The sequence below is a fragment of the Melanerpes formicivorus genome, unplaced genomic scaffold (assembly GCF_026170545.1).
Source record: "Melanerpes formicivorus ecotype bairdi unplaced genomic scaffold, bMelFor1.0.p_v2 SCAF_95, whole genome shotgun sequence".
Classification (NCBI taxonomy): Eukaryota; Metazoa; Chordata; class Aves; order Piciformes; family Picidae; genus Melanerpes; species Melanerpes formicivorus.
In genome coordinates, this window is record NW_027142447.1 from 1524367 (window position 1) to 1644528 (window position 120162).

At 49.9% G+C, this 120162-nt stretch overlaps 4 protein-coding genes and 1 long non-coding RNA gene across 12 annotated transcripts; 3 read left to right on the forward strand and 2 right to left on the reverse strand.

Moving 5' to 3' along the window:
- Positions 1 to 281: 281 nt before the first annotated feature.
- CFAP91 (cilia and flagella associated protein 91) lies at positions 282 to 49958 on the reverse strand. 3 transcript variants are annotated; one of them, XM_068165943.1, is made up of 18 exons: positions 49862 to 49958; positions 48535 to 48599; positions 44975 to 45126; positions 41012 to 41095; positions 38254 to 38310; positions 36752 to 36933; positions 35369 to 35546; positions 34867 to 35024; positions 33580 to 33762; positions 33341 to 33483; positions 27633 to 27758; positions 23574 to 23645; positions 21832 to 21978; positions 15415 to 15636; positions 11373 to 11521; positions 8016 to 8107; positions 2355 to 2674; positions 282 to 2052 (listed from the first exon to the last, which is right to left on the reverse strand). In XM_068165943.1, the coding sequence occupies exons 1-17, from the start codon at positions 49947 to 49949 to the stop codon at positions 2373 to 2375; spliced, it is 2400 nt and encodes a 799-aa protein (XP_068022044.1). In that variant the 5' UTR covers positions 49950 to 49958; the 3' UTR covers positions 282 to 2052; positions 2355 to 2372. The 3 variants fall into 3 exon arrangements, with proteins under 3 accessions (XP_068022044.1, XP_068022046.1, XP_068022045.1); XM_068165945.1 differs by lacking the exon at positions 48535 to 48599 and having other exon boundaries at positions 49862 to 49933; XM_068165944.1 differs by lacking the exons at positions 48535 to 48599; positions 49862 to 49958 and adding an exon at positions 45255 to 45337.
- A 12729-nt stretch (positions 49959 to 62687) lies between these two features.
- On the forward strand, positions 62688 to 67295 carry COX17 (cytochrome c oxidase copper chaperone COX17). 4 transcript variants are annotated; one of them, XM_068165917.1, is made up of 4 exons: positions 62688 to 62888; positions 63037 to 63182; positions 66498 to 66608; positions 67085 to 67295. In XM_068165917.1, the coding sequence occupies exons 2-3, from the start codon at positions 63064 to 63066 to the stop codon at positions 66580 to 66582; spliced, it is 204 nt and encodes a 67-aa protein (XP_068022018.1). In that variant the 5' UTR covers positions 62688 to 62888; positions 63037 to 63063; the 3' UTR covers positions 66583 to 66608; positions 67085 to 67295. The 4 variants fall into 4 exon arrangements, with proteins under 4 accessions (XP_068022018.1, XP_068022016.1, XP_068022017.1 ...); XM_068165915.1 differs by having other exon boundaries at positions 62689 to 62933; XM_068165916.1 differs by having other exon boundaries at positions 62689 to 62888; positions 63034 to 63182.
- A 3324-nt stretch (positions 67296 to 70619) lies between these two features.
- On the forward strand, positions 70620 to 87819 carry POPDC2 (popeye domain containing 2). Of its 3 annotated transcripts, none has more exons than XM_068165942.1 (4): positions 70620 to 71616; positions 77626 to 77734; positions 83380 to 83840; positions 87387 to 87819. In XM_068165942.1, exons 1-4 carry the CDS (start codon positions 71072 to 71074, stop codon positions 87448 to 87450), a joined length of 1179 nt encoding a protein of 392 aa, XP_068022043.1. In that variant the 5' UTR covers positions 70620 to 71071; the 3' UTR covers positions 87451 to 87819. The 3 variants fall into 3 exon arrangements, with proteins under 3 accessions (XP_068022043.1, XP_068022041.1, XP_068022042.1); XM_068165940.1 differs by having other exon boundaries at positions 70626 to 71616; positions 83380 to 83890; positions 87365 to 87455; XM_068165941.1 differs by having other exon boundaries at positions 70636 to 71616; positions 83380 to 83752; positions 87365 to 87819.
- Positions 87820 to 91371: 3552 nt separating this feature from the next.
- Positions 91372 to 114715, reverse strand: PLA1A (phospholipase A1 member A). Its single transcript, XM_068165937.1, has 11 exons — positions 114543 to 114715; positions 111672 to 111873; positions 109408 to 109585; positions 102827 to 102935; positions 101789 to 101890; positions 100432 to 100521; positions 98572 to 98739; positions 97475 to 97564; positions 96922 to 97030; positions 94118 to 94282; positions 91372 to 91846 (listed from the first exon to the last, which is right to left on the reverse strand). Exons 1-11 carry the CDS (start codon positions 114613 to 114615, stop codon positions 91762 to 91764), a joined length of 1371 nt encoding a protein of 456 aa, XP_068022038.1. The 5' UTR covers positions 114616 to 114715; the 3' UTR covers positions 91372 to 91761.
- On the forward strand, positions 93433 to 105528 carry LOC137455276 (uncharacterized). Its single transcript, XR_010990810.1, has 3 exons — positions 93433 to 93617; positions 103304 to 103843; positions 105402 to 105528. It is a non-coding gene; the product is annotated as an uncharacterized lncRNA (long non-coding RNA).
- Positions 114716 to 120162: the final 5447 nt, after the last annotated feature.

Consider the following 120162-nt stretch of genomic DNA (forward strand, 5'->3'; position numbering starts at 1 on the left):
GTGCTTCCACTGCACTGAGGGAAGGACAGGGGGACGGGAAGAGTTTCCCCACGTCTCACTGCGTTGATGCAGCCCTGGTAGCATCTGCTGTGCTTTGTTTCCCCCCCCCTAAAGGCTGTTGTCTCCTGCTGGGAGAGGGAATGCCACATTCATGTGCTCTTGATTTATGATCCCAGTTCCCCCTCTCTGTGCTGCTTCTCAAAGCACACCCTGCAAGGCTCGAGGAACAGCCACGCACACGACGGCGGAAGGCAGTTTCTAGGCAATGGCATGTGGAGAAGATGGCTTTACCCTGACTGTGTCCCTTGACTCAGAACACAAGCCAAGGCATGTAGAGCTCAGCCTGTGCACAGCATCTGGAGTCCCCTGCCTCCTCCTTGTTGTGCCAGAGGACTGTATCCCTGCAGGAGAACAGAGATCTGCACCCGAAGTCCGTCTCCACACCTGCTGGAATGCTGCTTCTCTTTTTAACCCCCCCTCAAACTCTGCAGCCAGCCACATGGAGAGTGTTTATTTGACAGCCTGCCTCAGAAACACACCAAATGCCTCACTGGATTGGTCTTCCTGTTCCACTGATCTGCTGCATCAGGTTTTCCACATCTCTTATTACACTGGATCTTGTGATTCCTGTGAGCCCCCTTCCTTCCACCAGGCTAAATACATCCAAGGTGGCTTGAGGCACAGAGCTGATCCCTGCACAGCTTTCCTCCCACGCCCTGGTGAGTGCTCCTGGCTTTGTGTTCACCCCCTCCCCACTTACTGATGAGTTACCTATGCTGTGAGAACTCTCCCAGACCCCTGCTGGGATCATCCTCATGGAGTCCTAACCAAACCCTCACCCATCTCTGATTGCTGCCAGCTTTTGTGGTACAGAGGCTACCTGCTGGCCCTGATTCAGTGACCTGAAGGCCAGCAGTGGCTTCTTGATGCAGCTCTCAGATCCTTCTCTCCAGTTGTGACTGACAGCTCAATGCAGTACAAAGGCATTCAGATTTTTCACTCTCTTCTCCCTCCATGCTGCTCCCCCTCCTTCAACCCTATCCCAATTCACAAAACCTCAGTTTTTGCCCAGCTGCTGATTTTTGGTTTGGAGGAGCAGCAGCTCCGTGTTCAGGATTAGTTATCTGGACCATAGTGAGGCTTTACAGGCCCAGCAGGAAGACAGGGCTGTCAGCTCCCAGCTCCAGAGAAGCGAAGGAAGCACTCAGAGGTCAGCCCAGGGAGAGCCAGCACTGCTCTTTGTTGCCTAAGTTGTGGCCATCAGTGAGTAAGCATTTTGGGTGTGGCGGTGCCTGCTCCTCCAAACGCTGCTGTGTTTGATGCTGTCACAGTGTCAGTGCTCCTTTCAGATGCTAAAGCCACAGGCCTCAGGAATTTTGACAGGTGAGGGCTCTCAGAGAGCCGAGCAAGCCCCTGACAGCTCTCTGATCCGTCTTGCAGCCTGCTGATCGCCGACATCCTGAGCTGGAGCACCCTCGTGCTGGCAAAGCAGGCAAAGCCGGCGTCCCTCCTGTGTAGCCCTTTGGAGCTGGAAAGCCAGAGCAAGGAATGCTCTGCTAAGGAAAAGAAGATTCTTCCCAGAATTGCTCTCCCTCGGGGTGAAAAGAAGCAGCAAGAAGAGCTCAGCCCAAACAAGAACATTCCTGGCAAAGCTGTCAGCAGTGGCTCATGGGCTCCTCGCAGAAGCTACCTCTGCTTCTGCCACGTCATTCTGCTGTCACCTAGCCGCGGTTATTGGTGCCAGCCAGGCAGTGGAGCTGCTCTGCTGAGGTCAAGGGTGCCATTTCTCTATGCAGGGACTAATTGTGTGAAGAGATGATGGAAGATCTGACCATTTCCATTCCTCTGCAGTGCTTTATTGCTAGCAGTGCTAAGGCAGGAAGCTGCTCTGCTGTACTCCGCCGAGGAAACCAGAGGGACGTGCTTGGGGAAAGGCTCCGGCTGTGCTCTCCGCTCAAACTTCCCCACTGCTGGAATATGGGTTCCATTTAATGTCACTGATGCAAGGAAATACCATCAAAAGCCCAGGTACTGATCTTCCTTGGGCTGTGCCTGGAAAACAAACAAGGAATGCTGATGCTGCTTTCCCACTCGAGCGTCCCTTAATAATCAGAAGAGGAAAATAAGCTAATGAGGTGCACAACTAGGTGGGGAATGGGTGGAGGGTGCTGGACTGGGGCTGCCACACCAAAATGTGGCTCCAGGACAACATTGCTGGCAGGCAGCAGGAGGGGTAGCCCAAGGGAGAGGGAGTATTGCCCATTCTGGATGCACTGAAAAGGAGTCAAGGGAACGTGATTCCCTCTCCTTCGCCATGTGCCCAGCTCAAATGACAGAGAGCAAAGGAAACTCACCTGACTTTTCTTCCACCTCTAGGAGGCTGTGGGATCCTGGTCTGATCCATTGGAGGGGTTCACTGCTGTCTCTCCTGGCCTTCCTTCACAAAGAAGTTCAGCTGGTTCGTGTGCAAGTGGGGCAGAACAACTGCTGTCAGCTGCCCTTGGTTCAGCAGCTGTCCCGCTCAGAGCAGCACTAGCTGTCCCAGCAGGAGGCTCTCCCTTTATCTCGCTGTCAGATGGCTCCTGAGGTACTGCCAGATCAGCCAGTATCTTCTCTGTGCCCCTGTGGATGATCTGGTGAGCAGCATAGATGTGTTTTCTTTGGGACTGCCTCACTGTGCATAAGAAAGAGGCAAGGGTTATACTTGGAAACGTTCAGCAACGGGCTCCCTGCAGGGGAGAAGGGAGGGACAGCTTTTAGCCTCCCTGCAGCTGTGGGAAAGCCTGTCTCAGGGAGAAAAAATCCTGCCCTTCTAACTTTGGCTGGAAGTGTTCTACTGCCACCTAATAGCAGCAACCAACTTTGCATTTAGCTTTGAAGCTAACCCCCACAGTGGGAAGCGCTGGCAAAGTGTTTTGCTTTCCAGCTTAGGGCACAACCACCCAGGACATGTTATCAGGCATCTCAAATAACTTCTCCTTCAGTGTTTGGTAACTGCAGCATGCCTCCGGAAGCCTGGAGTTGAAAGCTGCCCTCTCCTATGTTGTGATTCTCCTGGAGGCACTGCTGGCTCAGAAGAATAGTGAAGAGGTGATTGGGAACAGCCAGCATGGCTTTGCCAAGGGCAAATCCTGCCTGACCAACCTGGTGGCCTTCAATGAGCAGGTGACAAAATGAATAGCTGAGGGGTGAGCAACTGATGTCGTTTACCTGGACCTGAGCAAAGCCTTCCACACTGTCCCGTACCACATCCTGGTCTCCAAACTGGTGACACATGGGTGTGATGGGTGACCACTAGATGGATACAGAACTGGCTTGATGGCTGCACCCAAAGAGTGGCTGTCAATGGCTCCATGTCCCAGTGGAGGCCAGGGACAAGCAGAGTCCCTCAGGGATCAGTCCTGGGACCAGGCTTGTTCAACATCTTTGTGGGTGCCATGGACAGTGGCATTGAGTGCACCCTCAGCAAGTTTGCTGATGACACCAAGCTGTGTGGTGCAGCAGACAGCTGGAGGGAAGGGAGGCCATCCAGAGGGACCTTGACAGGATGGAGAGGTGAGCACAAGCCAACCTCAGGAGCTTCAACAAGACCAAGTGCAGGGTCCTGCATCTGGGTGGAGGCAATCCCAGGCACAAATCCAGGCTGGGCAGTGACTGGCTGGAAAGCAGCCCTGAGGAGAGAGACTTGGGGGTGCTGGTGGACAAAAAGCTCAACAGGAGCTCTCAGTGTGCACTTGCAGCCCAGAAAGCCAATCAGATCCTGGGCTGCAGCAAGAGAAGTGTGGCCAGCAGGGCAAGGGAGGTGATTGTCCCATTCTGCTCAGCTCTGCTGAGACCCCCCCTGGAGTACTGCCTCCAGTTCTGGAGCCCCTATTCCAAGAGGGATGTGGAGATGCTGAAAGGTGTCCAGAGAAGGGCCAGGAGGAGGATCAGAGGGCTGGAGCACCTCTCCTGTGAGGACAGACTGAAGGAGTTGGGGCTGTTCAGTCTGCAGAAGAGAAGGCTCCAAGGTGACCTCATTGTGGCCTTCCAGTATCTGAAGGGGGCTACAAGAAGGCTGGGGAGGGACTGCTCAGGATCTCAGGTAGTGATAGGACTTGGGGGGAATGGAATGAAGCTGGAGGTGGGGAGATTCAGGCTGGATGTGAGGAGGAAGTTCTTCCCCATGAGAGTGGTGAAGCCCTGGAATGGGTTGCCCAGGGAGGTGGTTGAGACCCCATCCCTGGAGGTGTTTAAGCCCAGGCTGGCTGAGGCTGTGGCCAGGCTGATCTAGTGTGGGGTGTCCCTGCCCATGGCAGGGGGGTTGGAACTAGATGATCCTTGTGGTCCCTTCCAACCCTGACTGATACTATACTGTGATTCTGCCTGCACTTCAGAAACTCTTACTGAGTTCAGAGCAAGCCCTGGAGACAACACAGGCACATCAAGACATCTACCTTATTGCCTCCCTTTTGCTGCTGCTGCAAGATTGCTCTTCAGCTGTGCTCTACAGTTTTCATCCAGTCCCATCTGTATATACTTCCAGCCCACCTCTTGGGAAATAATTACTCAAGCCAAAGTATTCATCCTACCATTCTCTTCATTGCTCTTCACTATCCTTTGCTCCTTCTTTTCTCTCTCTAGACTGAAGATGCTGGCAAACAGTCCCTGGGGGTTGACATCCTGCCTTCTTGTAAGGAGGGCGTGTGGAATGTTGCAGGAATGAGCTCTGCTTGTCATTGTGTCACTTCCCTGCAGAAGCCCAAGACTTCCCTGCTGCTTTGGTCTGTTTTTGCTGTAAGGCTGAGCTGTACTTTAACTGAATCTGGACCTCTGGTGTCTTGCACACCGTCATACAGCTCTGCACACTGTCACTGACTCACTCACTCAGTGTTACTAACCCATCCTGTTTATGTTTATCCCTTTCTCAGGTCCATTTTGCCAACAGTGAATGCAACTGGATCTCACTTGCATTTGAAAAGCTGACCTTCACCAGCTGGCTCTCAATTCCCAGGAGAGCTTTGTCTACCCAAGGCATTTTGGCTTCAATCCTGTGGTGCATGAACTGCATCAACTCTACTGGGAATACTCTCCACGGGTATTGCTGCAGTCCCTTCCTCCATCCACAGTGGATTCCAGCTAAAAGAGAGCAGGCTCAGCTTGGTGAGTGGCTGTCCTTTTCAAAGCAAGTCTTTTAATAGCAGCACACTGACTTCTGCTCCCAGTAAGGTAGGGTTTAGAGCTGAGGTGCAGAAGGGTTTGGGGATGGCCAGTATTAGATAATCCCTTCTTGCATGCATAGAGCAGGAAAAAAGAAGAGAATTGAAATCTAGGTCATGGCAAAAGAAAGATGTTTAAAGGGGGAGCTAAAGTGTAGGCAAAGATTGAACTTGCAGGCTCTCAAATCTTTGTTCTACAGCTGGATTTGCTCCTCTGGCAGGCCAGACAGCTGTACCCTCAGACCACCTCCTGCCAGTGTGAAGGAAGGGGTATGTGCTCAAGCATGTGCCAGGGTGTAAACCCCCAGTTTCTTAATGAATAATCTAGCTCACTGAAGGGAAAGCTTTCAAAGCTGCCACAGAAGCACAATACACTGATGTGCTCACCAGAACTAATGCCATTCTCTGCTACTGTTTCCTTTGGGTTTGCATGGAACAGTTGCTGATCCTGCCACCCTGAATGTGTCACTGTGAAGGAGGTGTATGGTTTCATCAGAGCATACACTTGGTAGAATTCAGCTGTCTCTTAGGTGTATGGAGTCCCCTCCACCCCATGCAGCAATAGCAGAACAGAGTAAGAGCCAGGTCTTTTCCTGACTTTTGATGTCTTCTGCCACAAGAACACTGTGGCATATTTCACCTGCTCATGTTTGATGCTCCTGTACTTGTATCACCTATTGCTCTACTTCTATCAGCATCCATTTGAATTTTTGTCTGGGTCTAGCTCAGCTACAGAGGGTTTGCCTGGAAAGCAATCACCATCGCTGCAGGTGTTTACGAAGAGGACACAGTCTCAAGCTGTGCCAGGGGAGGTTTAGGCTGGATGTAAGGAAGAAGTTCTTCCCAGAAAGAGAGATTGGCCATTGGAATGTGCTGCCCAGGGAGGTGGTGGAGTCACCATCACTGGAGGTGTTGAAGAGGAGTCTGGATGAGGCACTTGGTGCCATGGTTTAGTTGATTAGATGGTGTTGGGTGATAGGTTGGACTTGATCTCAAAGGTCTCTTCCAACCTGGTTAATTCTATTCTATTCTATTCTATTCTATTCTATTCTATTCTATTCTATTCTATTCTATTCTATTCTATTCTATTCTATTCTATTCTATTCTATTCTATTCTATTCTGAAGATATAGTTTAGTTTAGGCTAGAGGTGAGGAGAAAGTTCTTCACAGAGAGAATTGGTAGCCATTAGAATGTGCTGCCCAGGGAGGTGGTGGAGTCACCATCCCTGGAGGTGTTCAAGAGGGGATTGGATGTGGCACTTGGTGCCATGGTTTAGTAGTCATGAGGTGCTGGGTGACAGGTTGGACTTGATGATCTTTAAGGTCACTTCCAACCTTATTGATTCCATGATCCTATGACTCTATGATATTTTCCCTTCTGTTACTTGGGAGAGCCTCTGAGGTGCTTTGCTCATTAGCTGCTGCCCAGTACTCATATTCTTCCTTGGTGGTATCTCTGTACATCCAGAATCTTTGGCCATCCCCAGGTCTTCTCTTCCTGTTCCCCTTTCTGAGACAGGCTAAGCTGCATTAGTGCCTGAGCTCCAGGCTTCATTGACTAAAATTGCATCACCTGCTCTGGCAGGCTGGCAGAAGAAGGTCTAAGGAGAAAGCAGCTGATCTAAGCTCATGCAGAATTGCCAGCTGCTGAATTGTGCCAAGTATACAAGCTAGGAAGCAAAAAGTTTGCACAATTCAGAGATGACAAAATGCATTTGCAGGGTTTGTGTTTTCATTCACAAAGCAGCAAAATGCCTTTGTTCTCAAGTCAGAGAAACACACTGCAGCAAGGACCACTTCAGGCTCTGTTGTGGTACAATTGCTTTTCTTAGGTCACATCATACTCCCTAGGGGTGACTGGTTTAGCCACAGGCTCCTGAGCATGCTGGTCAGTGCAAACACCCCAGTTAAGAGTCATAGAGTCATAGAATTGACTAGGTTGGAAAAGACCTCAAAGATCATCAAGTCCAACCTGTCACCCAACACCTCATGCCTACTAGACCATGGCACCAAGTGCCACATCCAATCCCTTCTTGAACACCTCCAGGGAGCTACACTGTGAGGAGGACATAAGTATCATAGAATCAGTAAAGTTGGAAAAGACCTCAGAGATCATCAAGTCCAACCTGTCACCCAACACCTCATGACTAACTAAAACATAGCTTCAAGTGCCACATCCAATCCCCTCTTCAACACTTCCAGGGATGGTGACTCCACCACCTCCCTGGGCAGCACATTCCATTTATTCATGGTACTCAGTGTGACTCACAGCCTTTCAGGGCCTTCCCCTCTGTATTTGGACAGCTGTGATGCCAGTTTGGCTGAACAGAAGCACTTCTTACAGCTGCAAGACTACCTGTTTAAAACATGATGCCACTACAGCCAACCTTATCTTTGCTTACCCAGTTTAGGAGGGGGGAGGTAAGCATAGAAAAGCATATAATCTTCCTTCCACATACAGCACATATTTAAGTCTGCCTGTTAAAAGAGTTCTGTAGCTTTAAGAAGGTGTCATATAATGGACAATTGGCAGCCATGCTGCAGAAAGACTTTTCCCAGTTCCTTTTTTTGGGCAGCTTCTTTTCAGGTAGTTTTATTGTTGCAGATAACAGCAAATTTCTAGCAGGTCTGAATTCAGGCCACCATCTGAAAGACTAAAGCCTATGAGAAATTGGTGAAAAGGGGTCAGAGGGCTTAACTTGCAGAAGTGTAATCTCAGAGCTGAGACAACTCTTGGCACTGCATCTCTCGTTTCAGCGAGATAGAGTGAGGAGGGTGAAGCAGTCCACAAAGAATGAAGCTATTGGACTCCTTACCTTTCTCTCTCATAGACATTTTCTCAGCTTCTGGGATCAGGAAATCATAAACCAGCTCTGCTACAATCTCTTCTGACTGCAGGTGAGTTTGACTGCAGAACAGTTGCAGAATGGTGTTAGTGGTTTTGCTCTAGATCACCTTTGCAAACACAAGACACCCCTGGTAAATACTCCCTGTTTTCAAGGGAGTGTATTCTCACAGCAGTCATTGTAAGCTCTGCCTCCCTTTATCCTGAGAGAAGTGACAATGTCACTATTTCATAGCATCATAGTAGCAGTCAGGGTGGGAAGGGAGCACAAGGATCATCTAGTTCCAACCCCCCTGCCATGGGCAGGGACACCCCACACTAGATCAGCCTGGCCACAGCCTCAGCCAGCCTGCTCTTAAACACCTCCAGGGATGGGGCCTCAACCACCTCCCTGGACAACCCATTCCAGGGCTTCACCACTCTCATGGGGAAGAACTTCCTCCTCACCTCCAGCCTCAATCTCCCCACCTCCAGCTTCATTCCATTCCCCCTAGTCCTAGCACTACCTGAGATCCTGAGCAGTCCCTCCCCAGCCTTCCTGTAGGCCCCCCTCAGATACTGGAAGGCCACAATGAGGTCACCTGGGAGCCTTCTCTTCTCCAGACTGAACAGCCCCAACTCCTTCAGTCTGTCCTCACAGGAGAGGTGCTCCAGCCCTCTGCTCATCCTCCTGGCCCTTCTCTGGACACCTTCCAGCACCTCCGCATCCCTCTTGGAATAGGGGCTCCAGAACTGGAGGCAGTACTCCAGGTGGGGTCTCAGCAGAGCTGAGTAGAGGGGGAGAATCACCTCCCTTGACCTGCTGGCCACACTTCTCCTGATGCAGCCCAGCATCTGATTGGCTTTGCAGGCTGCAAGTGCACACTGAGAGCTCCTGTTGAGCTTCTTGTCCACCAGCACCTCCAAGTCTGTCTCCTCAGGGCTGCTTTCCAGCCAGTCACTGCCCAGCCTGGATTTGTGCCTGGGATTGCCTTGACCCAGATGCAGGACCCTGCACTTGCTCTTGTTGAAGCTCATGAGGTTGGCTTGTGCCCACCTCTCCAGCCTGTCCAGGTCCCTCTGGATGGCCTCCCTTCCCTCCAGCTGTCTGCTGCACCACACAGCTTGGTGTCACCAGCAAACTTGCTGAGGGTGCACTCAATGCCACTGTCCATGGCAGACACAAAGATGCTGAACAAGACAGGTCCCAGGACTTATCCCTGAGGGACTCTGCTTGTCCCTGGCCTCCACTGGGACATTTCCCCTGTGCACTATGCTGCCAGAGCAGTTGGCACACAGCAGTTGCAGGGAGAAGATCACCTTAGGCTCCTTTTCCTCGAAGGTTATTTAAGAGCCCAGTCCTCAGCAGTGACAAACTGAGTTAGACATGCAGCCACCTCTGAGGATTTGTGCTCTTTTGTCAATTTAGTCTTTGGCCCATTGCTGAGTTTGCTAAATTCTCCTCTTTTGTGTCTCTGGTTTTGGCTGCTCCCCATGCTCTTTTCCATGGCAGTGTTTGGTGGGATTCCCAGTTGGCCCAGGGGCTGCATGCATTATCCACGCTTTATTCTCCCCAAGAATCTCAACATTCTGGTTGCATTCAGCCAGCTACAAAATACACAGCTGCTGTACCATAGGAGAGTCACTGTGTCATTGGGATTTTTATGGCTCAATTCCAGAGGGGGGGTGTGTGTGGAAAAAAAGAGCATAGAAAACTGCACTGGAGGTTTGGCAGGTCCTAAAAAGTATTCACTGCTGACATCCCAGCCAAACACAGGACTCTGGTGTTCTCAAAAACTCACTCTGCTCAAAGTGCCTTGTCAGGCAGCCATCAGCATGACTGACCCCCATGGAAACTGGCAGTTTCTTAAGGAACAGCCACCCCAGAAGCCAAGGCTGCTGTATAGCTGCAGCTTTAGGCATCTCTTTCCAATGGATTTTCTGTACCAGTGTAAATGAATGAATGGGTATGGCTTTAGGCAGCTCCCAGATTCACTTAAAGCTCAGGCACAGCATCACACTGGCATGGAGAAGTCTAACAAGAGTGATTCACAGATCCCACAAGTGACTTGCAAAGGGAATCTGGCACATGCTGTATAGAAATAAAGCTCTGAGGGATTGTTGGGTGGGCACCAGGTAGTAAGCATGGGTTCCCATGCACCAGGATACAGAACTGGCTTGATGGCTGCACCCAAAGAGTGGTTGTCCATGGGTCCATGTCCCAGTGGAGGCCAGGGACAAGCAGAGTCCCTCAGGGATCAGCCCTGGGACCTGTCTTGTTCAACATCTTTGTGGATGCCATGGACAGTGGCACTGAGTGCACCCTCAGCAGGTTTCATGATGACACCAAGCTGTGTGGTGCAGCAGACAGCTGGAGGGAAAGGAGGCCATCCAGAGGGACCTGGACAAGCTGGAGAGGTGGGCACAAGTCAACTTCAGGAGCTTCAACAAGAGCAAGTGCAGGGTCCTGCAGCTGGGTCGAGGCAACCCCAGGCACAAATCCAGGTTGGGCAGGGACTGGCTGGAAAGCAGCCCTGAGGAGAGAGAGTTGGGGGTGCTGGTGGACAAAAAGCTCAACAGGAGCTCTCAGTGTGCACTTGCAGCCCAGAAAGCCAATCAGATCCTGGGCTGCATCAGGAGAAGTGTGGCCAGCAGGGCAAGGGAGGTGATTCTCCCCCTCTGCTCAGCTCTGCTGAGACCCCACCTGGAGTACTGCCTCCAGTTCTGGAGCCCCTATTCCAAGAGGGATCTGGAGGTGCTGGAAGGTGTCCAGCGAAGGGCCAGGAGGATGATCAGAGGGCTGGAGCACCTCTCCTGTGAGGACAGACTGAAGGAGTTGGGGCTGTTCAGTCTGGAGAAGAGAAGGCTCCGAGGTGACCTAATTGTGGCCTTCCAGTATCTGAAGGGGGCTACAGGAAGGCTGGGGAGGGACTGCTCAGGATCTCAGGTAGTGATAGGACTAGGGGGAATGGAATGAAGCTGGAGGTGGGGAGATTGAGGCTGGAGGTGAGGAGGAAGTTCTTCCCCATGAGAATGGTGAAGCCCTGGAATAGGTTGTCCAGGGAGGTGGTTGAGGCCCTGTCCCTGGAGGTGTTTAAGCCCAGGCTGGATGAGGCTGTGGCCAGGCTGATGTAGTGTGGGGTGTCCCTGCCCATGGCAGGGAGGTTGGAACTAGATGATCCTTGTGGTCCCTTCCAACCCTGACCGATACTATAATAACAAAGTGATCCCGAACAGCACTGCTCTGCCCCTTTCCCTTCTCTTAGGCTCTACACATAACCAGAGGTGCAGATGTCCATGCAGGCTGCAAGTGCTGCAGGCAGCCCCTGAGGTGCCTCTCTCAACGCACCGGCGCTGCATTTCGTAGGCGATGTCGTTGATCTCCGCAGCCCTTCTCCGAACCTCCTCCCGCGCTCGCTCCTCAGCAGCCCGCTCTATGCCGCTCAGGATGATATCTTCCAGGTAGGAGTCAATGGTGCGCTGGTGCACTTCCACCACCTGCAACAGAACACACAGCAGTAGTACCTCTGACTGTGCCAGGAGCACACAGGAAGCAGCCTTCCAAAGAAGCAGCAACAACAGGTGTTGACCAGACTCCTGAGCTCACAGAATGTTAGGGGTTGGAAGGGACCTCCAAAGCTCATCCAGTCCAACCCCCCTGCCAGAGCAGGAGCACCTAGAGCAGATCACACAGGAACACATCCAGGCAGGGCTTGAGTAGCTCCAGAAAGGGAGACTCCACACCCACCCTGGGCAGCCTGTTCCAGTCTTCTGTCAGCCTCACAGAGAAAAAAGTTTTCCTCATGTTTCCATGGAACTTCCTATGCCTCAACTTCCACCCATGGCTCCTTGTCCTGTCACTGGGCATCACTGAGAAGAGCCTGGCTCCATCTTCTTGGCAATCACCCTTCACATATTTATAACCATTATTGAGGTCACTCCTCAGTCTCCTCCAAGCTAAGAGCCCCAGCTGCCTCAGTCTGTGTCATAAGAAAGGTGTTCCACTCCCTTAACCATTTTTGTGGCTCTGTGCTGGACTCTTTCAAGCAGTTCCTTGAAGTCCTTCTTGAACTGAGGGGCCCAGAACTGGACACAATATCCAGATGTGGCCTCACCAGGGCAGAGTAGAGGGGGAGGAGAACCTCTCTCGCCCTACTGACCACACCCCTTCTAATACACCCAAGGATGCCATTTGCCTTCTTGGCCACCAGAGCACATTGTTGGCTCATGGTCAACCTTCCATCCACTAGGACCCCCAGCACCTTTTCCTCTTCACTGCTCTCCAGCTGGTCAGTCCCCAACCTATACTGGTACATGGGGTTGTTCTTCCCCAGGTGCAAGACTCCACACTTGCCCTTGTTGTATTTCATTAAAATCTTCCCTGCCCAACACTCCATCCTCTCTAGGTCTCTCTGAGTGGCAGCACAACCCTCTGGTGTGTCAGCCACTCCACCCGGTTTTGTGTCATCAGTGCTCTCTGTTTCCCTCATCCAGGTTTGTTGGCAGACCAGCTGAGATTTGCTTTCAGAGGTGCTTTCTGGGCAGAACAACTTGTCTGATCACTTATTTTCCAATAGTTCTCTCTGAGAACCAACTGAACAGAAACAAGTGCAGGGCAAACAGGACCCACCCAACCAATAAAACCCCCAGCAAACAGTGGTGGAGGAAAAACTTGTTCATGGATCCAATTCTGCTGCTGCAGGTTAGTTCTGTGAATGCAATGGCAGCTGCTTCCTCAGTCCTCATGGCTCCCAGAGGAGTAACTGCCAAACAATGATCATCAGTATTGACTTTAGTAAAGGAATAGAATAGAATAGAATAGAATAGAATAGAATAGAATAGAATAGAATAGAATAGAATAGAATAGAATAGACCAGACCAGGTTGGAAGAGACCTTCAAGATCATCAAGTCCAACCTATCATCCAACACCACCTAATCAACTAACCCATGGCACCAAGCACCACATCAAGTCTCCTCCTGAACACCTCCAGCGATGGTGACTCCACCACCTCCCTGGGCAGCCCATTCCAATGGGCAATCACTCTCTCTGTGCAAAACTTCCTCCTGATCTCCAGCCTGAACCTCCCCTGGTGCAGCCTGAGACTGTGTCCTCTTGTTCTGGTGCTGGTTGCCTGGGAGAAGAGACCAACCCCCACCTGGCTACAACCTCCCTTCAGGTAATTGCAGAGAGTGATAAGGTCACTCCTGAGTCTCCTCTTCTCCAGGCTAAGCAACCCCAGCTCCCTCAGCCTCTCCTCACAGGGCTGTGTTCCAAACCCCTCATCAACTTTGTTGCCCTTCTCTGGACACCTTCCAGCAAGTCAACCTCCTTCCTAAACTGAGGGGCCCAGAACTGGACACAGGACTCAAGGTGTGGCCTAACCAGTGCTGAGTACAGGGGCAGAATGACCTCCCTGCTCCTGCTGGCCACACTGTTCTTGATGCAGGCCAGGATGCCATTGGCCCTCTTGGCTGCCTGGGCACACTGCAGGCTCCTGTTCAGCCTACTAGCAACCACTACCCCCAGGTCCCTCTCTGCCTGGCTGCTCTCCAGCCACTCTGACCCCAGCCTGTAGCACTGCCTGGGGTTGCTGTGGCCAATGTGCAGAACCTGGCACTTGGATGTGTTCCATCTCATGCCCTTGGACTCTGCCCATCTCTCCAGCCTGTCAAGGTCCCTCTGCAGAGCCTCTCTACCCTCCAGCAGATCAACTCCTGCCCCCAGCTTGGTGTCATCTGCAAATTTACTGCTGATGGACTCAATGCCCTCATCCAGATCATCAATAAAGATGTTAAAGAGGATGGGGCCCAGCACTGATCCCTGCGGGACTGCACTACTCACTGGCCACCAGCTGGATGTGGCACCATTCACCACCACTCTCTGGGCTCAATCAGCATTCATTCAGCCAAATCCTGATGGGAAAAGCTCCATCAAGCCAGTCAAAGTAACACAAATACAACCAAGGTAAGATGATTGGATTCCTTATAATGGTTGTAGAGTGGAGACTCTAGGAATGGGTGTTTTCCTAATGCTAGTTTCAAGGGCATAAGCTTATGGTGCTTTGACCCTCCTTGCTTCCCACTCAGTGATGCAGAAAAGAGGAGAAGCTAAAATTAAAAGAGAAATAAACATAATACCAGACTCTCTTGGTATTAACCTCCTCCCACAAAGGTTGGAAATTATTGGGTTAGTCAATTAGGCTCCCACTCACTCCTTTGAACTGGGAGAAATATGCTTCATGCAGTCAGGAGCTAGGGAACAGGAACAGGACCATAGAAGAGTTGTAGAATATGGTAACTCAGGAATTCTGTTTCTGGATTTCAAGGGTATGTGATCCATTATCAAAATAATTGTATTGCTTCTTGTTATCTGCAGTCCATTTGGGGGGGGAAAGCCCTGCTTAAAGGCCTCCCTCCTAGGAAAGCAGCTAATAGTTGTGCTGGACAGACCAAGTGCTAAGAAAACATTATTCCTAATGATGAGCTAGGTACACCTGTCCTCCAAAGGGGGTTGTGGGGGAAATTTAGAAACCTACATCCATTCATAATACAGGGCTGTTTGTAGGGGTGTTTGACCAGGAGCCAGCAGTGTGCTCTGGTGGCCAAGAAGGCTGATGCCACTCTGGGGTGTATTAGAAAGGGTATGGTTAGTAGGTCGAGAGAGGTTCTCCTCCCCCTCTACTCTGCCCTGGTGGGGCTGCATCTGGATATTGTGTCCAGTTCTGGGCCTCTCAGTTCAAGGAGGAACTCAAGGAACTGCCTGAAAGAGTCCAGTGCAGAGCCACAAAAATTATTAAGGGAATGGAACATCTTCCTTATGAGGAGAGACTGAAGCAGCTGGGGCTCTTTAGCTTGGAGGAGACGAGACTGAGGAGTGGCCTCATTAATGTTTATTAGTATGTGAAGGGTGATTGCCAAGAGGATGGAGCAATGCCCAATGACAGGACAAGGAGCCATGGGTGGAAGTTGAGGCATAGGAAGTTCCATGGAAACATGAGGGAACCTTTCTTCCCTGTGAGGCAGATAGAAGACTGGAACAGGCTGCCCAGGGGGGCTGTGGAGTCTCCCTCTGTGGAGATATTCAAGCCCTGCCTGGATGTGTTCCCGTGTGATCTGCTCTAGGTGCTCCTGCTCCGGCAGGGGGGTTGGACTGGATGATCTTTCAGGCTCTCTTCCAGCCCTAACATTCTGTGATCCTGTGTTCAGGTAATCCTTAATGTAACGGGCATGATTCTTTCAGGAGGGAACGACCCTTCCTTCGCTAAGCTTTTCCATTCAATTTTAACACTGTCACCAGCTGGATGTGAAGCACCTCCCTTCCATCTGGACCTTCCCACAAGGAGGCAGTTCCTCCAGACCGCCCACAGTGCCACCAGTCTCCCTCTCTTGCCTGTCTGAAAATCTCATCCTCTTCCTGTCGCCGCCTCTCCTCCACCTGACGCCGTCCGCTCTCCTCCGCCTCCCGCATCCGCCTCTCCCTCTCGGCCAGCATGACAAAAGCGTGGATCTTCCGTTCCTCCTGCAGCCTCACCAGCTCTTTGGACAGAAAATCAAACATGCTGGCCAGTGCCCTTCCTTCTTCCCCAGCCAAGCGGTTTTCTATGGATGACAGCTTTGGAAAAAAGCAAACCAACAAAGAATAGTGTTACAAACCCCAGGAATGTTGCTCAGAGTCCCAGAACTACCACAGGCATGTGAAACAGCTCTGCAACACCCACTCAGAGTTGCCATGAGACAACCCTAGGAGTTTTGCATTCTTGCTTTACATGTGCTGGCCTGGATTCTGCATCATGTAGTGGGCCTGGGTGCAGGCTTTGATGATGTAAAGACAGTGAGAGATGGCAAAACGAGGCAGGGCAGCAATGGTCCCCACACTGTCGCGCTAGGACAAGCAGCCCCTATGGTTGGGTGTGTGGAAGGAGATGAAGCACAAGATGTGCTGTATGCCAGGTATTACAGACTGGTTTTCTGGCTCAGAGTACAGTAGAGTAGAGTAGAGTAGAGTAGAGTAGAATAGAATAGAATAGAATAGAATAGAATAGAATAGAATAGAATAGAATAGAATAGAATAGAATAGAATAGAATAGAATAGAATAGAATAAATAGAATAGAATAGAATAGGTTGGAAGAGACCTTCAAGATCATCAAGTCCAACCTATCATCCAACACCATCTAATCAACTAAACCACGGCACCAAGCAACCTATCAAGTCTCCTCCTGAACACCTCCAATGATGGTGACTCCACCACCTCCCTGGGCAGCACATTCCAATGGGCAATCACTCTCTCTGTGTAGAATTTCTTCCTAACCTCCAGCCTAAGCATCCCCTGGTGCAGCCTGAGACTGTGTCCTCTTGTTCTGGTGCTGGTTGCCTGGGAGAAGAGACCAACCTCTGCCTGTCTACAACCTCCCTTCAGGTAGTTGTAGAGAGCAATAAGGTCTCCCCCTGAGTCTCCTCTTCTCCAGGCTAAGCAACCCCAGCTCCCTCAGTCTCTCCTCATAGGGCTTGTGTTCCAGACCCCTCCCCAGCTTTGTTGCCCTTCTCTGGACACCTTCCAGCAACTCAACATCTTTCCTAAACTGAGGGGCCCAGAACAGGACACAGGACTCAAGGTGTGGCCTAACCAGTGCTAAGCACAGGGCACAATGACTTCCCTGCTCCTGCTGGCCACACTGTTCCTGATGCAGGCCAGGATGCCATTTTCCTTCTTGGCCACCTTGGCACACTGCAGGCTCCTGTTCAGCCTACCATCAACCAGTACCCCCAGGTCCCTCTCTACCTGGCCGCTCTCCAGCCACTCTGACCCCAGCCTGTAGCACTGCATGGGTTTGCTGTGGCCAATGTGCAGAACCTGGCACTTGGATGTGTTCAATCTCATGCCCTTGGACTCTGCCCATCTGTCCAGCCTGTCGAGGTCCCTCTGCAGAGCCTCTCTACCCTCCAGCAGATCAACTCCTGCCCCCAGCTTGGTGTCATCTGCAATTTTACTGCTGATGGACTCAATGCCCTCATCCAGATCTTCAATGAAGATGTTAAAGAGCATGGGGCCCAGCACTGATCCTTGGGGCACAGCACTAGTGCCTGGCTGCCAGCTGGGTGTGGCACCATGCACCACCACTCTCTGGAGCAGTTGCTTAGGCCATCTGCTTGTTACCAAGGAATGCCCCACTGCCCAGACCAAGAAAGGAGAGGTGTAAGAGTGACAATTAAATTACTTCAGCTGCATACCCTCCATCATTCTGTGATAAGCTGAACCAGACCAGAACAGAGAAACAGGATCAAAAGTTGCAAATGAAGCTTCCTTCTAGCATATGGAATGGAAACCCTCAATCTTTACCAGTAGGAAGCTTGAGAAGAGATTGAGGAAACTGCAACTGTGAGTACAGCCACATTCCTGTCCTCTCCTGAGGATACAAAATGTTTGTTGCAGATGAAAGCCACCTCAGTGACAGGATTTGTCTTTGGTTGGATATTCATGATGTGACCAAAGTTACTCAGCAACCATCAGTCCCTACAGTTTAGGGACTCAGCTGTCACCCAACATTGTGCAAGTTACTGACTGCTAACAGATTCAAATCAGCAGCCATTACACTGAGTTTGCAGACCTACAAGCAGGAACTCAAAGTTCCAGGTAATGGAACATCATGGTAATGGAACATAATGGAGGGTAGAGAGGCTCTGCAGAGGGACCTCGACAGGCTGGACAGATGGGCAGAGTCCAAGGGCATGAGATTGAACACATCCAAGTGCCAGGTTCTGCACATTGGCCACAGCAACCCCATGCAGTGCTACAGGCTGGGGTCAGAGTGGCTGGAGAGCAGCCAGGCAGAGAGGGACCTGGGGGTGCTGGTCGATGGTAGGCTGAACATGAGACTGCAGTGTGCCCAGGCAGCCAAGAAGGCCAATGGCATCCTGGCCTGCATCAGGAACAGTGTGGCCAGCAGGAGCAGGGAGCTCATTCTGCCCCTGTACACTGCACTGGTTAGGCCACACCTCGAGTACTGTGTCCAGTTCTGGGCCCCTCAGTTTAGGAAGGAGGTTGACTTGCTGGAACAAGGCCAGAGAAGAGCAACAAAGCTGGGGAGGGGTTTGGAGCACAGCCCTGTGAGGAGAGGCTGAGGGAGCTGGGGTTGCTCAGCCTGGAGAAGAGGAGACTCAGTGGTGACCTTATCACTCTCTACAACTACCTGAAGGGAGGTTGTAGACAGGTGGATGTTGGTCTCTTCTCCCAGGCAGCCAGTACCAGAACAAGAGGACACAGTCTCAGGCTGCGCCAGGGGAGGTTCAGGTTAGATGTTAGGAAGAAGTTCTATACAGAGAGAGTGATTGCCCATTGGAATGGGCTGCCCAGGGAGGTGGTGGAGTCGCTGTCATTGCAGGTGTTCAGAAGGAGACTTGCTGGGGTGCTTGGTGCCATGGGTTAGCTGTTTGGGTGGGTTGGATTGGTTGATGGGTTGGACATGGTGATCTTGAAGGTCTCTTCCAACCTGGTTTGGTTTATTCTAATAAAGGTTTATTTTTTATTTTATCAGAAAGACTGTGAGAGCTGAGACTTAATTCCAGGTGTTCAGCATGACTGTGGCATTCACTCCTTGTTCCAAGCATATCCTGTTTTATGGCTTGGGTATGTGTGATTGCACTATTGGAAAGGGACATGATCTATGGTAAGTTCATTATCTCCAGGAGGGAATGGCTGGAACTGGCTGGGATGCTGTGTTTCTGTTGGAATAAACAGGCAACAGCGGAGTAAACTTGACCATGAAACCCAAAATGGAGCTGAATTATCCCTGGCAAGTAGTAATAAAGCAGCTTTCTTATACTGCTGTGACATTTGTTCATGCAGTGTTTCAAAGAAAATGGGATTCTAAGTGTTGCACACACCTAGGAGTGACAGTGCACAGCCTGTGGGTGTTTAAGATGGAGGACAGCAATGCATTAACTGCAGCAGCCCACAGGGAAGGATAATGTGGAATTAAAGTACTGCTTCCTCTTTATTGCTCCAGGTGCTGTATCTAAAACTGGTGTGAAATGGAGGGAAACAACCCAGGAACACTCTTGGTTTAGGCTTTTGTTACATTCAGGGCTGGAAAATTTTAGTCTCTCATCTTTGATGGTTTTATCTGGAGGTTTTGCCCTCTTTCTGCAGGAAGCATTTATTGGAAAAAGCCTGTTTTTATACTGGAAAGGGTGAAAACCAAAAAGTGACCCCCAAAAGCCACAGAACTGAGAGTCATCAGTGACTTTCTAAACAGCCACACAAAGAAAACACCTGCACAGGTGTTCCAGAGGGTTTAAAAGTTCAACATGTTTGAAGACCTAAGCCTTGGACTGTGTGCCCCAAGACACAGTGAAAAAGAAATGCAAGAGCAGAGCCTTGGACTGTGTGCCCCAAGACACAGTGAAAAAGAAATGCAAGGGCAGAGCCTTGGACTGTGTGCCCCAAGACACAGTGAAAAAGAAATGCAAGAGCAGAGCCTTGGACTGTGTGCCCTAAGAGACAGTGAAAAAGAAATGCAAGAGCAGAGCCTTGGACTGTGTGCCCCAAGAGACAGTGAAAAAAAGAAATGCAAGAGCAGAGCCTTAGACTGTTTGCCCCAAGACACAGTGAAAAAGAAATGCAAGAGGAGAGCCTTGGACTGTGTGCCCTAAGAGACAGTGAAAAAGAAATGCAAGAGCAGAGCCTTGGACTGTGTGCCCCAAGACACAGTGAAAAAGAAATGCAAGAGCAGAGCTTTGGACTGTGTGCCCCAAGACATAGTGATAAAAGAAATGCAAGAGCAGAGCCTTGGACTGTGTGCCCTAAGAGACAGTGAAAAAGAAGTGCAAGAGGAGAAGAGGTAGATACCAGCAGAGGGGGATAGTAGCTCTCCCAAAAGGCAATTCCGAGATCAGAGGTCAGCACCTCTACCATTTGCTTCCTCTCCTCTATGAATGTCATTATGGTGTCTGAACTGCTCTCTCCTCCACCCTTACTTGGGCTTCCAGAACAGAAGGAGCATTTCAAGTTCCTAACACCTAAGCCTTTTATTTTCCTCCTTATTTCTTAGTAGAAAATGTCTGCTTTCCACACCTGGGCTCCCTGTGTGTGGAGGAGCATCTGGAAACAATAAACAGTGAAACATAGTCACCTAGCTCAATTGTTCCTGAGATCTGAGGGGAAATTTTGTGGCTGCCCACCCAGCAGGAAGCAGTGGTCTCCACCAGGCCAGCTGGCCAGTGGATGTTATTATCATAGCCTGGAAGCTGCAGAATTGCCTCACAGCTGATCACTAAAAAAATAGGAGAGTAGGAAACCCTACAGGAAAGCCTGCAGGAATGTGGAATTACTGCACATCTGAGATGCAGTGAAGGCTGGACAAAATAAAGATAAAGATATGATCCATTTCAGACCAGCATCTGCCATTTGACTCACTTGGGAAGGCTGTGACCCTGCAAGGAAGAAGGATGAAAATTTGCACCCCTAGCTCTTGCTAGATCCTTGGCAGAGGATGGAGCCCAAAATTTCTCTGCTCTTCTCAACAGCGGTAAGTACAACAAGGTGATACCATTGCTGTAGTCCTAGAAGTTTCAATCCCAAGAGTAAGCCCACTTTGGCTTCTTTTGTGATGTTTACTGCTTGAGAGGGTACCAAGCTAGAAAAGGGACAGGGAAATGACAGAGCAGGAACACCCATTCAGTAAAACATCTGTGAGTGGTAAGCACATATTGTGGTGCCAGGTCACAGCATCAGGCAAACAGACTGAAAGGTGGGGAAAGTGAGGTTGGTCTGACTGCAGTTTGTTCAGAGCTCTGTAAATATAAATAAGTGCTCTGTCTGCAAACAAGGCAAGTACAGCCAGGGTAGCAGCTGTGGTCACAGCACCCCAGTCTGCTTCTGAGATTCCCCCAATTCCCCACCATCAGTGAGGGAGCAATTCTAGCCCCTCAGGCACTCAGCGCTTGACTTGCGCTAGGAGAGGCTTTTCGTTACTTGGGTGCTTTCTGTGCTGCAGAGAACAGAAAACATAAAGACATCAAATGTAGTGGTGCTGCAAGCACAGGTCAGGACAGTGTTGTGCATCAGGAATGGAATGGAATGGAATGGAATGGAATGGAATGGAATGGAATGGAATGGAATGGAATAGGAGAGGGAGAGGAGAGGGAGAGGGGAAGAGGAGGGGAGGGGAGGGGAGGGGAGAGGAGAGGTTCGGAGAGGAGAGGAGAGGAGAGGAGAGGTTCGGAGAGGTTCAGTTCGGAGAGGTTCGGAGAGGAGAGGTTCGGAGAGGAGAGGTTCGGAGAGGAGAGGAGAGGTTCGGTTCGGAGAGGAGAGGTTCGGAGAGGAGAGGTTCGGAGAAGAGAAAAGAGAATCCAGGTTGGAAAAGACCTTTGAGATCTCTAACAACTCTCTCTGTGAAGAACTTTCTCCTCACCTCCAGCCTAAACTAAACTATATCTTCAGTATCTGATATAGAATAGAATAGAATAGAATAGAATAGAATAGAATAGAATAGAATAGAAACAGAGTAGGAATGGAATGGAATGGAATGGAATGGAATGGAATGGAATGGAATGGAATGGAATGGAATGGAATGGAATGGAATGGAATGGAATGGAATGGAATTAACCAGGTTGGAAAAGACCTTAAGAGATCATCGAGTCCAACCTATCACCCAGCACCATCTAATCAACTAAACCATGGCACCAAGTGCCTCATCCAGTCTCTTCTTAAACACCTCCAGTGATGGTGACTCCACCACCTCCGTGGGCAGCACATTCCCATGGCCAATCACTCTTTCTGTGATGAACTTCTCATCTACACAGGCAAACCTTGTCCATCTGCAAGCTATGCTGCTGCTGTAGAGCCAGCATCCTTTCAGCCTCTGCCTTCAAAAGCAGCTGTCCGTCCTCCTGGAGTGCGTGAGTGGTGCGCAGCTCCTGGATCAGTTCCAGCCGCTTCTCCTTTTCTTCAAACATCTTTCAAAACAAACCCAAACAAGCAAGCACATTAAGTGAAGAACACAGACAACACGTTTTGCCAGCACAGCACACCCTTCTTCTCCAAACTGCAGCTGGCTGTTTCCAGGACCTAGTTGTCCGTAAGGAATTTGTGTCCACGTTTAGGTAAACACTACAGCTGCCAAGTAAACCTTGCCCAAACCCTCCTGCACAGAAGATTAAAGTTGAAGCTTTCTTCTGTGAAGTGCAGATGCTCTCTTCCTGCTTTATTACAGTTTTTACCTTTAATTCTGTTAGGCTTCACCCAGAACTCAAACCACTGGAATGCAGAACAGCAACACCGCTGTCGAGTGAAAAGGGCAGCAGCCTTCTGAATATCCTGTTCCATCAGCCTCAACATCAAAGCTTCCCTGTGTGAGCACTGCCCCTTTTCCTCATTCCAGGGTTAGCTGTCTCCTGTTTAAACGTCTGCTGTTGTCTGACTTTCATTTTTGAGGGAGTCCAGCAGCAGTTCAAAGCAGTAAATTGGTGGCTGAAACTGCTGCTGTATCTGTTATGGGGGTTATGTGGCCCAGCCCTTCCCTGACACTGTCTTACTTTCAGTCACCCTCTCTTCCAAAAGGACTTTCAACAGCAACAAAGGATCACTTCAACGCTGCTCACATCATTCTCAGGGTCACAGAATCACAGAATCACCAAGGCTGGAAGAGACCTCAAAGATCATCAAGTCCAACCCATCACCACAGACCTCTTGGAGTCACACACTTCTGATCCAGTATTAGCTGGATGGAAGTTCCTAAGATAATGGGACATTTCAAGATGTGAAAGGCAACAGTCCTGCAATGGCCTAAAGCATCCTTCTCATAGATCCACCACAGAACTGAACAAAACCTAGGAAGTCTATATGCCTCCTCCAGCCACCACCTTCCTGGTATCACATTGTTTGTCAAAGCTCAGGTCAGGGGCCCATGTGGAAACACTTCAAAAGCATTAAGCAATTAATGCAAAGGAGGATATCAATTATATTCTCAGCAGGCATGAAAACAAACCTTCTGGCCTGGTCTGACCATAAAGACCACAAGGCATGGATTCTTACCCAGGCCCATTTCTGCTCCACTGAAAGCAGAATCCTGCACTTGCTGGGAATCATGGTGGTAGGGTGCTTCAGCTGCTCAGTCTAAGGTTCAGCTCACCATCACAGGAAACTGGAAAGATGGGATGAAATACAAGCTGCCCTGCTGGGATGTAGGAGGCTTCTTGTGCCTGGGATCTTGGCTTAATCAAGGCAACATGTACTCATGGCCCAGACCTAGTCTGGATTTTGCCATTTGAGTAATTCTGCTTTGAAGCATCTAATTAAACAGCTGAGTGTAGGGGGTGGCAGGAACAGGGAGACACTCACAGCCATGTGTAGGAACCTAGAAGTTCCTGGAAGAAATTTGGGCTGGAGAGCAAAGACTTCAGCCTTGGAGGACTCCAAATAGCACACAGGAGAACATACTGCTGAAGCCTCATTACCCTTGATTAGTGCTGTGGAAGTTAAGATTGCAAACACGCTTTCAGTCGTTCCCACCATCATTCTGCAGAGGCACAACCAAAGAGAGACAGAATACCATGTTCTGGATGGCTCTGCCTCGGAGCAACTTCTGCAGACAGATCACTGCCAGTTCTGTTTCCTCTTCCTCCTGCCAAAGCACAAAGAACATCCACATCATCATTAATTACTTCTTTGGAGGCTGAGCTTTCTAGAGACTGTCCATGTAACTGTCAAAAATTCCAGCTCCTATCCAGCTTTGTCTCAGTTGTTTCACACTGTGCTTCTAATTTCCAGGGAAAGGAAGGTGAGTCAGAGTGACATGTATGTCCATGTTTTACAAGAGATGGAGGAGAAAGGCTCTGCAATTACATTCTGTGTGAGATTTTAGAGGGTCTTTAGAGATGAGTGACTAGAGACAAGGAGATGTTGATGGAGGAAATGACTGGACACATCCAAAGCACTATTTGTAGCTTGACTGACAATCTGAGTTTGCACAAAGGGCATCAGCTACATGAACAGGTGAAGACCCTCAGGTAGTGACAGGACTAGGGGGAATGGAATGAAGCTGGAGGTGGGGAGATTGAGGCTAGATGTGAGGAGGAGGTTCTTCACCATGAGAGTGGTGAAACCCTGGAATGGGTTGTCCAGGGAGATGGTCGAGGCCCTGTCCCTGGAGGTGTTTAAGCCCAGGCTGGATGAGGCTCTGTCCAGCCTGATGTAGTGTGGGGTGTCCCTGCCCATGGCAGGGGGGTTGGAACTAGATGATCCTTGTGGTCCCTTCCAACCCTGAATGAAACTATGAAACTATGAAACTATGATATGGAAGTACTGTTGAAGGAGGTACAAGAGAGCTGTTGACCATAAATAGGGGGATTAAAGTAAAAGGGAACATTTTTCTTCTCATATTTATCCCAGTGGTGGCCTTTAACAGAGTAGCTCAGTAAATTTATGACTCAGGAAGTGATAGTTCAGAAGGAAAATTAATTGCATTATGTTGTGAATTGCATTATGTTGTGATTTGTCTCTTGGAGAGCTTCACTGGCCTAGGATTGTGAGACTGAAACCAGCTTGGAAGAATGATAGAGTATAGTGGGAAAGGGAACATGACCACAAGAGAAAAGAGGGGGAAAGAATTAGAAAGGATTGATTTCAAATAGAAGCACAGCTTCTGGTCTGGAGTTGACAGTAGCAGAAGGAAAAAAGCTCATTGGGTGCCTGGGAAAGATAAAAATACCTCTAAAAATGGCAAGGAAGTGTTTTTAATAAAGAGCCTGTGAGGTCTGCATTGAAATGTGGTATTTTAGAAGTGCTGGAAAAACAGGGAAGAGTGTGGGATGAGAGAAGTCGTGGGCTGGAATCTTGGTATCTGTTTTTTTTTCTTAGGTGTGGAAGATTGAAGTTTTCCAAATGCAAAAGGAAGCCTTTTCACACCACCATGCAGGAGGAACAAAGCAGGACCAGCCAAAGGACTGCCTTAAGATGTGGCAGGTTCTTTTTCACTAGAAAGAAGGGATGGCTTTCCAGTCCAGTTAGAAAGCTAAACCCTGATCACACCACCTGGCTACAGTGTGAAAGCCCTTCAAGGAGTTTGGGAAATGGAGGTGACACACACTCTGGACAGGTAAGCCAACCTGAGGTTTTGGTTACAGTTTTGTGAGATGCATTTCTTTTCCCCTTTTCTTTCTTTTCTTCCCTGTTATTCAGTGCTGCAAATAATGCCTTAGCAAGGGTAGTCATCAGCTTCTCCATTTGCCTGCCACAGACCAGCAGGAAAGAATAAGCAGAGATGTAAAGTCTGTCATACCCTGCAGTGGAAAAAACCAGAAATCAAGCAAAAAAAACCAAAGCAAACAAAAAAAAAAAACCAAGAGAGGGAGGAATTAAGGATATAGAAAGATCTAGGAGCAGGGTGAAAACTAGGAAGGGGCTGGGAGAAAAACAGGTGAAGGAATTCAGAGGTGCTCTGTGAGCTTCTTGTGGCTAGTGAGTGCGTAAGAAGTGACTGGGGGAGAGGATTTGAGGAGGCCTGCAGTGGCACCCCCATTCTCTCTCTCTCCACTTTTCTTTTACAGCCTTTGTGGTCCATGTCACCTGTTTGTGACTGCCACACTTGCCTTTTGAGGTCCTCAACTCCAGCAGGAAGAGGCTGGTGCACTTAGCAGTTGGTTATGATTTGATTATCTGTGTATGGCAGGAAAGGAAGCATTAACAGAGGAGAGCCTTGCTTTCAGTGCTACTTGAGGCCAGCTGGTAGGAGAAATCTCACTTGGATTCTGCTACCCTTCAGTGTCTGAACTGGCCTGATGTTACAGATGGAGCTCCGCTCTTTCATGGGCTCACAAATAATACTTGAAAAGAAACCAAATGCTGTCAGAACTCCTTCAGGTGGAATTGTATTGCATTGGAAATCTTGTTTAAGAAGCAACATTCTGCAAACATGATCAAGAGTGACTGCCACTGGGGGATAAATCTTGCTGATGTCTTTCTAAGTCACCTGGAAATACTTTAAACATTTGCTGAACTGCTAAATGTAAATGTTGCAAAGCTACCACTGCAATGCAATCCCTAACACCTAGGAGTTAGTAAAGCTGTGGAAAGCTCCTCCCAATGAGGTGTATTTGTCATCTTAAAGCATAGTGTATGAAACATAGAACATCATATTGCACAAGGGAAGACACCATGAATGATCTAGTAAGACTTTCTCTCAGTTTCATGGCTATGGGACTCTCAAATTCACAAGTTTGAATGGTGACTGTGTCTGATTCTTACTACCACCATAAAAATGGTGATCATAGGCAGACAAAGCAATCCACTGGGGCAAACAGCCCTTAAATACATTACTTTAAAAAAGGAGAAGTTGCAGCTCCCCTAAAAAGCTGGGGGGTTCCTGCAGCATATCACATCCCCCATGACACATCATGACTGCTATTTCTGCCTCTGCAGAAGAGTAATTTTCTGTGAACTGCAGCATGCTCATCAAGCACTGTATCCTGCATTTGACAAGAGCTTCACTCCAACAAATAAATGAAGTTCATACTCACAGCTAAGCACCCAAAGTCTCACTAACTTTCATGAGGCTAAACTTAATTGCTCCACTAGATTACAATTGTGTTTTAAGATTAGAAGGCTGAAAGACACTGAGTAATCATCATCATCATTAAGCCCTATGAGGAGAGGATGAGAGAGTTAAGGTTGCTTAGCCTGGAGAAGAGGAGGCTCAGGGGAGACCTTCTTGCTGTCTACCACTATCTGAAGGGAGGTTGTAGCCAGGTGGGGGTTGGTCTCTTCTCCCAGGCAACCAGCACCAGAACAAGAGGACACAGTCTCAAGCTGCACCAGGGGAGGTTTAGGCTGGATGTTAGGAAGAAGTTCTTCCCAGAAAGAGAGATTGGCCATTGGAATGTGTTGCCCAGGGAGGTGGTGGAGTCACCATCACTGGAGGTGTTTGGGAAGAGACTGGATGAGGCACTTGGTGCCATGGTTTATTTGATTAGATGGTGTTGGATGATAGACTGGACTTGATGATCTCAAAGGTCTTTTCCAACCTGGTCTATTCTATTCTATTCTATTCTATTCTATTCTATTCTATTCTATTCTATTCTATTCTATTCTATTCTATTCTATTCCATTCCATTCCATTCCATTCCATTCCATTCCTACTCTATTCCTATTCTATTCTATTCTATTCTATTCCATTCCATTCCATTCCATTCCTACTCTATTCCTACTCTATTCCTACCCTATTCTATTCTATTCTATTCTATTCTATTCTATTCCATTCCATTCCATTCCATTCCATTCCATTCCATTCCATTCCATTCCATCCCATCTGATTCTCTCTTTTTGTTCCCCAAGCACCAGGGACTCACATGTCTAATAATTTCTGCCTTCTTAAAATAAAGTTTAATCAAAGATTTGGCCAAGGGATACTGTAAAAGCTTTTCACTTCTTTGCTAGTATATGGAGTAAAAAGAGACTGGGAGAGTCTGAAGAAAAAGCAGCAGCTATTTCTCACACAAAGAAAGATAAAGGTCACTTCATTCCTTCTCTGGGCATTTCTTTAACCACCATGCAGAAAACAATTAGGGATCAAGGTGGGGGGGGGAAAAACCCATGTTAAAGCCAGCCCACTTACAATTGATGGACTTTCCAGGACTGGAGTGGGTGGGTGAGGAATAGGCTTCTCTACTCTTTCTGCTTTTCCTAGGGAACTGAGGGGCTTCTTTAGCTCCTTGACTTTATTCTTCTTCTCCAGTAGTGCCTGGAATAGACATACAACTTAATCAGAATTGGGCTGGACAGAACAACACAATAAGGCCATTCCTCTAGATGCTGACTGCTGCTGATCACACCAGCTACAAGGAGATGAGAGTATTTTGCCTTTTGCAGGCTTATGGCTTCTATTTCTTACTGCACATCAACTGAAAAGCTGACTAAGGTTAGCAGAGGAGGCCATTGGTTGGTCAGAAGATACCAATGGGACATTCGAATCATATGTAAGAAGGAAGTGAGTGTTATTTCACTATGGAATATGTTGCCCAGGGAGGCTGTGGACACCTCCTCCCTTGGGGTGTTCAAGGCCAGGCTGGATGAGGCCTTGAGCAGCCTAGTTGAGAGGTGGCCCTGCCCAAGGCAGGGAGGTTGGAGTAGACGATCTCTAAGGTCCCTTCCAACCTTCTATGATGATTCTATGATTAAATTTCACCAGCAACTGCATAGGATGAGTCACCCTAAATTGATCTAAAATTGGTATGTACTTAAGAGTATATTGTATTAGAGAGTCACTAGAGGCACATTTCAAATGTATTTTCCTCATTTTAAAACAGGAATTTAATTGAAACAATCCAACACTGACCTGTATGCAAGCAGAGCCTGGTGTGTGTGTGTGTTACTTTCATTATGCAGTGACAAAACCATTAAGCATAGTAGCATAGTATCATAGTATCATTCAGGGTTGGAAGGGACCACAAGGATCATCTAGTTCCAACCCCCCTGCCATGGGCAGGGACACCCCACACTATATTCCTCTTTCCTGTAAGACAGAAGATTCTTCCACAACATGAAAAAAGGGTGAGGATAGCACAATTTCATTACAGTTTACATCTCACTACAGAATGCTTTTAACTAGGGGTATAATTCTTTGTTTTTAACTATGGCTATAACGATTCTTTCTGAAGGGCAGGAGATTTTTCTGCAAGCAGGGGATTTTATGAAGGAGGTAATTTGAAGAGCATGTTGTCCTGTGGCTCTTCCTCAGTGAAAGGTCTTTGTGTGATATGCTACTATTGTCCAGGTTTGAACCAAATGACCCAGGGCCCAGCGGTGTGGCCATCCTGGCCTGGATCAGGAATACTGTAGCCAGCAGGAGTAGGGAAGTCATTGTGCCCCTGTACTCAGCACTGGTTAGGCCACACCTTGAGTCCTGTGTCCAGTTCTGGACCCCTCAATTTAAGAAGGACTTTGAGACTCTTGAATGTGTCCAGAGAAGGGCAACAAGGCTGGGGAGAGGCCTTGAGCACAGCCCTGTGAGGAGAGGCTGAGGGAGCTGGGGTTGCTTAGCCTGGAGAAGAGGAAGCCCAGGGGAGACCTTATTGCTGTCTACAACTCCCTGAAGGGAGGTTGTGGCCAGGAGGGAGTTGGTCTCTTCCAGGCAACCAGCACCAGAACAAGAGGACACAGTCTCAAGCTGCACCACGGGAGGTTTAGGCTCAAGGTGAGGAGAAAGTTCTTCCCAGAAAGAGAGATTGGCCATTGGAATGTGCTGCCCAGGGAGGTAGTAGAGTCACTGTCCCTGAAGGTGTTCAAAAAGGGATTGGATGTGGCACTTGGAGCCATGGTTTAGCTGCATCAGGAGAAGTGTGGCCAGCAGGGCAAGGGAGGTGATTCTCCCCCTCTGCTCAGCTCTGGGGAGACCCCACCTGGAGTACTGCCTCCAGTTCTGGAGCCCCTATTACAAGAGGGATCTGGAGGTGCTGGAAGGTGTCCAGAGAAGGGCCAGGAGGATGAGCAGAGGGCTGGAGCACCTCTCCTATGAGGACAGGCTGAAGGAGTTGGGGCTGTTCAGTCTGGAGAAGAGAAGGCTCTGAGGTGACCTCATTGTGGCCTTCAGTATCTGAAGGGGGCCTACAAGAAGGCTGGGGAGGGACTTGTCAGGATCTCAGGCAGTGATAGGACTAGGGGAAATGGAATGAAGCTGGAGGTGGGGAGATTCAGGCTGGAGGTGAGGAGAAAGTTCTTCCCCATGAGAGTGGTGAAGCCCTGGAATGGGTTGTCCAGGGAGGTGGTTGAGGCCCCATCCCTGGAGGTGTTTAAGCCCAGGCTGGATGAGGCTGTGGCCAGGCTGATGTAGTGTGGGGTGTCCCTGCCCATGGCAGGGGGGGTTGGAACTAGATGATCCTTGTGGTCCCTTCCAACCCTGACTGATACTATGATACTATGAAATTTGGGTATTTTGTAATACCTGTATATAGCTGTGGAGGGCACTTCCCTTTTACTTCCAACTCTTTCCAGCCCTGTGTGAGAGAGTCTTTATTTTACTTCCTTTGGGAGGTAAGATATATTTGCTGTCTGCTCTTAAAGCTAAGCTAACAGCCACTACTTGCAATTTATGCATAATCCACCCAAGCTCCAACCCCATCAATACTGCTGTTGTCTTCTCCTCTAAAACCGCAGTAAATCAATGCCCTTAGCTCTTGAACAGTGCCTGCAGCACTCAAGATCTTCTTTGAAAAACTTCCTCCTGAATAATAATAATAATAACCATCATCATCATCATCATCACATGCAGTGTTTCATCTTTGTAGAAGATCCAGTGGAATTTAAATCTCAGATAACAGGACTGATTTTTGTCAGAACAGGACTTGAATCTAGAATTCATTAGTGGAGAGTTACTGCCTGCATAGGGATTATTAAATTCCCCTAAACCAAGGAAGCTATACACATGATTTCCAATCAGGAAATATTTCTTCCCTAAATAAAGCATGAGCTGCCAAGCTGCACAAATGAAATGCAGTGTTTTTCAGCCAACCAAGAACCTGCCTGATTGCAAGAGAAGGTAACCCTCAAAAGCATCACAAGCTGCACACTTAAAAGCACGTGTACCTTCCAGACATTGTGATTGCAGATGCAAATGAGGCAGTTCTTTCCTCAGTGGTTAACTGCAGATATGGACAACTCATCTGCATGACCAGTTGTGATGAATTAAGATGTGCAGAAGGGCAACATTAGCATCTTTGCATATCAGATGATGCTGTTGGGGAACAACGGTGATGAGAGACCAAGTCAGTGTGCACTTGCAGCCCGCAAAGCCAATCAGATCCTGGGCTCCAGCAAGAGAAGTGTGGCCAGCAGGGCAAGGGAGGTGATTCTCCCCCTCTGCTCAGCTCTGCTGAGACCCCACCTGGAGTACTGCCTCCAGTTCTGGAGCCCCTATTGCAAGAGGGATCTGGAGGTGCTGGAAGGTGTCCAGAGAAGGGCCACAAGGATGAGCAGAGGGCTGGAGCACCTCTCCTATGAGGACAGACTGAAGGAGTTGGGGCTGTTCAGTCTGCAGAAGAGAAGGCTCCGAGGTGACCTCATTGTGGCCTTCCAGTATCTGAAGCGGGGCTCCAAGAAGGCTGGGGAGGGACTGCTCAGGATCTCAGGTAGTGATAGGACTAGGGGGAATGGAATGAAGCTGGAGGTGGGGAGATTGAGGCCGGAGGTGAGGAGGAAGTTCTTCCCCATGAGAGTGGTGAAGCCCTGGAATGGGTTGTCCAGGGAGGTGGTCGAGGCCCCATCCCTGGAGGTGTTTAAGCCCAGGCTGGATGAGGCTGTGGCCAAGCTGATCTAGTGTGGGGTGTCCCTGCCCATGGCAGGGGGGTTGGAACTAGATGATCCTTGTGGTCCCTTCCAACCCTGAATGATACTATGATACTATGATAAGTTTATCTGCTAGAGGGTAGGGAAGATTTACAGTGGGGCCTGGACAGGTTAGACCAATGGGACAAAGCTAACTGTCTGAAGTTCAGCAAGGCCAAGTGCCAGGTCCTCCATCTGGGTCACAACAAACCCATGGTAAACTACAGACTTGGGAATGTGTAGATGAAAAGCTGCAACTAGGAGAGGGACCTGGGGGTATTAGTTGGCTGTGGATTACATATGAGTCAGCAGTGTGCCCAGGTGGCCAAGAAGGCCAATGGCATCCTAGCTTATATTAGAAACACTGTGGCCAGTAGCAACAGGGAGGCGATTGTCCCCCTGTGCTCAGCACTGGTGAGGCCACACCTTGAGTATAGTGTTAAGTTCTGGGCTTCTCACTACAAGAAGGATAGTGAGCTGCTGGAGCATGTGCAGCAAGGCCTGGAGGAGATGAGCTATGAGGAGTGGCTGAGAGAGCTGGGGTTGTTCAGTCTGAAAAAGAGAAGTTTGAGTTGAGACCTCATTGCTCTCTACAACTACATGAAGGTAGGTTGGAGCAAGGGGTGGCCCAGCCTCTTCTCCTTGGTGACAAGTGACAGGACTAGAGGAAATGGTTTCAAGCTGTGCCAGGGGAGGTTCAGGCTGAATATTAGGAAGTATTTCTTTACAGAGAGGGCTACCAAACATTGGCATGATCTGCCCAGGGCAGTGGTGGAGACACTATCCCTGGAGGTGTTTAAGCAGCATGTGGACCTTGTGCTTAAGAGACACAGTTTAGTGTCAACTCTTCAGTGCTGGGTCAAAGGTTGGGCTGGATGATCTTTGAGGTCTCTTCCAATTGGATGTTTTCTGTGATTCTGTGGGGTTCTGTGTGGGAAGTTTAGGCTGGAGGTGAGGAGAAAGTTCTTCAGAGAAAGAGTAATTGGCCATTGGAATGTGCTGCCCAGGGAGGTGGTGGAGTCACCATCCCTGGAGGTGTTCTAAAAAGGATTGGATGTGGCACTTGAAGCCATGGTTTAGTTAGTCATGAGGCGGTAGGTATTAGGTAATAGGTTGGACTTGATGATCTCTCAGGTCTTTTCCAACCTGGTTGATTCTATGATTCTATTCTATGATTCTTTGTTTCCCTTATTAATTTTTTCATAATCATAACTATTACAGCTGTCTTACAGAAAATAGGAGTTTACCCCTCAGTTTAGGAAGGAGGTTGAGTTGCTGGAAGGTGTCCAGAGAAGGGCAACAAAGGTGGTGAGGGATTTGGAACCAGCCCTGTGAGGAGAGGCTGAGGGAGCTGGGGTTGCTTAGCCTGGAGAAGAGGAGGCTCAGGGGAGACCTTATTGCTCTCTACAACTACCTGAAGGGAGGTTGTAGACAGGCAGAGGTTGGTCTCTTCTCCCAGGCAACCAGCATCAGAACAAGAAGACACAGTCTCAAGCTGTGCCAGGGGAGGTTTAGGCTGGAGGTTAGCAAGAAGTTCTACACAGAGAGAGTGATTGCCCGTTGGAATGTGCTGCCCAGGGAGGTGGTGGAGTCACCATCACTGGAGGTGTTCAGGAGGAGACTTGATAGGGTGCTTGGTGCCATGGGTTAGTTGATTAGATGGTGCTGGGTGATAGGATGGATGCGATGATCTTGAAGGCCTCTTCCAACCTGGTCTGGTCTGGTCTGGTCTATTCTATTCTATTCTGTTCTGTTCTATTCTATCCTATTCTATTCTATTCTATTCTATTCTATTCTATTCTATTCTATTCTATTCTATTCTATTCTATTCTATTCTATTCTATTCTATTCTATTCTATTCTATTCTATTCTATTCTATTCTATTCTATCCTATCCTATTCTATTCTAAATGGGGAGAATGCTCAAAAGTGTGCCTTTCTAATTGCATTTCTGAGCAGCTCAAATCTACGAGGAGCTGCCATGCTGCTGGATGCAGCTCCATACCTGATGAACTTGTGCCAGCGTCACCTCCAGCCTTGCTGATCTTTTAATATACCCAGTCTCAGTGGTAGTGTACTTAGGTTTTGGAGCTTTACTCTTGACCTGGGTGACATAATCTGGGAGAGACGCTTCCAGCTCACAAAGGCCTAAGAAATACAAAGAGTGATTAAGTAATGGACCAGTGGGGAAATTTGAGTTTTGTTAATAACCTGTGCAAACCCAAATCTTCCTAAATGCCTTACCTGCAAAGGTGTCAAGATAGAAGCTTCTTACCACGTAGCGTTCAGCATGGTTGTCTGGGAAATAACCATGTCTAGACAGAGGAGCATATGTCTCTGATGCAAAGTCAGTATACTCTTTGATGATATCTCGTCTCTCCAGCTTCCCCATCACATTCTTCCTCTGAGCTATCAGTTTCCTGAGCACTGAAATGGAAACACAATGTGAGAAGGGTTTTCACACATGTAGCTCTAAAAAAGCCTTGTCTGTGGAAACTCCTAAGAGCTTTTGCTGGTTAGTACAAAAACACGACCTGTTGGAGCAGAATAAATGCTGGCCATGGGCAATTACATTGTGGGAGCTGGGGTTGCTTAGCCTGGAGAAAAGGAGGCTCAGGGGTGACCTTATTGCTCTCTACAACTGCCTGAAGGGAGGTTGTAGCCAGGCAGAGGTTGGTCTCTTCTCCCAGGCAACCAGCACCAGAAGAATAGAATAGAATAGAATAGAATAGAATAGAATAGAATAGAATAGAATAGAATAGAATAGAATAGAATAGAATAGAATAGAATAGAATTGGAATAGAATTGGAGTAGAATAGAATAGAATAGAATAGAATAGAATAGGTTGGAAGAGACCTTCAAGATCATCATGTCCAACCTATCAACCCATCCAACCCACCCAAACAGCTAACCCATGGCACCAAGCACCCCATCAAGTCTCCTCCTGAACACCTCCACTGATGGTGACTCCACCACCTCCCTGGGCAGCCCATTCCAACGGGCAATCACTCTCTCTGTGTAGAACTTCTTCCTAACATCCAACCTAAACCTCCCCTGGCACAGCCTGAGACTGTGTCCTCTTGTTCTGGTGCTGGCTGCCTGGGAGAAGAGGACACAGTCTCAAGCTGTGCCAGGGGAGGTTTAGGCTGGAGGTTAGGAGGAAGTTCTACCCAGAGAGAGTGATTGCCCATTGGAATGGGCTGCCTGAGGAGGTGGTGGAGTGACCATCACTGGAGGTGTTCAGGAGGAAACTTGATAGGGTGCTTGGTTGCATGGTTTAGTTGATTAGGTAGTGTTGGATGATAAGTTGGATGCGATGATCTTGAAGGTCTCTTCCAACCTGGTCTATTCTATTCTATTCTATTCTATTCTATTCTATTCTATTCTATTCTATTCTATTCTATTCTATTCTATATTCTATTCTGTTCTTATTCTGTTCTGTTCTATCCTGAAGTAAGACTGCAACCTTGTGAAAATAGAAATGGTTTGTCTGAAAACTAAGTCTCATACTGCTCCCTCTTTCAAACTTACTCAGTGCACAGTCATGATGAACCTTCTTTATGTTCTCTTCCTTAGCCTTCTGATGGTTTTGCCAGTGGTACTGCAAGCGCTTGGCATGCAGCTTATTCTGATTCTCCTCTTGCCTTTGCAGCAGCCTCTTTAAGACCTCCAGTCGAACCTCCTGCAACCTACAAGGAAAGGCCAGGTATGACCTCCTGTACTGTACAGTGTTCTGTGCAACGCTGTCACCATCATACAGCAGGCCAACTGGTTACTTCAGGCCTGGCTCCCACTGCATAGCTCCTGTGTAATCTTTCCTTTTAAAAAGGGAGTTTGGCACTGCTGAAAAGTGTCATGGGAGTGGTATTATGGTCTCATATGAAATTTAACAGAAAATATCCCTTCCCAAAATCAGGAGGCTTTCACAGCAACAGGAGGCTTGTACCCTTAAGCCAATCCCTTAAACTTTTTGGTTCCTTCTCTCTATTCAGCCAATAATTGAAAGAAATAAAGGCTATCATTGGACTCCTACTTTTCTATTTCCTGTTCTCTGAAGGCCCACTCCTTTCTCTCCATATGATCCATCATCTTCCTCCTCTTTGCAATGTTTGAAGCACTGTCCATGGCTGGAAGATTTGCTTCCCATGCACGTTTTTCCCGGGCACGTTCAATCATCTCCACCTCGGCTTGTCTGGCTGGCAGCCCCTGACCTTACAGGGAAAAGAAGCAGCAGCTCTTTAGAGGAGTGGTGAATCCAGCAACCACCCACCACCACAAAGTACCAGAGGGCTGGATGGGCATAATACCATACATTAAACATAAGAAGAACAAGAGCAAGTGCAGGGTCCTGCAGCTGGGTTGAGGCAATCCCAGGCACAAGTCCAGGCTGGGCAGTGACTGGCTGGAAAGCAGCCCTGAGGAGAGAGACTTGGGGGTGCTGGTGGACAAAATGCTCAACAGGAGCTCTCAGTGTGCACTTGCAGCCCGGAAAGCCAATCAGATCCTGGGCTGCATCAGGAAAAGTGTGGCCAGCAGGGCAAGGGAGGTGATTCTCCCCCTCTACTCAGCTCTGGTGAGACCCCACCTGGAGTACTGCCTCCAGTTCTGGAGCCCCTATTCCAAGAGGGCTGTGGAGGTGCTGGAAAGTGTCCAGAGAAGGGCCACAAGGATGATCAGAGGGCTGGAGCACCTCTCCTGTGAGGACAGACTGAAGGAGTTGGGGCTGTTCAGTCTGGAGAAGAGAAGGCTCCCAGGTGACCTAATTGTGGCCTTCCAGTATCTGAAGGGGGCTACAAGAAGGCTGGGGAGGGACTTGTCAGGATCTCAGGTAGTGCTAGGACTAGGGGGAATGGAATGAAGCTGGAGGTGGGGAGATTCAGGCTGGAGGTGAGGAGGAAGTTCTTCCCCATGAGAGTGGTGAAGCCCTGGAATGGGTTGTCCAGGGAGGTGGTTGGGGCCCCATCCCTGGAGGTGTTTAAGCCCAGGCTGGCTGAGGCTGTGGCCAGGCTGATCTAGTGTGGGATGTCCCTGGCCATGGCAGGGGGTTGGAACTAGATGATCCTTGTGGTCCTTCCCATCCCTGACTGATACTGTGATACTACAATACCATGATACTAAGTAAATCGAAGAGCTGCTCTTAGTTCAGATTTGTAAAACATATGACTGGGCTTTTGCTAAGCAAACTTGGACCAAATGATGCTTGAGGTCCCTTCAACCTAGTAACCTATGATTCCATGACCTTTTTATATTGAATGATCACAAAACTCTTTATGAAATTCCCCAGCACAGCACTATGAAGTCAGAAAAGATCAAAGGTGGCAATAACCTTGAAACCTGACACTGAAAAAAGCCCAACCAACCTCTCTGCTAAAGGGGCCACATGATTGTGACCATGTATCTGGATTTCACTACTCACCCCAAGCAAGTGTAGCAAGCGTCAGAAGTTCAGGGAAGGAGCCACTGGGAACTACATATTCAGGGGAATAGGGATCTGTCTGGGCTTCACCATCCCTGTAATCTGTCTGTGTGCCCACAGTTCGTAGCATGGGACCACAGCTCCTGCTGGTTCTTGTAGCTGAATGGACGTAGGGCTCGGTCCTAAAAAGAGATGCAAAATAGAGTAGAATAGAGTAGAGTGGAATGGAATGGAATGGAATGGAATGGAATGGAATGGAATGGAATGGAATGGAATGGAATGGAATGGAATGGAATTAGAATAGAGTGGAATAGAATAGGAATAGAATAGAATAGAATAGAATAGAATAGAATAGAATAGAATAGAATAGAATAGAATAGAATAGAATAGAATAGGAATGGAATTAGAATAGAGTAGAATGGAATAGAATAGAATAGAATAGAATAGAATAGAATAGAATAGAATAGAATAGAATAGAATAGAATAGAATAGAATAGAATAGAATAGAATAGAATAGACCAGACCAGACCAGGTTGGAAAATACCTCAGACATCATCAAGTCCAACCTATCACTCAACACCATCTAAGCAACTAAACCATGGCACCAAGCACCCCATCCAGTCTCTTCCTAAACACCTCCAGGGATGGTGACTCCACCACCTCCCTGGGCAGCACATTCCAATGGCCAATCTCTCTTTCTGTGAAGAACTTCTTCCTAACATCCAGCCTAAACCTCCCCTGGTGCAGCTTGAGATTGTGTCCTCTTGTTCTGCTGCTGGTTGCCCAAGAGAAGAGACCAACCCCCACCTGGCTACAACCTCCCTTCAGGTAGTTGTAGACAGCAGTAAGGTCTGTGAGCCTCCTCGAGGCTAAGCAACCCCAGCTCCCTCAGCCTCTCCTCACAGGGCTGTCCTCCAGACCTCTCCTCAGCCTCGTTGCCCTTCTCTGGACCTATTGTCTTTCCACCAATTCCAGGACAAAAAAAGTCAGTTATGATTGTAAGCACATGCAACTTCCATTGACTCTACTAGGAAATGCATCTACTTATGTCCCTTTACAATTTGATCCCCACTGAAAACTGCACTAGACTCCACCATGGCTGCTCTACACCACAGTACTGAACCATCACAATATTATTATCACAGAGATTGCTATGAAATGCCACAGTTTTTCAACAGTGTTGCTGTATTGGAGAATCTTGTTTACATCAGTGTCTCTTCTAGGATCCAGAGACATTTGGCTTTCTGTTTCAGACCCCATAACACACTTGAGGCACATGTCAAAGCCAGTAACTTTACCCACAAAGCACTACTTCTATACTGACAGAGCCACTCACCTGTTTCTTCAGGAAAGCTCAATGGTGAACAAACCCCTAACTCTTAACAAGCTTTGCCTGTTGGTTCATTATGAAAAATATTGGTCACAAGCTAAAGAGTTTCCCAACCTTTTTCTGGTGAGGTGAGACCCATTACAACAGCAGAGCTCCAGAACTCAATACTTACATTGCTACTGCATAAGCAAAATTTAGTGGATGCAGCTTCCTAGGAGGGGTGAGAGGTCTGAAAAGAGAGAATGCAGATGTGAGGCAACAAGCAGGAGAGTAAAAGACTCATTTCAGTGCAGTTACACTGGTTTTCCACAGCCCAGGTTCTATAGTTGCATGGTTGCATGGCAGAATCCAATGGGATGTCATTGAACAAGTCCAAGCGTTGAGTGCTGCACTTTGGCTACGGCAATCCCATGAAGAGCTACAGGCTGGGGTCGGAGTGGCTGGAGAGCTCCCAAACAGAGAGGGACCTGTGGGGGCTGATCAACAGCTGCCTGAATATGAGCCAGCAGTGTGCCCAGGTGGCCAAGAGGGCCAATGGCATCCTGGCCTGCATTAGGAATAGTGTGGCCAGCAGGAGCAGGGAAGTCATTGTGCCCTGTACTCTGCACTGGTTAGGCCACACCTTGAGTCCTGTGTCCAGTTCTGGGCCCCTCAGTTTAAGAAGGACATCGAAACACTTGAACGTGTCCAGAGAAGGGCAACAAGGCTGGGGAGAGGCCTTGAGCACAGCCCTGTGAGGAGAGGCTGAGGGAGCTGGGGTTGCTTAGCCTGGAGAAGAGAAGGCTCAGGGGAGACCTCATTGCCCTCTACAACTACCTGAAAGGTGGCTGTAGCCAGGAAGGGGTTGGTCTCTTCTCCCAGGCAACCAGCACCAGAACAAGAGGACACAGTCTCAAGCTGCACCAGGGGAGGTTTAGACTCGAGGTGAGGAGAAAGTTCTTCACTGAGAGAGTTGTTAGCCATTGGAATGTGCTGCCCAGGGAGGTGGTGGAGTCACCGTCCCTGGAGGTGTTCAGGAGGGGATTGGATGTGGCACTTGGTGCCATGGTCTAGTCATGAGGTCTGTGTTTATAGGTTGGACTCGATGATCCTCGAGGTCTCTTCCAACCTTAGTGATACTGTGATACTGTGATGGTTAATTATTTTGCCTGAATATGACACAGATCTTTCAGTAACAGAGAAAGTTTCATCAGCAGGATTGAGAGAGCTTCTTCTGTCAACGTAGAAAGTGGAACTCCCAAACCAGGCAATGATTAAAAGAAGTTAAGAGTGTGCTCAGATTTTGTGTACACTTCACTAATTTCTTCACTTTTTTTTTCCACTCTCAGCATTTCAGAGAGGTTTTTTCAGGAACTTCTTGAAATCCTGCCATGAATTCCTACAATCAGCTGGTAAGGTTTACTTGTTTCAAGAAGTATCTTGAAAGCTCTATGGGCTCAGCAAGATATTGATAATTCCTTCTTAGGCATTCTTACAGTTCAAGTTCCCTTAGCCTTTGAGTGGCTTTAAAGCTGACTTTCAAATTCTTAGTCCAACCTGTCACCTAACACCTCATGACTAACCAAACCATGGCACCAAGTGCCATGTCCTATCCCCTCTTGAACACCTCCAAGGATGGTGACTCCACCACCTCCCTGGGCAGCACATTCCAATGGCTAACAACTCTCTCTGGGAAGAACTTTCTCCTCACCTCAAGCCTAAACTTCCCCTGGTGCAGCTTGAGACTGTGTCCTCTTGTTCTGGTGCTGGTTGCCTGGGAGAAGAGACCAACCCCCTCCTGGCTACAACCTCCCTTCAGGGAGTTGTAGACAGCAATAAGGTCTCCCCTGAGCCTCCTCTTCTCCAGGCTAAGCAACCCCAGCTCCCTCAGCCTCTCCTCACAGGGCTGTGCTCCAAACCCCTCCCCAGCTTTGTTGCCCTTCTCTGGACACCTTCCATCAAGTCAACCTCCTTCCTAAACTGAGGGGCCCAGAACTGGACACAGGACTCGAGGTGTGGCCTCGAGAAAAAACTTGGAAAGTTTTCTCGATTAAGATCATGTAATCACAGAACTATTTAGGTTGGAAAAGGCCTTCTGAGATCATCCAATCCAACCATTAATCCTATTCTACCAGTTACACCACGACATCATAGAATAGAATAGAATTAACCAGGTTGGAAGAGACCTTTGAGATCATCGAGTCCAATCTATCACCCAACACCATCTAATCAACTAAACCATGGCACCAAGTGTCTCATCCAGTCTCTTCTTAAATACCTCCAAGTAATGGTGACTCCACCACCTCCCACTTAGAGAACATCCTGGCTGCCTTGTACTCCTTTGGACTGCAAACTCCAAGGGGCAAGAGCAGCCCCCTCTGTCCCACATGACAGGCAGAAAAGCTGCAGCTACAGGAACCTCACACCAGGAGCAAGTGCCAAGGAGGAGTCCTCCAAGAGCATGCAAGAGGACTCCTCTTGGGGCTGCACAGCTTAGTCCTCTTCAGAGCAATGCTGTGACCTTGTGACAGGTCCTTCTCCCTGAGAGACTGATGAGACACCAAGCCATGCCTGCAGACCCCCAGAGGCTTACCATCTCCCTGAGCACCAAAACTACACAGCTTTCTGTGATTCTGTGGTGACTCAACCACCTCCCTGGGCAGCCTGTTCCAAAGCCTGAAACCCTTCCAGGGAAAAAAGGTTTTTTTCCTAATGCTCAGCCTAAACCTTCCTTGGTGCAGCCTGAGGCCCTTCCCTCTTGTTCTGTCTGTAGTTACTTGGGAGAACAAAACCCACCACATGATTTGGTTGCTGTTTAGATTTTCCATAGCTGTGATCAAACAACTGACAGAAAAGCCATTAAAAGCTAGGCTCTGGCATCTATTGAAGTGCTCTTTAAACTGCACAAAAGCAAGCTGCTGAATTCTGTTTCAGCTCAGTCCATTCCTTACCGTGCAAAATATTTGTAGCGATTCCTTCCGCTGACTTCAGGATCCTCATAAACAATTCGAGGTAACTGAAGAGAAGATTGAGCTCTAAAAGCCAAAATAGAGAATATCACTTGAGAAGTACTTTCAGCACAGTGTTCTTCCTTATGTTGTTGGTTTGGGGCTGTTTTAATCACTGCTTCCCTGGTTGCACAGTCAAATTCCCAGACTTACACAAGCAATAGCATTTTGGGGTTTTCATGCTCACATATACATAGCAAAACAGTTTGACACTTCATGAATATTTCCCTCTGTGTGTAGGCAAGAAATAGTTATCTAGAATAGAATTAACCAGGTTGGGAAAGACCTCAGACATCATCAAGTCCAACCTATCACCCAACACCACCTAATCAACTCAACCATGGCACCAAGTGCCTCATCCAGACTCCTCTTAAACACCTCCAGTGATGGTGACTCCACCACCTCCCTGGGCAGCACATTCCAATGGCTAACAACTCTCTCTGTGAAGAACTTCTTCATAACCTCCAGCCTAAACCTCTGCTGGCACAGCTTGAGACTGTGTCCTGTTGTTCTGGTGCTGGTTGCCTGGGAGAAGAGACCAACTCCCACCTGGCTACAACCTCCCTTCAGGGAGTTGTAGAGAGCAATAAGGTCTCCCCTGAGCCTCCTCTTCTCCAGGCTAAGCAACCCCAGCTCCCTCAGCCTCTCCTCACAGGGCTGTGCTCCAAACCCCTCACCAACTTTGTTGCCCTTCTCTGGACACCTTCCAGCAACTCAACATCTTTCCTAAACTGAGGAGCCCAGAACTGGACACAGGACTCAAGGTGTGGCCTAACCAGTGCAGTGTACAGGGCACAATGACTTCCCTGCTCCTGCTGGCCACACTATTCCTGATGCAGGCCAGGATGCCATTGGCCTTCTTGGCCACCTGGGCACATTGCTGGCTCATGTTCAGCCTACTATCAACCAGTACCCCCAGGGGAGGTTTAGGCTGGATTCTTCACAGAAAGAGAGATTGCCCATTGGAATGTGCTGCCCAGGGAGGTGGTAGAGTCACCATCACTGGAGGTGTTCAGGAAGAGACTGGATGGGGTGCTTGGTGCCATGGTTTAGTTGATTAGATGGTGTTGGGTGATAGGCTGGACTCAATGACCTCAAAGGTCTCTTCCAACCTGGTTAATTCTATTCTATTCTATTCTATTCTATTCTATTCTATTCTATTCTATTCTATTCTATTCTATTCCATTCCATTCCATTCCATTCCATTCCATTCTTTATAGCCTATCTCATGTCACTAAGGTGTCATTTCCTTATCTCTATGGAACTCCTGAAAATCATGGGTTTTGTAAGACCATTTTTGGCAACTTGTAAGAATCCTAACCTCAGATGCATGGGATTGTGGGTGCTGGAGATGGTTGCTGCTGCCCAATTTTATATACAGAGGTATATTTCCAGAGATACAATTAACAACAGACAGCATTGTTTGAGAGCTGGGATCAAAACAGAGGATTGCAGGGCAAGATCAGTTGTCATCAAATACTTCATCTAAGCCCTGTGAGCTGCATTGTGGCACTCAGGGAGACACAGTATGTCTACCCACTACAGCAAAGCCTGCAGAGGTGCTTCATTAACCTTCAATTTACTGCCAAGGTAAGTTTAAAGTCATCTCATCCCAGGGCTTTCAGTCATATCCCATAACAAAAGGGAGGAGAATGTTTCAAGATGCAGGGCAGTAACCTGAGATACTTGCTCAGCACTAATCAACCTATTATTTGGGAGTTGTTTGTAATTCAAATGAGATAATTGAGCTGATGGCTAGTTCCACTAGCTGACTCTAGATAGCAGGCCATTGCTCCATCCAGATGGATTCCTGTTTCATTCAGCACAGGTGGGCACTTATTCTTAAGATCTAACTTTATTAGCATAAGCTGTTCATCCTATTATGCTGCCCTTATAGGCACAATGGGAGCCCAGTGAAATAGCCCCTTCTATTCCACAGATCCTGCCTCTTGCATGCCCTTGATTTACATCTGCTGACTTTGCTGAAATAAATGAGCACTTATTCCTGGTAACCTTGCAGAGGCAATGCAACTACTGAGAAGACAGCTGGGAGATATTCTGTCCTCTGTATCAGCAACACAGTCACTCAGTGCAGGCTGAGAGAGAGGGGATGTTTTTTTCCCAGTTTTTTGTTAATTGCAGGACATTTTGCACCTACATGTTGTTGATAGGTAAATCAGTTTGAAGGCAGCACAGGTATCAAGTAAGTTCTTGCGACAGCACAACAGGCTGGGGTCAGAGTGGCTGGAGAGTGGCCAGGTAGAGAGGGACCTGGGGGTGCTGGTCGATGGTAGGCTGAACATGAGCCTGCAGTGTGCCCAGGCGGCCAGGAGGGCCAATGGCATCCTGGCATACATCAGGAACAGTGTGGCCAGCAGGAGCAGGGAGGTCATTCTGCCTCTGTACACTGCACTGGTTAGGCCACACCTTGAGTCCTGTGTCCAGTTCTGGGCCCCTCAGTTTAGGAAGGAGGTTGAGTCACTGGAACAAGTCCAGAGAAGGGCAATAAAGTTGGTGAGGGGTTTGGAGCACAGCCCTGTGAGGAGAGGCTGAGGGAGCTGGGGCTGCTTAGCCTGGAGAAGAGGAGACTCAGGGGAGACCTTATTGCTGTCTACAACTACCTGAAGGGAGGTTGTAGACAGGCAGAAGTTGCTCTCTTGTCCTAGGCAGCCAGCGCCAGAACAAGAGGACACAGTCTCAGGCTGCACCAAGGGAGGTTTAGGTTGGATGTTAAGAAGGAGTTCTATACAGAGAGTGATTGCCCATTGGAATGGGCTGCCCAGGGAGGTGGTGGAGTGGCTGTCATTGGAGGTGTTCAGGAGGAGACTTGATGGGGTGCTTGGTGCCATGGGTTAGTTGTTTAGGTGGGTTGGATTGGTTGATGGGTTGGACACGATGATCTTGAAGGTCTCTTCCAACCTGGTTTGGTTTGGTTTGGTTTGATACCAAAGAGAAGAGGCTGGCCACCTCCTCGCTCCACCCTCCCTTCAGGTAGTTGTAGACAGTGAAAAAGTCTCCCCTCAGCCTCTTCTCCAGGCTGAACAAACCCAGCTCTCTCAAATGCTCCTCCTAGGACACATGCTCTAGGCCCTTCACCAACCTCACTGCACTTCTCTGGACATGCTCCAGCACTTCCATGTCCTACTTACAGTGAGAGGCCCAGAACTGAACACAATACTCAAGGTGTGGCCTCAGCAGTGCTGAGTACAGGGGGACAATCACCTCCCTCCTTCTGCTGGCCACAGTTTCTAATATAACCTAGGATGCCATTGGCCTTCTTGGCCACCTGGGCACACTGCTGACTCATATTCCATTGACTATCAACCAGCATCCCCAGGTCCCTCTCCTAGTTGCAGCTTTCCAGCCACACATTCCCAAGTCTGTAGCTTACCATGAGTTTGTTGTGACCTAGATGGAGGACCTGGCACTTGGCCTTGCTGAACTTCAGACAGTTAGCTTTTGTCCCATTGGTCTAACCTGTCCAGAACCTGTTGTACATCTTGCCTACCCTCTAGCAGATCAACAGAGACACCCAGACTGATGCCATTTGAAAACTTACTGAGGGTGCCCTCAACTCCCTCACACAGATCATTAATGAAGACATTAAAAAGAACAGGCCCCAGTACTGAACCCCAGGCTGTATCTGAGCTGTAAGAGACTGGAATGACTCTCTTCTCTTTCTCTGCCACCATTGCAAAGCAGACAACACAGGGACGAAGGAATCTGCAACATCCACCCCGTAAGAAACAGATGGGCAACCATACTCCACAACAGCTGCAATCTCTTAATTCCAAGGGAAATGTAAGTAGGAGCAAATTGCAGTCATCTCCACTTCAGTGTGCATGCATTTTTTTGTTGGGTTTGTGTGTATGTTTGCTTTAAATTATCCAACCACAGAACACTTACGCAGCAAGCTGCTGAAGAGTTTCCAGGCGCTGCTGAGCCCTCCTCCTCCATCTTGAGTCCATCAGTGGAGGCCCTGGATCTTTCCCCTCCAAGCACTGACTGGAGCATGGTAAATGGATCAAGCTGCTAAACATGCTGCTGAGCACTGGTGCCTTTGCATGGACACAAAGAAGAGGGGCAGCGATTTAGTGATTCCAAACAGCACTGAGGAGATCAGAATTTCAGACTGCTGTGATCTGCAGGACTGCACATTTGGGAGGGGGGAAAGGAGGCAGCATACATATGCTAATGATGTCAGCTGGTTAGATGGCACTTCTCAAGATGTGGAGCACACCAGACTAGCAGCAGATGCACAGAGAAGTCTTTTGGCTGTTTTCCGGTGTCGAAACTTATATATAAATCAAAGGGTCTAACAGCTCGTTACATAAAGGAGTCAGTGTGCAGTAACTGTGAATGTGCAGCAAAGTGAACTTCTAGCACATTACCCCAAGTAACTCTCTCCTAGTTGCTGTGCTCCAGAAATGAAGCAACATCTTCCACTTCAGGAGTAAAGTTACATCACTTTGTACTGCAACACTTTTAGCAGGCGGTAAAAATATCTGGATGGGAGTGAAGCACACACAAGTGACTGCATGAGAAAAACCCACACCTTCCCTTCCAAGCATTAGCCTCCCTGGGTAGATGTGCCTTGAGTCTCCAAGCTGATGGTTGCCAATAATCTTTGCAGTCATGACTCGAGTGGAAGGGATGTAGGCTACATGGGCTTGAGCTTCTGGAAAGTCTGGAATGGGGTTTGAATTGTGACTTGCCCCTCGCAGGTGCATTTGGGGTAGCGGTGACATTTCAGTCCACCGACTCACCAGGGTGTAAGAGAGTGTCAGATGATGAAGATCCAGGCAGCCTACTATGAATAGCTGCTTGCTGGAAATGAGATTGCATTTCTGCTTTGTTTTTTTCTTCAAAGGCAATCCAACTGCCAATGCTTTGGAAAACTCTACATCACCACAGCCCCTGTCCACTCCATTTTGGAACACTATAAAGAACTCAAAGTTGTATTGTTTTTAGAATAAACCAGGTTGGAAGAGACCCTCGAGATCATCAAGTCCAACCTATCATCCAATACCATCTAATCAACTAAACCATGTCACCAAGCACCCTATCAAGTCTCCTCATGAACACCTGCAATGACAGCGACTCCACCACCTCCCCAGGCAGCCCATTCCAATGGGCAATCACTCTCTCTGTGTAGAACTTCCTCCTGACCTAAACCTCCCCTGGTGCAGCTTGAGACTGTGTCCTCTTGTTCTGCTGCTGGTTGCCTGGGAGAAGAGACCAACCTCTGCCTGTCTACAACCTCTCTTCAGGTAGTTGTAGAGAGCAATAAGGTCTCCCCTGAGTCTCCTCTTCTCCAGGCTAAGCAACCCGAGAAATAGAATCTGTGTAGAATCATAGAATGGTTTGGGCTGGAAAGGGCCTCCAGTTCAACTCCCTTTCCAGTAAGCAGGGATATTCTCAACTAGATCATTAGCAGTGTCCCAGGTGGCCAAGAAGGCAAATGGCATCCTGGCCTAGGATCAGGAACAGTGTGGCCAGCAGGAGCAGGGAATTCATTGTGCCCTGTGCTCAGTAATGGTTAGGCCACACCTTCAGTCCTGTGTCCAGTTCTGGGCTCCTCAGTTTAGGAAAGATGTTGAGTTGCTGGAAGGTGTCCAGAGAAGGGCAACAAAGCTGGGGAGGGGTTTGGAGCACAGCCCTGTGAGGAGAGGCTGAGGGAGCTGGGGTTGCTTAGCCTGGAGAAGAGGAGGCTCAGGGGAGACCTTATTGCTGTGTACAACTACCTGAAGGGAGGTTGTAGCCAGGTGGGGGTTGGTCTCTTCTCCCAGGCAACCAGCAGCAGAACAAGAGGACAGTCTCAAGCTGCACCAGGGGAGTCCAACCCTTCCCTGGGCAGCTTGTTCCAGTGCCTGACTGAATACTGAGTTTTTCCCAATATCTCAGTCTGGGGCCATTTCCTTTTGCCCTGTCACTGGTTACTTGGCAGAAGAGACCAACACTCACCTTACTACAACTTCCTTTCAGGGAGTTGTAGAATGAGATCTCCCCTCAGCCTCCTCTTCTCCAGACTAAACAATCCCAGCTCTCTCAGCTGCTTCTCAGAAGACCTGTTCTCCAGACCAGATTTGTTACCCTTGTCTGGACCAGCTCCAGCCTCTCAATGTCTTTCTTGTAGTGAGGGCCCCAAAACTAAACAGATTTCTCAAGGTATGGCCTCACAAGCGTTCAGTACAGGGGCATGACCACTTCCCTGGTCCTGCTGAACACACTATTTTTGATATAGGATGGTTCATGCTCTGCCAGCTGTCCACCAGCACCCCCAGGTCTTTTACTGTCAGGTAGCTTTCCAGCCACTCTGACCCAAGTCTGACATGTTGACTGGGGTTGTTGTGACTGAAGGGCAAGACCAGCACTTGGCCTTGTTAAACCTCACACAACTGAAATTTCAGAGTTCAAATAGCTGCCTTGCAGGCTCTGTCAAACACACAGCTTCAGGAGGACTCTGTTTAAAATGCAGTTCATTGTGCAGTTGCACCAAGTCTGTTTTCTTTTGGCTTTCTTTCTATATGCAGCCAGTCCAGCCATCAAGCACTGCTGTCTAAAGGTATGACTGCCACTCCCACAGACATGCCCTAGCTGGTTTTAAAGTACCTAGGGTGAACACTGATAGCAGGGGAGCAAATGCAATAGGGAGCTAAGCATAGGCTAACTAGCTAAAGGCCTAGCTAGGAAGTTAAACTGTGCTGACCTTACATGAAAAATCAGGATGGGTCTGAGATCTTTACAGGCTGCTTAGCTATTGCTACCTAGCTCATTTTAAACTGTCTGCACCTTGAGCTGTAGTGCAAGTATATCCCAAGTGAGGAGGCACTGTGTGAAAGGCCAGAAGGCCAGTGGCATCCTGGCCTGCATCAGGAACAGTGTGGCCAGCAGGAGTAGTGAAGTCATTATGCCCCTGTGCTCAGCACTGGTTAGGCCACACCTTGAGTCCTGTGTCCAGTTCTGGCCCCTCAGTTTAAGAAGGATATTGAGACACTTGAACATGTCCAGAGAAGGGCAACAAGGCTGGGGAACGGCCCCAACTCCTTCAGTCTGTCCTCACAGGAGAGGTGCTCCAGCCCTCTGATCATCCTCCTGGCCCTTCTCTGGACACATTCCAGCACCTCCAGATCGCTCTTGGAATAGGGGCTCCAGAACTGGAGGCAGTACTCCAGGTGGGGTCTCAGCAGAGCTGAGTAGAGGGGGAGGATCACCTCCCTTGACCTGCTGGCCACACTTCTCTTGATGCAGCCCAGGATCTGATTGGCTTTCCAGGCTGCAAGTGCACACTGAGAGCTCCTGTTGAGCTTCTCCTCCACCAGCACCCCCAAGTCTCTCTCCTCAGGGCTGCTTTCCAGCCAGTCCCTGCCCAGCCTGGATTTGTGCCTGGGATTGCCTCGAACCAGATGCAGGACCCTGCACTTGGTCTTGTTGAACCTTATGAATTATCTTCAGCCAACACCTACCACTTTATCACCAAACTGAACATGGACATCTGACTTTGAATGGTCCTTCTCACTTGACAGTGGGTCTGAAAGATAAGGAATAAAATGTAACCAGTTACATATTTGAGGCATCTGCTTGAATCATCAGGCTTAAATTCCCTCTTCTGTCCATAACAGAGTATAAATCAAACTAGGAGAGAAAGAAAATGAAATACATGTCTCCATATCAAAGAAATTCCACCATCACACAAATGAGCCTCAGAGCTGTAACACTACCATGCTGTGGAACAGGAGCATGAGCAAAATAAACTCTACTTTTGAAATAAAATCTACATCTTTGGAAAGCGCCAACTTCAATAGACAATGAGGATGTAAAAGAGGAAAAATGAAACCATGTTGCAATGGTAATCAGGGGAAATACACTGTATGAGGGTCAAGAAAACAGCAATGATGCTGGTGAAGGGTTTGGAGAACAAGTCTTACAGGGAGAAGCTGGGAGAAGTTCCCAGAGGGAACTGGGATTGTTTAATCTGGAGAAAAAGAGGTTGAGGGGAGACCACCTCACTCTCCACAACTCCCTGAAAGGCAGTTGGAGACAGGGGGGTGTTGGTGTCCTCTCCCTAGTAACAAGTGATGAATAGAAATGGCCTCAAGTTGCACCAGGGGAGGTTTAGGGTTGGCTATTGGAAGAAACTTCTTCACTGAAAGGGTTCTCAGACACTGGAACAGGCTCCACAGAGAGGTGGTTGAATCCCATCCCTGCAGGTGTTTAAAACATGCAGAGATGTCGTGCTGGGGAACATGGTTTAGAACCAGACTTGGTAGAGTTATGTAACAGTTAGACTCAATGATCTTAAAGGTCTTTCCCAGAATAAACGATCCTATGATTCCATGATGTTTCCCTCTGGGATATAGAGAAGGCTTTCCTTCAACTCGCCAGTGTGTCCTAGTCCCAAGGCTCTCCTCACTCCTGGCAACTGTCACTGCTGTCGGCCCCAGTGCCTAACCCCTGTGGGGCTCTGCCTTGCCCCCGGGGCAGCACCCAGTTCCCAGTTCCAAACCTGCTTTCCCTTCCAGATAGTTGCCGGTCGCTTGCTGAAAGCCCCTTGGTCGTCTCTGGCTGGCCGGCCAGCAGGAGAGGCCCGAGGAGAGATGGGAGCTCCGCCTGGGCAGCTACAGCGCTTCACCACCCTCCCCATCCCCTCGCCCACCACCCCGACCCCCGCCCCGGGCCCAGCCCACCCCCGCTGGACGCGGTCCTCCTCCCCACGGAGAGGGTCAGGTTGCCGCACCGGTGCCCCCCCCTGCCCCGGGGCTGTAGGTGGGGCGGGGGGCGCAGGTTCGGTACCGTAGGGGCAGTCGCAAGTCCGGCCAGGAGCCGTCTGGCCGTCCTCTAGGAGCGGAACCTGCACGGGGCCCGACAGCGAGCGGCTCATGGCGCCTCGGGCTGCTGTTGCCATGGTGCGGGCGGGGGCGGGCCCGGGGAATGCCACGCTCCCTGCAGCGGGCCGCTACTGTGGGGGCGGGGAGCTCTTCCACCGCCGCTTCGGCCGTAGCCCAGTGGGCTGTGGCTGTGGCTGCCTCGCCTCGCCGCGGCTCAAATTTCCGGAGAGCCTTAAGGCTGTGAGGTAACGAGGTCCGGCCGCCGCCATCTTGGGCTGCCGCAGGCGGGGCGCGGAGGGGGCATGGCGGCGGCGAGAGCGGCTAGCACTGCCCTGCCACCGGCGTGCGAGGAGCATGGCGGCGGCGAGAGGGGCTAGCACTGCCCTGCCACCGGCGTGCGAGGAGCACGGCGGCGGCGAGAGGGGCTAGCACTGCCCTGCCACCGGCGTGCATGGAGCATGGCGGCGGCGAGAGGGGCTAGCACTGCCCTGCCACCGGCGTGCATGGAGCACGGCGGCGGCGAGAGGGGCTAGCACTGCCCTGCCACCGGCGTGCATGGAGCACGGCGGCGGCGAGAGGGGCTAGCACTGCCCTGCCACCGGCGTGCATGGAGCATGGCGGCGGCGAGAGGGGCTAGCAGTGCCCTGCCACCGGCGTGCGAGGAGCATGGCGGCGGCGAGAGGGGCTAGCACTGCCCTGCCACCGGCGTGCATGGAGCATGGCGATGGTGATTAGTGCCCTGCCACGGGCGTGCAAGGAGCATGGCAGCGGCGAGAGGCACTAACGCTGCCCTGCCACCGGCGTGCAAGGAGCATGGCAGCGGCGAGAGGCACTAACGCTGCCCTGCCACCGGCGTGCGAGGAGCATGGCGGCGGCGAGAGGCACTAACGCTGCCCTGCCACCGGCGTGCAAGGAGCATGGCAGCGGCGAGAGGCACTAACGCTGCCCTGCCACCGGCGCGGAAGGTCTCTCATGGCCCCCACCGCCGCCTCTTGGTCAGCTGATCGGGGCGGAATGACAGCCCTGGGCTCAGCTGTCCTCCCTTCCCCAGCAGTGTTTGTGGAGAGATGTGGGCTGTGCGGTGGAACGGGCAATGGGGCGGGGGGGCTGCAGTTCATAGAAGCACAGAATCAATAAGGTTGGAAAAGACCTCAGAGATCATCGAGTCCAACCTGTCACCCAACACCTCAGGACTAACTAAACCCTGGCTCCAAGTGCCAAGTCTGATCCCCTCTTGAACACCTCCAGGGATGGTGACTCCACCACCTCCCTGGGCAGCACATTCCAATGGCTAACAACTCTCTGTGAAGAACTTTCTCCTGACCTCAAGCCTAAACTTGCCCTAGCGCAGCTTGAGATTGTGTCCTCTTGTTCTGGTGCTGAGTGCCTGGGAGAAGAGACCAACCCCCTCCCGGCTGCAACCTCCCTTCAGGGAGTTGTAGACAGCAATGAGGTCTCCCCTGAGCCTCCTCTTCTCCAGGCTAAACAACCCCAGCTCCCTCAGCCTCTCCTCACAGGGCTGTGCTTGAGGCCTCTCCCCAGCCTCACTGCCCTTTGGACATGTTCAAGTGTCTAAATATCCTTGAACTGAGGAGCCCAGAACTGGACACAGGACTCAAGGTGTGGCCTAACCAGTGCTGAGCACAGGGCACAGTGACTTCCCTGCTCCTGCTGGCCACACTGTTCCTGATGCAGGCCAGGATGCCCTTGGCCTTCTTGGCCACCTGGCCACACTGCAGGCTCATGTTCAGCCAGCTGTCAACCAGTACCCCCAGGTCCCTCTCTGCCTGGCTGCTCTCAGCCACTCTGACCCCAGCCTGTAGCACTGTTGAGGGTTTGGGGCCTAGGTCGAGGGTAAACTTAGGGTAGGCATAGATTAGATACAAGGAAGAAATTCCTCCTTGTGGGAATAGTGAGACTGGAATAAGTCCAGGTAAATTGTGAATACTCTGTGCCTGGAAGTGTTCAGAGCCAGGTCTGATGGGCCTCTGAGCATCCTGGTCTGGTGGATGGTGTCCCTGCCCATGGCAGGAAGGCTGGAATTAAGATGATCCTTAAAGGTCCCTTCCAACACATTCCATTCTGTGATTGCTTTTCAATAGCTCTTGCTCTAGTTGTGTTATATGATGGTTTCCAGTTCCTCTGGACACTCCCTTGGTGCTTAAGGAAACCGGTGTAGCAACTAGAGCTGGGGACTGGATTCAAGCTTGGATATTCTTAGTACTGGATTTGCTTGTTAATTGCTTAGGACTCCCTTGGCCATCAGATGGTGAAACTAGGCTTGGTATTGATTGCCTTGCAGGCCCTGCAGGCTGCAGCTGCTTTGGCACTTGTAAAGCACCTTGAGAGACCTGCACAATGCATTACAAATCAACACTACATTTGCAAAACGTTGCTGTATTTGCAAGGAGGAGGCCATGATCTTCTGTGAGGAACGAAGTTGGAAGCTCCTTTGTGCTGTCAACCAAGAAAGGCTAATGCTTTTGTCAGCCTGAGGAGATTTGGAGGCACTGCTGCCAAGACTTTCAGAATAGGACATAAAAATCAGCAGAACTACAAATTTGCCTTCTGCCCATAATCTCATACCAGGTCCCTCACCTTAGTTATTTTTCTGTGTTATTTTCTGTATACAGAGAAATCACTCGCAGCTTGCCACGTCTGACACAGTTGTGGCCCCTCAGTGCTTCATCATGGAGGAGCAATGTGGTTCCAGCTTGCTTGGATCTGCCAGTTGGCAGACAGACATTTTAATTCAACTCTGAATGCTGGTTTCCTGTTTCAAAGCCCCATCACATGTTTGAAGCAACAGCTTTTTTTCAGGGCAGTGGATCAAAATGAGTTGGTTGGAGACTCAGGTGTGCATTAGTCACAGCTTTGTTGCTGACTGACACCTGTAGGATACTACTTTCCACGATGGAGTGATCGCAGTATCACAGTATAACTTAGGTTGGAAAGGACCTCGAGGATCATCGAGTCCAACCTATCAACACAGACCTCATGACTAGACCATGGCACCAAGTGCCACATCCAATCCCCTCTTGAACACCTCCAGGGATGGGGACTCCACCACCTCCCTGGGCAGCACAATCCAATGATGAACGACTCGCTCGGTGAAGAACTTTCTCCTCACCTCGAGTCTAAACCTCCCCTGGCACAGCTTGAGACTGTGTCCCCTTGTTCTGGTGCTGGTTGCTTGGGAGAAGAGACCAACCCCTTCCTGGCTACAACCACCCTTCAGGTAGTTGTAGAGGGCAATGAGGTCACCCCTGAGCCTCCTGTTCAGTTAAACAACCCCAGCTGCCTCAGCCTCTCCTCACAGGGCTGTGCTCAAGGCCTCTCCCCAGCCTTGTTGCCCTTCTCTGGACGCGCTCAAGTGTTTCGATGTCCTTAAACTGAGGGGCCCAGAACTGGACAATGATCCATGACCAAAGATACTGAGCAGGCTTTACTAAAGAGCTTTACAGTGTGATGCCTTATTGTAGTTACTGTCAGGGGCAGCCAAAGTCACTTATAATAGAGTTGCCCAGAATTTATCATTGTTTCCTTTGTTGTATCTCATTTGATTAGAGCTCACTCATTTCCCAGCTGAAATGTTTCCCTACTAGACATTTGCCCTGAGGCAACGAGGTGTGTAAACTGTTCTGTGGCCAAAAATTAGTTCTTTCTTGGCTCCACCCTCTCACATTTTCCCACTTAAAGGTTTTCAGAGATGACTGGATGCAGGTGTCCTGGAATTCTGGGCTTTTTTGGATGAGGAAAGGAACAACAGAACACTTGCCTGAGTTCTTGATGAGAGTACAGCAACATGCCAGGGCATAGCCTATCACATGAGTGCTCTCTGGAGTTACGGAAGATCAAAAAGGTGCTATTAACTTTAACCACATTAAATTGGACTAAATAGAAGATGTTGCCACCTTCTTGTTTGTTTGTTCACCACCAGCTGCCTAGCCCCACTGCCTCTCATGTGTTGGTAGTTTAGAATAAACCAAACCAGGTTGGAAGAGACCTTCAAGATCATCGTGTCCAACCCATCAACCAATCCAACACCACCTAAACAACTAACCCATGGCACCAAGCACCCCATCAAGTCTCCTCCTGAGCACCTCCAATGACGGCGACTCCACCACCTCCCCAGGCAGCACATTCCAATGGGCAATCACTCTCTCTGTGTAGAACTTCTTCCGAACATCCAACCTGAACCTCCCCTGGCGCAGCCTGAGACTGTGTCCTCTTGTTCTGGTGCTGGCTGCCTGGGAGAAGAGACCAACATCCACCTGTCTACAACCTCCCTTCAGGTAGTTGTAGAGAGTGGTAAGGTCTCCCCTGAGCCTCCTCCAGGCTAAGCAACCCCAGCTCCCTCAGCCTCTCCTCACAGGGCTGCGTTCCAAACCCCTCCCCAGCTTTGTTGCCCTTCTCTGGACTCGTTCCAGCAACTCAACATCCTTCCTAAACTGAGGAGCCCAGAACTGGACACAGGACTCAAGGTGTGGCCTAACCAGTGCTGAGTACAGGGGCAGAATGACCTCCCTGCTCCTGCTGGCCACACTGTTCTTGATGCAGGCCAGGATGCCATTGGCCCTCTTGGCTGCCTGGGCACACTGCTGGCTCATGTTCAGCCTACCATCGACCAGTACCCCCAGGTCCCTCTCTGCCTGGCTGCTCTCCAGCCACTCTGACCCCAGCCTGTAGCACTGCATGGGGTTGTTGTGGCCAATGTACATGGGGAACCATCTCAGGAGACTGAGGTGGCTGAAAACTAACCTGTCACAAAATAAAAGTTTTCAGGTCTCCTCACAGGGTTTGTGCTCCAAACCCCTCACCAGCTTAGTTTAGCTGCCTGTGGAAGAGGCTGAGCCAAATGCATTTTACCTGGCATTAACCTTGAGATAAGACAGTGTGATTTACTGCAAGATGAAGTACTGCTACCTTGTTGATGGACTTGCTGATGTGTTTGACCTGTCAATTCAGACAAAGAAGTGGGAAATTTAGACAGGGTAGGATTAGGCTCCAACCTCCCTTCAGATAGTTGTAGAGAGGGATGAGGCCTCCCCCTCAGCTTTATTTTCTTTAGACTGAGCAACCCCAGCTCCCTCAGATGCTCCTCGTAGGTTATGTCTTCCAGTCCCTTCTTAAGCCTTGTTGCCCTTGCCTGGACACTTTCAAATGTCCAGGCACACCAGGGCCAATGGCATCCTGGCCTGCATCAGGAACAGTGTGGCCAGCAGGAGCAGCATTCTGCCCCTGTACACTACACTGGTTAGGCCACTCCTTGAGTCCTGTGTCCAGTTCTGGGACCCACAGTTTAGGAAAGATGTTGAGTTGCTGGAAGGTGTCCAGAGAAGGGCAACAAAGCTGGGGAGGGGTTTGGAGCACAAGCCCTATGAGGAGAGGCTGAGGGAGCTGGGGTTGCTTAGCCTGGAGAAAAGGAGACTCAGGGGGAGACCTTATTGCTCTCTACAACTACCTGAAGGGAGGTTGTAGACAGGCAGGGGTTGGTCTCTTCTCCCACGCAACCCGCACCAGAACAAGAGGACACAGGCTCAAGCTGTGCCAGTGGAGCTTTAGTCTTGAGGTTAGGAGGAAGTTTTACACAGAGAGATTGATTGCCCATTGGAATGGGCTGCCTGGGGAGGTGGTGGAGTCACCATCACTGGAGGTGTTCAGGAGACTTGATGGGGCGCTTGATTGCAAAGTTTAGTTGATTAGGTGGTGGTGGATGATGGGTTGGACTCGATGATCTTGAAGGTCTCTTCCATCCTGGTCTGGTCTATCCTATCCTATCCTATCCTATCCTATCCTATCCTATCCTATCCTATCCTATCCTATCCTATCCTCTCCTATCCTCTCCTATCCTATCCTATCCTATCCTATTCTAAATGGCTCAGTGTCCTTCTTGTAGTGAGGGGCCCAGAACTGAACACAACACTCGAGGTGTGGCCTCATCAGGGGGTTGATCACCTTACCTGTTCCTGCTGGCCACCACGTTTCTAGTACAAGCCAGGGTGCTATTGGATTTCTTGGCCACCTGGGCACACTGCAGACTCATATTCAGATATAGCATTAAAAACACTGTTGAGGCTTTGATGCAGCCGTGCATGCTAAAATTAATATATTGGTACTCAATTGGCAATTAATTAGCGTGGTATTTCCCATTCTTGCCACACGATGTCAGACTTTCTCCATGTAGCACAGCGTCTGAACTGGGTGGTGCCCCTTCTGCACTCTGGTAAATGTGAAGTGAAATTGTCCCATGGACCCACCCAAACTAAGCCCTGATTACCATTCCCTGTCCCATTTCCATATGGTTTACTAACCGAGTGTAATAAACACCTCTTCCCAGATGTGTGGTTTAGAAGGAGCAGGAAGGCAGCAGCACGAAGCTGTAGTCAATGCAGTCTCCAGGTTTTTATCCAGAAGAAGGGAGCTTTCCTCTCTGCCCATCAGAAGAGATGGTGAAGGAGAGCGAGGAAAAGAGGAAGGTGTGGTCACTATTTCTGGCAGGAAGCAGAGGTAAGTCTCAGATGTGAGAAGAGGACACAGTCTCAGGCTGCACCAGGGGAGGTTTAGGTTGGATGTTAGGAAGAAGTTCTATACAGAGAGAGTGATTGCCCATTGGAATGGGCTGCCCAAGGAGGTGGTGGAGTCACCATCATTGGAGGAGTTCAGGAGGAGACTTGATGGGGTGCTTGGTGCCATGGGTTAGTTGTTTAGGTGGGTTGGATTGGTTGATAGGTTGGACATGATGATCTTGAAGGTCTCTTCCAACCTGGTTTATTCTAAGATATGCTATGAAATCTAATGTTTTATAGACTGAGGTCTTGACTCTGTGCTGGCTTTTGGCATTACCTCATTTGTAACTTACAACCTCTTCTGTAAAAATGGCCTTGGAGTACTGATTGGGGCAAATGGAGCTTTGCCAAAGTGCAGTTCTTTGGTTTCTTTGTGCTGTTCTTGCTAAGAGCTCTGCTAAGAAGCATCTTGTGATACAACTAGTGAAACAGAAAAAACAGATTAATCTTTGTAGGAGGCCTGTTGTCTCTTTTAATAGAATTGTTGACATATTTCCTATACTAAACTCAAGTCTACAGATGAGGGTAGCCTAAAATGCCAACATGTTCATTGGCATCCTTCAAGTGCCATTTCTTTTCAAAATTACACCTTCCCCCTGTTCCTTGCTGCCTCAATGAGTAGCAGAGTCAGCCTACATCCTAAGAGAACAACCAGGAGAACAATTTGATGGAAGGAGAATGTTACATTGACTTAAACCAGACAGGACCTCATCCCATATTTCTGGTTTAGAAGTTGGAATGAGCTTATATCCTCAAAGCAATCCAGCTACTTCTTGTTTCCAGAGACATGGATGAGAAATGTGCTTAGAGCTAGGTTAGGATTGGATTCCTTATCTGTTCTTCCTGAGAGTTTGGCTCCTGAGCCTTTGTCTGAATAGTAAATAAATGTATTTGCTGGTAGCTGCCTGTTGAGCTGAAGGGAAGAGAGAAGTGCTATATCATCAATTAAACCTCAAAAATATGTACTTATCATGCTTTAATTGCAATCCACTGGACAGAGGTTAGCTGAGGGCTAGCACACTTTCAGGGGTACAGGGTAGGTCTACCAGAAATGAGAGTGAGACAGCACTGTCAGGACACTCAGGCTGTGGAAATGAAAAAGCTAGAATCAGATGGGGGCTGTGCAGAGCCCTCTAAAGGACTGGGGAAGGATGCATGGGTATCACTTCCCTTGTGTAAGACAACAAAGGTCTGTGTTCTCTTCAGTCATGAAAATTCCCCTGTGTTTCCCCTCTGTGTTTGCATGCACCTACATAGCCCTTCTCACGTCTCAAATGGTGGAAACTGGGCAGAGCACAGTACAGAGTCTAGAGCACATCACTGGTGTCTTGACATAGTATCATTGTATCAGTCAGGGTTGGAAGGGACCACAAGGATCATCTAGTTCCAACCCCCCCTGCCATGGGCAGGGACACCCCACACTAGATCAGCCTGGCCACAGCCTCAGCCAGCCTGGGCTTAAACACCTCCAGGGACAGGGCCTCAACCACCTCCCTGGACAACCCATTCCAGGGCTTCAACCCTATCATGGGGAAGAACTTCCTCCTCACCTCCAGCCTCAATCTCCCCACCTCCAGCTTCATTCCATTCCCCCTAGTCCTATCACTACCTGAGATCCTGAGCAGTCCCTCCCCAGCCTTCCTGTAGCCCCCTTCAGATACTGGAAGGCCACAATGAGGTCACCTTGGAGCCTTCTCTTCTGCAGACTGAACAGCCCCAACTCCTTCAGTCTGTCCTCACAGGAGAGGTGCTCCAGCCCTCTGCTCATCCTGGTGGCCCTTCTCTGGACACCTTCCAGCACCTCCAGATCCCTCTTGTAATAGGGGCTCCAGAACTGGACGCAGTACTCCAGGTGGGGTCTCACCAGGGCTGAGTAGCCCTAATGATTCCTGCCAGGCTTCAAGTTAGCCCCACAGTTTGTTGGGAATGTTAAACCATTTTACATAGAGAAGCTTCACATTTCATAAAACATGATTGTGGGGGGTTTAGCCTATGCCTTTAAAAGTTAGTTACAGATTCTGAGCAGAAGTAAGCCTGGCCAGGACTGAAATGCACATCCAACATTAGATGATGCACATCTGGCATTATGGTAGAGCTGTCACATGCCTGGAGGCCCAGTCCTTCTTGCCTCCCATGCATGTGGAACAGGAAGGTGATTCTATAGCAGGGTACAAAATGCCACTTTCTTTCTTTTGCCATGTTTCTTCTTCCTTATAGAATAATACAATCATAGAATCAATAAGGTTGGAAGAGACCTCAAAGATCATCAAGTCCAACCTGTCACCAAAGACCTCATGTCTACTAAACCATGGCACCAAATGCCACATCCAGTCCCCTCTTGAACACCTAAGTATTCAGGTCCACCACAGTAGGACTCATCATTAGCACTCAGATAATTAATCATTAACCACTGGAAAACTTGGCAAGATAACTCCATCTTTGCAGCACGATTTTGCTGACTGTCTCTTGAGCAAGATGTCCCTCAAGCCCATCTTGCTTTGGTTCCTCCTCTCCAAACAATTCTAGGAGGACATCTCAGAGATCTATCAGGGGTTGGCTATAGAACATTGGAATCCCTTCTCTTGCTGCTCTGGCTTTCACAATGTTGTATGCATGGCAAATTCATAATCTTTACTTAGATGCGTGGATATGTTTTCAGAGAGCAGTGAAAAGAAGAGGGCTAGCATGAAGGTGATGGCTGTCATAATATTAGCACAAACAGGGAGAGATGTGCAGAAGCAAGTAGTTTGGGTAATTCTTGAAACCAGTTTTGCTGCAAATTTTGATCAAGATGAATTTCTGCCCTACCTGTCTTTGCAGGAGAGTCACTGTCTTCTTCACTGTGGAGGCCACAGAGTCTTCATTCCAGCAGGAAGCTCAAGACGTTCTGGGATGCTGTGGGCCTAGCCCTGCAGCGTCAGAGACAGAAGTTCTGGTTCTAATGGGGAAGGTGGCTGCAGTCCTGCAAACTGCCTTCCTCCAGCCTCTGATGCTCTGAAGATTTGGCCACATTTCTAGCAAGAGATAATCTGTTGCAGTACCAGCTTGTAGGGTATTCAAAGACACTGAAAGGCCTTAAAAGTAATTTTGATTCTACTCTGGTTTCCTTAAAGGCTCGCTCGCCTGTGTGTAAGGAGACTCTATTCATGCAGCCTTTCATGGTGCCCTCTCAAGAGGGGCAGGTTCAGTGCTGTGGTACAGCATGCCTGCATGTGTAACTCATGCTGTAGTCCTGAAACGTGAGGATTTCCCTCTTCAGCATGGGAAGGGACTGGCACATCACTTCTTGAGGGGATTTTTTAGCCCAGCGAACCACCTGCCTTCACCTAAAGACCAAGTTTGAAGATTAGAGAGGATGTATTTAATCACCTTAGAGTCTCTCCCATTGTACTACACAAGAGCAAAGTCCTCCTGTCCTGGCATTCATTCTCTCCCAGACCTTTAGCAGCTGAAGGCCTGCAACTCTGATAAAAAAGATGAACTTTTATCCTGTACTTGGGCAATTAATGTAATAGGTAACAAGGCTCTGACAAGTCATCCTGTTCAGAGCTTTCTTTTTTTCAGGATGCTAAAGGGTTAGTGGTTCCCCAAATAGGCACTGCATGAAAAACACCAAAATATCTTCAGCTCTGTTTCACTGCACAGATTTTCCACAGCTAAGTTTCCTTTCTCTCGTGTGTGTCAGAAGTGTGAGAGCTATGGAAAATCCTGGGCTAGCCCAGACAGCTACTTTCAACTGGTGTTGATAGGGACTTACCCTACCTAACTGTGACACTGAATACAAAAGTATTCTTGAGGTTCCTTGAGAAGTCTGCTCATGTGAGTGTGGCAAGTACTTCTCCTGTTTTTGGCCAACCATTCTTTTAGTGGGCTGAAACTGGTGATACAAGAAGCCAAAGGCAATGAGTGCAGTGCTGCTGTGATGTCTACACATCATGAGTTACTTCTCTATGTTCTTTAATTCTAACAAAGGGCTGTATAGGGAAAATAGTCTGGAACCCTCAGGCAGCCTGGGCAGCCTCCCCCTATTTTACCCTTAAGTGCTCTAACACCAGAGCTATAAATGTCCAGTACTATCTGTAGTCCTGGTACTCTCACATGTGGCATCAGGCTGCCAAGTAGTATGGTACATTGAGGGAGGGTCTTTTTTTCATTATCTCTGAGGGAGTTGGGGCTGCTTAGCCTGGAGGAGACTCAGGGGTGACCTTATTGCTCTCTACAACCACGTGAAGGGAGGTTGTAGACAGGTGGATGTTGGTCTCTTCTCCCAGGCAGCCATCACCAGAACAAGAGGACACAGTCCCAGGCTGCACCAGGGGAGGTTTAGGCTGGAGGTTAGGAAGAAGTTCTACACAGAGAGAGTGATTGCCCATTGGAATGGGCTGCCCACGGAGGTGGTGGAGTCACCATCACTGGCAGTGTTCAGGAGGAGACTTGATGGGGTGCTTGCTGCCATGGGTTAGTTGATTAGGTTGGTTGGATTGGTTGATAGGTTGGACGCAATGATCTTGAGGGTCTCTTCCAACCTATTCTATTCTATTCTATTCTATTCTATTCTATTCTATTTTATTCTATTCTATTCTGTCAGAGACCCTGAGATTTTCATGGAATTGCCTTTCCTGGATACTGGCTCTGACAATTTTCCAGCAGTTTCAGCTCATTAGCCTGCCCTTAACTATTCCTCTTTGGCTGGTAGATAAATCTGTTCATCCTGATGCATAGCTTTAATGTCATTCTCCTGTCACTGTCAGCAGGAAGAGGAGGTGCCACAGAGATGCCTCCATGATGAAAACAGAAGAGTTTCATCTACCCATGCAATGAAAATGTGGAGCTTTGGACTTTTTTTGGAATAGGGCTAGGTTCTACTTCTCACCTTGCTTTGCAAGAATGAGACATAAACAAACCCTTTCCTATCATTTATTCATTCAAGGAGCAGGAGTCAGTGGTTCTGGCATTCACCTCCACGATGCAGAGAAACAGAAGAGCAAAACCCTCAACAGAGAATGTTCTCATTTCTGGCCTGGCTTGTTAGAAGACTAACTACTGAAAGTGATTAAATAATTCTGTCTTGCCCTGGGTTCCTGAAACCAAAGGGGTTGCTTGATATTTCCTGCCTTGCACCTACATATGCACTCCTCACAGAGGGGTGTATATATATAGTGTCTCTCTGTGTGTGTGTGTGTGTGTGTGTATGTATATACACACATACTCCTCACAGAGGTGTGTACATGTTGGCTGTTGCAGACTGGGTAAACAACCCTGCTTTTGGGAGCCCTTATTTTCCCCATTGCTTGAGTAGGATAAAAGAGCTTTAGGTAGCTGGCTCTGGCAGAACCAAAATGAAGGGCCATAAAGGCGATGAGAGGACTGTGGCTTATGAGGCTGAGTGACCTGCGGCTCTTTAGCCTGAAAAGACTGGGAGGGGATCTTATCAATGCATATAAATACGTAAAGGGTGGAGGACAAGAGGGTGAGGCTGGGCTCTGCCGTGGAGCCCAGCAACAGGACAAAGAGCAGTGGGTACAAACTAGAACACAGGAGGTTTCACTTGAATTTAAGGAGAAACTTCTTTCTGTTGAGGGTGGCAGAGAACTGGACTAGGCTGCCCAGAGAGGTTGTGGAGACTCCTGTGAAAACTTTCAGAACTTGCCTGGACATGTTCCTGGGCAGCCTGCCTGAGCTGAACCTGCTTTAGCAGAGCAGTTGGACTTGATGGTCTTTAGAGGTCCTTCCCAACCACCACCCCCCCCTCCTCCATTCTGTGACATCCTGTCGGTGACCGCTTGCAAAAGCTGCGGCGGGTGCAGGTTTTATCAGCCGATGACTTTTATTTTTCACCTTCCTGCCTGCTTCCATCTCTCCCCCCCCCCCCCCCCTTTTTTTTCTTGTTTGTTTTGCTTTTTGTTTTGTTTCCCTCTTCTCTCTTGCTCCTGCGCTAGTGTGTTTAGTTGTGTTTTGTTTTGTTTGCCTCTTCTCTCTTGCTCCTGCGGCAGTGTGTTTTGTTCAGTTGTGTTTTGTTTTGTTTGCCTCTTCTCTCCTGCTCCTGCGCTAGTGTGTTCTGCTTTGTTTAGTTGTGTATTGTGTGCCTCTTCTCTCGCTCCTGCGGCAGTGTGCGTTCCCGGGGATGTTTCTCTCGACACGGCGTTCGGTGGCGACGGAGCGGGGCAGGGTTTGTGATGCTAACGCTACGCGTGTGTTGCGAGCTCACAGCCCAGACGGCCGGCTGAGGGCAGCGAAGAGCGGCGGCGGCGGAAGAGGACTAACGAACTGCAGCTCCCAACGCTACGCGTGTGCTGCGAGCTCACAGCCCAGACCGCCGGCTGAGGGCAGCGAAGAGCGGCGGCGGCGGAAGAGGACTAACGAACTGCAGCTCCCAGCACACCACGGGAGCGGAGGTGACCTGGGCGGAGCGGAGAGAAGAAGGTTAGTGGGAAGCAGCGGGACCCAGCGGAACCCTCTAGGCCTCAGGTAGCGATCCCAAGGAGCGCAGCCGTGCCTCTCGCCGCGCGGCTGGTATCGGCCGGGGGCCTGTTCGCAGCCTCTCCCGGCCGTTCTTCCTCTTCCTTAGCAGGCTGTGGCCGCAGGGAAGCCGCTCGCCATGTCGACGGTGGCCGCCGCCAGCTGCGACAGCAAGGTCGCGGGGGAGGCGCGGGAAGAGAAGAAGCCGCTGAAGCCCTGCTGCGCCTGCCCCGAGACCAAGAAAGCGCGGGACGCATGGTGAGCGACCCGGGCTCCGCCGCGGGCTCCTCGGCTCCCTCCGCGTCCAGCCGCAGGGCACTTGAACCGTCCCCTGCCCGCCCGCCCGCCTCTACAGCCTGGCCCGGCGCGGGCAGGGTTTCTTCCCTCGCCTCGCTGCTTGTGTCCATTAAGGAGTTTCTGCCTTTGCCAGCGTGCCAGGGTGATTCAGCCTTGCCCACCCTGGCTGGGGGTGCCGGGGCGTCCAAAGAGAGCGGGGAAGGGGAAGGGGGGGAATGTCGGAAGGGGGAAAGGGAGAGCGTCGAGGAGGAGGAGAAAACGTCTTAAAAGGATAAATGAGAAATGAAGAGGTTAATCTCTTGTAGCCCTTGTGTAAAGGAGGTTTCAGAGATGAGATTTTAATGCTGCTTACGAGTCATCACTCCTATTGACTCGCTGAAACAGGTATGAGCCAACACTTGGTGCCATGGGTTAGTAGTCATGAGGTGTTGGGTGACAGGTTGGACTTGATGATCTTTGAGGTCTTTTCCAACCTTATTGATTGTATGTGCTCAGGTGGCCAAAAATGCCAAGAGCATCGTGGCCATTGTCAGGAATAGTGAGGCCAGCAGGACCAGGGAAGTGATTGCCCCCCTGTGCTCAGCACTGGTGAGGCCACGGTTTAAGTCCTGGGTTCAGTTTTGGGCACTCGCTGCAGGAAGGACATTGAGGTGCCAGAGAAGGGCAGTGAAGCTGGCTGGAGAAGGACTTGGGGTTGCTTAATTGGGAGAAAAGGAGGCTGAGGGGAGAGCACCTTGCCCTCTACAGCTACCTGAAAGAAGGTTGTAGTGAGGTGGGTGTTGGCCTCTTCTTCCTAGTAGCAAGTGATATGATGAGAGGAAATGGCCTTAAGTTGCCCCAGGGAAGGTTTAGGTTGGATATTAGAAGAAAATTCTTCACTGCAAGGGTTCTCAAAGATGGAAATGTGCTCCCCAAGGAGGTGGCTGAATCTTTGGAGTTGTTTCAAAGATGCAGAGAAGCGGTGCTGAGGGACACCAGCTTAGGTAGAGGCAGATAACGGCTGGACTCCCATCATCTTAAAGGTCTTTTCCAGCCCAAATGATTCTATGACTCTTGAGTACCAGGAGGCAGTCACATTTTTATTGTTTAATTGATTATATATGCTGCTCTCTTTTAAATAACAGTGGTTTTTTTAAGGTTTCTCACTGAGATGCAAAGTTCTGCAGTGATGCATATAGCTGCATTTGTAATTACAGGCTAGTCACCATCAGAGGACATATCAAATACCATGCAATACACCTCCAAAACAGAGTACCTTTGACTATGACAGTTAATCTTTTGAGTACTTGAGTCCTGTGTCCAGTTCTGGGCCCCTCAATTTAAGAAGGACATTGAGACTCTTGAAAGTGTCCAGAGAAGGGCAACAAGGCTGGGGAGAGGCCTTGAGCACAGCCCTGTGAGGAGAGGCTGAGGGAGCTGGGATTGTTTAGCCTGGAGAAAAGGAGGCTCAGGGGAGACCTCATTGCTCTCTACAACTACCCAAAGGGAGGTTGTAGCCAGGAGGGGGTTGGTCTCTTCTCCCTTGCAACCAACACCAGAACAAGAGGACACAGTCTCAAGCTGTGCCAGGGGAAGTTTAGGCTCGAGGTGAGGAGAAAGTTCTTCCCAGAGAGAGTTGTTAGCCATTGGAATGTGCTGCCCAGGGAGGTGATGGAGTCACCATCCCGGGAAGTGTTCAAGAGGGGATGGGACGTGGCACTTGGTGCCATGGTTTAGTAGTCATGTGGTGTAGGGTGACAGGTTGGCCTTGATGATCTCTGAGGTTTTTTCCAACCTTATTGATTCTATGATTCTAAGTATAAAAACTTACCTTGCAACCATATGGTACTTTGTTTTTTACCTAACAGGTGGTATGGATGTTATTCAGTAGGTGACAATATCTCTTGTATGAAGTTAGGGGTGCATGTTTAGTTATGTGGTAAAGTGAGTCCAGAAGGGGTTGGTAGAATGCAAGCCCTGGGTCAGATGGAGCTGCCCTGGCTGGCCAGCAAACCTGTCCATGCTTACTGTAGTAAAACTTAGGTGGTTAAAAAAGTTTTTCACAATTGGGTAGTTTTCTCCTTTGGCAGCAAGCATAGCATAACACAGCAGATGGGGGTCAGGCCTGTCACCTGTGCTCTGGAGAGCAGAGCAGTGGAATCCCCACTTCTGGGGACAGGAAGCTCTCTGCCAGTCAGTCCAAGGGCAAGTCTGAACTAGTTTTGCCATATGTGATGTGTTTGGTTATGTATTAGACAGAGGAATGAGTAACATCAAAAGTTGCCATATGTTAGGTTCCCTAAATACCAACTGAAGCTGGAGTAAAACCTTTACTGGTCGATCTACACAGCATTGCTCTCTTACTGGAGAAAATTGTTTCTATCCCTGCTGAATGATTTCAGAACTGGTTGCTGATCATAATCAGCATACCAGATGGAGTGATGCCCCAGCCTTGTGTTGTGTAACAAATCCCTGTCCAGACTTGCCCAGAATAGACACCAGGCTGTTAATAGGAAATTGGTTAAGCCTTTCATTAGTGTTTTAAGTGCACAGCTCTAGACTTGGGCACCTTTTTGAGACAGTAGTATGCTCTCCAAAACAAAAAGTGCTGCCCTAAACTGGATAGGCAAAAAAAAATCTCTAGAGCCTCATAGAGATATTTGATTGATTTGATATATTGATCTTAGACTCTTAGAATCTTAGACTCAATAAGATTGGAAAAGACATCAGAGATCAAGTCCAACCTGTCACCCAACACCTCAAGACTACTAAACCATGGCTCCAAGTGCCAAGTCCAATCCCCTCTTGAACACCTCCAGGGATGGGGATTCCACCACCTCCCTGGGCAGCACATTCCAAAGGCTAACAACTCTCTCTGTGAAGAACTTTCTCCTCACCTCGAGCCTAAACTTCCCCTGGCACAGCTGGAGACTGTGTCCTCTTCTTCTGGTGTTGGTTGCATGGGAGAAGAGACCAACCCCCACCTGGCTACAACCATCCTTCAGGTAGTTGTAGACAGCAATGAGGTCACCCCTGAGCCTCCTCTTCTCCAGGCTAAACAACCCCAGCTCGCTCAGCCTCTCCTCACAGGGCTGTGTTCAAGGCCTCTCCCCAGCCTTGTTGCCCTTCTCTGGACACTTTCAAGAGTCTCAATGTCCTTCTTAAATTGAGGGGCCCAGAACTGGACACAGGACTCAAGTACTCAAAAGATTTGCTGTCACAGACAAAGTCTTGTGGCTCTGGCTGGTATTAAGCACACTTCTGTTGCTGAACTTCAGAAATGTTTTTGTTTTGCAGCATCATTGAGAAGGGGGAAGAAAATTGTGGGCACCTGATTGAAGCTCACAAAGAGTGCATGAGAGCTCTGGGCTTCAAGATATGAGTGAGATGAGCAGGACTCTGAATATGGTGAGTATGGCCTTCAGGATCTCTGCCTCTAAAGTGCCCTGGCATCATGACTGATGCCACTGGAAGGCCCAGAGTACTGTTTGTGATGGCAAAGGTATCTTCCTTATGGGAGGGAAGACAAAGTAGGTGTCACAGTATAACTAAGGTTGGAAATGACCTCGAGGATCATCGAGTCCAACCTATCACCACAGACTGCAGTCATTGGCACTGGAAGTACTGCTGCCCTTTTTGGGGTGGTGAAGCCTTCTGTCAGTGTAACAGTCTGTGTGAGGATCCCTTCAGCAGCAGAATATGGTTCTGCCCCTCGGATTCTAGTAGACCTGAACTGCAGCTTGAGATTTCTAATCCTAGAGCAGTGTGTGGGTGGTTTCTGTGGGACTGCTGCTGGGAGTTGGTTTTGTTGATTCTTGAACCACCCCTCAGTATCCAGTGGGAATGTATATTTTGTGAAGCTGTCTTTTCTCTCTCTCTCCTAGGTCATGTCTGTGGTGTGACTGTTTTGGGAAGCTGGACAATAAATTATTTCTGCTAATTGCTTCAAATATAAGGAAAGAATCTATTTATATAAACAGAGTCTTTAGTGATCAACTGTGCATCACATCTGTGGCTTTTCCACTGTCAACTCTTGACTGCTGCTATAGAAACTGGTTTTTTTTTCCCCCCCTCTTAATAAAAGTCTGAAAATGACCAGTGTTCCTGCTGCTTTGGGAGTGAAGAAATGACAGTGCCATGGTCATTGGAAATGGTGTGCTGTAGGCATGGAGAGAAAGAGCAGCATGCTTGCTCATGGGCAGGAGAACACTGGTTGCTCTGGTGTTGTGGTTGAACAGATGGGCCTTTGGTGGGTTTTCCTGCTGATGCAAACTGAGACATTGTGCTGCTGACACAGCATTGTGCTGCAGTCATGCCAGGAGCTTGTAGTGCTGTCTGTGATGATAGATGTGTGTTTGTAAAACCACAGCCTGTGCTCCTCACTGGTTAGGCTACACCTTGAGTCCTGTGTCCAGTTCTGGGCCCCTCAGCTTAAGAAGGACATTGAGACACTTGAACGTGTCCAGAGAAGGGCAGGGAGGCTGGGGAGGGGTTTGGAGCACAGCCCTGTGAGGAGAGGCTGAGGGAGCTGGGGTTGCTTAGCCTGGAGAAGAGGAGGCTCAGGGGAGACCTTATTGCTCTCTACAATTGCTTGAAGGGAGATTGGAGCCAGGTGGGGGTTGGTCTCTTCTCCCAGCACCAGAACAAGAGGACACAGTCTCAAGCTGTGCCAGGGGAAGTTTAGGCTGGAGGTGAGGAGAAAGTTCTTCCCAGAGAGAGTTGTTAGCCATTGGAATGTGCTGCCCAGGGAGGTGGTGGAGTCCCCATCCCTGAAGGTGTTTAAGAGGGGATTGGATGTGGCACTTGGTGCCATAGTTTAGTCATGAGGTCTGTGGTGACAGGTTTGGCTTGATGATCCTTGAGGTCTCTTCCAACCTTGGTGATTCTGTGATTCTATGATTCTCTGATGTATTTCTTCACTTAAGTAAGAGATGACTCGAGACAAGGTTCCTTGTTTCACTTCACCCTTAACAGAAAGCATCTTTCTGAGTGAATTGCACTTATGCTCTGTACAAAGCTTAATTTGTCTTATTTCCTTCCCACATGGCAACCTCTCAGGATGGCACAGCCTTTGCTGCTCTTAGGAGTCATACCACTCCGTGTTGCGTGTGGACTGATCGTTGTAGAGAGAGGTTGTACTGTCCAAGACCATGACCAACTCTTTAAGGCTGCCATAACACGTTGCTTCAGCCTTGCCCAGTAGCGTTCCAGAGCACCGTTAGAAGAGCCCATTAGTGTGCCTTTAAGTGAATGGTGCCATTGGGAATGGTATGTTAGGCAGGGCAGCTGCAAGCTTGGCCTGAAACACGACCACCCTTGAAACCCTATCTCTACTCCACTGACCCATGAAGGCTGACCTCATGCTGTTGACTGACCATAAGGGTTGCGTCAATGCCTGAAATGTAACTGCTGCCTTGCAGCGGGGCAGATCCAGCCTGCAGAGCTGCAAGCACCTTAATGAAGCAGGGGGGAAACTGCATTTATGCATCCTTCCCCTAGCTAACCCAGGAGGACCTGAACTTGGTGGCCTCCCACTTGTGCCTGTGTCTGCCCCCTGTCACACACCCCACCCCACCCCGCTTTGTGCCTGTGTCCTGGGTTACCCAAGTGGAGAGTGTTTGCTTTGCTCTTATTGCTAAATTAAGGGGGTCCCAAATAGCTATAAAGAATTAGGATAGGATAGGATAGAATAGGATAGAATAGAAGTAAACCAGGTTGGAAGAGACCTTCAAGATCATCAAGTCCAACCTCTCACCCAACACCATCTAATCAACTAAACCATGGCACCAAGCACCCCATCCAGTCTCTTCCTAAACACCTCCAGTGATGGTGACTCCACCACCTCCCTGGGCAGCCCATTCCAATGGGCAATCACTCTCTCTGTGAAGAACTTCTTCCTAACATCTAGCCTAAACCTCCCTTGGTGCAGCTTGAGACTGTGTCCTCTTGTTCTGGATGAGCCAGCAGTGTGCCCAGGTGGCCAAGAAGGCCAATGGCATCCTGGCCTGCATTAGGAATAATGTGGCCAGCAGGAGCAGGGAGGTCATTGTGCCCTGTACTCTGCATTGATTAGGCCACACCTTGGGTGCTGTGTCCAGTTCTGGGCTTTTCAGTTTAAGAAGGACATTGAGACACTTGAACGTGTCCAGAGAAGGGCAACAAGGCTGGGGAGAGGCCTTGAACACAACCCTGTGAGGAGAGGCTGAGGGAGCTGGGGTTGCTTAGCCTGAAGAAGAGGAGGCTCAGGGGTGACCTTATTGCTGTCTACAACTACTTGAAAGGGTTGGTCTCTTCTCCCAGGCAACCAGCACCAGAACAAGAGGACACAGTCTTAAACTGCACCAGGGGAGGTATAGGCTGGAGGTGAGGAGAAAGTTCTTCCTGGAGAGTGTCATTTGTCATTGGAATGTGCTGCCCAGGGAGGTGGTGGAGTCACCATCCCTGGAGGTGTTCAAGAGGGGATTGGATGTGGCACTTGGTGCCATGGTCTAGTCATGAGGTCTGTGGTGACAGGTTGGACTTGATGACCTTTGAGGTCTCTTCCAGCCTTAGTGATACTGTGATGTTTCCCAGGGATACATCCCAACCGAGTCTGTTACCTGTAGGGTGGAAGAATCTTCCCTCAGTGAGTATTTCCCTGCATAAATGGCTTAGTGGTGGAGCTGTCAGAGTAGGGTTAGTGGTTGGACTGATGAAGTTCTTTTCCAACCTGAATGGTTCTATGATTCTGTGAAGACGTGCTCTTGAATGTTATGCTCCTGAAATTTTAGGCAGCAGAGTCTCCTCTTCATGATAGATGCAGCTGAATCCCCACAGCTCATTTCCTCTAGCTAGGGATAACCTTTGAATGTGCTGCTTGGGGAGGTGGTGGAGTCGCCATCATTGGAGGTGTTCAGGAGGAGACTTGATGGGGTGCTTGGTGCCATGGGTTAGCTGTTTGGGTGGGTTGGATTGGTTGATGGGTTGGACATGGTGATCTTGAAGGTCTCTTCCAACCTGGTCTATTCTATTAAATTCTATTAAATCACAACTCTCTGCCCAGGCAGAGCTTTACCCTGTGTCCATCTGAAACGCTCCACGAGATGGAGCTCCCTGGAGGCAGGGGAAGCTGTGCTGCAGCACATGGAAAGCACTTCTCAAGAGCCAGCCTCTTTTGCCAAGTCCTTGCCGCTGCTGCAAGCCACAGCAGGAGAAGGGGGTGACCTTTTTCCTTTTTTGTGCTGGATGAAAGTCACTCTTGCAGGAGCACAGGGTGGTGCAGAGCCCCACGTGTGGCTGGAGCTTGCTGTGATAAGCTGGTTGTTTTCCCCTCCGCTTTCCCCTCCTTGCATTGCGCCAGGCTTATCTGGGTGCCTGAGTTATGTTAAGTAGCGGGTGCGTGCTTGCTCTCTGTTCTCCTGGCTGCTTTTGCTCCTTGGATTTCAATTCCAAACATGGTTATCCATTTGGGGTCTCACTCCTTTCTGCTGCCAAGTGATACACATTCCACACTCAACACCAGCTCCCTCTGCTGCTCTCTCTCAGTCGCTATTTCCATTTGCTGGAGGGCAGGCAGCGCAACACGAGCTCTGTCCCGTCCTGTGAGTTTTCCAGCTAATGGCCTCTGCTTGTTCTTTGACTGAGCTCTTTTGGCCTCAGATTTCCCAGCTTCTTCCCTCACTGGTGTGGCTAAGAAGGGGACCAGCAGCCAGCTTGTGAGCCACAAAGAAGAGAAACAAGCCGCTTGGGGATTTTTCCGGTGCAAAATCATCTGGCGGCACTTTAACATGTCGCTCTGAAGCACACTGCTGTGGGACCGTCTGGAACTCGAGGAGGAGGAGGAACAGCCACCCAGCAGCTCTGGTTTCAGACTTCTGCAGCAGCCTTTGTGTATGACAATTGATTTTGAGCGCAGGACGGCTGGGGAGGGTGGGGAGTGGGGAAGGATGAGTGCAAGCAGCCTCTCTTGGGACCAGGCTGTTCTTCAGCCTCCGGTGTGTGACGCCTGGAAGGAGATCATGGAGGGAGCAGCCTACCAGCTGGCCAGTTGTATTGTCCTCCTGGGTTACATGGGGGGAAGTGGCATCTTTGGGTCCCTCTATATCTTTGGCCTTCTGGCCCCAGGCTACTTCTGCTATGCTCTGTGGGGCTGGCTGAGCGCCTGCGGGCTGGACGTATTCGTCTGGAACATGCTGCTGGTCCTCCTCTGCTTGCTTCAGCTGGCTCACCTCGCTTACCGGCTCCGCAGAGACACCATCCCTGAAGACTTTGACCTCCTCTACAAGACCATGTACCTGCCCTTGCAGGTACCCCTGGACATCTACAAAGAAATCATGAAGTGCTGTGAAGAGCAAGTCCAGTCACTAGTCAGAGACCAGAATTACGCGGTGGAGGGCAAGACGCCCATCGACCGCCTCTCCCTGCTGCTGTCTGGCAGGTAAAGGCTCTCCTGTTTCTGAGCAAAGTCCTGTGGCTTCTTCTTGTATTTTCACCTTCTAGAAACAGAGGGGAGGGTGGTCCCCTTCCCCTGAAAGGGCTTTGAGATATGCATGTTTGTTGAGGAGGGGGGGTTGCTCCTGGGGGTTGTTTTTGCTTTGTTTTTCTAGGGTAGAATACCTCAGGTGTGCAGAATGAAGCAGGGTGTGGTGAAGCGGCCAGCTCAGCCTTGCCTGTGATAATGCTGGGGAAACCTTCCCTCTCTCTCTGTCATTTTCATGTGGTCATAATTCTGATGGGAGCAGGCTGGCTGTGAGAGTGTTTCTCAAAGCAGGAAGGCAGTGTGTCTGGACCTGCCCTCTCTGGGGGTACCAGACACACCTCTGCGCTGTGCATTGAGTACAGAGTTCACTCTGTACAGAGTACAGAGTTTCAAGTTCACCTGCTCCCCCAGCCAGCAATTTCCAGGGATAGGTTCCACCCCTGTTTCAAATACCTTGGCCCTCAGGGCTCTGCAATTTTTCACTGTGAGGGTCATTCCAGCAAGAGAGAGAGTGGTCTCCTGTGGTGGATGTATAGAATCATAGAGTCAATAAGGCTGGAAAAGACCTCAGAGATCATCAAGTCCAACCTGTCACCCAGCACCTCCTGACTAAATCATGGCTTCAGAAGATCAAGAAAAGGCAAGAAAAAAGCCTTAAAGTGAACTGTTAATGTGTTGCTAACTTGAACTGTGAATAATGTTAATGTCTGTGTCTCTGTCAGGCTGAAATGTGTTAGTGATGGTAAATGAGCCCACGTTGGTAATTCCTGGTTAACACCTGGCAGGGTCAAGGATCAACTCATAGAATCATTTTTGGTTGGAAAAGACCTTTTAAGATGATCAAGTTCAACCATTATCTAACTCTACTAAGTCTGGTGCTAAACCACATCACCACATCAGCACCACAGCTCTGCATCTTTTAAACACCTCCAGGGATGTGGATTCTACCACCTCCCTGGGGAGCTTATTCATAGAATCATAGAATCAGTAAGGTTGGAAGAGGCCTCAAGGATCATCAAGTCCAACCTGTCACCCAACACCTCATGCCTACTAAACCATGGCACCAAGTGCCACATCCAATCCCCTCTTGAACACCTCCAGGGATGGTGACTCCACCACCTCCCTGGGCAGCCCCTCATGTTTTCCTGCAGTGGTTCACCCTCCCTGGTGAGGGGGTGTGTCCTACCTAGCTGTTTGTCCCTTTTCTAGAATGTGTTAAGAGCATGCTGGGACCACTGGCCAGTGCTGAATGGCAGAGCACTGGGAGGAAGTTGGGTGCTTGTGTTTCCATCAGGTGTTATTCCTCTTGCCAAAATTCTGTGCTGAGCAGCTTGCTCTGAAGTTCCCCATATCTGCAAATAATGTCAGCAGGAAGAGTCTGTCTTGTCTTACCCTGCACTGGATGATCCCATGCTGCTCCATGGGCATGGAAGTGCCACAGCAGACAGCAAGTACTGCAAGTAAGACAGCAAGTGAAGTGGGATAGTTGTCCTGCTCTCTTTGGCAGTGGTAAGTATGTGTCTTGGCTGGTATAGGGTGTCCTGCATATTGGCCACAACAACCCCATGCAGTGCTGCAGGCTGGGGTCAGAGTGGCTGGAGAGCAACCAGCTAGGGGTGCTGGTTGATAGTAGGCTGAACATGAGCCAGCAGTGTGCCCAGGTGGCCAAGAAGGCCAATGGCATCCTGGCCTGCATCAGCAATAGTGTGGCCAGCAGGAGCAGGGAGGTCATTCTGCCCCTGTATTCAGCACTGGTTAGGCCACACCTTGAGTCCTGTGTCCAGTTCTGGGCCCCTCAGTTTAGGAAAGATGTTGACTTGCTGGAAGGTGTCCAGAGAAGAGCAACAAAGCTGGGGAGGGGTCTGGAGCACAGCCCTGTGAGGAGAGGCTGAGGGAGCTGGGGTTGCTTAGCCTGGAGAAGAGGAGGCTCAGGGGAGACCTTGTCACTCTCTACAACTCCCTGAAGGGAGGTTGTATCCAGGTGGGGGTTGGTCTCTTCTCCCAGGCAACCAGCACCAGAACAAGAGGACACAGTCTCAAGCTGTGCCAGGGGAGGTTTAGGCTGGAAGTTAGGAAGAATTTCTTCCCAGAAAGAGAGATTGGCCATTGGAATGTGCTGCCTGTGGAGGTGGTGGAGTCTCCATCACTGGAGGTATTTAGGAGGAGCCTGGCTGAGGCACTTGGTGCCAGGGCTTAGTTGATTAGATGGTGTTGGGTGATAGGTTGGACTTGATGATCTCAAAGGTCTTCCAACCTGGTTAATTCTGTTCTGTTCTGTTCTGTTCTATTCTATTCTATGCTGTGCTGTGCTGTGCTGTTCCATCCTATGGGATCAGATTTGCTTTTCCTGGTGCTCACTCTATTGCCTTGTGAGGGCCTTGTGAGGTCACAGGATGTTGGAAGGGTCCTCTGGAGATCTTCGAGTTCAACCCCATTGCCAGAGCCAGACCATAGAATCTAGCACAGGTCACACAGGAATGCATCCAGATGGGTCTTGAAAGTCTCCAGAGAAGGAGACTCCACAACCCCTCTGGGGAGCCTGTTCCAGTGCTCTGTGACCCTTACAGTAAAGAAGTTCTTCCTCATGTTGAGGTGGAACTATACAGTGCTGTAGTTTACCTCCATTGCTCTTCATCCTGCCACAGGGCACAAGTGAGAAGAAGCTGTCCCTTCCTTCTTGACACCCAGCCCTCACATATTTATATACATTTATTAGATCCTCTCTCAGTCTTCTCTCCAGATTAAAAAGCCCCAGGGCTCTCAGCCTCTCCTCACAGGGCATGTGGTCCAGTCCCTTAGTCATCCCCACAGCCCTCTATTGGACTCTGTCAAGTAGATCCCTGTCCCCCTTAAACTGGGGAGCTCAGAACTAGATGTGATATTCTAGGTGGGGCCTCACCAAGGCAGAGTAGAGGGGCAGCAGAGCCCCCCTTGATCAGCTGGACACACTCCTCTTAATGCACCCCAGGATCCCATTGGCCTTCTTGGCCACCAGGGCACATTGCTGACCCATGGATAACTTCTTGTCCACCAGGACTCCCAGGTCCTTCTCCACAGGGCTGCTCTCCAGCAGACCACCTCCTAACCTGTGCTGGGGCAGTGTATTATTCCTTCCCAGGTGCAGGACTCTGCACTTCTCCTTGCTGAACCTCATTAGGTTAGCTCCTCAGTCTGCCTAGGTCTCACTGAATGGCTGCACAGCCTTCAGGTGTCTCAGCCAAGCCTCCCAGCTTAGTATCATCAGCAGACTTGCTGAGCAGACACTCTGTCCCCTCATCAATGTCATTGATGAAGATGTTGAACAGGACTGGACCCAGCACCGATCCCTGGAGGACTCCACTAGTTACAGCTCTCCAGCTGCACTTGGCACCACTGACCACCAGTCTTTGCACTCTGTTGTGTAACCAGTTCCTAATCCATCTCACTGTCTGTTCTATCCCACACTTCCTGAGCTTACTCACAAGGATGTTATGGGAGACAGTGTCAAAAGCCCTGCTAAGGTCAGGGTAGACTACATCCACTGGTCTCCCTGCATCTACCCATTCAGTTACAACAGCAGAGAAGGCTATCAGATTAGTCAAGCATGACTTCCCCTCGGTAAATCCATGCTGACTACTCCTGATCATCATCTTCTCTTCCAAGGGCCTAGAGGTGACCTCCAGCATGAGCTGCTCCATCATTTTTCCAGGGATGGAGGTGAGGCTCACTGCTCTGTAGTTACCTGGAGCCTCTGTTTTGCCCCTTTTGAAGGCTGGAGGGGCATTTGCTTTCCTCCAGTCCTCAGACACCTCTCCTGTCTGCCAGGATTTTGCAAAGATGATGGAGGGTGGTAGAGCAACAACATCAGCCAGTTCTTTCAGCACTTGGTCCTTGCTGCTGTTATGGTGCCTCCTCTTAAATGGAACAATAGCAAGACAAGGGGGGCTTGGAAATGCAGAATACCCTCAGATCATGAAACCTGCCTTGTGATCCCTGATGTTTTCAGGCAGCACTCCCAGCAGTGAACTGAGACTTGTGACTCCTGAGAACAAGAATTGACAGTGGAGCACAGAATCATTTGGGCTGGAAAAGGCCTTTGAGATCATTGAGTCCAGCCATTACCTAACTCTACCAAGTCCGGTGCTAAACCATGTCCCTCAGCTCCACATCTCTGCATCTGACACCTCCCTAGGGAGCCTAATCATAGAATCAGTAAGGTTGGAAAAGACCTCAAAGATTATCAAATCCAACCTATCACCCAGCACCTCATGACTACTAAACCATGGCACCAAGTGCCACATCCAATCCCCTCTTGAACACCTCCAGGGATGGTGACTCCACCACCTCCCTGGGCAGCACATTCCAATGGCTACCAAATCTCTCTGGGAAGAACTTTCTCCTCACCTCCAGCCTTCCAGTGTTTGAGAACCTAAACCTAAAGAAGCTTCTTGTAATATCCAAACTAACCCCCTCCTGGTGTAACTTGAGGGGGTTTCCTCTTGTCCTATCACTTGTTAGTAGGAAGAAGAGACCAACCCCCACCTCACTCCAACCTCTTTCAGGGAGCTGTAGAGGAGGTCTCCCCAAAGCCTCCTCTTCTCCAGACTAAACAAGACAACAGGCAGGGAAGAGCCTGGAGTTGCAGAGCTATGAATAGAGCTCCAGAATGCCCAGCTGTTGCCCCAGGCCTGTGCAGCTCTCCTTCTCAGCCCCCCCAGCAGAGCTAGGTGCAAGTTTGACTGTGACATTTAGAATAAACTCAATAGTTATTTAGAATAAACCAAACCAGGTTGGAAGAGACCTTCAAGATCATCATGTCCAACCTATCACCCAACACCATCTAATCAACTAACCCATGGCACCAAGTGCCCTATCAAGTCTCCTCCTGAACACCTCCAGTGATGGTGACTCCACCACCTCCCCAGGCAGCACATTCCAGTGGGCAATCACTCTCTCTGTGTAGAACTTCTTCCTAACATCCAACCTGAACCTCCCCTGGCGCAGCTTGAGACTGTGTCCTCTTGTTCTGGTGCTGGCTGCCTGGGAGAAGAGACCAACATCTTCCTGTCTACAATCTCCCTTCAGGTAGTTGTAGAGAGCAAGAAGGTCTCCCCTGAGCCTCCTCTTCTCCAGGCTAAGCAACCCCAGCTCCCTCAGCCTCTCCTCACAGGGCTGTGTTCCAAACCCCTCCCCAGCTTCGTTGCCCTTCTCTGGACACCTTCCAGCAAGTCAACCTCCTTCCTAAACTGAGGGGCCCAGAACTGGACACAGGACTCAAGGTGTGGCCTAACCAGTGCAGTGTACAGGGGCAGAATGACCTCCCTGCTCCTGCTGGCCACACTGTTCCTGATGCAGGCCAGGATGCCATTGGCCCTCTTGGCTGCCTGGGCACACTGCAGGCTCATGTTCAGGCAGTTCAGGCATGCTCATTGGCAGGCAGTTGTGGCAAAATAGGGGAAAGGGATACCTGGGAGGCCATGAGACGTTAAATTGTAATGACCAGCAAACTATGAGCCTGCAGTGTGATGTCAGGAGCAACAGTCAATGTCATTTCAGGGTGTTCTGTGTCTAACAGCCTCCCAGTATCAAGGCAGGGAACGCCCTTGTGCAGCCCTGGGGACAGGAAGGTGATGTAAGTACAGAGAACTCCAGGCTGTCTTAGAAGCACCTGAAAAGCAGCAGCAGTCTTGTGGACTGAGCAGTCCTGGTGTAGGACCAAGCATTGCACCTATGAGGGCTTGCTTTGTAGCAGGGGCAGAAAACAGATGGACTATAGAACAGTGGCAGCAAATACCACTGCCCACAAAGAAAGGAGACATAGGCCTGGAGCATCTGCCCCTGCCCCAGAGAGGGTAGGAGACATGCATGAGATGAGAAGTCCTCTCCTCTCTGGTCAGTCAGCTGCTTGTACATTTTGTGAGCTGATTAGTGTAGTGTGACATCCATTTGGTGGCCTAAGCCTGTGTGTCTCACCTGCCCTCTCCACAGGATCCGAGTGAGCCAGGATGGACAATTCCTCCACTATGTCTTTCCATACCAGTTCCTGGACTCTCCAGAATGGGAGTCTCTGCGACCCTCTGAGGAAGGAACGTTCCAGGTAACCCCACAGGGTCATGCAGCAGCTCAGCTTCACTCCTTGTCTGGGAAGGGGAGGGAGGGGTCTCATTGTGCCATTCAGGTATTGATCTGCTGGAGGGTAGAGAGGCTCTGCAGAGGGACCTTCACAGGCTGGACAGATGGGCAGAGTCCAAGGGCAGGAGATTGAACACATCCAAGTGCCAGGTTCTGTACATTGGCCACAGCAACCCCATGCAGTGCTACAGGCTGGGGTTGGAATGGCTGGAGAGCAGCCAGGCAGAGAGAGACCTGGGGGTACTGGTTGATACTAGGCTGAACATGAGCCAGCAGTGTGCCCAGGCAGCCAAGAAGGCCAATGGCATCCTGGCCTGCATCAGGAACAGTGTGGCCAGCAGGAGCAGGGAGGTCATTCTGCCCCTGTACACTGCACTGGTTAGGCCACACCTTGAGTCCTGTGTCCAGTTCTGGGCCCCTCAGTTTAGGAAGGAGGTTGAGACACTTGAATGTGTCCAGAGAAGGGCAATGAGGCTGGGGAGAGATCTGGAACACAGCCCTGTGAGGAGAGGCTGAGGGAGCTGGGGTTGCTTAGTCTGGAGGAGGCTCAGGGGTGACCTTATTGCTCTCTACAACTACCTGAAGGGAGGTTGTAGACAGGCAGAGGTTGGTCTCTTCTCCCAGGCAACCAGCACCAGAACAAGAGGACACAGTCTCAAGCTGCACCAGGAGAGGTTTAGGCTGGAGGTGGGGAAGAAGTTCTACACAGAGAGAGTGATTGCCCATTGGAATGTGCTGCCCAGAGAGGTGGTGGAGTCACCGTCACTGGAGGTGTTTAGGAAGAGACTGGATGGGGTGCTTGGTGCCATGGTTTAGTTGGTTAGATGGTGTTGGGTGATAGGTTGGACATGATGATCATGACAGTCTCTTCCAACCTGGCCTGGTCTTCTCTTTGTCTTGGTCTCCTCTTTGTCTTGGTCTCCTCTTTGTCTTGGTCTTCTCTCTGTCTTGGTCTCCTCTTTGTCTTGGTCTCCTCTTTGTCTTGGTCTTCTCTCTGTCTTGGTCTTCTCTCTGTCTTGGTCTCCTCTTTGTCTTGGTCTTCTCTCTGTCTTGGTCTTCTCTCTGTCTTGGTCTTCTCTCTGTCTTGGTCTTCTCTCTGTCTTGGTCTTCTCTCTGTCTTCTGTCTGTCTTCTCTTCTCTTTATTTCATTTTGTACACATTCATTGCATTCCATTGCAGAGTGTAGTTTTGGCTTGCAAATGCAGCTTCACTTGCTTCTAACTGAGTTGGTCTGAGTAAAAGTTAACGCTGGGTGGGGGGAAACTTCAACCCACCACCTTACATAAAATCATTGATGCCTCTTCAGAGGTCTTCATCCCACCACACCTGCCTTCCTCTGACCTCAGTGCATGCTCTGGTCATCAGGTGGCAGCCTGCTGCTCCTTCCGATTTAGCAGGGAAACGAGGTATCGGATTGCTGGCTCCCTTCCAGGAGAGCATTCCCTAGCGCTTGCAGTGATGCGTTTGCCTTGCACACCTCTAGCAGAGTGCATTGTTCCAGCATCAGGGTGGCAGCTGTGGCAGTGTGCAGTGGTGACAGAAATCCATAAATATCCTCAGAGGACTTCCTCACGCCAGTTTCTGCTGCTGATGTGCTCGGGGCGATTCACGGAAAGGATGATTTGTACCCAAATATGGTTCCTTCTGAGCAGAAGAATCCCTTGCTGAGAGGCCAGGCCAACTCTTGTTTGCAGCAACCAAAAGGGTTTTGCTCTGTCAACAGCCTGCTGCATTTGTTTGGCTTGCTTTCTAGAGATTATTTCAGACCACATCTCTCTGCCTTTAACTCACATCCCAGGGCAGGCTGCTCCTTGTCAGGATGTCATTGAACCACAGAATGCCAGGTTAGAAGGGGCCCCAAGGACCATCTGCTCCAACATTTCTAGGTAGTAGTGTAGTGCAAATGAGAGGAGAGGAGGGGCCTACAGGAAGGCTGGGGAGGGACTTCTCAGGATCTCAGGTAGTGATAGGACTAGGGGGAATGGAATGAAGCTGGAGGTGAGGAGGAAGTTCTTCCCCATGAGAGTGGTGAAGCCCTGGAATGGGTTGTCCAGGGAGGTGGTTGAGGCTCCATCCCTGGAGGTGTTTAAGCCCAGGCTGGCTGAGGCTGTGGCCAGGCTGATCTAGTGTGGGGTGTCCCTGCCCATGGCAGGGGGGTTGGAACTAGATGATCCTTGTGGTCCCTTCCAACCCTGACTGATACTATGACACTATGATAGATGGCCCAGCACCCTGTCAAGCTGTCTTCCACTAATTCCACTGCTTCCCTTGGGAGATTGTTCCAATGTCTCACTCTTATGATGGTGAAAAGTTTTCTTCTGGAATCCAGTTGGAATCTCCTCAGGAGTAACTTGTACCCATTGCCTCTTGCCTTTTCCATGTGACTCCTCATCAAAAGGGAGTCTCCACCTTCTTGGTAGCCAACCTTTATGTACTGGTATGTGGTAATAAGGTCTCCCCTAAGCCTTCTGAAGGCTAAACAAACCCAGTTCTCTCAGCCTTTCTTCACATGTCAGTTTAGAATATGTCAGTTAAGGCACCCAAGGAGAGATCTAGCTAATCCCTTGGGAGCATGAAGGAATGATGATACTTTCTCATGAGAGCATCCACATTCAGACTTGGTTAAACCAGAGCAGTACTCTGAATTGGATGTGGCACTTGGTGCCATGGTCTAGTCACGAGGTCTGTGGTGACAGGTTGGGCTTGATGACTTTTGAGGTCTCTTCCAACCTTGGTGATTCTGTGATACTGTGAATCTGCTTTCAGTGGGTCTGAATTCTGCCCATGTGTGACAGGTCACTCCTGAAAGCTATTCCATTGCCAGTGATCACCTTCTTGCAAGAGGAGCAGTTGCAGGAGGTGGCTGAGCGTCTGGCTTTGGCACAGGGCTGCATACAGCTTGGGTGGAGAAACAGAGATTTTGCACCAAGATAATGGGGCAGAGAGGGCAACAACAGCATGACTGTGCTAGGGGTGGGGGGATCTCATGTTTTGCACAGGGTTTCAGCCCAGCAGCAGGTTGCTGTGAGCTCCTGGACTGCACTTGTGATAGAACAAGGGGTAATGGATATAAACTGCAGCACAGGAGGTTCCACCTCAACATGAGGAGGAACTTCTTCACTGTGAGGGTCACAGAGCACTGCTGCCCAGAGAGGTCGTGGAGTCTCCTCTGGAGACTTTCAAGAGCTGTCTGGGTGCATTCCTGTGTGACCTGTGCTAGGGAGGGTTGGACTTGATGATCCTTGGAGGTCTCTTCCAACCCCTAACCTCCTGTGATCTGTGATCCTGTGATTGGCCTACCAGATGACCAGAGACAGCAATGCCTGCCTGGTGCTCCTGGCAGGTGAATGGGCAACCTGCAAAGACACCTGCAATGTTCTCTGGGCTAATTTCTGTGGAACTGAATGTTCCCAGATTTCCTGAGTGTCTTTATCTGTGGTGCATGAGCCAGCTTGGGAGCAAGCTGATGGCAGGGCCATACCCTGGGCCTCTCTCCTGCTCTGTGAGACAGGGCTGGTCAGGGAGGCCAGCTGCACTTGGCCTCAGGACATGGAGCTAGAGTCCCATGGTAGTGGGGGCTGCAGCCAGGTTCTGGAAGTGCCTAAACCCCTTATCTGCTTCTGAGGAGCATGAAGAAGCAGCAGCCTGCATGAGACCAGCATTCAGCAGGTGAGACTTGACCAGTCCACGTTCCTGATGGCTGTGCTTACTCATGGTGATGTGCTTCTGGTAGCTGTTTAATCCACTAGTCCCTCTTACCTGAATAAGCAATAAAAACTCTGTGGCATAATACTCTTAGCATAACAATCATTTGGTTTAAAAACCATGTGTTTGACTCTGGGACTTTGCTGGAGGAGGGCAGGGAACTTCTTTTGCCCAGGTTTTCCCTTTTTCAGTCCTGAGCCCACCATAAAAAGGCAGAAGCATTACTCAGTCTGCAAGGAGCTTTCTGCTTTGCCTGTGTCTTCTTCCCACAGGACTGCTGGCTCCCAGTGCCTGAAGGAGTTGGGTTTCACAGCTGGCACTTTCCTCCAGGAAAATGAATTATGGACTCTGCTGCTGCCAGAGCACTTGTGTCAGGGGCACTGATGAGTGAAATCTGTCCTGCTGTCCTGGTCAGGAGGCAGGTTTGCTGAATACATCTCCCTTAGTCCCTTGCAAGAAGCAGGGGCTTTTGATTGCTGTGCCAGGAGCTGGTTAGAAAAAGGAGATTCTGGTCATTTTGATTTCCATGTGGCCCCTCCTCCTGCTTGCTGTGGCTTGGGAAAGTTCTCAAGTTCTCTCTCCTGTCTTTCTTTCATAAGGCAGCTGCTTGCATCGCAGAGGCATTAAATATCAGACCCAAGGACACACGCACGCAGCCAAGCCATGTTCAGCTTCCCAGTGGCCCTCTGCCATGGTGGCTGGCCAAGGAGACCCCTGGATATAGAGTGAAAGGGAGCCCCCGGGATATTTTGGCTCTGGTGCCTTATGCACATGCCAGTGTCTCCATTACACTTGGATGTTCTTCTGTGGCCTAAGGCAGTTTGACCCTTCCTGTGTTTCTTATCTGTTATTCTTCTTCTTCTTCTAATTCTTATTATTATTCTCATTATTATTATTCTCCTTCTTCTTTTTCTTCTTCTTCTAATTCTAATTCTTCTTCTAATTCTTCTAATTCTTCTTCTTATTATTCTCATTCTTCTTCTTCTAATTCTTCTAATTCTTCTTCTTATTATTCTCATTCTTCTTCTTCTTCCTTCTTCTTCCTTCTTCCTTCTTTCTTCTTCCTTCTTCTTCTTCCTTCTTCCTTCTTCTTCTTCCTTCTTCCTTCTTCTTCTTCTTCCTTCTTCTTCTTCTTCCTTCTTCTTCTTCCTTCTTCTTCTTCCTTCTTCCTCCTTCTTCTTCCTTCTTCTTCTTCCTTCTTCTTCTTCCTTCTTCTTCTTCCTTCTTCTTCTTCCTTCTTCTTCTTCCTTCTTCTTCTTCCTTCTTCTTCTTCCTTCTTCTTCTTTCTTCTTCCTTCTTCTTCTTCCTTCTTCTTCTTCTTCCTTCTTCTTCTTCCTTCTTCCTTCTTCTTCTTCCTTCTTCTTCTTCTTTCTTCTTCTTCCTTCTTCTTCTTCCTTCTTCTTCTTCTTCCTTCTTCTTCTTCTTCCTTCTTCTTCTTCCTTCTTCTTCTTCCTTCTTCTTCTTCCTTCTTCTTCTTCTTCCTTCCTTCTTCTTCTTCCTTCTTCTTCTTCCTTCTTCCTTCTTCTTCTTCTTCATTATTATATATTATTATTATCTATTACAATATGGACTCATGTCTTTTTATTATTTATAGTCTGGTCTTCCAGTTAGGGGGGGAAATTGGAATGGGTTGTCCAGGGAGGTGGTCGAGGCCCCGTCCCTGGAGGTGTTTAAGGCCAGTCTGGATGAGGCTCTGGCCAGCCTGATCTAGTGTGGGGTGTCCCTGCCCATGGCAGGGAGGTTGGAACTAGATGATCCTTGTGGTCCCTTCCAACCCTGACTAATACTACTATGAAATGTCTTGGTTCTCACTGGGGGCCTTCACTGAAGAGAAGCATGCAGCCCCGAGATGGGTGACCCCTGCCATGGCAGCGGGGCTTATTCTGCTCCCTCCCTGCCCCACAGGTCACACTGACAGCCGAGACCGACTGCAGCTTCATCACCTGGCCGAGGAAGAAGCTGTATCTGCTCCTGAGGAAGGACCGCTACATCGCTCGGCTCTTCTCCTCCCACCTGGGCTACGACATCTCGGAGAAGCTTTACTCCCTCAACGAGAAGCTCTTTGCCAAGTTTGGGCTGCGCTTCGACATCCGCTTGCCCAGCCTGTACCACGTCCTTGGGCCAGCCTCCTCTGAGGGGGAGTCAGAGGACTGCGAGGAGCTGCCACCTGTCTCTGGCCAGGCTGCCGCCTCCGAGCCCCCTCCGCAGCCGCCGCCGCCGCCGCCAGCGCTGCCAGCTCCGCGCCCCCGGGCATCCCGGCCCGACAGTGAACTGCTGGGTGAGGACTCCACCAGTCTTGTCTTGGAAGATTTTGCTGAGTTGCCGGGGTCTTTTATGGACTATGTGAGCGAAGGGGAGTATATGAAGTGAGGGCGCTGCTGGCATGGGCACGCCTCCCCCTGTGTGGGACCCCCGCGTAAGTACCCTCACGGGAGCAAGCCCTTCCCGGGACGCAGCTGCCCAGGCAGCGCAGCGGCTCCCGGCCTCTCGCACTCCTTTGCCGTGGGTTTGCTCCTCCACAGCAGTTTTTTGCCTGCTGCCCCAAGGAATCACGGGAGGTTAGCTCAGGCAGTGTGATTGTTCTGAAGGACAAGCAGCAGAGGAGAGGCACCAGCAGCACCGCAAAGTGGAAGGGCTGGTAACCTCACCACAGGAAGCTCTTCCCCGCCCTGTCCTCTCTCCACCCCTCAGGAGAGGCAGAGCAACTGAAACAGTGTCCTGGCTGACGGGCAGTACAAGAGTGACCACAGAGACAGTACAGGGCTTGACATGGGTCACAGGCATTAAGGTTGGAAAAGACCCCTAAGATCATCAAGTCCAACCATCAAGCCAACACCACCGTGCCCACTGAACCATGTCCCACACTGCCATGGTCACGGTGTTGAGCTGAGGAAGAGGTCTGCAAGTGAGAGAGCAGATAACCCAGGAGATGCTGATAGGGGAAAACACAGCTCCAGGGCTTACAGCACACTGAGAGCAAGTAGCTGCTGTATACCCTGCAAATGCTCTGTCTTGGCAGAGGTAAAAAGCTTAGAGTCCTTTCTCCTCCTGCCCACCACAGCTTATCCCTGCATTTGCTCCATCCTTGGTTTTGATGAGCTTTGTCTCAGCCAGAGCAGTAAGATATTGAAAAGATTGCCTTGTGTGGTATAGCTCTTGCCCCCAGTCATCCTGGATAGGCTGACAGGCTAAATGTTGTTTTGGCATGCCCCAAACTGCTTTCTGGTAAGTGGGAAGGAGATGCCAGCTCCTTACCCTGCAAGGGAAAAATTCTCAGGCCTGGTGGCTGTTTGGGCAGAGGAGTAACGGCAGGCAAACAGAAATAGACAGGAGGGTGGATTGTGCTTGAAACTCAGATCTGAGTGGCCAAGAGAGAAATGCCACACTGAGCTACTTTTAGCTAGCTGCTGCATGACAGCTGCTGCACACCAGCTGCAGACCTTGAAACGTGCATTCCTGCTGCAGCCCCATAATGGCTGCTTTCTGGCATCCAGCTGCCAGGCACTAAGCTTGAGACTCAGCTTTCTGTACTGGAACAGTGGAATGAGCACTTCCTTGTGGTTCTGGTCACCACTTGGGTCTCCTAATCCCATTGCATCCCAGAAGCACAGGAGCAGTTGTCCCATGTGGACAGTATTCCGCAGCCACTTGAGCACCTAACCACAAAAACTGGTGGTACAGAAGGGCTGCAGGTTTTCTGTCTGGTCAGGCATCTGTCACAGCTCTGTGGGTGATCTGGAGAGGTCCACCATGACCCAGGGAAAGCACTTCCACATTTTTTCCCCTTGGAAGTGATGAAAACTTCCTTGATAAAAACTTCCCTGATGTTCCCTGTAGTGCCATGGTTTGAAGTAAGTGATAGCTGTGGTCTCAGAGGCCAGAGGTCCTCTGTGGCTTTTTCCCTGGTCTGTGTTTTCACCTCTGTCCCAGCAACTTCCAAGCCAGATAATCACCTTTCAGCTCTCAAAACTCCTTATGTTGAAGTGCTTCTATGATTCACAGTCCTTCATTTTCTGTCACTACAACAGCCACATTGCAATACCACAGTGCAGGAGGGCCAAAGTGCTTCACAAATCATGCAGCAGATAATATTCCTAGGAGATATAATATTGGCCTACTATTCTTAGAGTCTGTCTAGTTCTTTGAAAGAATTTCTAGTCTGCTTATGAGCAAGACACAGTCTGATGTAATAGCAGCCTTCCAGTACCTGAAGGGAGCTACAAGAAGGATGGAGAGAGACTCTTTGCAAAGGCCTGCAGAGACAGGATGAGAGGCAATGGCTTCAAATTAGGGAAGAGTAGATTTAGGCTGGATGTTAGGAACAAGTTCTGCACCAGGAGGGTGGTGGAACACTGGAACAGGTTGCCCCAGGAGGTGGTTGGGGCTCCATCCCTGGAGATATCCAAGGTGAGGCTTAGCCTGGAGAAGAGGAGGCTCAGGGGTGACCTCATTGCCCTCTACAACTACCTGAAAGGTGGTTGTAGCTGGGAGGGAGTTGGTCTCTTCTCCCAGGCAACCAGCACCAGAACAAGAGGACACAGTCTCAAGCTGCACCAGGGGAGGTTTAGGCTGGAGGTGAGGAGAAAGTTCTTCACCGAGCGAGTCATTCGTCATTGGAATGTGCTGCCCAGGGAGGTGGTGGAGTCCCCATCCCTGGAGGTGTTCAAGAGGAGATTGGATGTGGCACTTGGTGCCATGGTCTAGTCATGGGGTCTGTGTTGATAGGTTGGACTCGATGATCCTCGAGGTCCTTTCCAACCTAAGTTATACTGTGATACTGTTATACTGTGATATTCAAGGTGAGGCTGGACAGGGCTCTGGGCAACCTGATCTAGTAGAGGATGTCCCTGCTGACTGCAGAGGAGGTTGGTCTGGATGGCCTTCAGAGGTCCCTTCCAACCCAAACCATCCTATCACACCTTACTGAGGAGTACCTCCTTCCTCTTTGATATCCCACTGATGAGCACATTCTTCCTCTGAGGGGAGCCAGAAGTTTCAACACCTAACAGGCTGCCTGTTTAAACGAGGCAGGTTCAAAGACCCTGCTCAAAACCTGCTTTACCTTGTGTGCTGCTTGGTGCTCCATAGTAAACTAAGCCTTATTCCTTGCATGGAAATTCAAACCACCAAAAGCCACCTGCTCCCCCCCTTTTTTCACATCACATTTGTTCCAGCTTGTTGCTATGAAGTTTTTGCAAGTTGTGGAGCTATTGTTGCTTAGTTTTGTGCAGTTACATCTTGGGGCTGCCCTTCTGTTTGGTGGGTGGATGGATGCTTGACAGTCTGTAGCCTGGTATCTAAGTCAGTAGGAACTATTTTCCACCTGCTTTGAGAGCTTTGCTTCACCAATATCACAGAAGGTGCTTTAGAGGAGTTTGACTTTGCTCTCTCAGGCTGGGTGTATGACCCCATTTGCTGACACAGCTTCTCATGCTAAGAGGGGAGAAGGACAGGTAATGATGGCCTCCATGGGGTTTGTATCCTTGAAAAGGTTGGAAGTAAGAGATATTGCTGTGATTCAGGCAGTGATAGGACTAGGGGGAATGGAATGAAGCTGGAGGTGGGGAGATTCAGGCTGGAGGTGAGGAGGAAGTTCTTCCCCATGAGAGTGGTGAAGCCCTGGAATGGGTTGTCCAGGGAGGTGGTTGAGGCCCTGTCCCTGGAGGTGTTTAACACCAGGCTGGATGAGGCTGTGGCCAGGCTGATCTAGTGTGGGGTGTCCCTGCCCATGGCAGGGGGGTTGGAACTAGATGATCCTTGTGGTCCCTTCCAACCCTGACTGATACTATGATACTATGACACTAATGGTGCTCTCTCTCTCTCTTTTTTTCTCCTCTCCTCCCACCCTTCCTCTCATTTTCCTCCTTCCTGCACTGCTTCCCTTCTGCAGCCTCTGGAAACCTTCTCTGGAGTTCTCCTCACCCTCCCTGCACAGGACGAGCCCCTCTGGCTCCCACCCAGACCCCTGAACTCTAGGGAGCAACCCAGGCTGTTTGGATCCTGAAGCCCCTGCAAGGGAGCGTACGCTCGCACACGTTTCTGACCAGAGACACTCTAGCATGCACTGAAAGGTCTGCCTGCAGACATCTACACTCAGGAGCACGTGAAGCACATGCATGAGACTGTGGTGTGACACTCCAGCACCTCCCACCCTGTAGCTGTTCACCTGAGCTGCCTGCCCCAGTGAGCTCCCAAGCTTTGTTTCTAGTCCTGCCTCTCTCTGAGGTGTGTCAGCAGCTCTGAAACCGAGGTACAGCGGTATCGCCCCAAGGGATGCCAGCCTGCTCACACAATCTGTGTTCCCCTTGGTTTAATGTTTCTCATTAAAGTCAGAGATAAAACTGCTGGTGTGTGAGGAGTTGGAGATGGAGCTAACGCTGTTTTAAAGGCTTGAGGTGATCTCGAGGCACGGAGGGGAAAGGACAGGGGAAAATGGGCTGCCTGGCAGCTTTGTAATGGGCTTCCAATAGAGAGCGTGCTGTGGAGGTTTGAGATCATGCATCTCCCTGGGCATTCACTCTAGTAAGGTCAGAAACTACTCTTCTGGGGGTGAGGCTTTCTTATCTATCATATGGTGGTGAATGGTGCCACATCCAGCTGGCAGCCAGGCACCAGTGGTGTCCCCCAGGGATCAGTGCTGGGCCACATCCTCTTTAACATCTTCATCGATGATCTGGATGAGGGGGTTGAGTCAGTCATCAGCAAGTTTGCAGATGACACCAAGCTGGGAGCAGATGTTGGTCAGTTAGAGGGCAGAAAGGCTCTGCAGAGGGACCTCGACAGACTGGACAGATGGGCAGAGTCCAATGGGATGGCATTCAACAAGTCCAGGTGCTGGGTGCTGGCCACAGCAACCCCATGCAGAGCTACAGGCTGGGGTCAGAGTGGCTGGAGACCGGCCAGGCAGTGAGGGACCTGGGGGTGCTGATTGACAGCTGGATGAACATGAGCCAGCAGTGTGCCCAGGCAGCCAAGGTGGCCAATGGCATCCTGGCCTGCATTAGGAATAGTGTGGCCAGCAGGAGCAGGGAAGTCATTTTGCCCTGTGCTCAGCACTGGTTAGGCCACACCTTGAGTCCTGTGTCCAGTTCTGGGCCCCTCAGTTTAGGAAGGACACTGAGACTCTTGAACGTGTCCAGAGAAGGGCAACGAGGCTGGGGAGAGGCCTTGAGCACAGCCCTGTGAGGAGAGGCTGAGGGAGCTGGGGTTGCTTAGCCTGGAGAAGAGGAGGCTCAGGGGAGACCTCATTGCTCTCTACAACTACCTGAAGGGAGGTTGTAGCCAGGAGAGAGTTGGTCTCTTCTCTCAAGCAACCAGCACCACAACAAGAGGACACAGTCTCAAGCTGTACCAGGGGAGGTTCAGGCTGGAGGTGAGGAGAAAGTTCTTCACCGAGCGAGTCATTCGTCATTGGGATGTGCTGCCCAGGGAGGTGGTGGAGTCACCATCCCTGGAGGTGTTCAAGAGGGGATTGGATGTGGCACTTGGTGCCATGGTCTAGTCATGAGGTCTGTGGTAACAGGTTGGGCTCGATGATCTTTGAGGTCTCTTCCAACCTTGGTGATGCTGTGATAAGCACCACTTCTCAAAGAAGAAACTGACTGGTTGGTTGAGTTGATTCATTTGGAATAAGAAAGGGGAGGAATTGGGACTAGGAATAGATGTAGGCAAGAAGCAGAGCCTCAGCTGCCTTTTTTCCCCCTCTCAGTGGGGAATGGCCTCAGGGTGCCCACAGTGAGTGACAAAATGAGTGAGTACAAAATGTCTCTGGGGAGAGCAGCCACTGGTAGGAAGAAGTGCAAGAATATCTTAGATGAAAACAGTGTGGAGGTGAAAGGCCTCTTCTAAGGTCAGCTGCAGTGGGCTTTGGCTGACGAGCTGCCCCAGACATTTCCTCTGTCAGGGAATTGGAGGTGGCAGTACCAGTGGAGGAATCCTCTGTCCCACAGAGCCTGATGCAGTCAAGCTGGGTGGTGATGACAGGAGTCCTTCCAGGGCAGCTAGCCAGGGAAGGAATGGGGAGCATCAGTCCCTCCATCAGCACGTACAGGGCAGGGCCACTTGGCACAGACACATTCTGTGTGTGGTGGGCTGGCTTTGTGTCAGCTGTGGGCTGGTGGAGGCAGCCCTACCTGCCTTCTGCTGCTCAGAGGCCCTGTGGCTCACAGACCAGTTTGGCATGTCCTGCAAATCTCAGATGAGTGAGACCTGCACCCTTGGTATCTGGCACTCTTGCTGCGGTCTGGAGAGGCCTCTGCAGTGGTGGGTATGAGAGATCCATGGTGTATGCAGCTCCTCACACTGTTCACCTTTGCTGGCATCCCAGGGCAGGAGGATGGGTCTGCCCCAGACCTGGGGATCACCCTGTAATGGTTGTCACAGTGCTCTGCTGCTGCATTCTTGCTTCAGCATGACCCCACTGCCCTTCACAGCTAGGAAATGCCTCCAGCAAATTAGCAGGAGAGCTGCTGGGCTCCCTTCTGCAAAGGAACTGGGATGTCCAGTGAAGCTGCATCCATCTGGCAAGGGGAGATTGGACGTGGCACTTCGTGCCATGGTCTAGTCATGGGGTCTGCGGTGTCAGGTTGGACTCGATGATCCTCGAGGTCCTTTCCAACCTAAGTGATACTGTGATACTGTGTGATACTGTGGCATGGTGCTTCATACCCCTGCCTGGATTAGTGGACCAGGCTGGGCTGGATTACACACTGCCCTTTGCTGCCTGCTGAGGTTATACTCCAGTCTTGAACAAGAAGGTCCTTTGAAACTCTCCAACCATGGCACCAGCTAACCTGGATCTCTGTCAGGTTGTCAGAGCCCAGTTCTAACCCTGTCCTGAGTGTATACTGGGGCTGATCTTTGTTCGCTGGCCTTCCAAACAGCCACATGGTAGAGCCCAAAAGCCTGGATGTGAGATGAGGAGCTAGCTGCAGTGACAGAGTCTACTGGAGCAGTAGTGACAGCCTTGCCAGGTGACTGAGGCTTCCTCATGGCAGAAATGCCTTTAGCATGTCCCTCCACTCTGACTGTGGTGTGCCTGGTGACTTCTCTGTCACCCAGGGCTGAAGCCAGTTCAGGGGCCCAGAGAAACTGGTGTGTAGAAGATGTAGTTTGCAGGCAGAGATCATGAATGAGCTGGCTCCTCTTTAATGTGCATACTCATCAGGGTGGTGGGGAAGGTGTGGGTGAGTGAGGGCTCTTTCCACGGACATGGATCTCACACTGTAATCTTCCACCACTTTTTTCCAGACCATGGCTGCTGTGCCAGGTCTGAAAGGCTATGCTGAGTTCCTGGGACGAACTTGTGCTGGGTGTCCCTGTAGCTAAAACATTCCATCCTTCCTCCTGCCACCTTTTGTTCTAAGGAGGTGGTCCAAGCAGTGCAAAACTGGATGCAAGACAAACTGCTGTGCTCCTGGTGTCTGTTTCCTTTTGTGTGAGCTTCAAAGAGAACAAACCAACAGCCAGGAGAACTTCACCCAGATGGTCAGGGAAGGAGATCCACTCTGATTACTTAGCAGAAGTGCTGCCATGAATAGGGTCCTGTAGATAGAGCTAGTGAGCTTCCCATTGGAGTGTTGGCTAAGAATGATCCCTTCCTGCACCACACTTGAACCATGACACTGGAAAGGAGATCTTTTCAATGTCTACATTGTAAGGATGGCTGGCAAAAAGAAGGGGCCAGGCTCATGTAATTGGTGTCCTGTGATAGGACAAGGGGCAGTGGACACAAACCAGAACCCAGGGAGTTCCACCTCAACACGAGGAGAAGCTTCTTTGCTGTGAGGGTGCTGGAGCCCTGCAGCAGGCTGCCCAGAGAGGTTGTGGAGTCTCCTCTGTAATTTCATAGACTTATAGAAGCAGAAAGGTTCCCTCTGCTGAGGAAAAATAGTACATCTCACCTTTAATATGAAGGTCTCAGGACACTTTAATATAAACCACAGATGAATCATCCCACTGCTCCTGTTGTAAGGAGAGATATTATCTCCTCCTTTAATACAGATCCAGACCTGCAGGTTAAATACTCATCTTCAGAGCTGGGTACAGAACCTGTGAGATGAAAATCCCAATCCAGTCTTTTGACTGAGAGCTCTTGCTGCAGCCAGTCAGCCTCGTACTCAGCAGTCTGCTGCACGTTCCTGTGCCTTGGCATCCTGTCCCTAATGCAGGAGGTAAATAACCCATCTGGTTTTATGGTCAAAGTATCATCTATGAGCAGAGAGCAGCAATAGGTGCTGGTGGGCTTCTTTCCAGTTTGGGGTAAGCCTGTGTGCTCTGAAGGCAGTGCTAGGCACAAGGAGTGGGGAGCTCGTAGGAGACATCTGTGTTGCCAGGGAGGGTGAGGTTCCAGGGCAGGCATGACATTGTCCGACTGCAGGAAGAGCACAGGGAAGTCAGGCTGGGTGTTAGCAGGTGGAGGTTGATATTCTAGCACAGAGGCAAGCAATGCTGATGGCCCTTGTGTTGCCTTGGCAGAGGTATGATGAACAGGGTGCTCTGCCCTGACTGGGATGAATTGGCTGGAGGGTGCATATGGGGCTGTGTCCTTCACCTTTCCCCTGCCTTCTCCTAGCAGTACTCAGTTGCTCTGAGTGCTCCCATTTCGATGCTAAGAGTGTAGTTGTGAACCTCTGCAATCCTACAGCCTTCTACCTCCATCACAGCCAAGTGCAGTGCTTCTAGGTGTTCAGGTTAGCACGCCTGCAAAGCAGTGTGCCCTGCTGCCCCATTCACAAGTGATAAAAACCATGCATCTGCACAGCCATCCCGACTTTGGAGTGCTTAGCTTATGCTCAAGGCAGTGCCAGTGTTTGCCATAAGAATCCTTCTTTTTTTGTTGTTGGTTTTTGTTTGGTTGTTTGGTGGTTTTGTTTGGGTTTGGTTTGGTTTTGGTTTGGTTTGGTTTGGTTTGGTTTTCCTTCCATATCTGGGCTCAATGGGTACGTTTTTACCGCCTTGTGCTTGAGTCTTCTTACTGCCCATCTGAACATGAGCCTAGTTTTCTCTGCTTTGGGATACCCACTAGCTTGCTTCAGCCTGGAACCATCCTAAGAGCCCATTCAGAAGCAATGTGGAGAGTTTAATGCATTGGTGTATAGCAGTGCCATGGACAGTGGCACTGAGTGCACCCTCAGCAGGTTTGCTGATGACACCAAGCTGTGTGGTGCAGCAGACAGCTGGAGGGAAGGGAGGCCATCCAGAGGGACCTTGACAGGCTGGAGAGGTGGGCACAAGCCAACCTCATGAGCTTCAACAAGACCAAGTGCAGGGTCCTGCAGCTGGGTGGAGGCAATCCCAGGCACAAATCCAGGCTGGGCAGGGACTGGCTGGAAAGCAGCCCTGAGGAGAGAGACTTGGGGGTGCTGGGGGAGGAGAAGCTCAACAGGAGCTCTCAGTGTGCACTTGCAGCCCAGAAAGCCAATCAGATCCTGGGCTGCATCAGGAGAAGTGTGGCCAGCAGGGCAAGGGAGGTGATTCTCCCCCTCTGCTCAGCTCTGCTGAGACCCCACCTGGAGTACTGTGTCCAGTTCTGGAGCCCCTATTCCAAGAGGGATGTGGAGGTGCTGGAAGGTGTCCAGAGAAGGGCCACAAGGATGAGCAGAGGGCTGGAGCACCTCTCCTGTGAGGACAGACTGAAGGAGTTGGGGCTGTTCAGTCTGGAGAAGAGAAGGCTCTGAGGTGACCTCATTGTGGCCTTCCAGGATCTGAAGGGGGCCTACAGGAAGGCTGGGGAGGGACTGCTCAGGATCTCAGGTAGTGATAGGACTAGGGGGAATGGAATGAAGCTGGAGGTGGGGAGATTGAGGCTGGAGGTGAGGAGGAAGTTCTTCCCCATGAGAGTGGTGAAGCCCTGGAATAGGTTGTCCAGGGAGGTGGTCGAGGCCCCATCCCTGGAGGTGTTTAACACCAGGCTGGATGAGGCTGTGGCCAGCCTGATGTAGTGTGGGGTGTCCCTGCCCATGGCAGGGGGGCTGGAACTAGATGATCCTTGTGGTCCCTTCCCACCCTGACTGACACTATGACATATCCAGCTGGTTTTCCCTGCCTGCAAGAACTTTGGATCTGCAAAACTCCTCACAAGAATTACGGAGAAGACTGTCATCTCTCTCAAGATGAGAAGGACTTGGCTGCTTCTGCTCTAGGTAAGGCAGTTGTGGCTGAAGACAAACACTCTATGATGCTTGGCCTATAAAGTGCCAGACTGGTTGTCTTTAGCCAGAGCACTTCATAAATCTTTGCAGTATAGGAAGCAGAAATGCACAACTACTTTTCTGTTGTCTTATCCTGCAAAAGGTTTGCCATGTTTCATCCAGGGACCTATTATAGACAGGGGTAAAGATGGAGAAAAGGAGAAGCAAGGAGCAAAGGAACAAATTCTAGTTGGTACAAACTTTTGTCATCCTTTGTGACTTAAGCACCTCCAAGGTGCTGGGGAGGGGGGCAGCCCTTTCCCTCCTGTGGCACAAAGCTTTTATCCTGTAGAAAACTCCTAGAAAAGTAGCTTGGTAGATCCTCCCTCACAGGTAGGTTATTTACAGGTGATGAGGGAGACCTTGTTATGTGTCTGTGTAAACAAGAGAGAGAGAACACGCATTGCTCCCACAGGCCCAGTGGACCCCAGTGGGATGTGCCTGTGACTTACTTGCCGTCGAGGGGCAGTTGGGCTGCGCAGAACTTGCCGACAAGGAACGACTCGTCCTTCCTCCAGAAGCGATTCTTGGGGAGGTACTTCAGAGTCACACTGGTGACCTGGCAGAGGGCTACTCTGTGGGCCAGCAGCCGTTTACCCATCTCCTGCTGCTTAGGGCTGCAAGGCAGGGTGAGAGATTTGAGGGAGAGCGTTTAATCGACCGGCACGTGCAGGCTGTGTGCAGCAGTGCTGAAACACTGGAGGAACCTGAGGCAGTGGTCTTGAAGGGCTCTTCCAACCTGGTTTATTCTATTATTATCCTGAAACCCTCCCACCTTGAGTCCTGTGTCCAGTTCTGGGCCCCTCAGTTTAAGAAGGCCATTGAGACACTTGAATGTGTCCAGAGAAGGGCAACGAGGCTGGGGAGAGGCCTTGAGCACAGCCCTGTGAGGAGAGGCTGAGGGAGCTGGGGTTGTTTAGCCTGGAGAAGAGGAGGCTCAGGGGAGACCTTATTACTGTCCACAGCTACCTGAAGGGAGGTTGTAGCCAGGAAGGGGTTGGTCTCTTCTCCCAGGCAACCAGCACCAGAACAAGAGGACACAGTCTCAAGCTGCACCAGGGGAGGTTTATGCTGGATGTTAGGAAGACGTTCTTCACAGAAAGAGTAATTGGCCATTGGAATGTGCTGCCCAGGGAGGTGGTGAAGTTACCATCACTGGAAGTGTTTGAGACTGGATGTGGCACTTGGTGCCATGGTTTAGTTGATTAGATGGTGTTGGGTGATAGGTTGGACTTGATGATCTCAAAGGTCTTTTCCAACCTGGTCTGGTCTGGTCTGGTCTGGTCTATTCTATTCTATTCTATTCTATTCTATTCTATTCTATTCCATTCCATTCCATTCCATTCAATTGCATTCCATTCCATTCCATTCTAAAAATGGTGTGGCCAGCAGGACTAGGGAAGTGATTGTGCCCCTGGACACAGCACAAGTGAGACCACACCTTGAGTACTGGATCAAGTTTTGGGCACCATTACAAGACATTGAGGTGCTGGAGTGGGTGCAGAGAAGGGCAATGAATCTGGTGAAGGGTCTGGAGAACAGGTCCTGTGAGGAGTGGCTGAGGGAATTGGGGTTGTTCAGTCTGGAGAAAAGGAGGCTGAGGGGAGACCTTCTCACTCTCTACAAGTTCCTTAAAGGAAATTGGAGCCAGGTGGAGGTCTGTCCCTTCTGCCTATTAACAAGTGATAGGATGAGAGGAAATGGCCTCAAGTTGCACCAGGGGAGGTTTAGATTAGATGCCCATTCACCACTCTGAGCTTGACTGCACTGGAGGGCTGAGCTTTGCCTGGAGTGTGGAAGCTTGTTTGCTGCAGTGAGTATTGAAAGGCATATCATCAGGTTTAGGCTCTCAGCTCTGTGGGATTATTGCTGTAAGCTTTTCAGTTTAGCCTTGTGCTTCTTAGGAAGGCACTTTAATGAAACACAGCTGCTGCTCTCGCAGGGTAAGGGCATCTCTGGGTAGCTTACCCTGCCATAACTCTACTGTCTCATTAAAACAAGGGTACAGCAAAGCCTGGGGATTGCCTGCTTGTCTCACTTCCCCAGGCAGCCTTTCTCTCCGGCTCTCACATGCCTCCCCCAGGACAGCTATCACATCCTGCGTCTGACAACTGCAAAAGGAAGTGTCTTCATGCCTCCCAGAGTAGACCGAGGCCCCTGACTTGACCTAGGTGTCGCTATTTCCTCCCTCCTACATCTCTGGAAAAGGCAGACATGAATTCCAAGCCGACAAGGGGTTGAACAGACTGAGCTCCACCAGGCTGGAGTACAGCATTCAAAGTGCAGTGCCTGGCCAGCAATCTGAAGCAGCAGCACAATGAGCTTCATGTCACAATCTCTTGGCTTAGCAGTAAGGACTGTGTGAGAGCCAGCACCAGAGCCCCATGATCCTAGGAGAGCTGGCTCAGGATCTTTAGCCCTCCTCTGCTTCCTGAGGCAGCCGGCAGTGTGTGCTAGCTACAGATCTGCATTGTGGTTCCCAGCCCACAGCAGCAGGCAGGAAAGTGTAAGAAGTGAGGAAGACATCTTAGGAAAGTTCTGTGTGCTGGAGAGATCCCTTGTGGTAAGGGCTGTGGAACAGGAGTCTGGGTCTGGTATTCAGACACTCTTTGGAGGAGGGTAATGCTTTCAAGAGAGATCTGTCTGTCTACACATGGGGTCTTGTTCCTCTCCCCTCTGGACTTCTCCCTGCAAGGGTGGCTGGGTGCTCTGCTGCATTAGTGCAGAGGCATCAAGCTACTGAACACATTTCTGACTGTGGAGAAATGCACTTGTCTCCCCTTTGCACCTGCAGTCCTGTTGGCCATCAGGAGAAATGTCTAAGCCACCAAGTCCATCAGCCTGGGACCTCTACTGGATGGGGTCTTGCTGGAGCCATGACTGTCTGGCAGAGTAGAGCTGCTAACTGTCTGGCAGGGGTTGCAGTTTGAACTGGCACTAAGCACTGGTATGGTGTGGAAAAGGAACCATCCTAGCAGCACAGGAAGTGTGCAGGTCTGGGGGGACTCCACAGTACACCTACTGCTTTGCATGCTCAGGGAAGAGGTGAACCTAGCCAGATGTACCAAGTAATGGTAACACATGTCTGACTGATTGTGGAGAGCATTTAGGGTGGAGGGACTCAAGAGGCCAAGATGTTCATCACACAGTGTCTGCACTCAGGGAGCTAAGCTATTGTGCTGTTCCTGGACTGGTACAAACATCCTTACACACCAAGCTGGGGTAAAACGAGCCAGAAGCATGCACTGTCACTCACATGGTGATCTTGGCTGTGTCCTGGGTGCTGTTGCTGCAGAAAGTGATCTCGATGCTGGTGACTTTGTTTCTTTTCTTCTGCAAGTGGAACTCAACAAGGCTGTGATGGACTGAGCAAAGTATGTGGGGAGTGAGGGCAGGTGCTTCCAGTTGGATTTACTCCTCAAATAAAAGCCTCTAGCACTCATTCCTTGGGCTCACCAGCAGAAAGGTTAGACAGACATAGGAAAGGGAACTAGTCTCTGTGGTATGAGAGGCACAGTGGGCAGGTCTGCATACTCCAGTGTAAAGAGAGGCATTTCTACTGCCCTTTACTTCAGCCCCAAAGCCATGTGGCTGTCTTAACCCAGAGCTGTGCCCACACAAATAAACCTGCTGGAGAGGGCTTTATGGGGAAGATGTGTAGGGTTATTGCTCTTCAGCTCTGTGTGTCAGTCTGAGCCACACCAGCTGATTCTGGTGGGGGTGGTGAGTTGTAGCTATTTAGCCTCCCCAGAAAATTTGCCTTACTTGGTCACCTTCCTTCTGCCTCATTTTGTCTCCTTGCTACTTACCACAGAATGGGGCTGAGGGACTGGTCATTAAATAAACCTTCACTTCCTTGGGCAGGTTTCTCATGTTGATACCTGCCTGCTCCAGCAGACCTGCAGGAGAAAAATAGAGCCAGTGCAGGGAAAGCCATAAATGACCCAGAGCAGAGAAATAATTGGTTCCAATCCACCTCCACTCATCCTGCCCAACTCCACTGTCTCAGAGCAACCCATGCAAATGAGAGGAAGCCCATGTTTGAGGTGTCATGCTTGACAGGTTAACATCCCCCTCAGCAAAACTATTCTAGCTACCCCAGGTAACCATCATCAGAGGACCCCTTGGTGGCTTTGTTTCATTCCTCTGCTAAGAAACTCTGTCATCAGTTGCACCTCGTGCAAAACAAGTGGGACTGAAGACTACCAGGTGTTCAGTTAGCAGGAAACTTAGTGCAAGTGTAAATGGCAATGCAAACACAAAGTGTTAGGAAAGTGGACTTCTGGACCAAGTGAGACCACTCTAACTTGAGGCACCTGCATGCTGTCAATGTGGCTTGGTGAGACGGGGAAGAGGTGGCTGATCTGAGAGCACACGTATCAAAAGAGGCCTCTCATTGTGTTCATCTGGTACCAGACTGCAAATAGCATCTCCTCATCTTGCAGCCTGCAGCCTAAATGAGGCAACTATTACCTTCTCCCTGCCCAGGGAGTTTGTGTTTTGTGTGGCCATGGCAGAAACTTATGAGAAGGAGGTGACTTGGCAAAAGCAAGTGGTATGTAGGGGAATATGACTTCAGGCTTGGGGCTGTATTTCCAGGTGCTTCTCTAAACAAGACACCTTCTAAGCTAAGTCTCCACTTGTTCTGGAGACTCAACTCATTTGTGGGCCCCATTACCTATTTAAAGGTTAGAAGTGTTCAGGATGCTGGTGTTCTGCCCTGGCCAGCACAGCATCTTTTAAAGCATCTCTAATAGAAGCCTGACAACTAAAGTTTCTCACTGTGCCCAAGGAGATCCAAAGCAAATCCTGCACAGAGGAATCTGAACCATGTGCTGTGCTCTGCAGTGAACAGCCCTCAGGAATGTATCATCTACTCTAAGAAGCCTTCCTGCTGGTGCAGTACCTATTCTGGGACAGGAGGACAGGAAGGGGTCAACGCAGTCCAGGCAATGACCGTTTAGGAAATCTTGGTAACTTGCACAGGGGAATGCTATGACTGGACAGGAGTGTTCCAAGGCACTGACATAGAGGTGTACTGCCCTCATGTGATCACAGATCAGATACTTGTATCCTGCAAGAAAAGAAACAGATGCAGAGATAAGCAGCCATAAGCCATTCCCTTGGCTTCAGCTTTATCATGTGTTCCCAAGGACCCGAGAGGTAGGATTCAGAATGGGACAGAACAGAACAGAGTAGAGTAGAGTAGAGTAGAGTAGAGTAGAGTAGAGTAGAGTAGAAATAGAAATAGGAATAGGAATAGGAATAGAATAGAATAGAATAGAATAGAATAGAATAGAATAGAATAGAATAGACCAGGTTGGAAAAGACCTTCAAGATCATCAAGTCCAACCTATCACCCAACACCGTCTAATCAACTAAACCATGGCACGAAGTGCATTTGATTCTACAGCCATCCCTTTCCCATTAAGAACATTTTGCAGAGCATCTTTGCAGCTACAAGCCCAGACCCAACTGCAGGAGGAGTTATGCAGGAAGTTAGAAGAGTATGCCCCAGACTAACAGAGTCCCTCAGAGGAGGGAGGATGACAGGGCTGCCATTTCTCCCATCAGTGTACCACTGATGAGGCCCCAAGCTCTCTCTGTAGGAGTACAGTAACTTTGACTCAGCTGTGAAAAGTGAGGTACCATAAGTGTCCCCTGAAACCTAACCCTCAATGCAGGCTGCTCATCCAGCCACACTCTGAGTCCTGTGTCCAGTTCTGGGCCCCTCAGTTTAGGAAAGATGTTGAGATGCTGGAAGGTGTCCAGAGAAGGGCAACAAAGCTGGGGAGGGGTTTGGAGCACAGCCCTGTGAGGAGAGGCTGAGGGAGCTGGGGTTGCTTAGCCTGGAGAAGAGGAGGCTCAGGGGAGACCTTATCACTCTCTACAACTCCCTGAAGGGAGGTTGTAGCCAGGTGGGGGTTGGTCTCTTCTCCCAGGCAACCAGCACCAGAACAAGAGGACACAGTCTCAAGCTGTGCCAGGGGAGGTTTAGGCTGGATGTTAGGAAGAAGTTCTTCATAGAGAGAGTTGTTGGTTATTGGAATGTGCTGCCCAGGGAGGTGGTGGAGTCACCATCCCTGGAGGTGTTCAGGAAGAGACTGGATGGGGTGCTTGGTGCCATGGTTTAGTTGATTAGATGGTGTTGGGTGATAGGTTGGACTCGATGATCTTGAAGGTCTCTTCCAACCTGGTCTATTCTATTCTATTCTATTCTATTCTATTCTATTCTATTCTATTCTATTCTATTCTATTCTATTCTATTCTATTCTATTCTATTCTATTCTATTCTATCATAGCTGACTATTCAGCCACACCACTTACCACTTTACAAGTCCTATTCTTCAGAGGGAAAAGGCAGTAACCATTCAAGCTGCCCCTCTGAGTGCAGACACAGCTTGCAGCACAAAAGCAAGTAGAAGCTTTTGCTGGTAGTAGCTAAGAGCCTTTCTAGCAAAAACCTTTTCTGTGTTGATACAAACTCTACAGTTGCTGGGGTTTTAGCTCATACAGAAGTGTCACCCAAACTATGTTTTGTTAGGAGACACTTGACCTGCGTGTGATTTTCATTTTAGCTGCTTGCTGTCCAGCTGAGAGGGGAAGGAAGTCATGAATCTCGCTGCCACGTGTCAGCAGAGATACGTGATGTTTCACTCTGATGTCTGCCCTAACATGTGCCAGGGGACCTGGTTGCCAAACATTATTTTCACAGGTGGCCTTAATAGCCATGAAAGTCCTTTTCTTGGCCACAGAGTGTCCTCACCTGCAGAGATGAAGCGAGGGCATCCTGGCTGATCTCTGCCTCCGTTAACGAAGTAATCGACGTGGCCTACAGGAATCCGGATCCCAAAATCTGAAAGGAGGTGAAATGCCACTTCATAGTAGGTGATAGAATGAGAGGAAATGGCCTCAAGTTGCCTCAGAGGAGGTTTAGAGTTGATATTAGTAGCAACTTCTTCACTGAACGGTTCTCAAACACTGGAATAGACTCCCCAGGGAGGTGTTTTGAATGCCCATCCCTGGAGGTGTTGCAAAGATGCAGAGATGTGGAGCTAAGGGACATGGTTTAGCACCAGCCTTGGTAGAGTTAGGTAATGCTAGGAGTTGATGATCCTAAAGATCTTTTCCTACCCAAAACAATTTGCAGAGGGACCTCGACAGGCTGGACAGATGGGCAGAGTCCAAGGGCAGGAGATTGAACACACCCAAGTGCCAGGTTCTGCACATTGGCCACAACAACCCCATGCAGTGCTACAGGCTGGGGTCAGAGTGGCTGGAGAGCAGCCAGGCAGAAAGGGACCTGGGGGGACTGGTTGATAGTAGGCTGAACAGGAGCCTGCAGTGTGCCCAGGCAGCCAAGAGGGCCAATGGCATGCTGGCCTGCATCAGGAACAGTGTGGCCAGCAGGAGCAGGGAGGTCATTCTGCCCCTGTACTCTGCACTGGTTAGGCCACACCTCGAGTCCTGTGTCCAGTTCTGGGCCCCTCAGTTTAGGAAGGAGGTTGACTTGCTGGAAGGTGTCCAGAGAAGGGCAACAAAGTTGGTGAGGGGTCTGGAGCACAGCCCTGTGAGGAGAGACTGAGGGAGCTGGGGTTGCTTAGTCTGGAGGAGAGGAGACTCAGAGGAGACCTTATTGCTCTCCACAACTACCTTAAGGGAGGTTGTAGACAGGTGGAGGTTGGTCTCTTCTCCCCTAAGTACTCTGTTGTTGCATCAGCTGTTAAACTGTTGGTTTCCTTCTGTCATCTTCCACCAGAGCCCTTTTTATTTCAGGTGGGACATAGTAAAGTATGAGCAGACATGCAAAGTGCTTCCATGTGGTAAAAGCCATGCTAAGCTGATTCTGCATTAACTCCTTCTGCTGCAGCAAGGTTATGGAAGCAATTATTTGCTGGAAGATTGTCCTCTGTCCAGTCTCCACTGTCACTCTGAAGTGCTCGGGGATAGAGATGCCTGACAACGAATTCATCACTAAAGCCTGTCTAATAAGAGGCATCCCCAGAATGAACCTGAACTCAGGCTGATCTGGCATAAAGGGCACAGTGACCTACACACCCCTTAGCTATAACAACAGCAGGAAGAATAGAGGTACAGGCCAAAGAAGATAGAAGCCAGCTTACTGTCAGCATCGGTATGAATGGCTTCCACAAAGAGGGCATCCCCGGGATCCAGGCGTTCCTCAGGGCTAGCTTTGGTGTACTTAGGACCTGCAGGATCCAGGCCTGCAATGAAATCAAATGTCTCAAAAAGTGCTCTCCAGCCCCACTCTTTCCCATTTCTGGACCAGTGATTTCATCCATTTTTACATGTTACTAGGCAGAAGTAATAAATTATTCCCAGGTCACACTCATTATGCTCCAGGCTGGTTTCTGCCCCACACTAACTTCTGCCACAGCTTCCTTACTTTGGTCTCCATTGTTTCACTTCCCTTTACCACTTCTCTACCTCCAGATTCTAGGCAGTAAATCTGTGACTGAGCTTCAAATAGTTCTGGCAGAGTAAGTAAAGAGTGTCTTTTGGATTTTGGGTGAAAGGTGGTTGTAGCCAGGAAGGGGTTGGTCTCTTCTCTCTAGCAACCAGCACCAGAACAAGAGGACACAGTCTCAGGCTGCACCAGGGGAGGTTTAGACTGGAGGTTAGGAAGAAATTCTACCCAGAGAGAGTGATTGCCCATTGGAATGGGCTGCCCAGGGAGGTGGTGGAGTCATCATCCCAGGAGGTGTTCAAGAGGAGACTGGATGGGGTGCTTGGTGCCATGGTTTAGTTGATTAGATGGTGTTGGGTGATAGGTTGGACTCAATGATCTTGAAGGTCTCTGCCAACCTGGTTTATTTAGAATCCATTTAGAATAGAATAGAATAAACCAGGTTGGCAGAGACCCTCAAGATCATCGTGTCCAACCTATCATCCAACACCACCCAACCAACTAAACCATGCAACCAAGCACTCTACTCTACTTTACTCTACTCTACGCTACTCTACTCTATTCTATGAGGTGTGGAGGGGACTAATTGATGGCACCTAAGAAGAATTACATAAGCTTGGACCTAATGAGCATTTATGCCATTAAAAGATGACTATGGATGACTTCCTTTCCTTGCTCTTCCATTCTCTCCCCTGAAGAGTGGGTGAGGAGCCCAGAATCAGTTTTCTGATACCTGTTATCCGTCCCAGCTGCCCGCCGTGGAAGTGCCCCACGAGGCCCCCGACGTGTGCACCAAGGCTTACCCCAATGATGTGGATGGATGTCTTTGAGATTCCCAGGGCCTGCAGAAATATAAAGCAACGTTTGTGTAGCAGAAGGGTGAAATATCACAGTATCACACAGTATCGCCAAGGTTGTAAGAGACCTCGAGGATCATCAAGTCCAACCTGTCACCACAGACCTCATGACTAGACCATGGCACCAAGTGCCACATCCAATCCCCTCTTGAACACCTCCAGGGATGGTGACTCCACCACCTCCCTGGGCAGCACATTCCAATGGCTAATGACTCTCTCAGTGAAGAACTTTCTCCTCTCTCTCCAGGAGGCCACCCTGTCCCAGCCCACTCAGCAACAGGGATTGCTTTTGAGGTGCCTGGAGAGAACCAAACTGATGTGGGAATATGGGTGTTGCCCTTTTTCTTTTTCAGAGTCTTTCTTCAGCTCTTCAGATGCAAACCCAACTGTACCCAGGTCAGTCAGATGCTCCTGTTCATAACTACATAGCCCATAGCTTCTCCTTCAGCTTCAACTTCCCTCTGTCAGCTCAGTGTCCCACATTCTCCTTCTGAGAAAAGCGGAGACGTTCTTTTTTCCCCCAACTTTTATGTCACCATTGTAACAGTGCCCTGAGCAGTGTTTGCTTTTCAGAGATTAATGATTTGTCCATGGGCTGAGCTGCCAAGTAAACCACAGCCACCAAGACCTCACGTGAGAAGACCACACCCGTGGGAATTTAGCTGCCTGCAGGATGGTCTGCATGACTCAGTACTATACAGTGGGAGAGGCAAGAAGAAAAACCCTGAATGAAATGTATGAGGCAAGGTGCTGGAGCAGGTCTAAAGAAGGACAATGAAGCTGGTGAAGGGCCTGGAGAACAGGTCTTGTGGTGAGCAGCTGAGAAAACTGGGGCTGTTTAGTTTGGAAGAGATTGAAGGGAGACCTTCTCACTATCTCCAGCTCCCTGAAAGGTAAGGGGGGGGGGGGGGGGGGGGTTTCTTTCTTTTTTTTTTATTTGTGCCGAGCTGAAGGAGGAGGTAGCCAGGCTAAGGACAATAAGGGAAAGTGAAAGGGAGTTAGATTTGTGGGAGAAGGCTCTGCACATCTCCCCTGCTGAGGGAAGGGTCCCTGGAAACAGAGAGGGATGGATACAGGTCCCTGCCAGGGGTGGCAAGAGGAATCCACCCCGACCCTCTCCTCCTCCTCCTCTGCCCTTGCATAATAAGTATGAGGCCCTGCAGGCTGACGGCAGGGGGGATGAGAGGGCTGAGGCTGAGGAGCAGCCATCCAGAGGGGAGCCTAAGGCCAAGCAGTCCCCACCAGCTATAACGACAACCTCCGGGGAGGAGCCTAACCCCAAGCAGTCCCCACCAGCCATAACAACCAGCTCTGGGGAGGAGCCTAAGGCCAAGCAGTCCCCACCAGCTATAACGACCAGCTCCGGGGAGGAGCCTAAGGCCAAGCAGTCCCCACCAGCTATAACGACCAGCTCCGGGGAGGAGCCTAAGGCCAAGCAGTCCCCACCAGCCATAACGACCAGCTCCAGGAAGCAGCCTAAGCCCAAGTGGTCCCCACCAGCTATAATGACCAGCTCCACTAAGAAAAGGAGAAGGGTTATAGTTGTTGGGGACTCTCTCCTGGGGGGTACTGAGGGACCCATATGTTGTCCCGACCCGTCCCACAGGGAGGTCTGCTCCCTACCAGGGGCACAGGTTAGGGACATCGCAAGGAGACTCCCTAAATTAATCCAGCCCACTGACTATTACCCTCTGCTGGTGATACTGGCTGGGAGTGATGAGATTGACAGGAAGGGCACCAGGGCGTTTAAGAAGGAATTCAGGGCCCTTGGACAATTGATTGATGGGGCAGGAGCTCAAGTGGTGTTCTGCTCAGTTCCCTCAGTGGCAGGGAGGTACACTGAGAGGAATGGGAGAACCCACACCATCAACAATTGGCTCAGGGGATGGTGCCAGCAGCAAAACTTTGGGTTCTTTGACCACGGGACAACTTTCACTGCACCCGACCTGCTGGGTCCCGATGGGGTGCATCTATCTAGAAGGGGTAAGAGAGTCCTGGCACTGGAGTTGGCAGGGCTCATTAGGAGGGCTTTAAACTAGGTCTGAAGGGGGTGGGTGAGGCAATCGGTCCCTCTGCAGAGGTAAGAGTAGGGCACAAGGTAGGGTCAGTTGAGAAGTCAGGAACCCAGCTGCGATGCATGTACACCAATGCACGCAGCCTGGGCAACAAGCAAGAGGAGCTGGAGGTCCTAATCCATCAGGGTGACTATGATGTAGTCACCATCTCAGAAACATGGTGGGACAACACCCATGATTGGAGTGCTGCACTGGGGGGCTACAGGCTCTTTAGGAGAGACAGGCGAGGGAGAAGAGGAGGAGGGGTGGCTCTGTATATTAGGGAGTCACTCTCTGCCACACAACTTGAGGTGGAAGATGAGGGAGTTGAGAGCCTGTGGGTTAAAATCAGAGGGCAGCCTAACAAGTCTGATATCCTGATTGGAATCTGTTACAGACCACCCAGCCAGGATGAGGAGGCTGATGAAGTGTTCTACAAGCAGCTGGAGGCCGTCTCAAGATCATCAGATCTTGTCCTTGTTGGCTATTTCAACCTCCCAGATATCTGCTGGGAACTTCATTCAGCAGGGAGGAGGCAGTCCAGAAGATTCCTGGAGCGAATGGAGGACTGCTTCCTGACACAGCTGTTAAGCGAGCCTACCAGGGGACAGGCTCTGCTTGACCTGCTGTTCTGCAATAGGGAAGGGCTGGTGGGAGATGTGATCGTGGGAGGCTGCCTAGGGTGCAGTGACCACGAGATAGTGAAGTTTTCAATATGCAGGGAGATTGGGAGGAGCACCAACAGAACCTCCACCTTGGACTTCCGAAGGGCGAACTTCAGCCTGTTTAAGAAACTTGTCTGCAAAGTCCCCTGGGTACCAGCCCTCATGAACCGAGGGGTTCAGGAGGGTTGGACCTACTTCAAACAGGAGCTCTTGAAGGCACAGGAATTGGCGGTTCCCACGTGCCGGAAGGCAAGCCGGCGGGGAAGGCAACCGGCCTGGATGAGCAAGCAGCTCCTGGAGGATTTAAGGGGGAAGAGGAGGCTGTATCACCTTTGGAAGGAGGGGAAGGCTTCTCGAGGTATGTTCAAGGAAGCTGTTAGATTATGTAGGAATAAAATTAGGGAGGCAAAGGCCCAGCTGGAACTGAAGCTGAACACCTCTGTGAAAGATAATAAAAAGCATTTTTATAAATATGTTAACAATAAGAAGAAGGGCAGGAAGAACCTGAACTCCTTATTGGACCTGGAGGGGAACATGGTGACTGAGGATGAGGATAAAGCTGAGGTCCTGAACACCTTCTTTGCCTCAATGTTTAACAGCAAGGCAGGAGTTCAGGACGAGTGGCCTCCGGAGCTGGGCGATGGGGTCGGGGAGCAGTGTAATGCCCCGGTAATCCATGAGGAATTAGTTCGGGACCTGCTGAGCCACTTGGACACTCACAAGTCCATGGGACCGGATGGGATCCATCCCAGGGTGCTGAGAGAGCTGGCAGATGAGCTGGCCAAGCCGCTCTCCATCATTTTCCTCCAGTCCTGGCTCACTGGTGAGGTCCCAGATGACTGGAAACTGGCCAATGTGGTCCCCATCCATAAGAAAGGTCGGATGGAGGAACCTGGAAACTCCAGGCCGGTCAGCCTGACCTCAGTGCCAGGGAAAGTGATGGAGCAGATTATCCTGGTGGCAATAACTGCACCTGAAGGATGGCCAAGGGCTCAGGTCCAGCCAGCATGGATTTAGGAAGGGCAGGTCCTGCCTCTCCAACCTGATCTCCTTCTATGATCAGGTGATGTGGGGCAGGCTGTGGATGTGGTCTACCTGGACTTCAGCAAGGCCTTTGACACTCTCCCCCACAGCAAACTGCTGGCCAAGCTGTCAGCCCCTGGCTTGGACCACTACACTCTGTGCTGGGTTAGGAATTGGCTAGAGGGCCGGGCCCAGAGAGTGGTGGTGAATGGTGCCACAGCCAGCTGGCGGCCAGTCACCAGTGGCATCCCCCAGGGATCAGTGCTGTGATACTGTGATACTGTGAGTCTCTTCTTCCTAGTGACAAGTGATAAGACAAGAGGAAATGGCACCAGGGGAGATTTAGGTCGTATATTAGAAGAAACTTCTTCCCTGAAGGGATTCTCAAGCACTGGCTCCCCAGGAGGTGGGTAAATCCATATCCCTGGAGGTCTTTGAAAGACTCAGAGATGTGGTGCTGAGGGACATAACTTAGCACTGGACTTGGTAGTGTTGGATAATGGTTGGACCCAATAATCTTGAAAGTCTTTTCCAACTGAAATCACAGTATCACAGAATCAATAAGGTTGGAAGAGACCTCAAAGATCATTGAGTCCAACCTGTCACCACAGACCTCATGACTAGACCATGGCACCAAGTGCCACATCCAATCCCCTCTTGAACACCTCTGGGGATGGTGACTCCACCACCTCCCTGGGCAGCACATTTCAATGGCTAACAACTCTCTCAGTGAAGAACTTCCTCCTCACCTCCAGCCTAAACTTCCCCTGGTACAGCTTGAGACTGTGTCCTCTTGTTCTGGTGCTGGTTGCCTGGGAGAAGAGACCAACTCCTTCCCAGCTACAACCTCTCTTCAGGTAGTTGTAGAGATCAATAAGGTCTCCCCTGAGCCTCCTCTTCTCCAGGCTAAGCAACCCCAGCTCCCTCAGCCTCTCCTCACAGGGCTGTGCTCAAGGCCTCTCCCCAGCCTTGTTGCCCTTCTCTGGACACATTCAAGTGTCTCAATTGATTCTATGGTTCTTTGATTCTATATCCTGGGACAGTACTGAGGCTTATGAGAAAAGAATATAGTCTTTTGTGGAGTAGTGCTGCAGGAGAAGCTGGCTTACAGCTCAGCACAGACACTGAATGGGTGGTGGGGACACTGCCCAGCTCAGTCATTTGTTCACTGTCTGAAGTAATGAGAGGTGTCCATCCTTTCCCCCTCCCTGCTAGCCCCCATCCCATCCTTCTAATGACATATATCAACTGCAAGGAATCTGAATCAGAGAATATTTAGGGGCTGGAAGGGACCTTGAAAGATCATCTAGTCCAACCTCCCTGCCAGAGCAGGAGCACCTAGAGTAGGTCACACAGGAACATGTCCAGGCGAGTTTTGAACGTCTCCAGAGGAGACTCCACAACCTCTCTGGGCGGCCTGGTCCAGTGCTCTGTCAACACTGTTGCCATATTTCTGGATAGAAAGTCATGACTTTGCACAACATGGGGCAGGAATCTAGGAACTCGTGTTGATCAACAGCCAGCTGAACATGAGCTGGCAGTATGCCCAAGTGGCCACAAAACAGCATCCTGGCCTGTATCAGGAATAGTGTGGCCAGAAGGAGTAGCCAAGTGATTGTTCCCCTGTACTTGGTTCAGATGAGGCACTATCCCTATTACAGGAGGGATGTGGAGGTGCTGGAATGTATCCAGAGAAGGGCCACAAGGATGATCAGAGGGCTGGAGCACCTCTCCTATGAGGACAGACTGAAGGAGTTGGGGCTGTTCAGTCTGGAGAAGAGAAGGCTCCGAGGTGACCTCATTGTGGCCTTCCAGTATCTGAAGGGGGCCTACAGGAAGGCTGGGGAAGGACTTCTCAGGATCTCAGGTAGTGATAGGACTAGGGGGAATGGAATGAAGCTGGAGGTGGGGAGATTCAGGCTAGATGTGAGGAGGAGGTTCTTCCCCATGAGAGTGGTGAAGCCCTGGAATGGGTTGTCCAGGGAGGTGGTTGAGGCCCCGTCCCTGGAGGTGTTTAAGCCCAGGCTGGACGAGGCTCTGTCCAGCCTGATCTAGTGTGGGGTGTCCCTGCCCATGGCAGGGGGGTTGGAACTAGATGATCCTTGTGGTCCCTTCCAACCCTGACTGATACTATGATACTATGATACTATGAACTCATGTGCTGTGCAGCCTGGCTCTGAGGTGCAAGCATCACACCAAGCATTCACACATGGCTGATTAACACAAAGATATCACCCTCATTGCGTGCTGTTCATCTGTACTGTGCACAAATGAACTGAGACATCTCTGGGGACTTGCAGCTACTGGAAAGTATATCTGACACCCAAAGCAAATATAAAATACCCTCAACCCCAAGCTCCCTGGACAAAATTTCCAGGCAGAGGGAAAAGACTTGTCTAGTGAAGCATGAACTTGAGAAAACCTAAGGTACCCTTCAGGTGTGTCCTGCTCTGGAGAGGCAGCTGACAATTGGGATGTTTTTCCAGACCATCTGAAAACTCAAGAGAAAGGAGAAAGAGAGTGGCATGCTCAAGCCTAGACTAAGAGAAAGGGGGAAAGGAAATCTCTTTGCTGCTATGCAATGTTCACTCTAGAATAAAAAGCCTGCTTGCCCAGCTCCTGGAGACAGCAGAGGGTGAGCAGTTCTTTGGATTGAATGCAAGAAGAATGCTCTCTGGCCATGCTCCCCACCACTGGAAGCACAGAGTAGCTTACCAGGAGCTTGCTGATGAATTGTGAGATGGAGAGGGCGAGCTGTGTGACGTTTTCCACCGCAGAGGGGTAGGCTGCCGTAGATCCATAAACCCAGTCTACTGCAATCACATTCACCTGGCTTGTGTGCAGTATGGCATTGACAAGCCCTTCAATCCAGGAGGGTTTGGTACCCAAAGCCCTGTGGAATCATCAGAAACAACTATGTTAGGTGTCTTCCAAAGCAGGGCACGTGCCAGTATGTTGTTCACTGATGCTGGAGCCTCACATGTCTCAAAGGAAGCTGCTAGACAGTACCTGACAGTGCCATGTGCCAGACACATCTGCCATTTATTTGTGGTGATGTAGTAACACTTGCCAGAATGAGCTGATTCAGTAGAGAGCCAGATATTTCAATGAATAGGACACTTGTAGGGCTGAGATCTCAGACTTGGTGTGGTGCTTCAGTTAGCCACCACAGAACCCACCTGGAGTAAGTGAACTGACGACGAAGACCTGGACCCTGCTCTGCTACCAACTGGCAGGAAGTCCTTGGCCAAACCACCTAGACTTTCACTGCTGCATTTTCAGTTAATTCTAGAGAGCAAAAAATAAATATATGCCAAAAAAATCAAGGTAAACTGAGGGGGCTGTGTTCTACCCACTTCCCCTAACACCACCTGGTGAGGGGTGTATAGAGAGGCCTCGAGCACAAGCCCTATAAGAAGAGGCTAAGGGAGCTGGGGTTGCTTAGCCTGGAGAAGAGGCGGCTCAGGAGAGACCTTATTGATCTCTACAACCACCTGAAGAGAGGTTGTAGCCAGGTGGGGGTTGGTCTCTTCTCCCAGGCAACCAGCACCAGAACAAGAGGACACAGTCTCAAGCTGTGCCAGGGGAAGTTTAGGCTGGAGGTGAGGAGAAAGTTCCTATCCCAGACAGAGTTGTTAGCCATTGGAATGTGCTGCCCAGGGAGGTGGTGGAGTTGCCTTCCCTGGAGGTGTTCAAGAGGAGATTGGACATGGCACTTGAAGCCATGGCTTAGTTAGTCATGAGGTGTTGGGTGACAGGTTGGACTTGATGATCTCTGAGGTCTTTTCCAACCTTATTGATTCTATGATTCTATGAGGGCAACAGCTGCTTTTCTGAAAAGACCCTGCCACATCTAATGGTATCATCCTGGTCTTCTATGCACTCTCCATTCAGGCTTTTGCACATCAAACTAAACAACATTACGTGGTCACACGTGGCTGAAAAATAGCAGAATAAAATCAGCTTGCAGAATAGTGAGGGCTTAAAAAACATAAACAGCCAACAAACAAGAAACCCCCAACAAGCAAATGAGCAAAACAACAGCAACAATGCACATCCCTACAGCTTCAAGAATAGAAGCATAATGTGCCTGGCAGGGATTCTAAATGGCTGACCAGTGCAGGCTGTTGATAAATCAGGACATGCACTCCAAGGAGAAAATCTGAAGGGACAAAAATCTTGAAGAAAATACTTACAAAATAAAAAGGTTTAGAGAAAGAAAGAAAAGGAAAGAGGTAAAGGAGGAGAACATTTGAGAATGAGCAAGAGCATGAGAGAACAAGAGAAAGAAAGAGTCTACTTCCCTAACTTATTTTAGGCTCCAAAAAAACCATAAACCAGAGACAAAACAGGCAGTTGGTCACAAACTAAAGGACCTGAGGGTGTGTTGTCATGAGGGCTGTCAGCAGCATTTTCCATGAATAGAATAGAATAGAATAGAATAGAATAGAATAGAATAGAATAGAATAGAATAGAATAGAATAGAATAGAATTAACCAGGTTGGAAAAGACCTTCAAGATCATCCAGTCCAACCTATCACCCAACACCATCTCATCAACTAAACCATGGCACTATGCACCCCATCCACTCTCTTCCTAAACACCTCCAGTGATGGTGACTCCACCACCTCCCTGGGCAGCACATTCCAATGGCCAATCTCTATTTCTATGAAGAACTTCTTCCTCACCTCCAGCCTAAACCTCCCCTGGTGCAGCTTGAGACTGTGTCCTCTTGGGGTCCATGCCCGTGGCTCGATTAACAGTGTGCCAAAAAATCCACAGGTTCAGTTTGGGGCTGAGCTCTTCTGACTGTTCTTAGGCCATTTTATGCAAGAAGCCACTGTTGGGCATGCTAAGAAGGTCAGCCAGTCAGGATGTCATGCCAGCCCCACCCAGCACTTAAGGAGTGCCCCAGCACTGCTTCAGCAGTGTTTGACTTAGCAGTAAATGCTTAGTCACAGTGCTCTTCTTTAGTTCACCTGAAGCCATGGATTATGATCTTCGTTTCCAGGCTACTATTGAAGCTGCAGTTCTTGATGTCGTCATCAGCTGAAATCAGCTCCCCACAGCTGGGGCTTGAGGAAGTAAAGAGAAGAAACTGGACCTTAAGTTTACTGCCCCGTAGGAAATTTGCTGTCTGGAAGTCAGCGCAGTGATGCCCCAAGAGCCTGTCTGCATTCCCTACAACGAGAGGGAGTGAACAGCACATTTAGTTGGTGGCTGTGCAGTGGAAGGAAAAAACCCCACAGTCACTCATCAGGAAAACAAAGGTAGCAGCCTTGCTTCTATTCAGAAAGATGAAAACCATAGAACACCATCTCAAATCAGCCTATTTTGGAAACTTCACCTGTCTGGTAAAATTCTTTCTGTCCTTTGATGGAATTCTGGCTGAATGTCATGGTAGCTCTGACTTCTGTGAGTTGTTTTACTGATATGTGAGTGCCATTCTCTGCTGGTCTTGTTTTTCCTAACTGGCCCCACATGCCAGCTGCTAAATGTATGAATGGAATGGAATGGAATGGAATGGAATGGAATGGAATGGAATAGAATAGAATAGAATAGAATAGAATAGAATAGAATAGAATAGAATAGAATAGAATAGAATAGAATAGAATAGAATAGACCAGGTTGGAAGAGACCTTCAAGATCATTGCGTCCAACCTATCAACCAATCCAACCCACCTAAACAACTAACCCATGGCACCAAGCACCCCATCAAGTCTCCTCCTGAACACTTCCAATGATGGTGACTCCACCACCGCCTTGGGCAGCCCATTCCAATGGGCAATCACTCTCTCTGTATAGAACTTCTTCCTAACATCCAGCCTAAACTTCCCCTGGCGCAGCTTGAGACTGTGTCCTCTTGTTCTGGTGCTGGCTACCTGGGAGAAGAGACCAACCTCTGCCTGTCTACAACCTCCCTTAAGGTAGTTGTACAGAGCAATAAGGTCAGCCCTGAGTCTCCTCTTCTCCAGGCTAAGCAGCCCCAGCTCCCTCAGCCTCTCCTCATAGGGCTTTTGTTCCAAACTCCTCACCAACTTCGTTGCCCTGGTCAGAGTGGCTGGAGAGCGTCCAGGCAGAGAGGGACCTGGGGGTACTGGTCGATGGTAGGTTGAACATGAGCCTGCAGTGTGCCCAGGTGGCCAAGAGGGCCAATGGCATCCTGGCCTGGATCAGGAACAGTGGGGCCAGCAGGAGCAGGGAAGTCATTGTGCCCCTGTACTCAGCACTGGTTAGGCCACACCTCAAGTCCTGTGTCCAGTTCCAGGCCCCTCAGTTTAGGAAGGAGGTTGAGTTGCTGGAACGAGTCCAGAGAGCTGGCTGTGAGATCTTTTAAAAAGTGGTTGTCAGCAAGTAAACCACCACTGAAATTTGATATTTCTCCCTACTTTCTTGTAGAATTAGAAGAAGGCACCAGCCTAATTTTCAGTGGTATCAAAGGAAGAAATAGACAGGACATGGCTGATGACAAAATCTGTCAATGGTCATTTCCTGACTGATTCATTTATGGGCTGAAAATGCTTTATAAAAAGGCAGGCAGATACTGGAAAGCACTTTGGTCTGGACAAAAAAACAATCTCAAAGGTGTAGCTGGTAAGAAACTGAGGAAATTTAGGCTGGGAAGCAAGTATAGAAGTATAGCAGAATGTTTATCTAAGTTACCTATAGGAGAGGGGGATTCTCTGCCTGTTGTCATAGTATCATAGTATCATAGTATCATAGTATCAGTCAGGGTTGGAAGAGACCACAAGGATCATCTAGTTCCAATCCCCCTGCCATGGGCAGGGACACCCCACACTAGATCAGGCTGGCCAGAGCCTCATCCAGCCTGGGCTTAAACAGCTCCAGGGACAGGGCCTCGACCACCTCCCTGGACAACACTGGCTGCTATTTTGAAGGTAAGGTGCTGCATTTACTGAAGGATTAAGAGGGTGAAATTTAATCACCTGCAATGAGCAGGAAGCCAAATAATTGGTCAAACAATCCCTTCTGACCTAGAAAGGGTTACTTTATGAACAGGTATAGCAGCATCCAGCTGCAATGGGAATGCGTGCACCTTCCCTTTGCTGGGCTGGAGGAAATGAAACACCTCTGCACCTGCATGTGCAATGCAATAAAGATAAAGATAAATTTGAAGAATCAACCAGCTTTCTAACTGCTGGCTGCTACCACAGAAGGTACTTTACACTAACTGAAGCAGAACTGGCCTAAGGGTTAGCACAAAGGGGAGTGAGAGTCAGCACTCAGCTTGTGACATGCGACTAAACCTTACCTGAAGGCAAGAGAGGAGGAGATGTTCTCTGAGATCAGTTCAGCAAAACCAGAGCTCATGAGCCAGCTTGACTAGCAAGGATAGGTTCAGTGCAAGCATGGTGCATATCAGAAATAGTGTAAGGCAAGGGGGATTTTGAGGAAAGGTGAGGCAGGAGGTGCACTGCTGTGAAGCTGCAGGTGATGTGGGACTGCAGTGGTGATCACAAAAGCCATTTTGTTGACAGTGCAGTTAAAGAAATGGAAGTGTGGAGTCCTATTTACTTTCCCTCAATTACTACAGATTACACTTGCTAAGCTTTGAAAGCAGGAGATGCCAGTGCCAGAGGTCAAGTGGTCCCTCTTCTGCTTCCTTATACTTCCAGAATAAACCCGAATTATTCTTTTAAATCAGGTTAGTGGAATTAAATCACTGAGATAAAGAATGATCCTTGCTTCTCCTCTTTCCACTTTCTCCTGGCACCTAACTAGGTTACAGGCAAGGACCTCTTGACAAACAGGTTATGTAGGGAGAACTGAATTCAGACCCTGCTATGTAAAACCTGCAATCTCTGGCCAAACACTCACGTTTCTCTTACCTGCTTTTGCTGAGCTGAGCAGCCAGAGGACGGCAACAACAGCGAACGGCTTTCTCTTCAGATCCCGAACCATTTTCCTGTTAGTCCACTACAAGCACAACGATTGTACAGGGGGGAAGCGCCGTGGTGGGTTTTCCCTCAGCTTCTCTCTGTTTAATGATTGTCGAAAGCACAAACACTGAAAATTGGAGCGCTGCTAACCGCTGATACGCATCCAGGTTCAGAACAGACACTGAGGCTGCGTGAAGACCCAGGGGTCTGCGTTGCGATGACATCAAAGAGAATGCGGACCGGTGCCAGTGTGATTCCCTAGCTTCCCTTTCTCCCGCTTCTAGCGGCAGGTACTGACAGAAGCCGATTTTCCCCAGCGGAAGCCATCAAGGCTCATCAAGGAATGTTTGTGCAACTGAAAAGCCCGCTTAATGACTCGGCTGCAGTCCCATCTCCCCCCAGCTTGTAGAGAATCTGGCACCAAAGCCGTGGACAGAGCTGGACCGGCTTTGCCCTCCTCACCCATATCAGGGGGGACAGCATTTGGTAAGACTCACGGCCTCGGCTGTGCTGGGTGTGTATTTTACCCCCGGTAATTACGCTTGTAATTGCAGTTGTATTTACTTAGATCTGTGTAGCGATTCCTGTAGCTTAGTGCTCATCACCGGCAATCTTCAAGGAGCTGTCTGCGTTCCAAGTGTAAATAACCCATTTTCAGAGTATCACAGTGTAACTAAGGTTGGAAGAGACCTCGAGGATCATCGAGTCCAACCTATAAACACAGACCCTGTGACTAGACCATGGCACCAAGTGTTTGTGCACCTGCCTGCTGAAATGCAACTGGACCTGCCTCCTATTGGACCTATAGCAACACATCTTAATTGGCAGACCTAATTGACAGAGATAAGCTGCACCTAGCCCCTCGGATCTCTGAGGACTGGCTAGGACATAGGGAGATTCGTTTGTGTTCATGAGGTCTGGGCGAAGGGTACAGCGCTGGGATGTATCACAGTATCCCAGTATAACTAAGGTTGGAAAGGACTTCGAGGATCATCGAGTCCAACCTCTCAACACAGACCTCATGACTAGACCATGGCACCAAGTGCCACATCCAATCTCCTCTTGAACACCTCCAGGGATGGTGACTCCACCACCTCCCTGGGCAGCACATTCCAATGACAAACAACTCGCTTGGTGAAGAACTTTCTCCTCACCTCGAGTCTAAACCTCCCCTGGTGCAGCTTGAGACTGTGTCCTCTTGTTCTGGTGCTGGTTGCCTGGGAGAAGAGACCAACCCCTTCCTGGCTACAACCACCTTTCAGGTAGTTGTAGAGGGCAATGAGGTCACCCCTGAGCCTCCTCTTCTCCAGGCTAAACAATCCCAGCTCCCTCAGCCTCTCCTCACAGGGCTGTGCTCAAGGCCTCTCCCCAGCCTCATTGCCCTTCTCTGGACACGTTCAAGTGTCTCAATGTCCTTCCTAAACTGAGGGGTCCAGAACTGGACACAGGACTCAAGGTGCAGCCTAACCAATGCAGAGTACAGGGGCACATTGTACACCAGGGAAGGGTAGCTTGGGAGCGGTGGAACACTGGGACAAGTAGCCCAGGAAAGTAGTAGAGGCCCCATCCTTGGAGACATTCAAGGTCAGGCTTGACTGGGCTCTGAACAACCAGATATAGTTGGGGATGCCCCTGCTTACTGCTAGGGAGGGAGTGTGTGTGTGGACTAGATGACCTTTAAAGGTCCCTTCCATCCCAGTGCATCCTATGATTCCATGATCTCCTACTAAATGTACCCCTCACTTCACACAACAACAATCAAGAAGTTGTGTGCTCTTTTGAGGAACCTCTACCCTTATGTGACCATCAGACAAAGTCTGTGTCAGCAGAGGAATTCACTGGCTGCTGCTTTGAGAAAAAAAAAGATGCTGACAGTCCCTTCCTCAAGGCAAATTCTCACTTTAGAAGTCACCTAGTGAACCAGTTCTAGCAAGTGACAGGGTTAGGGTGCTTTATTTATCCTTGCCATCTAGGCCTGTCTGCTAAATTCTGACTAGGGACCTTAATTATCACAAGCCTGCACAGGAAAGCCACGACAGGAACATTCTTACCAGCTTTGCAGCTGTGTTTACCTACTGCATTGGTGTCTCTTCCCTTTAGCTCTACTTTTGGTCAACTTGCCTTAACTGCCCAAAGAAATTGATGGGACTGAAGTAGAATGTGTCTTTACCAATGAACATGCTGCTAGATGAAACTTAAGGTAACAAAGAGAGGACCAGGAAAAAATGGCTGCTCTCCATCCCTAGGCACACTTCAACATCTACCCTGTGCTCTGGCAAGGGCATTATTGCAGCAGACCATCCCAAAACACATCTAAGTAAGTGAGCTAAAGGGAAAGGGGCAAGAGGATGGGGCCAGACTCTTTCCAATGGTGCCTAGCAACAGGACAAGGGGAAAGAGGTGACCTAATTGTGGCCTTCCAGTATCTGAAGGGGGGCTACAGGAAGGCTGGGGAGGGACTGCTCAGGATCTCAGGTAGTGATAGGACTAGGGGGAATGGAATGAAGCTGGAGGTGGGGAGATTCAGGCTGGAGGTGAGGAGGAAGTTCTTCCCCATGAGAGTGGTGAAGCCCTGGAATGGGTTGTCCAGGGAGGTGGTTGAGGCCCCATCCCTGGAGGTGTTTAAGCCCAGGCTGGCTGAGGCTGTGGCCAGGCTGATCTAGTGTGGGGTGTCCCTGCCCATGGCAAGGGGGTTGGAACTAGATGATCCTTGTGGTCCCTTCCAACCCTGACTGATACTATGATACTATGACCAGACTATGACTCTCAGGAATGTGACCTTTTTGCCTGCAAATAACAGAAAGTCTCTGCATCCTCATCACTGATGTCTCCATGAATTAGCAAGGTCTCCTTCAAAGGCAGCAGGAACCATGAGTAGCTGGGCACAATCTGAACTTTTAGGATAGTGCACAGGCTTAATAGGCTACCATCATGATCCAGTGGTGAATACTTTGGCAGAAGTTAACCCCCCTGGCTTTCCAGCGTGTCCTCAGATCAGAGGGCATAAGGGCAGCTGAGCTTACCTCCTGAGTGATGCCCAATTGCATCTTAAGTATCACTAACTTAACATTCTTGGGAACAGAATTAAGACTCAAATGCAGGCAAGTGCCTTTATTTAACAAGCAACAAGTATAGCTACCATGGGGACCTGATCTGTAGGGAGCACCATGTCACAACTGTGTGAGTAGGAGTGGGAGAGGCAGGCAGGACAACGACTCTCCAGGGTGGTGGCAGCATCTCTGGGGTGGCAGCAGCTAGCAGAGATCACCAGCAGCAGTTCTCCTCCAAAGTTCTAGCAGCAGCAGGCTGTAGATTCCTTTCAGCAGGTCCTCTCAGCCGTCCTTGACAGACTCACCTCAGCACATCTTACCCAGCGATTCTTTAGCATATCTCAGAAACAACCAGGTTGGAAGAGACCTCCAAGATCAGCAAGTCCAACCAATCACCCAACCCTAACTAACCAACTAGACCATGGCACTAAGTGCCTCATCCAGTCTCTTCTTAAACACCTCCAGGAACATCCACCCCACCACCTCCCTGGGCAGCACATGCCAATGGCCAATCTCTCTTTCTGGGAAGAACTTCTAAGATCAAGTCTAAACTTCCCCTTGCACAGGTTGAGACTGTGGCCTCTTGTTCTGCCACAGGTTGCCTGGGAGAAGAGATCAACCCCCACCTAGCTGAAGCCTCCCTTCAGGTAGCTGTAGACAGCAATGAGGTCTCCCTTGAGCCTCCTCTTCTCCAGGCTAAGCAACCCCAGCTCCCTCAGCCTCTCCTCACAGGGCTGTGCGCCAGACCCCTCCCCAACTTTGTTGCCCTTCTCTGCACATGTTCCATCAACTCCACATTTTTCTTGAAGTGAGGGGCCCAGAACTGGACACAGGACTCAAGGTGTGGCCTAACCAATGCAGAGTACAGGGCACAATGACTTCCCTGCTCCTGCTGGCCACACTATTTCTGATACAGGCCAGGATGCCATTGGCCTTGTTGGCCACATGGGCACACTGCTGGCTCATGTTCAGCTGCTGTCAGTCAGTACTCCCAGGTCCCTTTCTGCCTGGCTGCTCTCCAGCCACTCTGACCCCAGCCTGTAGCACTGCATGGGGTTGTTGTAGCTAAAGTGCAGCACCCAGCACTTGGACTTGTTACATGCCATCATGTTGGACTCTGCCCATCTGTCCAGCCTGTCAAGGTCCCTCAGGAGAGCCCTTCTACCCTCTAAGAGATCAACTCCTGCCACTAGCTTGGTGTCATCTACAAACTTACTGATGACGGACTCAACCCCCTCATCCAGATCATCAATAAAGATATTGAACAGCATAGGGCCCAGCACTGATCCCTGGAGGACACAACTAGTAACAGGCCTCCAGCTGGATGTGGCACCAGTATCACAGTATCACCAAGGTTGGAAGAGACCTCGAGGATCATCAAGTCCAACCTGTCACCACAGACCTCATGATTAAACCATGGCTCCAAGTGCCACATCCAATCCCCTCTTGAACACCTCCAGGGATGGTGACTCCACCACCTCCCTGGGCAGCACATTCCAATGGCTAACAACTCTCTCAGGGAAGAACTTTCTCCTCACTTCAATCCTAAACTTCCCCTGGCACAGTTTGAGACTGTGTCCTCTTGTTCTGGTGCTGCTTGCCTGGGAGAAGTGACCAACTCCACACTGGCTACAACCTCCCTTCAGGTAGTTGTAGACAGCAATGAGGTCTCCCCTGAGCCTCCTCTTCTCCAGGCTAAACAATCCCAGCTCCCTCAGCCTCTCCTCACAGGGCTGTGCTCAAGGCCTCTCCCCAGCCTTGTTGCCCTTCTCTGGACACGTTCAAGTGTCTCGATGTCCTTCTTAAACTGAGGGGCCCAGAACTGGACACAGGACTCAAGGTGCAGCCTAACCAGTGCTGAGTACAGGGCACAATGACTTCCCTGCTTCTGCTGGCCACACTATTCCTGATGCAAGGCAGGATGCCATTGGCCTTCTTGGCCATCTGGGCACACTGCTGGCTCATATTCAGGCGGCTGTCAATCAGCACCCCCAGGTCCCTCTCTGTTTGGCAGCTCTCAGCCACCCTGACCCCAGCCTGTAGCTCTGCATGGGGTTGTTGTGGCTAAAGTGCAGCACCCAGTACTTGGACTTGTTGAATGCCATCCCGTTGGATTCTGCCCATCTGTCCAGTCAGTCAAGGTCCCTCTGCAGAGCCTTTCTACCCTCTGACTGACTAACATCTGCTCCCAACTTGGTGTCATCTGCAAATTTGCTGATGACGGTCTCAATCCCTTCATCCAGATCATCAGTGAAGATATTAAAGAGGATGGGGCCCAGCACTGATTCCTGGGGGACACCACTGGTGCCTGGCCACCAGCTGGATGTGGCACCATTCACCGCCACTCTCTGGGCTCAGCCTCCAGCCACTTCCTGACCCAGCACAGAGTGTAGTGGTCCAAGCCACGAGCTGACAGCTTGGCCAGCAGTTTGCTGTGGGGGAGAGTGTCAAAGGCCTTGCTGAAGTCCAGGTAGACCACATCCACAGGCCTGCCCCACATCACCTGATCATAGAAGGAG

Bases quoted from the DNA above. Each gene is read 5' to 3' on its own strand.
- CFAP91 (XM_068165943.1), bottom strand. From the start codon at position 49,949: ATGAGCCGCTCGCTGTCGGGCCCCGTGCAGGTTCCGCTCCTAGAGGAC. The intron at 35,547-36,751 runs GTGAGTAGTGAA...TTTCCCTGTAAG, and splicing joins GCTTGCTACACTTGCTTGGG to GTCAGGGGCTGCCAGCCAGA. The intron at 21,979-23,573 runs GTATTCTGTCTC...TTGTTTTGAAAG, and splicing joins GCAGAGCCATCCAGAACATG to ATGTTTGAAGAAAAGGAGAA.
- COX17 (XM_068165917.1), top strand. From the start codon at position 63,064: ATGTCGACGGTGGCCGCCGCCAGCTGCGACAGCAAGGTCGCGGGGGAG. The intron at 63,183-66,497 runs GTGAGCGACCCG...TTTGTTTTGCAG, and splicing joins AAGAAAGCGCGGGACGCATG to CATCATTGAGAAGGGGGAAG.
- POPDC2 (XM_068165942.1), top strand. From the start codon at position 71,072: ATGACAATTGATTTTGAGCGCAGGACGGCTGGGGAGGGTGGGGAGTGG. The intron at 71,617-77,625 runs GTAAAGGCTCTC...CCCTCTCCACAG, and splicing joins TCCCTGCTGCTGTCTGGCAG to GATCCGAGTGAGCCAGGATG. The intron at 77,735-83,379 runs GTAACCCCACAG...CCTGCCCCACAG, and splicing joins CTGAGGAAGGAACGTTCCAG to GTCACACTGACAGCCGAGAC.
- PLA1A (XM_068165937.1), bottom strand. From the start codon at position 114,615: ATGGTTCGGGATCTGAAGAGAAAGCCGTTCGCTGTTGTTGCCGTCCTC. The intron at 111,874-114,542 runs GTAAGAGAAACG...CTCTCGTTGTAG, and splicing joins GCTCAGCTCAGCAAAAGCAG to GGAATGCAGACAGGCTCTTG. The intron at 100,522-101,788 runs GTAAGCTGGCTT...ACCTCCTTTCAG, and splicing joins CATTCATACCGATGCTGACA to ATTTTGGGATCCGGATTCCT.